The 144,179-nt window shown below is 38.7% G+C and overlaps 1 protein-coding gene across 10 annotated transcripts; it reads left to right on the forward strand.

Annotated features, from left to right (window-relative positions):
- The first annotated feature begins 41,467 nt into the window (after positions 1–41,467).
- SYT9 (synaptotagmin 9) lies at positions 41,468–111,764 on the forward strand. 10 transcript variants are annotated; one of them, XR_012042889.1, is made up of 9 exons: positions 41,470–41,955; positions 72,663–73,014; positions 75,964–76,510; positions 102,920–103,040; positions 104,101–104,272; positions 104,923–105,052; positions 105,627–105,783; positions 106,848–110,016; positions 111,108–111,764. XR_012042889.1 is itself a non-coding variant. In XM_072863628.1 (8 exons), exons 1-8 carry the CDS (start codon positions 41,808–41,810, stop codon positions 111,113–111,115), a joined length of 1,539 nt encoding a protein of 512 aa, XP_072719729.1. In that variant the 5' UTR covers positions 41,468–41,807; the 3' UTR covers positions 111,116–111,763. The 10 variants fall into 10 exon arrangements, 7 of the variants coding, with proteins under 7 accessions (XP_072719729.1, XP_072719727.1, XP_072719730.1 ...); XM_072863628.1 differs by lacking the exon at positions 105,627–105,783 and having other exon boundaries at positions 41,468–41,955; positions 109,956–110,016; positions 111,108–111,763; XM_072863624.1 differs by having other exon boundaries at positions 106,848–111,764.
- The last annotated feature ends 32,415 nt before the right edge of the window (positions 111,765–144,179 follow it).

Genomic DNA, 144,179 nt, shown 5'->3' on the forward strand with positions numbered 1-144,179 from the left:
CAACATCTTTCTACTACAGCAAATATGAAACTGGAAAAATTAAGGGTAGATGCCATTAATCAATACAGAAATGATCAACAGTTTATTCATTCATACCAAATTGCTTCCTTGAGTGAAGAGAGTTGGCAGAGAAGAGCCCTGATACCAAATGCCTCAGCAAGGTAAGTGGGATTTTTTTCCAAGTGTCAGGAGGAGAAAATAAAGTTTTCTACTTATTACTACTTGTTGCTCCTTGTCACCCTTAATCTTCTTGGTTTATGTGAGGGGTTTTTTTCATTTCATGTAAAGTATACATGAACTGTAACTGAAGAGTAACTATAACTTATAGGACATGCCTGTAACAGAACAACTGGGGCCTTCAAAACCAGCAAATCCCAAGCAATCTTAACTCAAGAGAGGTCACAGAGGAGTTTTTCTCTATGAAAAAAATTCTCAGGATTAAGCTCAGATGTTTTATGGAATGTGTTTAGTTACATAGTGTAGCCACAAGAGGGAAGCTCAACCCACTTGTTAACTCTTTTTTAACTAGTTTATTGAAGTCCAAACCACTCACAGACTAGGTTCGTCAATTTACAACAAAATCTCAGATGCATGACTTAAAATTCAAAATGTTACTCCAAACTGGTGCAAAACTTACACTATAAAGACATTGGAAGAGAGGGAACATACGTAAGACTAAATGTAAGCTGCACAACCATGGAAATGAAGACACCAGACCAAATGAAGAGTCCCTTCGTAAAGAACTCAAATTACATCCAACCAAACTGCTAAAGAGACACTTTCTGGGATTTAAGGCAAGCAATGCAGCCAGGGAAGGACCTGGCTGAGGCAGAGGAGAAGCCACAGTTATTTAGCTAAGAACAGAGCAAGTGCCCTTTGCTTGAGCGAGAGGAACCATGGCAGGTGTGGGAAGGAGCCAGCAGCTCTCATGCCTGCGTCCGATGGCTAATTCAGCGACCAGCTGTAACACAAAGAAATACAAGCTATGGTGCAAACACTGGGTTCCCACAGACCAAGCTCCATCTGTTGACGTGGGTGAAGTGGTGGGATAATAAGTACACTGTTGATCGTTTTCACCTCTAAAGTACCAGCAACAGTTCTGCTGAGGAAGAGGTACATTCAGCAATCCTATACAGCAAACCCATTTGGCTCCCCTCCCATGGGAGGAGGGCTCAATGCTGGTCTGGGAAATGACACTCGTGGTAGGTACTGTCCACTAGAAAACAAGCAGCTGTCCTCCTGCACCAAAAATATACCCCTGAAAACAGGGATGCTTGCCAAAAGGAACAAGTGAGTTTGACTGCATCAGACAAGAAGGTACCTAGGTTTATACATCTGGAAAGGACTGCACATCCAGTTGATTTTTATGCACTCTGTTCCTTTTTATAATGCTTCTCAAATTATGGAGATGAGCAAAGGTAAATGAAAAACTAGTGATTCTAAAATAACTGTAATTTTCCTTGAAAGTTTCCTTCTTGTAGATTTCAAGTTTAACAAAAATTAGATGCTGAAAAAATAAAAAATATTTGTTGTTTACAGTCAAAGAAAGTTTTTATTTGAGTCTACAACTGGCCACTGTTTTTTATAATGTAAGGCACAGAGATTTCACAACCAGAAACATGTCACCACGTAATGCTATACTTAATCCACAAATCCTTTCTTTTTCCAGAATCACTGTACACACATTCAGAAATTAAACACATCTCTTTTTAATTTGATCATGTATCTGGACAACCTTTATGAAAAGCTGCACCTCCCAAACTGCCACCTGGTGAGGATATATGCAGTCAGCGTTTCACCAGTGCTAATTTCTTTCTTCCTTTCGGAACAATGTCAGATACCAATTAGGTCTCTTTCGCCAAGACAGGAGCTGCTTCCCAAAGTTTATACCTGAAGGGTTTTCCTTGACTTTCAGTGCAGCCTGGCAGAAGTGACAGGAAATAACTAGCCATTAAAACATAAGTTATTTTACCTGTATTCTTTCTTGCCTATAGCACTAAACTGCTTATCTAGTACAAAACCATGATGCGGCTTAGAATATTTTTTCTAATTGCATATATCAATCTTCCAAAGAGAGAAGCAGTATCTGTTTCTATGGTGTCTCAGATATTTTTTTCTGGTTTAGTATGCTTTCCAACTGCCAAACGACAGCTTAGCAGATGACTACCTGTTCTTCTCTCTGTTGGTTATTTCTCATTCTCACACCAAGGAACACTACTTTCAGAGTGCTGATACCATTGTGTAAACATTACCGATTACTTTGCACCGCTGCAGTATCATATAGTAGCTCCAGCTCTGGAAATCCCTGGACTCAACTGACAGAGAAATTAAAACCGTGTGGTACAGACTAATGCATAAAGCTCAAATCATTTTTAAAAAGCCCTTTTCCGAAGTTGTCTGGCTGCTGGATGGATGATCATTCACGAGTAGCTTCATCTGGACACTCACAGGTAGTGCAAATTCATTAGAGACGGAGCTGCAGAGTTCTGTGTAGAAGCCTATGATCAAGCAAACTAATGATCTCAGCCGATGATCTGTGGCAGAACTGGTTTGATTTTGTTTTGAACTGGTTTTGGAATTCTCAAAGAAGTGTTTTGCAGTAGTGGGTAAAAGGCCCTGGTAAGTTATTTTTGCTGATAGAGATGCCTCTCAGAAAGTATATAAATCATCCCCGAAATGCTATGGAAAGTTTGTGGACACACAGATTATTACAGCCAGCATTTCTTCCATTTAATGTATCCGACCAACAGCAAAAATCACAGAATAATTTTAATGTTGAAAGGGACCTTTGGAGTTCATCTGATCCAGTCCCTTACTTTAAGCAAGGCTAACTTTCACACATTTTCTTCTTTTTCTTTACTAAGCATATAACAAGAAAATATTCAGTGTATTGAATGGTGCTGGCACAAGTGCACAGGTGCCTAGCAAGGGCTGAAGAACTTCGCAAATGACAAAAGCCAATTTTTACAGTCGCAAACTTTCCTGGAATTTAATGCGGTTTTTTACTTCTTAGAAAGATTAGCTTAACGCACATGCCTCATTTTTGTCCAAGCCAGTGGCTTCCTTCTCTCATGGAAGCACTAACCAGCCCCCCCAGAAGGCACCTTGCCCCACAGGGCCAGCAGGAACAGAGAACAAAGATCCTGTGGAGATGCAAAACTAAGTGGAGATTTCAGAAATATGGCAACAGGTTCTCTTACCAAGGAAAAAAAAAAAAAACACCAGCAACTTGAAACATCCTTGATTTTAAACCTCCATGTTGCAACCTGTACCACATGGGTAAAACAAAAGGATTCAAAGAAAGATTTGTCAGTCAGGACCCTAGCACCAGACAGCAGTATTTTCAGGCCAACTATCTCTCTTGCAGGACTGAAAACAATAATGTGCACAAGTCAAGTCTCAAACATGGGTTTAAAGTCATGAGATTTTTAAAGCCAAAAATGTGTTCATTTTATATGGTATTAGTCACAGCAGCTCTAGCCCTTAAAACCATTGCAAAATGGGATACAGAAAACAACTGATATTTTACTCACACAGAATATATCATTTGGGAGTTCTAAAAATCTAGAATATCACTAATTTGGAATGCCCCAACAGTACCTTACGGCAGCAAGGGTTCAGCTCCCCCAGGCTTCCCCATTCCTCAGCCACCTCGGAGGAGTGACATTCCCACAGTTCATCCTCCCTTGATGAGCAGGTCGTGCGCTACAGGAATTGCTTGGCTGTGCGTCAGATGATGGGCTCTGACCCAGAAAGAAAGAAGTGGCTGATAAGATAAACTGTATCTGTCCCGAGTTAAATGCCAAGACAGCTACAGTGAACTTGTAGCATTTCCAGCAAAAACATTATCTGGGGTTTTTTTTATGATTTATTTTTGCAAAGGATTTCCACAATAAACAAACACTTTTGATGAACACTTTGTCAACAGTACTGTTGAAAAATGTTGGGCCAGATATCCTGATCATTTTCAAACTTCTTTATATTGTTTTTTACAAAAAAAGAAGCTGACGGCATTTGTTTGCCGTCTGATTATTACCTCCGTGTTAATTTTTGCATATTATTTGGCTTAGTTTTAAAGTCTTTATTAAAACCTATGTGAAAACATTGTCCTTTGAATAATTATAATCATGAGACAGTGTATAAAAGCTTTCTTCTAACATCTATCTTTCCCACACGTATGCTCATAAGCAGGCTTCACTTGCATTGGAATATTCATGCAGTATAAATAATAAAAAACCCATGAAAGCTGCTACAGTGTAGGTAGAAAATTTACTCTCTTTGCTAGATCTTAACTTTCAGTTAACTTTCTTACAACTATACAATAACTTGAAGCAAAATCTGTCCTTTGAGAGAAACTGCTAAGCAACATTTCCAGTTAACAATGTACTCCATCTTTTAAATATACATACTGTCACAGGCTATTAATGTAACAGTCCCAAGCTCTGATAACATAACACCGCTGGCTATTAAGAGCAGGAGCTGGGGTAGCTAAAGAAATTCTTGAAAATTAAGCAAAGGAAAATTTTTGTACTTAAGCAGATGCTGTGTGCAGGAAATTTTAAAACAAACTTATTTCCAGTCTCTCCCAGGTCAGTTCTCTTTCCACCAAACATAGCCCATTTTCCAAAACATTGTTTTATCTACCTCTCATCAATCGGGTAGTTTTCCATGGCCTTTTAACTATCCTTTGAGCCTCTACAGGTATCATGCATTTAATACATAAAGTCTTGAGTTTAAAAAAAACCCACAACAGTAAGAAATGAACATTTATATTCTAAAAGTTCTGTCTCTTTATTAGACAGTATTTTCCCCAAAACTGTTGGGGTTTTTAATAATTAATCAGCAAACATATATTGCCTTATAAACCATTACTATTATATCTGCATAATTAATACTATATAGCAGTCTTGAAAAAGTACAACTCAAGGTAAATTTACTAATATTTTGTGAGTCTTTTAAGTACTAAGCCTTTTAGTATACTGTAGTGTGGGTATGCTATTTATAGAAACATGAATTGAAATAACACAGCTTTGTTCTTAGCTTAATGGCTATGTCTCCTTTGCTAACTCCAAAATTTTCAAAGAAGCTAGCGAGCACTTAAATGAACATTTGGAAGAATTAGGATATTTCAAAACTCTCACTTATATCCTCATTTTGCTTTATGAAATTTTGATATGGTATTTCAGTTTTATTCCGATTTCTTTTGGTTGCCCTTTTCAGCCACCTCGCAAAATATAATGGACCCTCTTCAAAGTCCCAAAGCCTATCTTCCAGCACTAGCTGTTAGCAATCTACTGAGATTAGTTTTATTGTGGATAATCTTTCTGGGTGACTTTAGATGTTGACTATGCATCCAGTTTGCAAAACTTCTTTTGCAAGAGTGCTGGTGAACATTTTTGCCACGTTTGACTCTTCCCTGGCAGAGCTAGTACAACAATACATCCTATTAAATGTTTGTCATCTTGAACATCTTTGCCTTTTAGAGCACAGAACATTAAGCTAAACTAAGCTTGCACTGAAAAAGCCATCAGAGTTTCACCAAGACAGTTTTACAAGATACAGTCAACATTTTAGGTTATTTGCTCTTTCTTCAGCTAATATGTTTTGACATTATATTGGTACAATAGAATCAGTCATCCACCTCTGTTTTTAAGCTATCCAGGTTTAGAATCAGATGATCCTTCTGTTACTATAAATCAGACTCCTTTAAACACAGCAGCAAGCAACTGTATTATTAATTCATTCTAATAAGACAAATCTGCTTTCAAAGCAGTGACCTCAGTGAATTGTGTAAACGGAAGAGAAGGGTAAAAAAAAAAAAACCACACAGGAGAGATTTGCAATGGGGTTGTGATTTCTTCCAAATTATTTGGACCAGCCATGAGGCCTTCTCTGACCCAGCTCAGCTGACTAAAGTCCCAAAGGTGTTGAGTTTACCAGACTACAGTGCACACTTAGCATGATCCTGACCATTCTCCTATGACTCTAAGCAGTCTGAGATGCCCCAATTTCAGGATAATACTCATCTGGAAACCACTATCAACTGTCCTGCTTCAAGCCATTCAATAAAGGACGGCAACAAATCCCAACTATCCTGGTTAGCAGACTTTTGGGTTGTGTTTAAGTTTTAGAGCTAAAACCTTACTGGCGAGTTTTTAGAACCATAGACTCACAGAACCATCATTTGTCATAGAATCATAGAATGGTTTGGATGGGAAGGGACCTTAAAGATCATCTAGTTCCACACCCCCTGCCATGGGCAGGGACACCTTCCACTAGACCAGGTTGCTCAAAGCCCCATCCAACCTGGCCTTGAACACTTCCAGGGATGGGGCATCCACAACTTCTCTGGACAACCCACTGCAGTGCCTCACCACCCTCACAGTGAAGAATTTCTTCCTTATATCCAATCTACATCTACCCTCTTTCAGTTCAAAGCCATTACTCCTTGTCCTATCACTACATGCCCTTGTAAAAAGTCCCTCTCCAGCTTTTCTGTAGGCCCCCTTTAAGTACTGGAAGGCTGCTATAAGGTCTTCCCAGAGCCTTCTCTTCTCCAGGCTGAACAACCCCAACTCTCTCAGCCTGTCTTCACAGGAGAGGTGCTCCAGCCCTCTGATCCTTTTTGTGGCCCTCCTCTGGACCCACTCCAGCAGGTCCATGTCTTTCCTGTACTGAGGACCCCAGAGCTGGACACAGTACACCAGGTGGGGTCTCATCAGAGCAGAATAAGAGGGGCAGAATCACCTCCCTTGACCTGCTAGTCATGCTTCTTTTGATGCAGCCCAGAATACAGTTGGCTTTCCAGGCTATGAGCACACAATTGTCAGCTCATGTTCAGCTTTTCATCCACCAGTACCCCCAAGTCCTTCTCCGCAGGGCTGCTCTCAATCCCTTCATCCCCCAGCCTGTATTTATACTGGGGGTTACCCCAAACCAGGTGCAGGACCTTCCACTTGTCCCTGTTGAACCTCACAAGGTTCACATGGGTCCACTTCTCAAGCTTGTCCAGGTCCCTCTGAATGGCATCCCATCCCTCAGGCATGTCAACCACACCACTCAGCTTGGAGTCCTCTGCAAATTTGCTGACGGTGCACTGGATCCCACTGTCATTGATGAAGATATTAAACAGTGCTGGTCCCAATACAGACCCCTGAGGGACACCACTCATCACTGATCTCCATCCAGACATTGAGTCACATTGACCACTGCTCTCTGGATGTGACCATCCAGCCAATTCCTTACAGTCCATCCATCAAATCCATATCTCTCCAATTTAGAGAGAAGGATGTTGTGGGGGACCGTGTCAAAGGCTTTACAGAAGTCCAGATAGATGACATCCATAGCTCTTCCCTTGTCCACTGATGTAGTCACTCCACCATAGAAGGCCACTAGGTTGGTCAGGCAAGACTTGCCCTTGCTGACACCATGCTGGCTGTCTCAAATCACCTCCCTGCCCTCCATGTGCCTTAGCACAGCTTCTAGGAGGATCTGTTCCATGATCCTCCAAGGCACAGAGGTGAGGCTGACAGGTATCTTCCACTAGAGCAGGTTGCTCAAAGCCCCAGCCAACCTCACCTTGAACACTTCCAGGCATGGGGCACCCACAACTTCTCTGGGCAACCTGCTCCAGTGTCTCACCACCCTCCAGACCAGAGGCAGCTCCCTCAGCCTGCCCTTGTGTGCTGAGTGCCCCAGCCCCTCACCATCTCCAAGGCTGGGCCCACACCCCACGCATCAGTGTCCTTCCTGGACTGGGGAGACCAGGAGGGGACAGAGGAGTCCAGATGCAGTCACCAAAGTACCAAACAAGAGAGGAGGAAACCATTTTTACTGTTAATTTCTTGGTTTATTGTTTTGGAGTTTTTAAATTGTTTATTGCTTAACCTTGAAAAGAACTCCTCGTGAAGCAGCTAGAAGGCACCTTCATGCTGAAGGCCAGCACTTCTTCCTGGCAGAACTGCAGTCTTCTGCTTCTCCAGAGGAACAGCTGTCTCTCTAACTTCCTTGCTTGATCTGTTGCTATTCTTCATGCACTGCCGCAGGTGGTCCAGCTTCATCTTCAACCACCCATTGGGCAACCTCCTCATCCTCAGACTGAAGAAACCCCACCTCCAGGCCCCAGGGACCTCTGTGGCCCTCTGAGGGACAACTCCTGTCACCCCGGCGTGGCAGCCTGGCAGAAGCCAGGTCGCCTCATCCCCTTCTCTTGGGGCTCAGAGCAGAGGAGATGGCAACCCTTCAGGAGGGGTGGGGGTGGGGGACGGGAGAGAAGGGCTCACACCACCCGGGGCAATCAACAAAATAATTGTTGATGCCGGGAGATGGAATCAGTGAGCCCGCAGGACGGCCAGGTACAGAGGCTGGGCCTCCCAGCTAATGCCAGGTGCGGAGGCTGGGCTGACGGTAGGGCGCTGGCCGGGCGCTCCTACGATGTTGTTTTGATGGCATCGTGGAGGGGAGCCCTGGCACGGTGTAGAGGTGCCAGGGGAGCCATGCTGGAGGTGGATCCACTTCCATTGGTTCTTCTTCGTCTTCCGGTGGATCCACCTCCATGGGCTCCACACCATCAGCCACATGAGCGACAGCCATCGCCACCATGCAGCTGATGGTGCCCCCCCTCTGACGCTGCCTCCTCTTCCTCCGCCTCTCCTGCAGCCGCCTCTCTGCCTTCCCACGCAGACGTGGGCAGCCACTCGCCTTGCTGCTGTGCAACCCCTTTCTTCCAACCATTCTTGGAATCAGAGGGCCTCGAGGCTCAGCGAATCGTGGGCCAGCTGCCAGGGTCCCTCTATTTATAGGGTCCAGAACAAACGGCAGTGAGGCAGCTCATGACATCAGGAGGCCACTGTGATGGCAACGCATGTGACCAGATATGGCTGTTCCGGGAGCTGGGGGGCCTGTGGCCTGAAAGATGGCCTCATGTGGGAGAAGGAGGGGGTCGGGGGGGCTGAGGGCCCCTTTCCTGGGGATCGCTTCCCTGTGCCCTTCTGCTGCCGCTTGGGCACAAGGACTGCCCTCCATCTCCCTTCGTGTGCCTGGGCTCCAGCCCCCTCCTCAGCCCAAAACTGGATCAGTACTCCACAGGTCTTACAAGCACTGAACAGAGCAGAAGGGTGGGAAGGGTGCTGGCTTCACTCTTACTAATACAGCCCAGGATGCAGTTGCACAACAGAAAGAAACTAGAACATACAATTAGGATCCTACAGTTTTAGTACATTACAAGCAGACAAATTGTTGCTAAGCCTTCAAAAATACATTCTTTGAAATATAGCTACAGGTTATAATATTAGCAATTAATATTAATAAATATATATGGAAGGAAATTAATAAATTCCAACAGACAAAAGATTGAGCAGCATTACTAAAGATTCAGTCAATCATGCTCTGAAATTCTGCCATCAGGACAAACAGAACATGTGTCCAGGAAATTTAGGATGATAGTGTCTTGAAAACAAAGACAAGAGCATTTCCAGAGCATTCATCTTTCTATCCAGTATTTAATAGATGCCTTTTAAGTTTTGAGAGAACCAGAATCAACAATTAGAGAGAATAATGCACAGAGCATCTTGTTCATCTCCCCTGTTGAAATTCCTGCCTGTGTTAACGTTGGTGGCAGCTTTTATGTTCTTACTAGCATCACTGATTCAAAGTGGTTTGAAATACAATTATAGGTCAGATAACTATTGTGAAAACTAAGTGGGAATTCACACGTGCCTCAGAGGATGTTTTACTACCTTAAGACAGAAGCCATTTAGAACATGTTTTTTTTAGTATTTGCTGACCATAACTTCCCCCCCAAGAACTGACATTAGAGACACATAGGCCCAGTGTCTTCACCAGTTCCAGTGCTAAAAGTAGGCTGCATACAAGCCAAGGAAAGATGTACAGAAAATATGGATTACTAAATTATTCCTAGCCAGATAACATAGCATTGCTCATCTGGGAGCATGTTTTGATGGCTTTTGATGGTCCAGCAGGTAGTCATCTCTGAACTCTAAAGATGGACACTGAAGAGTCCTGTGCAAGTCTGCCTCAAAGGCAAAGATTTAGGACATCTTTCTTGCACATGCAGCATAGGAAGAGAAAGTAAGAAGAGAAAGAAGCTGACAATGTAGAATAGGAGAAGAAAAGCAGCGGGGTTTTTTCCTAACAAGGCTCCATTACATACTTCTAATTATAGTTGCTCAGAAAGAATACAGGTATTTATATTCAGGGTGATAATAAAATTACAAAGGCAGTACACATTGCAAGAAGTGTTTCCATAGCTATTTCAGTGTTCTTTCATAAGATGAATTATTAACATTAGTATTACCGCATTTCTGAAGGCAGGGGGTACGGAATCATGAATTAACCACCAACAATAAAGAAATGCTGTGCATATTTGCAAGCAACAGTCTTAAAATGGTAGCAATCAAGCAACACTACCTCATGTTTGCAATTGTTAAGAGTTATGCGTTATCCTATCAAGGAGGAGCAATACATGATTTTACTTCTTTCTAACCCAGATAGTTCAAGTTTTCAGTGAGAAGTACTGTCATGAGTTATTTACAAGCAGGTCATACAGAATTTCCCTTGCCAAAATTATTCAGCAAATATTATGTAAATAATTTTGAAAAGCATCTGGCTCAGAGCTACCAAGTTTTGTACACAGAAGTCATTTTATGCAAATTATCTCATAAACACATCAGTATGTTTCAAAATAAGACATATCAATGGACAAACTGTTCTGACTTTACCAGTTGTGGCAGATGGCAGGATGCAGAATGTCTGGAGCCTGCCAGATAGATGGCTTCATCTAGAGAGGACAGCCTTGGAAGGCGTGGCACAAAGGATGCCGATGACCATTATTTCCTTCCCCCCACCATCCTTTTCTGGTCACACCTTCCACATCCAAATCCAGCAGATTCAGGTCTCAAATTTGCTGCTGGAAAGAGGACATTCAGACCTACCCTGACAGCCCAGCTGAGACTGGACATAGGAACAGATAAATACCTCAGCACAGAGGTATAGCTATCTTCATCAGCTACTCTCTGACAAAGACCAAGAGCATCTTTGGGGAAAAAAAAAAAGTATAAGGTAGGTCTTCTTGTGTATCCTACTTGCTTCCGGAAACCTGCTCTTTGGAAGCCTCTTGACCCTCAGATGACCAGGCTACCAGACACTGGCTCTGGTTTTTTTTCCCTCCATAAGTGTATCAAGTTCCTTTCTGGACTCTTGGTTTTGCTCTCTATTGCACCCTGCAGCAGTAAATCCCACAATTTTATTAACTGTTTTAAAGGAAAACCAAAACAAAATAACCTCAAAAGCTTCAAACCTTTGTTGTAACGGTATTGCCCAGGAACCTCATATCAAAGCCCCAGGAAAAGCAGCATTACCAAGCAGAAAAAAGACTACAATCAGAATTTATTATAGAATCACAGAATATCTCAAGTTGGAAGGGACCTATAAGGATCACGAAGTCCAACTCCCTGTTCCTCGCAGGACTACCTAAAACTAAACCATATGACTAAGAGGATCATCCAGATGCTCCTTGAACTCTGACAGGCTTGGTTATGTTCCACATTAACACTGCACGTCTATATAGTTCAATTCTAGCATAGCCTTGTGCAGAAGATAAACAGCACTAGAGGTAGTAAGTCTAGTCAAACCAGCTATCAGAAGAAAAAATCAGTTTCTAAACCAGCCTGCTCCCAACAAGCTTCCCCCAGCCTACAGAGACCCAAATGTGAAAGTCTTAGCTGCTTCTCCCATGCAGGTGCAAGGGGAGAGCAATCTTTGTCAATTCTGCTCTGGGCATGGTCGATACCTGTTGAGCAGCACTCTTCTATTCCCACAGCTTAACAGAACTCCACTCCTCTCCCAGATGGTCTTAATCACAAAATCAGAAACAGATTATTTGTGCTACTTACTCCCCAATTTAAAGCTTCCAGTTCAATTACTAGTAGCATCATCTCTTCAGTATCGTAACTCTGACTTGTGCTGGATCTCACAATTAGACTTGAACAAGGGAAAAGCATGCAGAGACCACTTTTCATCATGCCACACCTTAAGATGAGCATTTTGAGAAATATAACGTATTGACTGTTCCCACTCAGGACTTGCTTGACTCTGAGGGCACATGTGGAGAGCGGGCGCTACCTGACTAGGTTTGCTGAGGAGGTGGCGGGGAATAGGAGAAAATACAGCTAAGCACACAGGATAAATTTTGCAGCACTTTAGAGGTTAGCCCTTTTATCTCACAGCAAAGACACTCTTAACACAGGAGGTCTGGAGGACAAAGAGGAAAGAGAAGTTTGTGTCCTGGAGGAACAACCTCCTCTCAGACCTCTTGGAGGGGAAAAGCATTTCAAATTGCAATGAAGTCAAAAGGCTCCATCCAGCCCTTAATAAATTACTTTATATAGAGATAGAAAGTTTGTAGCTAGGGCCCAAAAGTTCTGCTCCTTTTAAATTTTAATGTCAATACAATGTCTTGCTCACACACAACTACGCTCTTAAAATACATAACAGTAGCGTCCAGCACAGCACTGCTTTATTCAAAAAAACTGACACACTTAGAAACTAAGTGTTAAGGACCCTCGCCTTTCTTCTCATTCTGTGATTCAATATGTTGAATAGGACAGAATTGATAGCAATATAAAGAAACAGAAAACTCAGTTAGCAAAAACTCTAGCATTTGAGTACTTCTCTCCCAGCAGAGTTTTACAACTTGTATCCCACACAGCTGCTGCCAACAGCTCCAAAGGGAATTAGGTAAGAAGAAATTTTTCCAAGGACTTCCTGTACTTTGAAGCCAACACAGCTATCATATGCTATTTCTTAAATCCTGCTTTCTGAATGTCTGAGAGCAGCCATTTCTGTTTGGCTCAGAAATTGCCTTAAAAAAAAGAGACTAATTTCCTTGTAATGGAGAGCAGCATTTTAATCTGATGACTCTCAGCTCTTACTACCAATTTACTGCATATTGCATCCAACTGCATGCATAGGAAGGTTTTATTTTGATATACAGCATACCTTAAAGTAATGAAGGCCCTTTTCTATTCATCCATCCAAAAAAATAACTACAGGAAATCATCTGAGTCTTTAAGATCTTTTCCCTGCCTCTTCAGCAAAGGCTCTAATATTTGATTACTTTTCATATTTATGTTTATCAGATGTTGGTTTATATGCATACAAGAGAGCTACTAGATGTCTTCTATCATATTCCAGGAATACACTACTTAGATTTGGTCTAAGTAAAATTCAAATAACATTTCTTATCTGATTATTTCTGATTAGTCACAACAAATTATAGGAAGTCACCAGCATACTTACTCCACGAGATTGGAGTTACATGGCAAAAATAATAGCAATTGTTACCACGTTTACTTCCACGTGGCAAGGCAAAAGAAGCAGCTGGATGATACGTTAACGCACTGGCTATTTCCCAGCATCCTCTTGAACACATCTGTCATCTCTCTTCCCTGCAAAAATACTTATACAAGTAGAATCAGCACTTCCATTACTTCTTACTTTGCAACTTAATCTAGCACTCTTGTTATTGCCCAAAAACAGATTCTAGCAAACAGCCTCAATATCCTAACGCAACAAACATACCATCCTTACTTTTCTTTTTAAGCCAACAAGCAAGGTCAATATAACTTTTCTAAGAAATTGCAAAACTTCAGCATTCTTCTTTAGCCTTAGTGCACTGCAGTGAGTATGCTTGACAAATTGTCTCTGCTTCAGTTTCTGTAAAACCAGGACAGGTCAATAGGATATGTAACAGTTGGTAAATTATCTTCTCCTGGCACTATAACAGCAACAACAAATAAACTGCAAGAATTATGAAATTCGTTGCTTTCTTTGAAAAAGCACCCCAACAGAGTTCTGCTTTCCCAATGACCTAACAATATAATATTTATATAAACACATAGTTTAAAAAAGAAAAGTTTCAGAACTGGGCAGCTTGGAATTTAACAGACAGTACAGCATCAAGTGATGCAAACTAAATAACAGGTGATGGCTGAAATAATACAAATGTATCTCTTTCAGACACTATTAAAACTTCATACATATCCCTTAGGACCAGATTAAAAATACCAATATGCTCAGGAGCTCTTTAATCTATGAATAGTTTATCAAAGTCACCGAGTTTTATACAGAGTAAAAACCTTTCCACAGAACAAGGGCTTCCCAATCTGCCCTTCCTACACATTTATGTCTATTACACAGGAAACACAGGAAGTTCTGCATCAAATTTTACATTTTAATTAACTTCAACTGTATTCACCTCAAGCATTTTGGAAAGTGAGCTCACTTGCAGTCTCCTGGAAAAGCTTTTTTGAGATAGTATTTGCAAAAGCTCTCAAAACCTAAGTGTTAGGCTAACCTGATAAAACACCTGAAGCATCCCAATTTAAAAAAAAAGTTTTATATTGAAAATGTCACCTTGCTGATAAGTAGCTTCATATAACCTTGACTCATGTAAATAATTCACAGTATTATGCAGTAAATAGTTTAAAAGTTCCAGGGTTTTTTTACAAAGTCTTAAGAAAACTAAGCCTTGTTGTTAGAACAAAACATTTGTGCTTTTGCTTTTATTTTCCAGCTTGTTTTCCCACTTCCCTCTGAGTGGGATAAAAATATTTTAAGCCAAGCTGCAGTTAGTTACTAATATAGCTATGCATACCAAAGAAAAACATATTCATTAAAATACATGTAGCTTTAGAGATTCTCCACGAAGCAAAGATCTATCACAAGTGATAAAATGCTAACTTCAAATAGTTACCTTAACGAAAGTAGAGCTACATTACACAAACTTTATCTTCAACTGAAATTCAAACTATCATTTCAATGCATTCCTATTATGTGAAATTTTTCAATTCTATTATTAATTCTGCTTTCTTTCTGCTGTTAAATACTCATACCAGTGCCAATGACAAACTGAAAGTGGGTAAAAATCTTAGATGCATACAGGTGAAGTAGGGTTTTATCTGGAAAAGAAGGAACATCAGATCACCCATAGCCAGCAAGGCTTTGTTACGCAACCTCAGCTCCCCTTAGTACACCCATTCAGCTTTGAGGATTATTCCTAATAGGTCTAAAAACCTGACAGTATTAGTCAGAAAAATTAAATTAGTCTTTACCAAACCACTTTAATATTAGTTATTCCAGGGAGGGCTCATTAGATCAATCCTGAACCATTAAAATGCTTTAGTAGTAACTGGGAAAGGGTGAGACAATTCACAATTGATTTCCATGGAAGCCGAATTAAATTACATGGAGTTATACATCTGATTCAGAAACAAGTCAATGCTGTGTGCTTTTTAAAGAAAAAAAAAAAAGAAAAATTCTCTCATCTCCACTTCCGACAACAGTCTTCTCCAATTTCCATACAGAAAAATCTAATTGATAGAGGCATGTAAGTGCCTTTACAGTAGTTTGTAGAGAAACTCCTATTTTTCACAAAATACTTGCCAAAAAAAAAATTTGGGGCTTTTGATCTTCCCTTCCACATAGGCCTAAAAAGATAAGATTCTACCCTGGACCCTGTAAATTCTGCACATAAGACTTCATCTATGGCAACTTCAGCTTTATTTAGACCATACACAATTTACATGCAGACTTCTGCTTATTATTGCACTGTCTTCATAAGCTTCCATAGCCTTTTCCTTCAGCTGTGCAACTGGCTGCCTTTGGATTTGTTCCTTTCACAAATATCTCCATGACATTTCCTCAGAGATGAGTGCCAAAATATGATCTATCACTTCACAAACACCAATGGTTTCATAACAGCTAGAAGATATAAACTAAACAGTCCCTGCTACAAACCAGTTCTGCTAGGTTTCAGTATCATTGTCACTGACACTATATATCCAAATTAAGGGTTTCCATTCTATTACTCTTCTGGGAATAAAATAAGTATCAAGAGACTCATAACTTTTGTCATGTCTGCAGGTAATATGGACATATTTGCCCAGGGAGTCACTTGATCAAATTCAAAGGCTAGTTTATGAGACCAGCAAAAACCCACAGAGGTTAATCCCCAGCATCCTTCACCAAGCTATATAGACCCTTAACACTGCATTGGCTACAAGGACACAAAAGCAAGCGTCTCTAGACAACTACGGCACTTGCTCCTAACATTTTTCATTTACTGGTGAGTCATCTAGTTAAGAAAATTAAGCTTCTCAAATTTTGTTAGTTTTCATCCAAAGACATGACAATACCTTTTCTGGTAGGAATTCAGATGTCTTTTGGAAAGCAACTTTAACTTTCAAATATGTCCTATTTTTCTGCTTCTAGATAGTTTCATTTGCTTTTTAAAGTGTTGTGCTGTATGTCAAAGTTTTAGTGGAGTTTTCCTAAAAAATACTTACAGTAGCTAAATACAGACCAGCTTACAGAATAAAAAAAAAAGCTCACAGATGGTACTAATAAGGTATGGAATAGGCTAAGGTAATGTTTTATATGACAGTCTACCTATTAATTTTCATCCAAGTTTACCCATGCATAACTGGGCTTTATATTACCACATTAAACAAATTAGCCAATGGAAGATGTTTATCAAAGCTTCATCAGAAATGTACACTATGACTAGTTATCCAGAAATTAAAGAATTCTGATCTGGATAATTCTGTTCATTATTTCAGTTTTGCTCATCTAACATACTACTAGACTTGTCATTAATTCATGGAAAGTCAGATCCGCATGTTTCAAACTGAGATTTACATAGTGATGTATTTGAGATTTTCTTTGTACCACAGCAGCCATATCAACCTTATATTTAATAGAATGTAATTCTCTGAAATGGTGAATTATGTTTTGCATTTTTGATTTACTGCTAGCTAGCTGCGTTACAATATAATATTAAGCTTGCAATTTATATTACAAACATTAAGCTGTGTTAGCCCTTGAACAGAGATTAACTGGTTTTCCCATTAAACTGTTTTTTTGCTTTGGTGAGTGTTGCATGCTTGTGACAGTCAAAAAAACTTTAAATGAATGGGAAGTGCAATATAGACAATGAGTAATGTTTGCAGGTATCTTCTGCAATCATTCATAATGCAGGATCATTTTACTTTCTTGAGAAGGTTCTCTGTCATACTGAAATCTGTTAAATTACTCCAAAACACTCAGAACCTTAGACTCTTAGGGCTTTTTTTTTTTTTTTTAGCTAAAGAAATTAAGCTAAACACTGACACTATTACCAGGACTTTTACCTTATACCTAAGGTTCCCCTGTGGTTGTGTTTCCAGCAGCCTTGTTTTAATAAAAAAAAAATTCCAAGATTCCCAGACAATTTTTAGTCTACATTTACAATGTCTAGCACAAAACTCAGTAAAACAAAGAACACTGCAAACAGGCAGTTTTTAATGTCAGAGCCCCCTAAAAAAAAATAATAATCCTAGTAATATGAGGTTAAAAATAAAAATTAAGAAGTGTTTTAGACTGGCATCTCTCTTTCTACATTTAGTGCTACACAATTTGTTATTCCTTGTTATATTATCACTCAGGAAAAAGAAACAGTAGTAAGTTTCTCATGTGTGTGATAAAAGACCACCACTTTGCACAATTTAGTCATCCTACACATTCCTGTCACTTTCAAAGTTACTAATGGTTAACCACAGAAAAATACTGCAGAACATTAAATGCTAATAGGGACTGGTTTCCATTTCTCCATGGATAACTCAATTTGAACACCTAGAAACCCCTTAGCAAGTAGTTGACACCAAGTAGTTTACTTCAAATTTTTATTTCAGATTACAATAAGCTTTCCTTCAGGAGTATCAACCTAGCACTGCAAGCTAGGCTCCACACATTGTTTATCAGGACATAGGAACATGAAAGTAACCAAAAATCAGGTCCTGAGCTGGAAAGTCACAGAAACAACACGTATGCAAACTATTCCAATGCCATTACAATTTCTTGCCACCTAACATCTGCCACACAACTCACCCAAAGACCCACCTTCGCTTTCAGATCCACCGACTGTTTTCGGTCAAACCATTTCTAGCTCTACAAGCAACCTGCTCAAAGCAGAACCCAACGATGCAAAATCTGAACTTCCAAAAATCATCATTCAGTGGACAGTCACAAGATCTTTGATGACAAACTGCAGTTGGTTGGCATGGTGATAGGAGAAAGTCTTCTGACCAGGAAAAATCGGGAAAGAGAGTCAGAACTCTGCTGGAAGCAGTGCGCTCCGACTCCATCATCACCAACAGCCTCCAAGAGCCCAATAAAAACTAGGGCACAAAAAACGAATGGAAAGGAAACACATTTTACCAGCAGGGCAATTCTTCCTAATTTTTTAGCAGCTGGGAAATTTAACAGAATATAGCAGCCTTGGAGACTGCGTTTTCCACAAGAGACAATGTGGATTGTCATGCTATACTAATTACAAAATTGTTAATAGCACTAGAGCAATGGTCTGCCAGTTGGACAGCCTTAGCCCACAACAAAATGCGGTGTGTGAAATAAAGTCAGCTCTAGAGGCACATGGGACAGCATAAACATAGCCGCTGTTCTAGAACAGTGCAATGTACTCCTGGCAAAGGAACTAGCTATTTCTATAGAAAACGTTTAGCAATTTGTTTGAAGAAAAAACAAAATACATTCTCCTCCTCCACAGAGATACACACGTTCAGTGCTAACTTGTTCAATCAGAGGACTTTCAGATTGTCTTAGCATGTGATTCCTCTGGTCAACTTAAATTGATATTAGATTTTTGTTCACCTGGAATTTTCACAAGTCAAAACCCACACCAATACACCGCTCTGTTCAGTCTTGGAAATGTTCTAGTTTTCTTAAAAGCCCAGCACTGAAGCAAACCTTGTGGTTCCCCTCTATAAGCAAAGGATGGTATAAAGGACATGAGGGGTTAGGAAGCTCAGGTCTTTGCTGTCACCTATGTAACACGTTATGACGTGTTATGACCCACCTATGGGTGGCATCTGGAGATGAATCAAAGATAGACCAAAGGATGAAATAATGAATTTTTCTGCAGGCAGGAACAATTTTATTATCTTAGAGTACACGTATTACACTGTATGTTTATGTACATATTATACTGTAGAATGTTCCTATTACACTGTCCTCTTTCTAATGCCCAAAACCAAGTCATAAGGTGTGATACAGATCAAACCCAAGTAGGCTCACTGCACGTGGTCATTTTTCCCTGTGCTAAACACTGCAAGGTACAAGAAATATTCTAGTAAATAAAGATGCTTAGAGACAAAAAACTCCCAAGACCACATCTGTCTAGTTGCCACTTGTTACCATGACATTATTAGTAAAAATCACCTGTCACACTGTATCTTTTAAAGAGAACATAGCTCTTCTTTTACATCTGCTGAAGTGTTTCTGACCTAGAGTTATCAGACTCTTCGCACATTCCCATGTTCATTCCCCTTGCAGTGCAGCATTAGTATCTCCATGGGAATAACTACCTCAGTGACATATATTATAAATTAGCTCTTTTCTATTAGCAGTCTAAGTTTTATAGAAAGAACATATTCTACAAGGCTTTTATTTAAAATATTTGCATAGAAACAACCTTGCACTGAAGAAAAAGCTGGACAAAAGGCAGAGAAACTCCACAAACTGTCAGGAGAACGAGGCGAAGGGAACACCTTGTAATGCTTTGATTTCTAATTAGAATGCAAGACGCTTGAGGCAAATAGCGTATCTGACAATTAAGAGTGCTGTTATTGTTCTTCCACTGCAAGACCCCCTTGCCTAAGCAGAAGACAGAAAATCATTAAAAAATGGTTAATGCCTCAATGTCTAGGTAGCTGTCCTTTGGGAAATAAAAAATTATTTAGATCAAAATACAGGCAACAGATACAACTAGAGTAATTTTATCTTCTGGTTTCCAAGGAGACAAGTGACCTCTATATGCTTCTCCTAACAAGTGTATCAAAGTCACATCATAGCAAGCAAAGCCATAAAAACCATAAGAAAGTGGCTCAATGCTACAGAGACAATGGGCTCCTCAAAACTGAAGTTAGTCTGAAGCGTAACAACTTGGGTAGTTTGTTTACCAATACAGCTTCACTACCGGTGTCAGTTCACAAGCTTCCTTTTAACAGAGCATTCACGTCAATAGATATTGCCAATCTGTATTTTAAAGAGGGGAAAATACAGGCAAGAAAGGTTGCTCCAATATGGAAGCACAGATAGTACACTACAACTAACAAACGATCAGGGCAGTAATCTAACTTTAGCACACATGGGGCAAAACTTCCTGTGATCTGAAATCCATCCTTTCACAGTCCATCATCAATTCTTTGAAGCAAATGTTTATGTTGTATCAGCAATTCTCCATTTATTCTTCCAGAATCTCAGAAGGATCCTACTTTCTTCTTCAGCCAAGCTCAGGAAACCTACTGGAGCCCAAGTACATGTAATTGTATTTTCAATGCCCTCCTAATCTACAAAAAGCAGATTTGTTTTGGCAAAGCATACAGAGATTCTCTGCCTTCCCCCACTTCCCTGTCAAGTATCACTCACACATTTACATACTAGGTAAAAACTGAACGAGCTTTTTCTTGGAGAAACGGCTTCAGGTTTCTCCAGTTAAAGTTTACCATCCTTTCCCAGGCATCTGCACACATTTTGACTTCCTTGTGTCCCTTACCCTCATTTGCCTGCCATCTTTCTTCCACATATTCATTTTAGGCAGAATGCTACAGCAAGACAGAGACGGAGATGGTGAGCTGCAGGACTCTGGTGTGCTGCTGTGAGCAAACAGCATGCAAATAGCAAGCCTGGGGTAAGTTAGGACTAATTTCAGCCTGTCCTATTCTATCTCAGCTGACAGTAATAAGAGGAAACCAAGAGATCAACAAAATATACGAAAGCCCTAGATACCTGTTCTGCTTTGTAACTGTGTAGTAGATGAACAGGTTCTTTGTGGTGTTTCCAAGATTAGCTTTAGAGTCCTGTACTACTTGTGCGGCAGGACTAGCTTTAAGAGATTCACAACTGTTGATGATAAGTCCCTCCATCCTAAACATATATCTGGGCACAGGCTAAGCAAAAAATTCATGAAATGTGCTGAGAAAAAGTTTTGTTTTAGGAGACAGAAAAAAAAGCTGGAAGAAACAGTTATTTTGGACCTGACTAATAAAGCATTTGAGAATACAAATGTGTGAAGGTGTTTTGAATGAGATCATGAGAGACAGAGCCCATGATTCTGAGGAATATAAGAAGTGAGAGGAGCTGAACAGCAACAAGAGAGCTATAGGTCAAACTCACAGATGCATTAGATGAAGTGCAATGCTAACAAACACAGGAGAAAAACATCAGCATGTAATGCCAGAATCAGGGGTTGCAGTGCAAAATGGATTAGCAAAAAGACACAAACAGCAATAAGAAACATAAAAAAACAAGACCTAGAAAAATGCAAGTCTAGGACTTCCCCAATAAGGCAAATAACAAATGCAAAACCCCCAAACACATTCAATACCTGGTTTCCTTAATCTTCAAAGAAGACTAAGAGATCAGATATTAAGCACAATTGGTAATATGAGAAAACAGAATAAAGAGTTTAAAAAAAAAAAACAAAACACCACCACACAAAACCCCAACAGATACAACCATGAAGATATCTTACTGAAAAAGATACCTAGTTATTCTATTCCCCTTGATCCAGCAGCTGACAAAACATACACAAGAGAAAGTTAACAGAACCCCCCCCACACTGAAGTGGCCTAGTGAACGCTTACCATGCCTCTACCATCGAGCAGGGCTTGATCCACTACAAACTCAACAGCAGAATTGTCACTCAGGTTCTTTTACTCACCACTTACTTGGATCATATACTTCCCACTATTCATGACAAGTTTTATGGACAGCCAGCTGTAATCAGACTTCTTCCCACTATAGAAATCTACATTTTTACATCCTTTTGTTGACATATACATACTGCTGTATCCTATTCTACCTCTTGACCAGCATGTTTTACACTCTTATTTGGTTTGTAATTCTCTCCTTTCCAATTGTTTGCATAAAGGATAGCCTTTCACTTCATATAGGACAGGCAAATAGAGTCCCTACTCACAGAAATTTATTTTTTAGAGAAAAAGTGCTGAAGTTACTACTTTTGTGTTCCCCTATCCTCAAGCCTCTCTGAGACATTTATATAGCTCATTCATATAGAATCTCCCTGCTACTATGAGCTTTCTCATTACACAGATAGAAAGGAAAATGAAGCAAATCAGAAATCAAATGTTGCGTGGTCACAGTCCTGTGCTCACTCTTAATTCTCCTTAGAAGCACAGCCTCACCTAATTATGAGATCCTTAGCACTCACAGCTGTATGGTACAACCTGACACAGGTGTGCAGCATCATTACAGAAACAAGATGAGAAACACAGGATTCTTGCACTGATATCTCTGTGGCAGAGCATTTTCCAGAATTCCTGTGCTGATAAGCATTTGATGATACAGAAGGTTACATAAATAAGCAGATAGACCATGCTAGATAAGAAGAGATGTGACAGATAGTGACAAACACATTTTGGGGTACAAGTCTTACAGCACAGTCAACAGAAAGCCCAAGGCAAAATGGTATTTTATTAAGGTAAATCACATAGCAAGGAGCAAGGCTAAGCAAAGTTATCAATCCTTTTCATCTCATAAAAAATAAAAAAAATACTGCTGCATACAGTTTAAAGAAAGGTCAGACTAGTACAAACCTTAGCCATTGAATTCTCACTAAAACTGCTGCTTTTACAAAAGGCTCTTCTCTTTCCTACTGGCAGGCAACAAGACATCTGTCTGTGTTCAAAACTCCTCAAACTAAAAGCACAGCAACAGATTCAAAACCACAAGTATGCCATAAAGCTATAAATCAAAAAGCTGCAGTATAATTTGGCTAAGAGTGAGTTTTTTTCTTGACTATGATCAAAGCTCTTTAGGTCCGTGCCCTTTGTGATTTACCAATAAACAGGCAAGATATATCTGCAGTTGCTTGTCAGTCTCAATCCAAGGGAAGTAAAGGACCTTCTTTACCTGCCGTAAACTGTATTATGGAATTTGCTATGTTATCTCTAATTTATCCCAGGATAGCACAGGATCCTTGTAGCAGAAAGTCTTCCAGGGATTCACAGCTGCTGGGTGCAACTCCTTAGCTTAACATCACCGAACATCATTGTCTTCAGCCACCAGCCTGGTGATCTTTTAAGGCAGCAGGATGCTGGCAAAGCCTTAGCACTCAGAACATCTGTAGAACTCCAGGAAGCTTAGGTATTGCCAGTCTTCTTTTACACTTCTCATCATCCACTTTAGAAAAGGGTTAAAAGTTGACAATAACCATGTGTATGCAGTTAGCCTAGTGTATGCCCACTTGATATAGAGCATTTATCGAAATCTCTTCATAAAACTAATCTAATCTAATAGTAGGTTATTAAAGTGTGCTAAGATCTTGTTCAATCTGAAAATTCAAGACCTGAAAACTGATTTCCCATTACAGAAGTTCTACTAACAAACTGTGTTTACAGATTAATTCTAATCTGGCTTTTCTACTCACAATCTACTCTGAGAACATTAACCTTCCCAGCTAAATACTACTATTTACAGCTAGGATATTGCACTTAATTCACAGCGAGTTCTTTGCAAAATTAGTAATCTTCATTTTTGCAAGATGGAATATATTTTGTAAATACACTTCATCATCAGAAGGGTTAAAAATTTTAAAAATTCTACCATTCAAATGGTTGAAGAAACATACTTGAGCAGCTGCCTAGAAACATCCCTTCTTGAGAAGTATCTTTGAATGCATCAGTGAAAATGTGCTTAGACTGAATTCAATCGATATGAAAAATCATGGTATGTATACAGCTTTTTTAATAAGCTCGTCATGTGTCCACTGAGGAAGGCTGTACTACATACGCATATGCTGATTCACTTGGACAAAAGCCAGATTTTTGAAGAGATCAGCTGCCATGCAGAGATCAGAGCAGGTTGACATATTTCTCAAGAGAGCACAGCACACAAAGTACTCCCTGTGCTCCTCCTAAAGAGATGAGCTTCTTGGAAAAATCTAGCCCTAAGGGAAGGGAGGGGGCGAGCCTTTTTCCTTATGCTCGGAAAATGTAATGTAATTGCACAGGGATAGGCTACACACAAAAAAATATTTCTTTTTATTAGTCCTATTAGTATACACGATAGCTTTCTGTAAAACAGATATTCATCTCTAAGCACAAAAATGTGTATATGTATATTAAGTTGTTTATGTAAATACATTATTTCTGCATACTTTTCAATTAAAATTTTAGTTATGATTTGCACTGCTTAGTTATAAAATCAATTTATTTATTTACCAAAGTAAACACAGCGTAGAAAGTAACAGTTATGTATTGCTAGGCTAGATAGTCAAGGAGAAGTTTTGAGGTCCAGAAAAAATAATAAAGAACTAAATTCAGCACTCCATACACAGCTGCCTCAAGGTTAGGAAGAGGACAGGAGCAGCTGAACTAAGGTTATGGATCAGCATAGGAGGGGCTGTAAAGCTACAATTATCATGGGATTAGTCCTCTATTTTGGACAAAAAATTACTTGGCTTGCTACCTAGAGAATCAGGTTGGTATCACTGGGCTGGGCTTATTACTTAGAGTAAGACTCAGACCAAACTATGAACAGGGACCAGGAAAGCAAGGGCTAAAGACCTAAGATGACGATCGATGCTAGCAATGATAAATGAGAAAAAAGCTATCTTTGTATAGGAATTTGGAGTATGTTTAATCTAGACTAATTGCTGCAGCTGGACATCTTCCAGAGAACAATACTGCAAAATGTAACTAATTCCCGTTCTAACCCGAGTAAGAGATATAGCTTTCTTCCATCTGATACGTTCATGGTGAAAGCACAAGTTAATGATATATAATTTAAATGGGAAGTACGAGTCATATGGCCAGGGATATATTCAGGGATTAAGGGGAAAAGGTCTTTAGCTCTAGATCTTTAAAAGAGTTTCTAGCATGGGAAGACAAATAACAGCCCAACAGCCATGGCTTAGACTGTAGTCAGGGACTGCTCAAGAAAGGAGAGCCTATGAAACTGAAGTGGGCATTAGATCACCAGAGACAAGCGAGGCCACAGGGAAAAGGATGATAAAAATGTATTAATAAGGTTAGATGCTATACCGGACATACGACTTATACCTGCCCCATTTTAGCTCTGTAGGTCTTCAAAAATCCATCGTGAATTTCACCCTCCCCCAAATCCTGCAGAGTGGACTGCATCTTCCTCTCCTGTCCATAGCACTCGCTTCAGCCCTACGAGCCCTTCAAGGTTCAGCACTACCTTCAGCTCTGCAGATGCTCCCAAAATGGGAGTTGGAGGAAGCAGGGCTAAATGAGCTGTCACTCCAGTTAAGGCAAGTACTAACCAGCCCTACAACTGCATTTAGAGCTAGCTTTCAGGAAGCAGAGAAGCAGGACCGCAATGAATGCTGTGGGCTGAGAGCCTTCAGGGTGATGTGAGGACTGTGGGACAGAGGTGTAAACCTGCTGCCACTGGCTGTAAGGTACGTCAAGTCCCACTGCATTGCCGAAAGATGGGATTTAGATTAAGGGCAGAGCTTGAAAAAGGAGAGCATATGCAACTGAGTGATGGATCCTGACATGCTCACACAGCTAAAATAAGAGCTTGAAGAAACAGTAAGAAATGTAATGTCTGTCCTAAAGTAGGTATGAGACTTGTGACTACAGCCTAGGCTGCGACTGGTCAGGAAAAGAGAAACTCTAGAGGTGAAACTAGTCATGGATCGTGAATGATTTAAAATGAAGACACATGGAAGAAACTGTAAAGGAGTTACTACCCCTGCTAAAGCAGGTACAGAGCCTCTGGCAACAATCCAGAAGAGAGGTTAGGCTGGTTTGAAGTTGGGAATGGATAGCTGGAAAGCTGAAATTAATGGTGACTCTTGAAAAGCTCACAGGGATAAAATGAGGGCTGGAGGAAGCAGAGGGAATTGAGCTGCCACTCTTTTTAAGACATATACCAGTTTATGCTAGGGATAAGACTGGATTTAGAGTAGGATTAAATCTTGGGAAATGAGAGCCCATACTTCTCGAGTGCTAAGCAAGGTGTAGGGCTGGTTCGGTTAGCATTTGTCCAACAGTATAGGCTCTGCCTTCTCAAAGATCAACTAGATGAGGAAAGGCGTAAACGCCTGGCAGAAACATCTGCCACAGAAGACTGAAACTTTAGACTCAAGTAATGCTGTGGCCAAATATCACAAAGAAAATCAGTGCTTCAAAAAGCAAGTAATCACCAACAGCCTTCAATAAAGTGCTCTTGCTTTTACCATTTAACAAATGTCTTAATACACCTTAAGTAGTCTAGATAGAAGAAAAAACATTGGCTTCAGATTTCAAGTACTATCTCTCTATAATTTGAAAGCATCTCTTGAAAGGCAGACTTTGTGAGGTTGAAATAGTTACAGACTTGTGCTAAGAAGGAAGAAGGGCAAGTTTTGCCTTAGAAGGGAGTAAACTCAACTCCATCCTCTCCCACAACAGCTTTGAACCATTTTTCCTTTTAGGCAGATGACACTGCCAAAAGATGGCTGGCATTAAGATCTGCAGATGCTTATACAATACATGAGAATTGCCTGAAATCTCAGGATTCTGTAAAATCATGAAGATGACTGATTAATGCATTTGTTCAGGTAGAGACTGAAGAGTAAATTAGCTTTAATTCAGCTAAAATTAAGTTAATGGTTATGGTTACATCCCTCATGATTTAGTAAAGTTGACAGTAAGAAAACATACTATAAAGACCCAGCTGTTCTCTGAAAATGCACTATAGACCTTTTTTTGTGCTTGCTAATGAGAAAAAAAAAAAAAAATCACAGCATTTGTAGCACCTTACATCTCAGCAAGAAAATTTCTATTATTAGTGGGAAAAAATAGGAGTTAAAGAATCTCCTTAAAAAGTGCACATTAAGAAGTCTTTCAGAATCCATTAGATTTCCACATACAGAAGCAGATACACAGATGACAATTCCCATTCTAAAGTTTCGCTCTTTTATCTGAGCCCACATGAGGATATTACAGTATTATGATGTTTTGGTCTTTTCTCTTGGCATTTACAGTTCTTCTGGTGATCTACCCACCTTCTCCTCCCCCAAGCCTCTAAGTACCAGTGCTCACATTGGTTTATAATCCAGTCTACTGGAGCGTAGTTATATACATCTCACTGTTTTTAATTTCGTAACAGCTTCTTTCATACTTTCAATGCTCTTAGACTTACAGTACTTCCTCCGCATTACTTTTTGTTGCCCTGCACACTCATTGTTCTTACTGATTTTATTCAGAGTTCATGCTCAGCATCTTTCAGAACATAATCTTATTTTATAGACATAGGCTCTAATACTTCCTTAGGGCTTGCCTGGTTATTGCTGTGTCTCCAAGGACTCCTTAGTTGAGATGAACATACGTCCTTCAGCATTAGGTCTCATGCCCACGTTTTGATTACGGCTATCACAGTTCTGTACACACAGTGCTCAAAAAGTCAGTGATGTGGCACCACTGAATCTCTCCTGCAGTAGCTTAATCAGTAGCTAGGATGGATGTAGCTGTGACAATAACTGAAGGAGAGGCAGCTTGCCACCCCCTTCATCCTGTGATACAGAACAACTGCTCAATCTGCTGAACTGGACATTAATAGGAATTAGCCCTTCAGCACCTCCTGAAGGAACTACAAGTCTTACAGTTTAACTATACTTCCAGTTAGCTGTGCCCGAAGTAGAACTATTTCACCCCAGATAGCCCAGCCTTTTGACTTCACGTCGTCCTGAGTTTAGGAACCTCTCTCACTTTTGCAAATACAACCTTTTTCAAAACAGCTAGAGTACGATTTTTCCTAACCTCTATTCATTAAGCTGCTTTAGACCGCTCTGAGGGATATCAGAGATGGCTTTCAAAGAATAAATTCCAGTGTTAAGGGAAGGATTGTGCAGACTTGAGATGGAGAAGCATACTTTCGGGAACAAGAACTACATTGCATATTCTTGCTATCAAGTATTCTTTCAGGTAAGTCTGCAACATCATCTAGCTGGGAAAAGAGAAGTCTGTACACCATTCAAAGAAAGTGAGATATATTGGCGTTGTTATGCTCACAACATAACTATAAGAAAACTATTTTATGACTGTCCATAGGCAAGCATAAAATGCATGAGTAAGCCTGGAAATCTTACAAATTGCAATCAATGAAAGACAAAATACTGTATCTAAATTCAACTCCATAAAAGCCACCCATTTCCTGAGGCTGTGCAAAGGTATTATGAACAATACAAAGAATGCTAGAAACTATAAAAAAGGGAGGAAAAAGATATTTGAAACTGCTTTGTGCGCAACCATGCACCCTTACTAAAATTTTTTTTTCCATGACATAAACAAATATTATGACACTTAAGGTCTTCAGTTTAAAACAAACAAACAAACAAACAAACAAAAAACTGCAAACTGCACAATATTTATTATGTTGGCTTAGATCTACAAGGTATACCAAAAAGCCACAAATTCCACAAGAAAATTAAAGTTTAACATGGAGAGCTGAGAGGAACAGTAAGCATGAGGTACACTGAACTGAATCCTCACTAATATTTGCTAAAGTAGAACAAGATGTATTGGAAGAGGCCTACCTGTTATGTTTTACTTCTTCCCCTCACAAAAATAATGAAGGTGTTATTCTGCGCACTTATGGAATTATAAAGAATTGGTCTGGCTGGTGTTTTAGAATATTTAATCCCGTTACATCAGCAAAGGGATTCATCGGCAGAGAAAGCAGGCAGCAGAGTGAATGCTGTTATCTTTTTCTTTAAAAACACAGTTGGCACAGAAATTGTCCATTTTACTCAGGAGGATGCAATTACATTTCAGCTTTCATGTAAAGCTGGCTTCGTGAAACTGAAAAGCCTGTGTATGAACAGAAACATAACAGCAGGGAAAAAACAAAGGCTATAGCTGGCTATGGATCATTTCTCCTTCTCCACATGGTTTGAGGGAAAAATAGCTGGATGCACTGGGTGAAACCAATCTGCAGTAAGCAAGCTCGTATCAGCCCTGCTGACCTAATGGCAACAAGAAGTCTAGGACTGAAGAGTTCAGACTCTCCTGGGGAAAGCAGATAATCAACCCCTCATGTCTTTAAGTAAAGGTTTTATGAGCTGCACAAGAGAAAAAACCACCACAACAAAACAACAACAAAAAAGACAGAGAAAGGGGAAGTCATCTTCGGTCTGAAGGGAGGAAGAAGAATCTTGCTCGTCAACCCAATCCAGCAGCTGGGACTAGAACAGGGAAGCCCCACTCACCCCTTACTCTACCAAAGCCTTTGAGAGACTGCAATGCAAATTGCCAGGAATGCTTTCACTGAACAAGCTTCTGTAAGGAAATGCCAATCTGTTTGTTTGGTTTAGGAATGTTAATAAGGAAAATAAACTTTCTGAGAGAGCAAGGAAGAAAAAAATTTAAAAGGTAGGTCTTCCTTCCTTCCTCGCAGCTGGATATAGCAAAACTAGCTGTGAGGAAACTCACGTAGGAGGAGGTATCAGGCATTTGATTCAGGGTGCTCTCTTCCCAAGATGTGTTCCAAGCGCCAAAGTCTTTGGCTAAATGAAGACAGTTCCATTTTTATTAGCAAAAACAAAAAACCCCAAAACACTCTGAAAAAAGCATGTTTTCTGGCCACAATGGAACAGAAGTTATCATGAAATTCCTCAAAATTTCAAACAATTGGAAAGACATTTCTCATCCAACGCTGGTTGTACCATAACGAACAGAAGGAAAGTTTGGATTCAGACACAAACTATAAATAGTACACAAACCACAACACAACTTTAAGGTCAGAAATTGTCAGCTTAAGAAGTTACACTCTGACTATGTAAGGCTATGTAAGTTAATTAACATTTATTAAGCAATGTTAGTTCCCAATGTGAGAAGCAACAAATTGGGTCAGAAGACTCTCTTTCTACATTCAAACAAATACAGCTTATGTTGTAAGACATAACTGAATGCAAATCTTGACCTGTTAATTATTGAGGTCTTTACTGTATGGTTTTAGATACTTTGATCAAATGTTAAAGAACTCCTGCTCCTGTGACAGACAGATGTGCACTTGGAAAAAACATGGTGCTCACATTTTATCAGAATTTCTCATTGTTTTATGAGTATCAAGTTGTTGGACAGAAGAAAAAGTTCAAAGATCCTTTTGATTAATATCTTTAAAATGTCTAGTTGCTATCAATAATAAGATTAAATTTCCATACCCTTGATATTTGGCATGTCTGCCAAGAAAAAGCAAAGTTATTACCAATAACCTCTTTGTTAAGTAAAGCAGAGAAATTTAAGTCACCTTTGACAGTTCAGTGAGAACTACCAATAAAAAAATCATATCGCACATTCCTTAGTTAGTTCACATTTGTACTGTGATAAAGTACACTGAAAAGTAGACATATCTGTCTGGTTTAATAATTTCGTATTTTCAAAGTAAAAACAAAAGAGAAAGTGTGATAAATTAAGAATGTCCACTGTGTGAATCAGAAGGAGGAACTGTAAAGGTTTCTTCTCCTAATCCTTTGGTTCACTGCAACAGTGCAGTACTGAAGTGAATCCCCTAATTATCCATGCTTACTGTACACCAAGACAGTTCAAGTTGATGTGAATGAAATAAATTTGTTTCTGAGGGAAGTGAAATATGCTCCAGCTACCCACTACATGCTCTCCAACTCCAGTGGGAGTTTGAAACCACGAGTGGTTCATTGGTTAGCTTCGGACTGCATTTACAAATGCAAACCTATGGTCCAGAGGACTGGATGAGATCCATCTTGAACTAAAATCCCCAGACCACACACAGACAAACAAATCTCAGAACCGACTGCTGCAATCTACAGAAATGTTCCTGTTGCACCAAATAACATCAAATACAGGCACCCATACAGATTACTTTGCTTTTACCCAAATTTATGAGTAAAGACTGTTATACAGTGTAAAGATAGTCATTATCGTCTTCACAATTAATTCGGTGAGAATTGCACTGGATGTTAAATGGTCTGAGATGGGCTGCTTTTGAAACAATTAAGACAAGCTTTTATGTTTTGTCTAAGCTTAATATATATTCAACAGCAACTGCAAAGGTATGCTTACTTACTCAAGAAAAAATATTTGAAATCAAAATAAATTTTTGCTAAAGTAAACCACTTCTAAGATATCAAGACAAAATGCTTTTGCATGATTTGCGTTAAAGACAAAAATGCATTGCTCCCTTGAATTTCTTCCTTACCCAGTTAGATAGCCTTCTATTGCATAGAACACTGCATTTTCTTTACTATTTGTTGAGTTGATCATATTTTGTCCCACAGGACAAAATAAAAATAAAAAATAAAAAAATAAAATAAAAGATGAAATAAAAATCTTTTTCCCGCAGAAAAGATTTTTGCACACAGGTTCTGGCTCACAGAACAACTTAACAGCCCACTTACAGACACCCTGTGCCCTCTGCCTTGCTAAAGCAACCTTAACCCTTCTGGCTGAAAAGATATTACTCTGTTGAAAAGAACTGAAAATTCAGAGTGCCTAAAGAAGAATGAACGTATCTCTTAAAGCTAACAGTAGCTGACATAGGATGGGGAACATTTCTGTAACAGCTTCAATATTTAACAAGAAAAGTACTGAACAGTGAATCTCAATTTCCTATGTAGTGGTCTACTGTGGATTTTTCCTCCGGGAGTAATTAATAGCAAGAGAAAACCCTTCTCACACAGCAAACTAGGCGCTTACCACCCTTTGTTTCTTAGCAAACAACCCATATGTTGTCCAGACACTGATCATTTGTAAGAGTTTATTTTTAACATAAACTCTGGTATAATATGAAAGTTCAACTGCTACCAATTGCCAGTCTTCCCTAGATTTAGGCAACAATATATTTTGGGAGTATGACTCAAGAAAGCATTCACATGAGCAAGTAAAGCAGGTGGCCAGGACCTACCACATAGCATCAGCTTCATCAGAACATCCTCAGAGAAGGAAAAATAGCTCTTGACTGTTTGGGGAGATGATCAGAGGGTGGAATAAAAACTGTTCTAAGGTATAGGCTGTAATTATTACAACCAATAAAGCAAACTGCAGAGTCTATTGCCTCAGCATCACAAAGAGATCTATAAAAAACCCCACTACTCTTCTGATCAAAGTGTTTATCACTGTGTTGCCAGCAAGTCACGAAGAAACTCATTTACACATGGGGCCTCAGTCATAAGTTTAAGTTATGCCTGTGCCAAATAAACAGCTTACCTGTTTTTTCCCTCATAAGTATGTCATAGAGCAGCACAGCTCATTCATTCACTCGATGTTTCAACTGCAATAGAAAAATAAGTTGTTTGTTAGTCTGTTGGGAAGAGAGATGTCCAAGCTACCTATAAAACTCTTGCTGTCTTACGCAGATTTACGCCAAGCACTGGGTTCTGTGATTGCACAGGAACAGGTGGCCAGCAGCCATTGCACTGAGGCACTGCAAGTTACAATGCGGCCAAAATGTCACCTTCAGCTGGGATTCCTTAATCTCCTTCTTCAAGTGAATTAAGCAAAAATGAAGAGGAAATTGAACAATGTTATTTCTGTCGTTTGCTTGCTTAGTAACAGGGCTTTGACCAAGTTAGCTGTTAGAAAAGCTGGGTAGTTTCAGGATAAAGTTTTTCATCTTTAGCCAGAGATTTGAGAAAAGGATCCTACCATCTTTACTCAAATAAGCAGTCCAGGAGCATTACTGTAGGCAGTCCTGATTCAGAGTGATACTTGGGAAGCATCTAACTTCAGGGACATGGATTGTCCCATTTAATTAAAACCAGAAGTATTCTGGTGCTTGAAGCAATGTACATGCATGCGCTTCAACTCTGATTTGAATTCATGCTTGTGGGAAAAGGGATTACACACCCAAACTCTGCCTTGAGCCCAGAACAGCAATGGACATGACACATGTTCCAGAGGTATTACAAAAAGTCAAGCCAAGGAAACTTCCAAAAAGAAGAAAACTGAATGTATAAGACAAAACTTTTCCTAAAAACCAGCATAATGTCGCATCAAAAGTGAAAAGAGGTTTTTAAGTCCCTACCCTTCCACACACACCGTCAGCTCATGGGCCACACACACTTTGAAAATGTTCATTCAATACCTAGGAGAAAGGAAAAGTTTAACAAAATACTGTCCCCTGCTAGAGATGCTCACAATTTAGTAACGCACATGCTTAAGCTGTACACACAGGGAGAGCAGTAGTACGTTCCCCATCCTGACCGAGAGACGGATGCACGTTTCGGAGCCAGCGGTCCCCCCAACAGTTGCCAGGAGCACGCCCGGGCCGGCGCTGCGCAGCAGGAGGCTGCACGTGCGGCGTGCAGGTCAGGCTGAGCAATGCCCTGTCCTCGGCCGCGGGACAGGCTGGGCCAGCTCACCGCAGCACAGGAGCCACGGGCACCTCTCGCTCGGCGCCAGTGACCGCCACTCGCCTGGCCCTGCCTGTATCTGGCAGCCCAGCAACAGGTTCTCATGCGAGTGCCCGTTAGGAAGAGTTGTTTTCTTGTAAGGAAATTCTACAATAGCTCGGATGACCAACAGGGAGAGCTTCTCTCCACGGACAGGAGCTGCTCTGCTCTGTGCAGCGCACCATACCAAAATCCATCTAGGCTCCACCCGTTGCAGCACAAAGGGATGTCAGACCATCTATAGCCCTCTTTGATTCTGCCTTATTAAAGCGGTTATCTTATTAAGCCATTTGTTATTGGGCATTTTTTACTCAGAAGGAGCGCTGCACCATCTCGCTCCCTCCTCGCCCCAGTGCAGAACACCTCCCTTTCTGAAACACACAGACACACCAATCTGTCCTCAGTGTTGTCAGAGCTGTGGCCAACACCATTACCCTGAGAACAGTTAAGAGTGGTTCTCAAGAAGATAAGGTGTTTGCTTGCATTAAATACTATCTATATTGTGGCCAAAAGCCATGTCACTGTTCTGCTTTATATTGCTCTTTTATTATGGAAGAAGAATATTGATTAACCTTTTCAAGAAACCAGTCGATTATCCCTTACCTCCACAATAAGGGCCTGATCCCAAAGGTCCAACATGCCTGTTGGGACACCGTACTTGTAACAACATTACTAACCATGTTCACATTCTCTCCAAAATGTAGTTAGCATACCAAAATAATAGGTACAAGCATTATACAGGTATTTACTGCCAGAACCCAAATTCATAACTTCCTCCCTTCTTCTTCCAGGTTTTCCTCTTTTAGGTATGTCAAAACAATATAGAAAGAAAGCAGCAAATGCATGTTAAAAAAATTAAGAACTCCAATGAGACTGAAAATAAATCATCACGAAGTTTTCCTGTTTAAAATAAAGTGACAGGAACAACTTTGAGCAAGAAAATGCTGCTCTTCAACAGACGTGAAGAGGAATGGATCAACACTCGCCCTCTCTATCCATGTACTTTATTTACCAGACATGACATCAGTCCACAGCTGCTCACGACCATAGCAGCTAGAGACCATGGATCTGAAACAGAACGTGCCAAATGAGGCCACCTGGACTTTTCAGATTCTTGTAATACAAAAGTTGAACTTTCTGTCCAAGTGAATTCTCAAAAACACACTAATATTAATTCATTTATTCCATTATTTCGGTTACTGTTTCTACACTGCCTACTTCAAGAATATCTAGCAGAAAGCATATTCTTGATGCAATTGATTGACTATTTTTAACCACTACTGCCTTCTGAACGGACTCTAGCTTATCTGATTATATGTTATAGAGCACATAACCAGAACTAAAGGTAGATCTAAAAGGAATAAAACTTTTCATCAATCCACAAGGGGACTTGTGGATTTATTTTACTTGCAAGCAGATCCCACCTGATCTATCACTTAATTTAAAATGTTTTCTAAATTTAACTACCTTTCAAAGAAGGCCATGACTACAGAAACACTAGTGACAGCTATAATTTACAAAGCATTAAATTACCAGAAATCAAAAAAGGTTTTCTTTTGGGTGGGGTTTTTTTTTCTTGTTTAGTTGAAGGCTCTTTTAAGGTTCCTTTTAAGGTTCAAAGATAAGGGACTACATCCTCCTCACTGAAAGCTACTTTCTTAGTATTCTCTTACAAATTCATCAGGCTATAAGCCATAAAACCACAAAACATTTTTATTCCTTCTTTTGGTTAGGAAATAGTAACATGTAAGCAGCTGAGTGGAAATACATTAGCAGAGCTTTCCTGCAGTCCACATTATGATTGAGCTCTTATATATTTACTCATATGAACTGTACCACTGAGTGAGACCATCAATAAGAGTTAATTATATAAAGGTCCTACTAGACAGTATGATACCAATTTTAAGACTCATTTTTGTCCCAGATGATTCTGCTTCTAGAAAAAAAAATGCTTTAGAGATAATAACATTTACTTTATGCAGTGGCTTTAAAGTTTGCTAAGCCTGGTTCAGGTTTTATATACAGTCCTGAATATTAGCTAGATTCCTACTTTCAGTGACATTTATCACATCATCATTCCACCTTGCACAAAATGGGCTCTATTTTTTATGCATTTACAAACACTCAAGTGATATAAAGCTTTTCTTTGTTACTTGTTGACTGTAGATGCATAAAGTACAGGACCAACTCCTATCTTGTTATTGGCTGGCTGCCATTAGCATGTTAATATAAATAACAGACTTCATGTGTATATCTGAACGAGTAAAACACTCCATTTTCAGGGGATTCTTTTCTGATATCAAGTTTTCGTCTTCCTTAAGGACTTGGATGCTTCAGCACAGGAGGAGAGGATACTAAGAACAGTGCCTCAGAAAAACCAGTGCAATGGTTGTCCAGGTTAATGTAGGAACACTCTTTTCAGCATATTTCCTTTTTCTAAACAATAGTCCACCAAGCAATGTAAAGGTCAACACTTCTGCTCTTTATCTGAGAATAATAACTCCAGCTATCAGAGAGCAAGATGGTGTTGTGCTTCCAACCTAGCTGCAGTTATAGTGCAGTTTAGGGAACACACTTTAGCAGTAAAAGAAAGACATCACAGGTGATGATTTGGTTATTGGACCATCCTTTACTTGCAAGGTAAAATTAAAGTGTTCATTTATGTCTGGGATATCAATTTCCTTCTTTCACACCATGCCTTCATGTGTATTTGTAAGACTAAAACTTCAGTAATAAAAGCAGCATCAACTAACAGGCAAACATTAAGGAAAAGTGCATAAATAATACCCCACAGAACAAGAAAAAAACCGCCAGACCTTAGAAGTCAGAAAAGATGGCTTCATACTCAGCATGTTGACTCCATCAGCTTTCACTGGACTCTCTTCAACACTTGGGTCCAGGGTCAAATTCTGATTTATAGTTGCATAGATATACGCAGAACTGCAGCTAGAAAGGAGCTCAGTGTAGCATGATAGCTATGGCTCCCCTTGGTAGCAGGAAGGGCCTTCGACAGTTCTTCATATGTTTATCCACAAGATCAGCGAGCCGGCATTGAGGGATGGAAAGCTCGACAAAATTGCAGCATCCAAAAGGGAGATAAAAACCACTGACTGCGGAGACAGGACTTTAAATCCATGTGAGCAGTCAATAACAAAAACCACAGACCACAGACTTGGGAATTCAACAATTCTCCTCAAGCTCAATTCAATCTCCAGACTGAATTATTCAGTAAACTTTGTTTTTTCCCAGTAGTGTTTGCAAAAGATGTCAAGGAAGAGATTGTCAAATTACAATTAAAATCAAATAAAAAGAGAAGATGTGTTTTCCTCCCTCTTTCTCTAGTTTTGAGGAAGCTTTCTTAAGATAGATGAAAACAGCAGATGACAAGCTACAGCACCCAGAATCTTCTCTATTAACAACGTGAGGGGTCTGAAGATCAAGAAAAAAATGGTTATCTGTTATAAAGAGGTCATGAAAGTGATCCATCATCTGAAATAGCTTGTATTCATGTTACACTGTTTACAGTCTTCTGGGCAGTATCTCCTACTCTGAGCTTGCATCTCTTCCTCTTCCCTAGCCAGTAAAGCTTTGTCCAATGGCAATATGGGAAAAAAAACAACCAAACAAAAAAATCCCACTGACGAGCTACAGTAGACTTAAAGTAGCTGTCTTGCTTTTTCTTATAACCTTCCTTCAAACAATTCACTCATTATCTACACCCCTTCAACTCACTTCGTAAAATAGCTGAGCCCCAGTTGAATCAGGACATTGGCTGTCAGATGTATATTCCTAATCCTCTAATACAGCACGGCTTCTAGTGACACTTGATAATATCTAAGAGATTTTGACATACTTTTTTTCAGCTCAATACAGGATAGACATTTTGGTCTTCCTTCAGGACCCTGCTGTGAGAAAGCAACCTACCTACCATCATCCAGAAAACTCCGTAATGACATTTTAATAATTCTGACTCACAAACAGCTTACAGGCCTGCTGCAGAGGAAAAAACAAAGCTTTGTACTATCCAGTGTTTAACACTGGTTTTATGCATTATGTTTTAAAAATCTGAACAGATGTAAATAAATGACATGTGATTCCACATAAGAACCCTTAAGATTCTATAAATACCATAATGAAAATACACCACCATCCCTTCTCATGTTCCTTCATCACAGTATTTAATACTGATCTCAAAATCTTTAAATGTCTCCATATTATTAGCTGCACCCAAGAACAGCTATCAAAGTTTTACAGGACATTCTCCAAACGATGATATCACCTTTCCTTTAGTTAACACTAACCTGTTTCCATATGACGTCTAGCGGTCAGCGATGAATAAAAAGCTCAAATAGGGGCATATCTATTTTCTAACGACCTTCCCCTTAAAAGCATTCCTAAAACCTTCTGTGAAGAATAACTAATGCATCTCAAGAATGAACCTGCCCAGAAAAGCACCATCTCACAAAACCACAGTAGTAGTTATCCATGTTCCTATTTCTTATATGTTCACCTAGTTTTCAGTAGCATAAAAAGATATATCCATTAAGGACAGAAGGTAAAGAGTACATACATATATGAGGGACAGTGAGGCAGAAAGTCTGTCACAGCCAAAACCAGAAAGATTTGATAGATGTATCAATCTTTGATCCTACAGTGGCATTTCCCTTCTCCAGCCTGGACTTTAGGTGACTGCCTTTAGCACAACAGCATCCTTTAACCACAGCAATGTCCTCCTTGATCTCTGCCTTTCCTTCCTACTCTTTAATCGCAGGGTTCACCCACTTCGACTTTTGAAAAAAAACCAACAAAACCTTGTTTGGCATGTTGCATTTAGTAAGTTTACTGCTCTACATGTTTCCTCGATTTCCTGAAATACACATGGCCTCTTTCTTCCCTTTTGTTAAAAAAGTATTAACATGATGAGCTATATCCACCTATTTGAGGCCAAATGTCATTCAAACAATTATAAATACTTGATACAAATACTTGTCTAAAGTTCTAGTTGCAGCATAGCCATAATAAAAATTCTGATGCAAGTTGCCTTACTTTCTTCCAGAAAGGCATTCGTTTCATGAACGCCTTAGCTTTGAAGATGATTTCATTGCCAAGCAACCCTTGTGTTACTGCCAGAACACTGGGGAAAAGCTTTATTTCAAGAAAAGAAAGAAGAATGTGTCAATTGATGATGACAGAACTGTTGTAGGTCAAACAGTTAAACTTATTCTGACTCCATGTGTACCAGGCTTGGGGATTTTTTTTCTGAGTACACTATACTGTGTGAGGGCAGCTCTGAGCTGAACAGAAGAAAACAGACTTATGGTCAGTACAAGTTGTAACTCTCAAGATAAGGTTAACGGGAGTGTCCCACTGCATCATGCAATGCCCTTCTAGGACCAAGGTTAATTAGTACAGCATTCACTAGGGATCTCAAACATAATACAATCCCCTGAACGGGCAAAATCTGCAGCTGACACAAGAGTAAACTCATCAGAAACTAGCAGTGCCTGCAGGAACAGAAACATGCAATCGATGACAACAAAATGGCAGATATAATCCAGTTTTCACAAACAACCACAGGAAGGAAAAGTTGCATTTGCTTTCAGACACAGCAGATTACGTTTAATTCTGTTATCTCCAGAAAGAGACATGGGCATTTGCTTACGCAGTGCACTTAGTACTTGCTCAGAGCTTTTGCGAATAGATGCCTTTGTTTACTAGCAGTGATGTCCAAACAATTTCATGGTCTTTCCTCCACCAGAATGAAAATTTTCCAACCCTCACCATCTGCATTACAAACATCTCAGCACCTCCAAATTGTTATTTAAAAAATAACAATATACAAATAAATAAATACAAATACAAAAAAATAAACAAATTGTTTATTTAAAAAATGAAGCAAGATATTTTACTTACAGGAGAAAGATAAAGAAATTACCACTTCATCACCAGGCTGTCCAGAGTTCACTCTGCAGGAAGTTAGAATGCCAGGCTAGCGATGGGCTTGTGGTCCCACAGGATGAAAACCACACTCTAGTAAATGCATTAATATCACTTTGCAGTTGATATATTTGACCATGCTGGACAGAGTGCAAACTATACAACAGCACAGCCATCTAGGTCAGGGCCAAATTACCAAAATATAGCGAAATAATCTGCCTAAATGAGTCACAATGCACAAATTGTACAGTAATCCAAAATCTGGTCACACACGATCACTGGACTACTTGGAGTGTACTTCGCTGATGTCTCTGTCAGTGATCTTTGATGGCTCCTCTCTCTTTCCTCCTCTTTATTACATAGTTCCAGCATTGGCCAGGACTTGATTTTGTGTTATAGATGAAAAAGTTTCTACCCCTAGAGAGCTTACGTATGTATGAATAATTCACTAGCCCTCTTGCAGCTGTTTTTGCCAAAAAGGGATTCTGGTATCTCTGGTTCTACCAAGTTCTTTAAATTTTACTCCTTCTTCACTGAAGTAGGAAGAGCAGCAGTACTGCTAAAGCCTGGTCCTTAGTTTCAGAGAAAGAACTGTGATTGACAGTACCTCTTCAGAATTGTCTCTCTTCCCTCCCTGCATGCCTGGAGAAACAAGCCAATCACGGTGGTATTTCCAGCACCAAGATAAATACTTGTGCAGCATTTATTGAGACTAGTAGGAAGTCTCCCCACGCTTAGATGTGAAAACATTTGTCATAAAAAATCTCTGGGCTTCAAAACTATGACCTCAATGACTATACCAGCTACATACCATTTTATTGACTATTATTAATTCCTAATAAGAACAAGCCAGTGTGAAAGAGTTGCCTGTTTCCTGATGGAATTATACCTGGTTTATACAATCATGTTTTACAGACATAATTTTCCTATTAAAAGTGAGGGGAAAAAAGTCATGCCTTAGAGACATAAGTGATGCTGCCACAGCACTAGGAGAGATCAAGTTACACTAGTGAACAACTTTTGTTGTTAACATCCACGCCATTCGCAGAATACATTTCAACTTATTTCAACAATATACTTTTTTCCTTAAAAAAGAAAAAAGCTTCTACTAGAAGATGTTGCTGTCTACACTATTTCTAGAACCGTTTTCACCAGTCTTTAAACAGTAGGCTGAACATCCACGCCAGTCTGAACTTTCAAAGCTCATCATGGCCTCTGATATTTGCTTAAACTATTATAAAAGAGAGAGAGAAAAAAATAAGTTAAATGGAGCAGCCAGTTCTCAGCTTTTCCCCTCATGACACCCACCAGCCTCCCTGCCCACAAATCCAGAAAGCGAAGCAGCACCTTACAAATCTCCTACTTGTCAGGATAAACATGCTTAATGGCAGACGGCTTCTCAGCCTCCACCTCCTCCAGCGAAGGCTCTCCTGCCTTCCCCTCAAGCTTACGGCCAGTTCTCAGGTGCCTGAGATTTCTCATCGGTGCTTTAACTCTTCCTAACCCATCACCCAGGCCAAAATATGAACCCGCTGAAGAATGCCGTTCTGTCCAAAATAAATTTCTAACATTTGCCCCTCCACTAGGTTCCCAACTGTGAGGGCACGTGTTATTTATAGAGAGTAATTTCAAGACAATTAGCTGAGCGAATGGAACAATTTCTGAACTGGAGTAGGCAGTGAGACACAAAAAGCGTACGGTACTGAACAAACTGTTAACATTAAACGTGGACCAGCAAAGAGGAGGTCTGGGCCTGGCTAGCGATGGAGAGGAGGAGGACGAGGAGCTGCCCATCAGGACCTGCGTTCAGGACCGTCCTTCACCAGACCCTACGCCGCCTCTGAAGTTTTCCTCCGCGCCTGCTTTCAGACGCGGCCGAGGATCTCGGCTCGGGGGGTGCCGCGCCGCGACCGGACCCCGCCGCCGAGCGCGGCCCCCCGGGCGGGACGTGGGCCGGGGGCCGGGGGCAGCCCGGCCCTCGGGGGCGGAGAGGGGCGCGGCGGCCGGCCCGGTCGGGCGGAGGCACGGCCGGGCCCCCCGCCCGCTCCCGCCGCGGGGGAGAGCTGCGCCAGCGCGGCTGGGCGGTCGCGGCGCCGGTCCTCCCCGCCCCCGCATTCAACTGGTGGGACCCCCCCCCCTCCTCCCCCGGCAGCGGCGCGGCGCGCAGGAGGCGGCGGGACGAAGCCGGCAGCGGGGCGGGGGAGCGGCGGGCGGCCCGGCCCGGCCCGGCCCGGCGCGGCTCGGCGCGGCTCGGCTCGGCTCGGCTCGGCTCGGCGGGGCGGGCGCCGGAGGATGCGGGCGGCGGCCCGGCGGCGCGGGCGGCTGCAGGCGGGCGGCGGGCAGCGGCGCGGCGCCTGACCGCAGGGCTCCGCTCCGCTCCCGAGGATGCTGGGGGGCGATGCCCGGCGACAGGGAGGACGAGATTTGCCAGAAAGCGCTGCAGCTGCTGGCCGAGCTGTGCTCCGTCGGGGCGGTGGAGAACGAGAACTGCCGGGATTTCATCTACTACCTGCGGGACAGAGCCCGGCCCCGCCTCACCGACTCAGGTACGGCCGCCGCCGTGAGGGGCGCGGGCTGGGCGCGGGCGCCGGCGGCCTCCCCCGTCCGCTGGCTACGGGAGGAGGGTGAACATCCCCACGCATCCCTCGGAGGCCGGGTGCCGCGGGGCGAGGCCTGCCGGCACGGCGGGGGCTGCCCCGGGGTGCGAGCGGCCGGGGAGGGAAGAAGCGGGGGGGGGCTCCCAGGGGCCCGGGGCCGGGGGGGGTGCCCCGGTCTGGCCGGGGGAGGACGCTCGTCTGGGCTCCGCTGCCCGCCGCTGCGCCCGGTGGTTTCGGGCGGTGCTGCCGGGGCTCCGTTCAGGCGTCCAGCGCCCAGCTGTTGGCGGAGAGGCAAACCCCTCCTGGGGCAGCTCTCCCCGCTGGAGCCGGGTGCTAACGGCCGAGTGCCGGCAGCGCGGGGTGCGGGCAGGGTGGCAGGCAACTTTCTCCCTCGGCTGGCCGGCGTGCCCCCCGCCGCTTGCCGCGGCCCGGCCTGGCCCTGGAGCGGGTCGGAGCCTCCCTGCCCAGCGCTGCCTCCTCCCTAGCTTGCTGCAGTGTCACAAGCCGAGGGGGCTCTCCTGGTGCTCCTGTGGCCCTCCCCATCACTCTGGGTTTTGTGAAAGACGGGGGGGGGTCACAGCTCCGTTTAAACACAACACAATTTAACCTAACTTTCCGGTTCTGTATTTCACAAGCTAAAAAGACAGTTTCTTGCCTTTCTGTAGCAGACGTGGGGGGTGTAGGTCTGACAAGATGTACACTGAGTGCTTTTGTGTGTGTGTGTCTGGGTGATGGTTGCCTCTTCCTATCTTGGCATAACACTCTGACTTAAAAACTTTAACTTAAGGAAGCTTTTTAATAAGGAAGCTGAGCTCCAGCTGCGCAAAAATGCTGCAAGATTGATGATGTTCTGTACATCTCTGGACATAAGGGAAAGGCAAATTGCAGTTTGAAGTAGGAGTTTATTATATTTATTTTTACACCATCGAGTTGAGTTTGCTCAGTACGAGGAGAAATTGAGAGAGTTAAAAGAGAAGTTGATAAACGTTTGCAGTACTGGAAAGCCTTGCTGTTAGATCAGCTGATTACCACCGCACAGTATTAGTTTCTTTAATATTCTCTGAAATAAATTAGTTCAGTTAGCATAGGGCAGTCTAATGACACTCTGTTCTTAAATATTTTTCTGTAATTTGGTGAGTCCGAAGTAACAGTCAGAGTGCAACACGCAGAGTTGCTTGGATATGCTAAAAGGCCTGGAGGAAACAAGTAAAACTAAGAAAAAAATTTGGGGGGAAGAAAAGATCGACTATCACAGTAAATGAATAAGGAATTTTCCAACATTCAGTTCGCTTGTATCCAACGCTATTTGCAGCCATTCTGGCTTTTCACTCACTTAAAAATATTCAAATTAAAGTGGTTCATGCAATGTTTGATAAGGATTCTTTAAAATTAAGCAAATTTAATTGTTTTGTTCATATAGGCAGATTTAATTGCTTTGTTCATATAAGCAGTAATTTTTGTCACAGACACCTGTGATTTTCTGTAATTTTCATTTACCAAGATCAATCACATATTTCTATATCAGGTGATGATTCCAAAAATGTCTACTTAAATCAGTGCTCACTTTGAATACTAAATTACTTGAAATGCGTATGGAGACTTTAACCTCAGCTACTTGGATAACAGCTTTTCAGATTTCTTCCAGAAGCTACCTGCTTTTTTCCATCAGCCTCAGGCAAAAAGAGTACCTGGCATCTGTTTGGGAGCGTTTTTAAAACATGGAGTGCTCAGTAAAAATTTATCGCCTCTACCTAATGCTAAAAAAAAAAAATATGTGTTTATTTCTACCTGTTTTGCTTAAGCCATTATTATACAACAGCCTCCCGGTATTGTTGCAAACCTGCTCAATTACAGAGAGCAGCGGTCCCTAACCTTCGCCAGCCAATGTGCAACAACACTGAGCAATTATGCTGCAGGCAGCATCTTCCTATTGGCCTCAATTTTAACATTTTTATTTTTTGCAGCTGCAGCCAGTCTCAGAGGGTCTAGCAGGCAACGCATTATCCATAAGCCCTGACTTGGAAACCACTTCTGTAGGGTAGCAATGTCAGGAATATATTAATTTACCTTGTCTTATATTTCTTTGATTAAAATACATATATTGTCCCAGTGAACTGGCTGCCCGTGAGGTTTGTTTAGCTGGTCCTTGGATGTGATGGCATGGGCTGTAAGATGACAGTGTACATGGTTTCCAAAAAGAAGTAATACGATTCACAATCAAAGGGTAGTACATTGACCAAATCCAGCTTGATTTACATAGTGAGTTTCATTGACTGAACAATGGTGAAATGTCATTAAAAAGCCCTGACAGCAGATCCATTCCCTTTCCAGCCACTAGTGGTCTAAACACAGGGGTGTGAAGCAAACCTGTGCTGAAAGACAGCATCTTCTTGGCAGAATGAGGCAAAAGATGAAGCTATACTTGTTATAACCTGTTTTTTTCCTGTATTAAGGTGACGTGTGTTAGCTGAACTGAACATCTTCCTCTTAGGCCAGACAAAAGAGCTATCTAAAAATGTGTACAACTTTGTTAGAGTCTCTTTGTTAGAGGAAAGCGCAGCTAGAAAACATACTTGATTAGCTTTTGTACAGGAATGAAAGCATTTCCCCATGCTTGTAGAAGTTTTTCTCCAATGAAGTGGCTACTCGCCTAAACCCAACTACATGGTAGATACAGATGATTTTACAGCACATTTGGTTTGAGCCATTCACGTATGTCAGCTCTGTTACGTGAGTGGTAGGGGAGCTGTACAGGTGCAGTAGCTACTGGAAAAATATGGGAAGTGAGCTGAGGGGTTGCTGAGCCTGATACCAGGGTTTGTCTACAAGCTCAACCTCACGGTGCGCCTCAGTCCCAGCGCTGAGCAGCCAGATCCCTGGAGATCCACTCGTTCCTTGCCTGAGTCTGATGCAGTTGGCTGCACGGCTCCCCGCTCTCTGAGTATTTGGTGTGTGACTCAGAGCGGGAGGGCAGGAGGGAGGGGGACAGGAGGGGACTGGATGCCTGTGGTATGCACAGCATCTTAATTTTTCACGTAGTTTGTCCTATTATGGGAAGTACTGCACAGCGCTTAGAGAATAAGTTTAAGGGCTAATGAGTTTCAGGTTTAATGCGCTGGTCCACTGGATTTGAAGGGTGACATGGGTAAGTCAGATTTTAAAGGTTTTCAGAAAAATAAAAATGCAAATTAGGCATTTAGTGAAAAACCTTCAATTAGTTCAATAAGAGTTATATGTCAGAGCACCCTTGAAAATCCCAATAGGCATCCTTAAGCATTCAGGCACCTAGATAAACTGGATCTTTTTCTGTTCCATTTCTCCATTCCATATTTGTAACATGTTGATAATATTTCTATATCATAGGATGGTTTAATGAGGGTAAATTGCTAAGTCTGAGCACACCAAATATGTAATACATTCATAAAGGAGAGTCATATGGACCTCTTAGAGATATTCAAGTGAAAACTGTGTTAATCGTATGGGCATTTGAAAACAATCACTCAAGATCACGTAATATCACCCCATGACACCAGATAAACCAAATATTGTAGATGAGGAATGGAAGTTGCTTGACTAGAAGAATTATACTAATGTGTAAAAAAAAAAACAAACAACCAAACCCAAAAAACATGTCGTGGTTTAACCCCAGTTGGCAGCTAAGCACCACACAGCCGCTCACTCACCCTCCCCCCCAGTGGGATGGAAGAGAGATTCTGAAGAGCACAAGTAAGAAAACCCATGGGCTGGGATAAGAACAGTTTAATAATTGAAAAAAAAAAAAAAAATAATAAATAATTATAAAAATTGTAATGAAAAGGAAGAGAACAAGAGAGAAAGGGGGGAACAAAACCCAGGGAAAAACAAAAAACCAAGTGATGCAACTGCTCACCACCCGCTGACCGATGCCCAGCCAGTCCCCCAGCAGCGACCACTGCCGCCTGGCCAACTCCCCCCAGTTTCTATACTGAGCATGACGCCATATGGTATGGAATAGCCCTTTGGTCAGTTGGGGTCAGCTGTCCTGGCTGTGCCCCCTCCCAGCTTCTTGTGCACCTGGCAGAGCATGGGAAGCTGAAAAGGCCTTGACCAGTGTAAGCACCACTTAGCAACAACTAAAACATCAGTGTGCTATCAACATTATTCTCATCCTAAATCCAAAACACAGCACTACACCAGCTACTAGGAGGAAAATTAACTCTATCCCTGCTGAAACCAGGACAAACCAAAAAAACCCATGAAGGCAGAAAATCTTAATGGAGAGACTGACCATTAAAAGAGGAATTGAGACCAAAAAAAGTTGCATTTCCTTGTGGACCATTTCTCTAAAAGATTTACCTTGCAACTACTTAACTGAAAAACTTGGTGTGGCATGAATCGAGCCTGCCAGAAAGGGTGTATATGTTTTCGTACATTTGACTTTGGACTTTTTAAAAGATGACACCTTGGGGGTGGGGGTAGGGGGGTCAAGAAGAAGAGTTACGTGGTTTTGATTTAGGCTAGTTCAGAAGAGAGCAGTAAAGTCTTTTGGTGGCTGGAGCTAGTGCCCTGTTCTCAGTCTGCCTGGTACGTGACTGTGAATTACACTTCCATTGTAGCTGGTTTGACTGCTTTAGAGTTGCATTTCAGATATTTCAGAAATCAACCTTAAAGCTTTTGCCACTAGTTGTTGTAGTTCTTGGGTGTAGATGATTCTGGGTCTTTTGGGGATTTTTATTGTTGTTGTTGTTCTGTAGTCAATCTTTGTTTTTAAAAAAACCAGCTTCCCAGAGATGGCAGTGGTAGGCTGCCATTGCTCTTTGTAGACCTGATAGATTTCTGCACTGCCTTTTGTTGTAGTGTTTTGCCAACTTTACAGCGACTTGTGCTGCCTGCATACCTTCCAGTGACTGCTAGGTATAGCAACAGAGTGCTTAATGCATAGTTATATGTTTGCTGGCATTTGCTGAATATCAGTAAAATTAAGTTATATAAAAGAAAAGTATAAAAGAGTTGCACACTGAGACCGCCTTACACAAAACTTCATGTCCTTAGCACATTCTACGGATTGAAGTTTTCTTCCTTTAGTTAAAAAGTACGCAACCCTTGAAAGCTTGGAATGAAAAATTTAAAAAGGTCAGAGGAAGCTGTTATGAACCTGAGAACTGGATAAAAAAGATGCTTACGAAGATGAGGGATATAAAAAAGTCTAGGCCATTAATCATGACGAATTTTCATTAATGTCATAGTGGAAAAATGAATAGAAACAAAAAGTAAAGTTTTCTATCCTTTTCTGTTGTGTTGGATTGCCCATCTTGAGCATAAGCCAGTAAGGTCTTACAGTATTCTTAATTATGTGCTTTAAAATTGTCTAATAGATGCTAAACCAGAATACATGCTGAATATTGTGGGTATAGTGATGGCCATTAGGCATAAAGTATGCTACAGGTGGTAAGTAAGAGATCAATATTGTACAGCGACAGAAAGTCAGATTTTAGTATTTGATGGTAAAGATAGTTAAGGTAAAGATAGTTGACAATCAAGAAACTAAAAAATGTGGCCATGGAAATGTGATGGATATTGAAGGAACAGTGTATGAGCAGGTGCAGTTATGGTCTTGCAGTAGAATTTAAGAACTTTATTAATCAGTACTTTATTTTTTAATGTATACTTTCAACTTCAGGAAAGAGAAAAGCACAAAGAAACAAGAAGGCCTAACTGGCATAAACGTGGCCTCCCAGCCCACCAGTGGAATGTGGGAGTCGAGGTTTTCTGTGGAGAGTATCATTCCGGTAGACTGGTTGCTCCCTAGGAAGCTAATACTTGCAATTGAATAGCATCCCAGCAAGCTTCCCCTTAATTCAGAACTGACTTTAAAAACAAAACCTATCTTCAGAAAGTAGTGTAGATTCGTAAGAGGGCATTTTAAAATTTTTGTAACTCAAATGACTTACTGATTTATCCCCCCCCCAACTTCCAGGAACATAACAAGTTGCAGAGTTTCATCAAGATGCTAAATACATCTAGATTTATTTAGATAAATGCAAAAAGCATTTAAAGAGTTGTAAAGACATGAAAAAGATTTGAGTGGGTGAAATAACTTTCAATATGTTTTTTATTTTTGTTTTACTTATTATGAGCCATTGCTTTCCATATTTTTAATTTTATTTTCGTCCTGCAAAGTGAATGTAAAATGCTGCCATGCAAAATTGATAGTATTCTGTATGTCATGTTAGTGCAAAACTCTTTGCAAGATAGAGGACAAGTATAAATCGTATTCACTGACATGATGTCAAATGAATGAAGAAGTATGAAGTCCAAGTTCCTTTGGGTTTCAAGAACCAAATTACTGTTTAAAGAGTTTAAAAAAATACAGTGATGTTAGGTATTTTAGAGTAAAACTATGTATTCTTTTTCTCTTTTGAAAAGTCAGGAACAATTTTGCAGAAGGTAAAAATAATTATTTCCTGTTGCCTGTATTCTAAGATGCTCTGCTAGTTTAATTCCCTGTAAACAAATAGGCTCTGAGAGATTTTCCTGTCATACTTAAAGAGTTTAGTATTGGTTTTTCCTGGGAAAGCTGTTTTAAACAGGTAACTCTAAACTTTGAAACCAAGTGTAGAAAAGAGCAAATTATGCTGAAAGAAAAGGGACTACCTGTGTGCTTAATAATGGCTTGAAGCTGTAATTACAAGTAAATTAATTTAAATAAAAGTAAATAAAAGTAAAGATTTTACTTTAATGTAACTGCATATAACTTTTTCCTAGAATAGATTTTTGTTCTTTTTACAGGTAACCTAAAGATGTATAGATGTTTAAGTTATAATTTACACTTCGGAACCAGAGAAAAGGAAGACTACAAAGATCATTCTTAGGATAAAACTGATCTTGAGCTTTGATCAGGTTGGAGCATAGTCATATTAAACACTGTTCAAACATGAGAAGACAGATCCGTGCACTACTGAAATCACTTCACATTTTTCAGTGGTGCAAAGCAACTTCAGTGTAGTAGTCCTTTCCCCTAACTTGAGAAGACAAACATGAGTAGGTTTTCTGTGGTCCCTTTGACCAAGATGCATGCCACTGCTGTCCTGTGGCTGCTCTTGGCTGTTGTGGGGAGGAGAGCAACTTTAACTGTATGAGAAAAAGGCAAGAGGAGGGTGGCTTCTAGCCCTCTTGGCCTCTGCACCCATATTCAGTATAGGTGGGGAAAGCAAGAGCTTTCTGGGGCTTCCGTTTCCATTTTGCTTTTACTTCTCACTTATATGGGAATTATACCAAATGTCTGTTGTTTATGGTATGCACTTACGCACTGAAACTACAGCATAACGTTGTGTTATGCTTGTGTTAAATAGACTGATGCCAACTACACCCCTTTGTATTTAATGAAAAAAAGTATGTTTACTCGTATACTATATTCACTGTATATATAAAAATAATATTTATTTACTGAAGTCGTTGCAAGCAGATTTGTGAAGTAATCCTAAAAGTTAGAATAACATACCAATTGAATCAGAAGTCAGTTATCTCTACAGTCATCCCACAGTTCATGCAAGTCTCGTCCAAATGTGCGGTGAATGTTAAAGAAAATGGTTATTTTGAATTGTGAGTAACAAAAACATATATAATTGAAAATAACCTAAAGAGTAATGACAAAAAAATTAACATTTTAAAAATTAGGATGGCTAAATAGCATATGGTCTGCCTTACACCTGAATTCTCATCTTAAATGCCAGTTTTGCTGATGAAAAACGGTAGACTAAATTTAGCCCTTGTACATATGACTGTACTTGCCACTAAAACTTTATCACTGCATTTGTCATAACTCTTATTTCAATGGGATTTGCACATTCCTCCTAGATAGGGGGGAGAGGGGAAAAAAATTGCTAATTATAGTTGCCTAAGAAATATCCATAAGCTTTCCACAGGCAACAATTTACATTGGGAGACACAAAACTCTGATCACTTAAGTAGAGGTGTTACTGTAATGGATTTATGGGTCATTAATTCCTCAAAAAACAGGAACCTGTGTTACAATAACGCTGTTGTTCAGTACTGGTAGAATGCGGAATTGTTATGTTTTTGTGTGATCCATACATTTAGTGACCCAAGTACAAATGATCAGCCACGTGTCCCCCCAGATAGCTTTCTGGAAATTTCCTTTCCAAACTAATTTGTGAGAGTTTAATTACACTGACAATTCAGAGATCTAGAAATGTAAGTCCAAAATGATTGCTGTTGTAACAGCAGATCCAGTTAAATTCAGTTTTGAGGCTGTGCAGCACTATAGCATCTTTGGTGTGTAATGAGTAGAGGTTGAACATAAACTGTAATTTATGTATTTATGTTTAAAACCACATTTCTAGATTTTAGTTCTTCCCCTGCTGAAAACAATGATCATTGTTGGTTTAGTGCAAAGCTGTACTTAAGAACATTGTATTGTGCATCTTTTGCTATATTTTGTCATTAATTTAAGCTCTTCTGTGGCTTTATTTAGACCAAAGAGATAAAGAGAGATTATTTTGGTCTAAATCTTTATGTCCCTTTCATATTGCTAACAAAATTTTAGTTCAAGGGATAAGAATTTAGAATAATTAACTACAGATGGAAGGATTTTTCATAAAAACGCTGTCAGTTGCAACTTATAAAATCTGTAATTCCTGAAGTTCATCATCCTACAAGATAAATCTTTTTTGCATGTTCTGTAGTACTGTTAAGTAGTGAGTACTTGATCCATTTATTTGGGGAGTACAAAAAAAATTCTGTCACATAAAGAAAATGTTACGTATAACAGCTGGGGGTTTGCACATTTGTTACATTAGCTATTGTAATCACACTGTAATCATTGTGTGTTTTAAGTTGCTCAGTATGTTCAGCTGCAGTTTTTTGGGGGGATTTTAGACTTTCATTAGCCAAGTAAAATCAGTTTGGCTTCCTTTGGCAGACATGCACGCTACAGGATTTTATCTTGTATACTTCCTATGGTTAGTTGGAATTCAGAAATACAGGGGATGCAGTTGAAACTGGCACATGCGTCTGTATATCTTGAGCCAATTTACAGTTGATGTGTGTCCTGATTTCAGCTGAGATAGAGTTAATTTTCTTTATAGTGGCTGGGGCTATGTTTTGGATTTGTGCTGAAAACAGTGTTGATAATACAGAGATGTTTTAGTTGTTGCTGCACTGGTCAAGGACTTTTCAGCTTCCCGTGCTCTGCCAGGTGCAGAAGAAGCTGGGAGGGGGCACAGCCAGGACAGTTGATCCAAACTGACCAAAGGGCTGTTCCATACCATATGGCATCATGCTCAGCATATAAAGCTGGGGAAGAAGAAGGAAGGGGGGATGTTCGGAGTGATGGCGTTTGCTTGCGTGTGTGGCTTTTGCTTTCCCTATTAAACTGTCTTTATCTCAACCCAGGAGTGTTCTTGCTTTTACTCTTCTTATTCTCTCCCCCATCCTATTGTGGGGAGAGTGAGCGAGCGGCTGTGTGGTGCTTAGCTGCCGGCTGGGGCTAAACCACGACAATGTGTGTCTACCAAAGATAAACGTTGGAAGAATCCAAGAATACACAATCTGTTAGAAAAAGCTTTTATATTACTGATGTAAACCCACCATACTAACAAAAAAAGTCAGGCACTAATGATTTTGGAGTTAAAACTTTCAAAGGGCATGTAAAATAATAAGAATTAGGATTTGAAATAGGATCATTCCTTCCAGTACACTTTCTCACTTTTTTTTTCGGTGTAGTTTTACACGCACACAAAAAGAAAGCCTTACTGACTTCCCTTGGAAATACATTTCCTCAGTTTGCTACGTTTCCAGCAGGAAGTTTCTTCAAAATGTCTTAAATCTATCTTACTGTCTGTGAAACTCCCCAAATATTTCCTTTCCCCATGTGATGGACCTTTTTTGTGTGTATACAAGACACTAAATATTTATCTTTTACAGTTTATTCTTGTAAACCAGTCTTCATCATTCCCACCCAGGTTACTTTGTGTCTGGTTTCTCCATTCGTTTTCTAGGTTGTGTGTGTATATACCTGTGTTTCAGGTGTTTTTTTCATCTGGGTGTTCCCACTCCATTTCTCAAGCAGCATGTCATTTTATTTACTGCCCATATTTCTAATATTTTTAATTCATCTGTGTTTTAATTCTCGGACCTCAACAGTATGGTTTCTTTTCTTCTCACATTTAGTGTAATTTCAGAATGTAATTGTATCGCTGTTTAATCAATATATAATGTTTGACCCATCTTACACAGAGATTATCTCATTGGGCATCTGCCCACAGCTATATAAAGTTCTCTTTAGAGTTCCCTTTTAAAACTTCCTACTTATTTTGTAATTTGCAAGGGGTTCATGCCTATGGAGTTAATAGTTTCACTAATACATATTAAGATATTACAAAAGGTGTTTCTCACATCTATCGAATTATATAAATAATTACAACTTGTAATTCAGTAAGAATTATCCTACTATAATATATAGAAAGGAATGTACAATGCTAATTAGAAAATGATCAATGAGACCAACAGTCTTATGATCTTCTGTTTCCTTTGCAGCAGATGTTTTACCCATTTAAAAGAGAAGTTTCTTTAATTTTTTTTTCCCTAGAGAAGTTTAATGGATAAAATTAATGCCTAGTTATTCTATCTTTTTTTGGGAAGCCTGCCATAAATAGGGTGATCTCAAGTATTCATTAGGCTAAGGTCTCTCTGCACAGCATAAAGGAAGAGAGTGTATCCTCATTCTGGCTACAGGGAAATAAAGCAGGTATTGAGTTGGTTCTTGCTGAGTGCTATTCTATTCCCTGTGGTAGGGCTGATGTAGGATATGTAGTAGTGGCATTATGGCAATTCTTACCTGCTGAAAAGAGCTTTTAGGTCCATTAGCAACCAAATACAAGAGAAAACAGATCTGGTATTGCTTAAAAAAATACAGAAAGCTCTGAACGGAAAATTCTCTTATCAGTACTATTTTTTTAAGCTTTACCAATTTGCTTGGAATAATATAAGACACAAATCTAAACTAATAGCTCCAATTTTGTTTAATTCTATGATTGTCCTCTCTTCTGCAGTAGATCATGCCATCAGGAAGGGCTCCTGTTTCTGCAGATGCCACTAAGGCATCCATGATAACAAAAGTCTAACTTAAACTTTTCCTCTTTTTTTTTTTTTTTTTAAATTGACAAATATTAACGATGAGTAATGAGTCAAAACAAAAATTTTCTCCATCCAAGTCAAGGACTGTGAGATAAATCATCATGTTTAATGAAGAAAATGAGTTCGGGACTGGAAAATGGAGACCAGAAATTAGGCTTAGCTGGTAAACAGAAAGGTGAGGGGTTGACCTGTTTTTTTTTTTTCATTTGATTTGTTTATTCTAAATGTATAGCTGTCCCACAAAGACAGAGAGGTGAAACGTCCTGGTGCAGCAGGCACGAGCAGGAAGCCTGTCGCTTGAGCTGCTCAGGAGATGGACGTGAGGAGCAGAAGAGGCGGCCAAGCCTCTGAGAGGGAGACATCACTCGTGTTCCTACGGGACCAAAGGGCACCGAGCAGATTTGCTGTCACTCAGAAATTAGGAGTAACTGAATTGAAGCCTGGCATTTTGAGGACCTGCCTACAGGGACGTAGTAGACAGGAAAAGTTGGGGATATACCTTGTTACACCTCTGTTGCAAGAAGTGGTATTTCTGGTTTTTCTTACAGTAAAAATTGCCTTTTTTTCTGAATTTAAAAGCCTTTTGAGCTTCTTTGGGGAGTTCACTGTAGAAAAAGTTAAAAGCGGACCTGTCTAAGTGCTTTGGCTGTCTTGGGGTCCCATCAGATGCTCATCGCTTTCTTTTTTTTTTTTTTTTTGAGGGTTCATAGTTTGGTAAGCCTGCCTGAGAAAGCATAATTTGACACTGACAGTAGGGCTGTGGCTAAGCAGGAAGAAGCAAGCTTGGCCATCATGGCTTCACCTAGTAAGGAAAACCTGTCACCTCGGCTCTTTCCTATGCAGCAGCATCACTGTTCCTGCCAGCTTCTGTTAGCTGCAGAAGGTGTAAAATTTTTTATCTGCTCTCATTCTCAAGTTAATGTCTTGTTCCTGCCTACCTTATTCATTCTCTACCTGTCTCTTGTTCTGTTGCCGTTATGTTATAAAGAGTGATTTGACTAGTCAAGATGATTTCTTTCATACCGCTGCTATGAGCCCGTGATGATAAAATAGCTAAAAGCAGTGCCCAAAATAGCAGCGCACAGGTATAGGTTTGCCAGAGCGATTTGATAGTAATTACTGTATCTGTCCTTCTGTGGTGTAGTGTTACAAGTGAGACCCAGCACTGTGAACAAAACCTACACTTTCTTCCTTTGATGTATTTTTCTTCCTTCTCTTCTGTTTTTCTTGGGAGCTGGAAACCAGAACAGACCTTAATAGCAACAGAACCAGCAACACTTTCAGCCACCTCAACTTTTTTTCCTTCCCAAATGGTGGGGGGAAGGAATTTTTCACCTTCAGGAACATCTAAAATTCAATCTCAGGATTCACTTCTCATCCTAAAGGCTCTGTGTACTGAGGGAAGAAGGAACAGAAATTTTGTTAAAACGGAAGTCTTGAGATTTGACATTTTCAGTGGTTTGGCTGTTTTACCTCCTTTTTTCTGTACCCCTCTTAGGAGGAAGATTTCCAGTGGTAGTTGTTGCCATGTTACTAAGCAGGACGAGGTGTCTGCTCCAATCCTAAAACTATGTTTATGAAAAATTATCTCTTCTGACAAGTCAGGCTTGTTTACGCAGAATTAATACAGCACCACTTCTCTTATTCCAAAGTGGAGAAAGGCTCTTCAGGTCATTCCCCGTGTGTCGAGGCAAATGTGAGCTTCAGCAGTGCTGGAAAAGCCTGAGAATTAGCGCTGTCCTTCCATTCCCTCGTTAGCTGTTCAAATGAAGAACCGCTTCACGCCCTGCCGAGCAGCTGATTGGCCTTGGAGGGAAGAAGCATCTGAAGCAGTATTAATGTTTCATTCAGAAGCATGAGAGCCAGGGAGGAGGGGAGGGGAATTGGGGAATTCAAAACCCCAAGTCAGTACTGCCTTTTATTTCGCCAGGCCCTTTTCTCTTGAGCAGCATCCCTAATTGTTTCCCACACCGGCTTTCCTCTCAGGACAGTCTTGCTGACTTTGTGAGATACTTTTGCCAAGGGTAAATATAACAGTGTACGGGGAGGAGTTCAGCCCTTCCCTTCGCTTTTTTCTCTCCATTCTCCTTTTCTTCTCCCCAGCCCTGTTAACAGTATTTAGTAGGATGTATGCTGTATAGGAGATGGAGGAGCAAAGAAGCTGTGCAGTCCCTCCACCCTCTGCTATTTTCCCTCCTTCTATCATCACTGCTGCATCAAGACCTAGTATGTTTACCATGTAAAAATCCCTTTTTATTTTCTCAGTCAGCAAAACGGATCAGAAAGCTGTAAAATTAGTGCCTTAAAATGCTATCTCGAAGATGTACGAGCAAACTAGATGTGATAGACCAATCAGTAAAGGAGTGTCGTGGAATGCATGACAGCAAGAACAGCCAGCTGCATCTGGGAAATACACAAGTCCATGGACTCCAACAGTATAAAACGTCCAAAGCTGTAAAAGAGGAGCAATTCTTACTTTTCTGTAGCAGTCCCAGCAGTTTGAAACATGCTTGGCAGCCATTCCAGTGTATTTATTGCAATCATAACATCACTGATGTTAAAAGAAACATCACCTCAAAGTGGGTATTCACATAAGATCTTGGATTCATTGTAAATAGTATAGCACGTGCCAGGGTTATTAAATCTGGAAATGTTGCTAATAAATAAAAATTGTTTTCTTAAGACAGGAGTAGAAAAAATGTTAGATACAGAAGTCTTGCATAACTAGCCCTTTTTTAACAAGGAAGGACCCCTTTTACAATGTTTGAAGCAGTACTTGCCCAGTAAATGACAACAAATAGGTGCTAAGTCCTTAAGTACTTCTGAGATAAATATTAATACTGTTGAGTTTAAAAACACAAATGTTGCTTATTCTTTTACCTATTAGCTAGTCTGTGGAAAAAAGAAGGGGGGGGGGGGGAAGCAAGCTTTTACAGAGTATTTCCTGACTCAGCAATTGAATGAAAGGAATGATGCTGACACGCTTGGTTGAAGATAGTGGGAGGACTTAGCCCCAGCTAACGAGGACTGTGAACATACAAAAGGGCATAGGAGATATCTGGCTGTAAATCCTGTGAATCAAATATGTTAATACAAACTTGTTTGATTCAGGGATGTTGTTTAGAGCCAGTGGTGTGGTTTAGTTGACTGGAATAGATTACTAGTTGGGGACTGGGAAAACTAAGGTTCTTTTCTTAACTGTGCCAGTCACTTGGGGTGTCATCTTGGAGAAATCTCAGCGCTGCTTTTCCCCTGCCCTTTCAGTTGCCTTTTCAGTACTGATAAGCAGTTAAAATTCCAGCTAATCCCCTGTCTGTAATCAGCGGAGAAAGCAGGGCATGTCTCAAGTGTGATGTCAGTAAAGCACTGAGCAGAAAACTGCCTAAAAAGCAGCCAAGAGAAAACATTAGGCCCAGGGACTTAGGTGGAAAGTAGTCTTCCTGAATATGGCGCGCTCTCTTTTCATAGTGAACAGGCAACAAGAGCCTGTTCTTTGTTGGGGCCTCTCAGCACTTTACTCTTATGAATAATAAACAGAATATATTTTCCTCCTGTGTAAGTTAGCAAATAGAAATGTGCCTCTGTTACCAGCAGCGAAGCCATAATTGAGAGGCAGGGATTTAATGGAATACACATTCAAATGGGAATAAATAAAAGCATAAGGAGGATTTCAAAACCTCTCTGTGCTGGGCTTAATCTGAACGTTTAGCTATGGAATTTATTCATGATATCTGTTTGCAAGCTTGGATTTATGTTTTCAGACCTAAATCCCACCCCACACTGTAGCCTGCATCTGACTGTGCAACAGTACTAACAGGGCAACTTTTAGTTATCTTTTGCATATCCCAGCATTTTGCTGTTTATTGCCCCTTTTGTGGCATAAGTTTCAGACATTTACTTTGGTGGCCTGGGTTGGATTGCAAATGCACATCGTGGCATGATACCATTTGAGACTGAAACTGAAAGGACTACTATAAAGGTAATCCTGTTCACATTATTGTAGCAGAAATGCACAATACAAAGTATGTTTCCGCTTGGGATTAAGGTGTATTTTTACTGACCCAATTTACTTGTTATTAAAGACATATATTTGTTTATTAATTTCAGTTGTATACCTCAACATGCATCTTTTGCTCATGTTTAAGAAACTTATAAAACAAATCACCCACCTCTTACATGAAAGTCCTCTAGAGAAATTGTTTAACAGTGAGGTAACTACTCAGCAACCCGCTAACAGCCCGACTTTCACAAGTCTGGAAGTTTGGAACATGCAGCTCTTTGAAGTGCATGGTCCTTTTCCCTTCTTCTTCCTTTCCCCATTCCCTTTTTCTTCCTTTTTGTCAGTTTTTTTCTTAAGTGAATGTAATCTTATCCTTACAAGTGAAATGCTTTCTGTTTTCTTAACATTCACATTTTAGTCATTCAAGAAATTATTCCTTTTTCTTACATTCATCTGAGTTTGTATAATTTTGGGGCAAAACTTGATCCTGCTGTCACTCAGATTTCAAATGCTGCTAAACCAGAGCCACTAAATCTGACCTCATGACTTCTGTAGTACTCCTTTCATTCAAAATAATCTTGGAGAGTGAAATTTTCAAAGAAACGTACATGAGTGAAACTACTCATATCCCACTGAAACTGAGTGGGAATTTGATATATAAGCCCTTCATGTATAGTTTGTGGTTGCATAAAACAAGAAATAACTGCTTCTGTTCAAAATACTTACCCAGTGTTATAGTGATCCTTTTTGAATGGTCTCATCTCCTTTATTCCATTTTGTCTTACTTGAATAATAAATGTATGCTATAACAAGAAAGTAACAAATTCTTCCTTAAAAATATAAGAATGTGATCAATTTTTCCCCTCAATGCTATGCACTGTCAGCAAAAGTTAGAAATTTACGGTGTGAAAGGTAATCTTCGCTAACTTAGTGAGGCAAATATAGGTTGTTAAATGTCAACCCAAGGGTGCGAATAGTGTTAATTTAAAGGAAATAGGATCAGACACTTCCTGAGAGAAGGATGTATACAAGCACCTGATTCTAAAAAGAAAATTTAAAATAATGTTCATGTAATATAGTTTTCTGTATATTTTTTCATACAGTCAAACTATCAGAAGTGTGGTGGGTTTTTTAATCTAATTTTCTTTATTTTGGGGGGCCATGTGGGGCCAGGATAAGTAGTGGAAATTGGTAGGTGCCATATCTACCTAAGGATATTGGATGATAAAGAAAAAAGTAACAAGTGTTCAAAAAAATTAGCCTAAATCAGTCAGCTGAAGTAGCTGAAAAATTAGCAAATCCCATCAGCACATTCCGGTTAGCAAGGAAAGTGGGTTGTAGCTGTCTCTGGGGAGCTGAGAAGAAACCCACATTACTATTTTTAGTTGTATTTTTTTTCTGGGCAAGAATAAAAAATGTAGAGGCCAGAAGATGGCAGAACAGTGGCTAGAAATTTACCATCAGTTTACTCTGTTAACGTATGTTTGTTTTTCCCTTAGAAGTAGCAGAATTCTTGGAGTTCTTCAGAACCCAAGGAATTCCCCAGATCTGAGAGCAATCCAGCTGAGGAATTCTTGGGGGAGGAGAGACGACATGAAAGCTGTGGGTCAGTGGTTCCACACTGTCTTCTTAAGTATCCCACTGCTGTGGCATTACGGTTTCTGGGAACAAGGGGCTGCTGCCAACATTGTCTTCTTTATACTCTGTAATTCTGGGAGGGAGGTAAGGAGAGCAGTTGTTTTCCCTGTGGAACAAGCCTGAGGAAGAGCAATTGTGAGTCTGCGAGAAGGACGTTGCAAAGTTGATGGTCCTTTCTGTACATCCCATTTGTTTATGTACACGTACCTGGAGGGACTATTGTATGACTTGGAGGGTATATCAGTGATTATAATGGAACTAGTCTTAAAAAAACTATGCAGTATACCGTGATTATAATTTCTCTCTCTGGTAAGGTTGTTTATCCTCTTTTTCTTATTTATTGCTTGAGTGAACCTAATACATTTGAAATTATGTTTTAGAAGAAGTAAGATACTGTGCAACTGGTGGTATTTCACTGCAGAATAACCCCTGAAGGGATCTGTAATCCCCTGGTACTAACATCGTCTAATAGTGAGCCAAATTGAATAATAAGCTCAGTGCTATGAACACAGCTTCATATTCAGCCTCATTCTGTTTTAGTTAGCATTGCCTAGTAATTAATTATTATTCTGTATTTATGCTATCAATGACATCCAGAGGCTGGCCTAAACACGCTCAAGCCGCTGGCGGTGGCGGCAGCAGCAGCAGCTTATATACATGCGGATATTTTGTTCTCTCTCTGTAAATGTGTGCTGTAGACTGTCTCTTAAAAGATTTGTTAGTAAGTCAGTCTTCCCTGTAGCTAAACACAACAAGACAGTACATGCTGGACATCAGTCAAAGACGCACAGTGACACATAGCTTACTAATTACTATTAATGTTTAAAGGATTCAGAATGTCCTAATTGATTTTGGCACTGAAAGTGCAGTCTGTTAAATTGCTTGTCACCTTTGTTGCATCCTGGGCCTCACTGAGAATCTCATATGCAATTAACTGCAATTGCTATACTATATTTACTCTAAAGTGCACAATACATTACTATTTTGTTGTTCGTATCTCAAAATTGGGGAGTTAATTGCTTACAAAAATACAATTCAAAATAAGGGGATCTTTGTGGTGAGGGGATTTTTTGTCAGAGTAGAAAAATACGAAGATTTTAATATAGTTCATGTTCCAAACTCATAGTCCTCCTGTGCTTGAAATTTCACTGAATTCAGGGAGAGTAACCTGCGCATAAAGACACGACAGGTGAATCTACATCACCAACTTGTGTGGCACAATGAGAGTTTCATTTGCTGCACACCATTCTGGTTACAGGACCAAATGTCCCCGTTGTGCTGCTACCAGCAGTGCAACTTGTGCCGGTTGCCATTTGAAGGCACGCATCAGGCAAGCCTGGAGCACTAACTGCACGAGGACCCTGCGTCCACATTGCCAGACTCTGGACTCTAACTTCAACCTTGGTTCCACCAGGAGGAAAACTACTTCAAACACACCTACCAGTGGCATGTCTCACTCAAGTGAGCACCGCCAGGCGCCAAGTATAGATACAAGGCAAAGCTGCTGCAAAAAGAATCCTTCCCCCCCCTCCTCCAGTGCTAAATCACTAATGTGGACACATCCTGTGTTATTTAGGAAGACTCTGGCTAAAGATGCGGAAACAAATTGTTGTGCTGTCTGTAAGACAGGGCAGTTGTTTTCTGAATATGGAACTGTACAGTAATTCTTGAAAGGAATAGATTTCCTCCACAAATTCTAAGTTACAAGGTGGAAGAAGCACTGAATTGCTCACATCAATTCATCTGCCAGTTTAGCCTGGCAGTATTTTCTATTTAAACAGCCAAAGCTCCAGAATTAACATGGACTGTCTAGAAACCTCAATAAAAGAAAGAGCTTTGCCAAGAAGCAGTCTAGGACAGCAAAAAAGTGAAGCCCTTCCTACAGATAAAGGACAGGAATCTGCAAAATTTTCCTCCATGGGAATGGAGAGCTACACTGTCTCCTGATACCACCCAGGCTCTGGATGTTGGAGCACAGGTTTGTTTTTCAAGTTTAGACTGACAGCGCCTGCACTTTTCATTTCATAGTGGATTGTTCAAGGAACAGCTAATCATAAGTTTCCTTGCTGTCCTTTTTAAAGCAGAGGATACCCTTTAGTTCCTCGTATTAAGAAACTAGCTGTTCTAATTTTTCTGGAGAAAATAATTTCAGGAGATAAGATACAGATCTAGCTAAATTAACTTAATTAAAGAAAATGCAAATCCAGTAGAATGAGAGTGTAGATTCTACTTGCTGCAAGCACAAAATCTCTCCAAGAGTCTGGATATGACAAATAATGACAGTAATTGTACATCTAAAATATTAGAAATATCTTCTGTCAGAACACAGGATGAAAACAGAGACTATTTGATTTGAATTTGTTTTACTTACTGCAAGCGGAAAGACAAGCCTAAACATCATGGACTGATTTCCAGCACATTCAAACTATTGTAGAGCTTACTTTTAATCCAGTTAATTATTTTGCTATTCTCCATTCAATTAATTATCAGATTAAAGTTCTTATATAATATGTAAAATGGTGTTTTGATAATAAAAGATTATAACTGAAATACTGCAGAGTTTGCTTTAGAAGAAAGCATAGCAAGATTGAAATCTGCAGAATTCCAAGTTAAAAGAGGCTATTAACTTTGATAGCAATTACATGTCCATGTATATACCAAAAGAAGATGGGATATATTATAGGGGGTGTGGAAGACTAGTACAAATCTTTACTGTAGGAAACGTTTAGGATAAATACCATTGCTTGGATTTTCTGCTTAGATCTTCCAGCATTGTTACATTTATCAAAACCTATGTTTTGGTTTTTTGTTACAGATGTTGATTGTGATAGCTTTTTGTGGCATTGCAGGATTCCTGGGATCTACTCTGAAAAAAAAAAAATCTTTTGTTTTACAACCTAAGAATTGATGGTCAGCAGTCCCTTTATGCTGCAGAGGATGGTGACACGGCTTTTCAGTTGTCTGTACCACCTTCTTTCTGTAAAAGTCTGTTCATTTTGTCAGTTGGTACTTTACGTGTAGTGGCAATATGCCTGTTGTCTCATTGAAAGCAGGTGCAGTTGGAGAGATGACAGCTTTCTCAGAACTCAATTATTTAATTAACTCATTTATAACTAGATTATTTTAAAAAGCCATACCATCTGTTTAGTGGTCAAAATCCTGCTTGTATGCTAAGCAGTGATTATTAAACTCTCTGCATCCCTTTCTCTTTAGTTGCATGCTGTTTCACTAGAAGCAACTGGAAAGTTGCTAGACTCAAAATTAGAAGTGAGAAGATCCAGGCTCCATTTTTAACTTTTGGACTGATTTACCTAATTTCACCTTGATCAACTGTGCTGCATCTTGGTTTCTGTTGCCCATTTGTAAAAAGGCATTTAAATAATTTTGACATTCATAGAAGGAGGGAAAAAGCTACTTAATGATAAACAGTTTAATCATTGTGATAATTTAACAGCTTTGTTCTACAAGCTGCTTGGTAATGTGGATAGAAAAACACTACAAACAATTCTTCAAATATCCATTAGGGTTTCTAAACACATTTGTTGCACTGTTTCCATTCCATTAACATTTATCAGATTCAGATTTACTCCCAATAGTTTTAACTGTGTATGTCCAGACACTTGGAGAGAATACATGCAAAATTTTAATGAATAATCCTCGATTTTTAAAAAAAATAATTTACTCATCCTATCAGAAATGGCAACATTACTAATTAGTTAAATAAGGACAGACGGCTGTCGTTTATGTGTCATAGATACATAGCAGAGATCACTAAGCTGTTATATAAAGACAAAATCTGAAAAAAGCTAGCTTGCGAATTTCTCTTAAAAATCTTTTAAATTACATCTTTCTCTTAAAAATCTGGATTTGCATTTCTTTTCCCATTCGTATGATATTTGAAATTACTAGAGGAAAATATTTATTTTTAATGGACCTTCTTGTCATCATCCAAGAGGGTGGGAGGCATGCTGTTAGTTGATGGACAGTAATGATGAATACATCGTGCATCAGAGAGGTAGTCTGAAGATTGACAAGAAGGGTGTCCGATGACCTCTTATCTTAATCACTCCTGAATCGTTACGCTCCTGAGCATACACTAAACCTGCATCTAGCTGATAGTAAAAATCAGGGTATCCTAGGTGCACAAAGGATTTCTTTTTGTAATTCTGAGGTCACTGTGATAAGTCATCAACCAATGACTTTTTCATAGAATCATAGAATAGAATTGTTTAGGTTGGAAAAGACCCTTAAGATCATTGAGTCCAAACGTTAACCTAACACTGCCAAGTCGACCACTAAACCATGTCTCTAAGCGCCACACTTGTCCATCTTTTAAATACCTCCAGGGATGGTGACTCAGTACCTGTATGATCAAGGAAGGAAACTTGCATTTGGCAATGCTTTCTCGCACAACTCATCACAACTCAGTCAAAATGGAGTGAGGTCTCTACAGTAAACTGTGGATCCAGCCTTACAGATCTGAGAGTTGTTGTCCCCCTCAGTATCTCTTTTACTCATCAGAACTTAGTAATTTTTTAAAACACCAAAGCCCTAGAGGCAACATCATCTATTAAGCTTATGTCAGTGGTCACTTTATATGAATTTAATACATACTTCAGAATCTTAGCTTTCCACCCACGCTGATACATCTTAGACTTGGGATGTACACGTGTGAGTGTGTGTATTGGGGGAGGGATGGAGTGAGGGAGAAGAACAGAAAAGCAAAGGAGAAACCGTTGAACACACAAACCAGTGTAAATCGGTATTGAGCCATCTGCCTGAGTCTGCAGTGTTTGAAAAATGGAGTGTATGAACCGCTCCTGTTCATTATCCTTGAAGGAAGTACATCGAAAATCTTCGGGACGCTTTTAAAATATTAACTGTTGATTTTTTAATTGCTGAACATTTTAGATGCATTGAAGTAACACACTTCTTCACAGTGGTTGATGCTGGTAAATAGGTTTCAACAGGCAGTCATTGCTATAAATGACTTATATGAAATGTAAGAGCTTCTGATCCTTTCACTGACCTTAGAGTCTCTGGTGCTCACAAGTGGATGTTTCCTTATTTGTACAAAAAGGCTTACAGTGTTTCTTAAATATCTAAACTAAAAACACTTCCTGCTTTTCATAGGTGCAAAATGCACCATGAGGCCCCTTGCAGCTTTTGAAACCTCCAGACAGATGCAAAGCTAATGTATTCAGTTAAGTTACTATCAGCCTTAAAACCCTGAAATGCTGAAGCGTTAGTATCTTGACCTTTATGTCAAGATGAATGAAAAACAAATTAACTTCTGACTCAGCAGGCCTTTCTGAAGGATTGTGTTTGTTAGAAAATGTCCCTGTTTTTACATATAGGTGTAAGGGCAAAAATAAGCTGTTTTTCATAAAAGCTGAAACATCTTAATCTTGACATTTGCCAGAATTTCTAGCCTTAATGAACTAGTTACTGATACTGTTCTTTGGCATTTATATATTATAATGTGATTGTTTCTATAGCACACAGCTATGGGTATTGTTGATGGGAAGGTACAAGAGGGACTGGCAAATTTAGAAGTTAACAGTACAAAGGGTTTTGTCAAGCTTTCATCTTTGTCCCTTGTCCCCCATCTAAAGATGTCTCCTGAAGATTTGTTTTCCCTGAGTCCAACAGATTCTCAGAAACTCCTGACCTTTCACAGTAACTGATTTGCTGAGCATGCCCCTTTGACCATGTGGTAAGGCCAGGCTTCTCCAGGTAGAAGTCTGCCCAATTTTACTCAAGGAATGTAAGGACCTGTTAATACATTAATCTTCAGCAGTCACTGACAACAGTTTGTATCACATCTGTGACAGACTGAGATCTAGATTTCGGAGAGTAGCAATCCCATGGTTACTTCACTCGTCGGATAGTAAATGAATGCTAAAATGCACTGTTCTGATTTATTATTTTCTTGATTTTTTTCTTTTTTTAATCTATTGTAGCTCAGTAAAAGTGCTTAGATCAGCAGCTGTAGAGAGCAAAGCCCTGAATTTATCCCTACAGTCAACTAGCTTGCTATTTGGTGAGAAAGCCACATATTTGGACACCTCCTGCATGATATGGAGTAAGAACACTGACAAGCCTCAGAAAGTTGGGCCTGAAGATCATTACCATCTTTCTCAATATCAAAACTTCATTGCATTCATTTCTGTAACCCAGTGCGCAGTTTGGGCACGCTCATTGGAACAACAGGATTACACTCTACTGCTTTCCTCTCGGTAACAAATATTGGTCAGGGTGGGTCCATTAATCCGGGATGGGTAGGCATCTGTCACTACTACATGATGTTTAATATTTGCTTTGTTGGTCATAATTACAGTATATCAGCTTTCCTCCCATAAAACTAGTTAAATACAAGAAGAAAAACCCCTCAAGCTTTCCAGTTTCAATTTTACATTCACAACTAAGTACAACATGAAATTGTGTAGTTCATAAGAAAACTTCAAAGAGTTGCTGCTACTAGTTATTTTTACAGATTCCTTTTAATATAAGGAATGTCTTGCACGACTGTACAATTACACCCAGGAAGGCAGAAATCCAGATATGTTCAATTCTCCTGCAAAGCATACATTATTTAGTATATGCTTTGCAAAAATAAGCGAGTTGAAGTTCTCCTTCCTATTTGTATTTGCCAAAATTAGGAAAGCTTCCAAGAGCATCTCAGCTTTAAAATAATTACTTCCTAGGAATGAAAAAGCAGAAGAGCAGTCTGAATGATAATTTTTTATCAAATCTGTTTCTCAAATCTATTCTTTAGCTGCTACGTTTTTAAGCTGTTTCACTTTAGATTTCTCTTGATTTTCTGCTCTTAGTTTCTCTGGTTTTGTATCTGTTCTACAATTTTCTCTTAGACAGTATTTTGGACAGACAGGATTTCCAGAACTACCCACTAGTAACAGTCTGTAGAAGGCCTGTTTCTTTTGCTCTCTGGAGATGAAGAGGAGTGTGGATGGGAAAGAAGTATATTCTGTATATTTTTTCTAACAGTAAATTCATAGTAAACTTTATCTGATTGTAAATTACTAATTCATTATCTTTCCTAGTAGTAAATATCCCCATCAGTAAGACTTCCATCACACCCTAATACATATGGATCAGGGCAAAAAGCTTGATTTTATAAAATGGGAACCCTAAGTTGACAAAGAACAACAGATACGTAATACATTCACCATGGCTCATTTTCTGAAATACTTTTTAAAAAAAAGTCAATGTGAGCATTACAGTGCATCTGGCTCTTCATCTGAGAAGGATAAATGCTTTCAAAGCTGTCTTGATTTCCATTTATGCCAACAGCTCCCTCCTAAAAGAATAATCGGGCTATTTAATCAGTTTATGATGCTAGTGGTTTGTGATAGTTTACTTTTCAGGAACAATAATGTGTAACAAGTCCAGGACAACCAGTTAATATGAAGAAGTCCTAACCAGAGTGGTTTGAGAATATTGTAAACTATCTTTCTAGTCTAGATATTATGTAGGGATGGGAGTGCAGTCATTCGGGGGAAAAAAAAAAAAGACAGACTGAAAAACAGATATAAACATCTCATTAGGCTCATGAAGGTCAAGATAAGTAATAAATTTCCTCTTTATCTATATCAGTCTATGCAGGCAACTTTCCTTAAGTCCCTTGTGAGGTTTCAACACTTGTGGCAACCTTTTTATGATCTGCCAGTGTACAGAAAGCAAACGAATTTTGGGTCTCCCTTAAATGTAAAGCAAGGATTGTAAATATTGAACCACTGTGATGTGCCAAACTCCCATAATACAGGCTTAGAGTAGTTGATTCTGAAAAGGAAGCTAATGAAATCATTGACCTCATTTCCATTCCAAGCAATCTGACTTTAAAGAGAAGCTTGCACTTTTACTCTACATAAATTGCCCAGAAGAGTAATACTGTCTTCTTATTTCTTACATATTTATTTCCTAAAAAAACAAAATGAAGAAAGAAAGGTTCAAAAATAGACAGGTAATTTTTTTAGGTTATTCAAAATTAGAAACGTTAATGGTTTCCACTGGCCATAAGAAAATTAAAGGTACAAGTAGCCAACTGGTAGATGAAATTCAATGCTTCCAATAGAAAAGAAGATGGAAATTTGAAGGAAAAATATGTTATATAGATTTGCTCTAGAACTGTGTGAGTGATGCAACTCCTATTAATCATTATGGCTAGTTCTGTGAAAATATTTTTTCATCATACTACATCATATCATATTATAGATGTGTGTGTATGTCTATATTTACATATGAATGTGTATACATACATCTTTAGATATGAATGTGAAACTTAGACTTTGCTAATGGTCAAACAGCCCTTTAAACCCTTTAGTGGTCTGTCCACATCTCCCATGGTCTTCTAAAGTCATTTAATTCCACAAATTTTCCCACCAAAATAAAGTAATTTAGTGAGAGATTTGGGTAAATACTTTTTTTTTGTTTTTCCCCTGGAAAGATTGTGCCCCAAAGGGGATCAAAATTAAAAGGAATTTGTTAAAAATTTGCAGAAAATGTTGCTACTTCATTATTATTTTTTATCACATACCTCTGTAACTACTGTTTTGAGCACTTTGGTAGAATATTACTGCGCAGTTTTATACAAGTGGGAAATGAAATGCTTCTCTGTCATTCCTTTTAGTGCTCTCAAATGCTTCTTTAGTTTTTATTGCAACTTACTGGGCTTTCAAGGACTATAATGGAATTTAAAGCTTATTGGCATGGTTCAAATAAGCTGTTTGCTCTTCTTCCATAACCTGGGAACTTCCTGCTACTGGCTATATATTGCAGAAATAAGTCACAATTTCTCTTCATTATTATTCATAGGGTCACATCATTCAAGGTTAATGTTTGCTCTTATGGCTTATTCATGAAAATGTTCACAAATCTTAAAAGTTTCATACTTTTTAACACACACAATTTGTCCAAAATTTTCTGCTAGAAAGCATGGTTTTTCTTTATTCATTCTTCATCATTCATTTCTCTATTAAAACCCTTCATTCTGCCAGTGAGGGAATACAGACAGTATTTGCCAAAAGTGACTAGTCACTTTCTACACTAGATGAGAAGTTAAATTCTTCAATAACTCTATGAATTACTATTCTCCATCACCTAAAAAAACCAGGATAAACATTTGCAAATTATTAATTAGCAACTCAGTTCACTTTGTGAATGATCCTACAAGAAAAAGAAAAGTCTAAGTGTGTCATGTTATTTATTCCAAGCAAATAATTAATCTGATTCTATTTAACATATCCCAAGAAGTAGCAGAGCAAGTGGATGGGTGGAAATATGCATTACAGCTCTTGACTACAGTCATGGGAACTGTAACTTTTACAAAGCACAGCTACTCAGTTTTTGCACTATGAAGGACCTAACGGGCCTGATGGTCATATGAATTTGCAGGATAAATGTATACCCCAAAAATTTCTTTCCCACTCAGCATATCACCAGCTTCTGCTTTTAGCTAACAAGCTACAAGCGTGTCTCAAGTGCCAAATGGCTTTTAGAAAATTTCATGTTCGTTCACTCCAGCTACATTTCCTGTCCTGCAAATGTAGCACCCTGACTGATATTGCCTAACAGGATGCAATGGAGCCATTTAAGCCATGCATGTCATGTTACACATAGGGTACTTGACAATCTGGCATGGTATCTTTACAACTGGTGTCCTCTCTTGTTACGTTATTATTTATGCTTTTTTCCCAGGTTACACTATGTAATATTTTTCACTCAATGTTACAAGACCAAACGTATACAGTAATTTTGCATATTTTATCAGTTGTGCGAAGTATGTATTCAAAGAGAATATGGTAATAACCCAAAAGAACCAAGTCTGAGGCATGGGAACCTGGATAAAACTTAGTAGAGTTGTGTATATACAGTCATGACAAATTTTATTTTCTACTACGCTTTGTAACCATGTTTCTTGTGAAACAGAAGCTTTAGCTTTCACAAGCGGAACACCATAATTCTTTGTCAGTAGATACTACTGCAAGATGTCAGAAAGAAAAATGCAAGCCCTTGAACATATGACTCCTCTCAACTGTGTCTTTAAGAATCACTGCTCATTCAGCCAGCTGTCTGATTAATAAAGACATTTTTTGTCACTTACTTACAAACTCCAGCAGAATATTATATGTCAGCTAAGTTGTCAAGGAAATTTGCATTAATGCAGACTAAATATTTTAAGAGGAAATAGATGTGCAAACAAGAAGAAACTCTTCTTAGAACAAATTTAACTTATTGGATTACAGATGTTAAGCTTTATTGTAGAGACTGATCAGTTTTCTTCAGCAAGTATACTTTTGACTGTTGTGCTCACATACAATTTTGATTGTAACTAATAAACGCTCTCAATATGAAGTCACCTTACCTGAATTACAAACAAAACATTCTGCTTACATAACTTTTCATCTTAATAAGCAAAACTAAAATCTTTCTGCTGCTACAAAATAAAACAGAATATTTTGCTATGTTTTGAGTCCTTTTTTCCTGTTTATGAATGTCCATGAACAATTTGCTTTAATTTTTTTTTGCTTGAAGCTCTAATTTTGTGATCTTAGCAATAAACTATTCAACCTTGTGTCAGTTTTGAATTATATCACAGCAATTGCTGCTGGAAAAATACTCTGAGCAAACAAATTTCTATTGCTTATGCACTTTTTGTTGTGAGTATTTTGTATGGCCATTTAGTAATTCTGATTTCATATTGAAATTGTGCTATGGAATTTATGTACATTTAAACCAATTGATAATTACCTTGATGAAGTCCTAGGATTATATTTCATTGATCCACTTCATTTATGAAACTTAGTTAATTTTTAGCAATACCTGGAAAAAACATTACACAAATTTGTAACCCAAGCAAAGCAGATAAAGAGAAAACACACATTGGTAAACTGGAATTTGTAACACTATTTAGGAATAAAAATATATGCAAGTCACGCAGAGGATTAGAAGAGTGTCTTAACGAACCCAAGAGCTTTACATACCCTAAGGCCTACCTGTAAGATGTAGAACACATAACTTGAAAAAAAAAGTCACTAAAAGCTAATAACAGCCTCAAATACCGGTAAAGCCCAGTTACAAATACATTTCTAAAAATGTATCATGGAAAAATGAATCATGGAAAATGTTACTGCTATATGAAACCCTGACACTGATCTCACTTAGGCCTGTTTTGTTGGTCCGCATTCATAAATTTCGGGGTCAGACAGATAAGAGTTGGAGTATGTATGTGTAATAAAATTAATATAATCTGAGATTCACTCCCTTGGCTTTCAGCTGCCTTACTTTAAAGAATTTCCCAGAAAGTTTCTAAACACAGTATTAAGGATAATTAACTCTGTTCAGGAATATTTCAGAGAAGAACGTATTAGCTGAGAATTATTCCTTTGTCTCAAGAGTCTTTGCAAAGAGACACCTTTCATCCTGAACAAGTGCCAGCTATGTTAATTAAGAAAAACTTGTGAAGCACGAATGAAACTACACTGCAATATTAGGTTAAAACTGCTTCAGTAAGTACTTCAGATGCTTCATCCAAACAACAATTTTCCTCTGGAAAGTTAGGGTCTTAGACTTCTAGGTTTAAAAAAAAAAGTTGCTCTTACAGTGCAATTACTGAGCTGAAGTATGGCTAACCCTCCATAGATGTATTTGCATGGAAGAAATACAATTTAGATTTTCAAAAGCACAGCTAGGATTTAAGCAATAGGCACGGATGTTTCCATTGTTTTTCAGGAAGTTAAATGTCTAACCACTTCATATTCCGTAAAATCTCCCCCTAAGCAACAAGAACTTAATGAAAGGAGGAACATTTTTTTCTCTGGAAATAACAGCTTGAAATTACCATTGAATTTGGACTGAATCATATTCACAAAGATTGACTGATTTGTCCCAATATATCCTAAAGTTTAGTAATATGATTTTTCAGAACAAGTTAATTTTATCGTTTTCTATTTGACTGCAATGTTGAATTGAATGCCTTTTGAATTTGTTGGTTTTTAAATGAGAAAAGATTGCTTGTATCGGACTAAAAATAGCTGTATTGCAAGATTTTAAATTGCTAAATTTGTTTCACTTCTTGCTAGCCAAATTTCACCTAACAGATCAATGTGTATATTACAATAATGCTGGAATATCTGAATACTCATTTTAATAAAAAGAGAAGAGTAAAGAAGCATAGAGAAGAAAGCTAGTTTTATTTCAATAAGAACTTGTTAAAAGAACTCTCCCAGTTAGGGTTTCTGGTACAACTCTTTCAGCTTCAAGTTAAACCAGATTACAGCTAGTTTGTTGGGAAAGGAGTTAATTTGATAGAACACCGATCAGATGCAGGCAACCAAAAACTTGCCTACCTGTAAACTGCTCAGCCTTGCCTATAGTTCTTGCCTGCACTTTGATTCACAGTTGCAGTTTAGACTCACATCAGATACTGCTCTGGAATACACATTGCACTAATTCTGGTGAAAGCAGAGTGAATTGAGAAGCAGCTGGTTTTTTGAGGAACGCTTTCTGTGCTGCAGATCTCTGATTTTTGTAAGGACAAACAATTAAAGACTTACCCTGCTCTCATTACAAAGCAGAGGAAATCACTGGCATCAGATGAGTACTGCCACCACATGGGAATACAGATAAACAGGCTTAGAAAAACTGAGACATCTGGAAGGATGGAGTAAAAATTATACAGAAAATACAGTAAGCAACAGTACAAATGGCTAACGTAAAAGCAGCTCCAGGATGCAGCCAAAAACCTCTTCACTTGGGACTGCACTCGCCCCAGCTCTTCACACTGGATCAGCCCAGTTGCTGAAAATTGCCAGCCAGGTGTGCAGTATCTGAAAATTACTGTCCAATAAAAGGTAACAGTGTGAAAAATTAGTTTGATAAGGTTGTGTTTATAATTTGAGGCAGTAAAATAGAATTCTGACTAATTGTGTTTAAGGCATGATGTATTGTGTAATCCACAGAAAAACTCATTTCAAAAACACTGTAACCATAAAAACAGCTGTTCCACTGAGTCATTTTCCCAACACGCAACTTAAAACAAAGCAAAACAGAGGAAAAGCCTCTCCCAGTGGTGACTTATTTGTGTTGATATGATTATGGAGTAGGATAATGCTAGGAATGTGGGGAAAAACAACAGAAAACTCATCTCCACATTCATTTTATACCAGAAGCTTGGAAACAGAAAAAAGAGCCTTTGGAGTTAAAAAACAAGAAAAAACTCAGTTTTGAAGAGATATTGCTGCCTAAACTAAGTGATGAACAGCAAGACATATACTGATAGTCAAAAATCATTTGCAAAGATAAGAATGAGTCCAAGGTTAGAAGGAATGGAATTAAAGTGATGAAACGAGATACTTAAGTTAAATACCCCCAAAAAAATTCATGCCACGTATGTGCATGTTCACGGTTGTTGTATAAGTATAATATAGTGTCTGGAAGAGAAGATAATAATATCTGGTAAAGGAGGTAGACGAAACTGCATTACATAAAAGGTAAATAAAGACCAAAAAAATGTACTGCAGGCGCTGCTCTTTCATCAGTAGAAAGCTGAGTGAACACGTGAACAGCCCTTTTCATATTTAGGATGACCCTTCACCCCACTCAGCTTTTGGAGGGAAAATATAAACCAAGTTCTATAACGATGAGCCTTATACTGAATTCCAAACAAGGTTAATTTTTTTTCTTGGGGGAAAAAAAAAAGAACGTTTACTATGTTTGTATTATATGACTGTTGCAGGGACCAGAATTTAATTTTTGTAGATCTGCAATCCAGACATGTTTACTTCCCACACTGTATGCCTTGGAGCTGCAGAGCTCCAAAAAGCACAAAGATGTGACATGCATGTGTTTTTCTTGTTTGCAGATATCTCAGTAAGCTTGCTCTCCCTAGTTGTCACAGCCTGTGGTCTTGCTCTGTTTGGTGTCTCTCTGTTCGTGTCCTGGAAGCTTTGTTGGATCCCTTGGCGAGAGCGTGGTCTGCCGTTTGGGAACAAAGACAACAAACAAGAATCACTGAACTACACAGATACAGAGACCAATGACCATGACTACAGCGAGGATTATCTGGGTCAGCCTACAGCCTATCCGGAGTCCTCCATGAAGATCAGCCACACCTCCCCTGATATTCCATTAGATGCTCAGGCAGGAATGAAGGAGAACTGCGTACACAATATGCGAATGCATCGTCAGATCACTGAACCAACCTCTTCTGCTCGGTCAGTAACTCCAATTTCTCTCTGCTATTAATGAATACAGATACAGTCAGAAGAGCACAGCTTGATTTTCCAGTACACTGATCTATTTAAAAATGCATAATTTACTTTCCGCATTCTTTTTTTTAAAAAATTACACAAAAGTTATTCTTTGAGGTGCACAAACCTCTTGGGTTAAAAGGACAGGATCACAATGCTATTCCAGACTTTTATCAACTTCTGTCTCATTTGTGCCTCTCCCTCAGAAGCTGGACAACACAGAGCACTGTGTGTCCCTTAAAGCAGCAGAACAGCCTAGATTTATCTTGTAAAGCATATTCATTTGCACTTAGCACTGATGCTGAACGCTCAGTAGTACCTCCTCAAAGATTTTTAAAACAGCCAAAGAAGAAAGTAGGGCAAGCTAATGAAACACTTGCAAGAGTTAGAAATAGGATTAAAAATCACAGATTTTAGCCACAATCATGACTGTGGGGGGAAAAGTGCCTCAACAAGAGTCAGTGAGGTCTCCAGGGGAACTGAAGAACCAGTACAGGAGGGAAGAGGAAAGAGGGAGGGTGAGAGTTATGTGCAGGGGCAGGTGATAAAAGGATTATGTTTCACAAGAAAAGGGATCAGCGTGTGAAGAGCCAGTGAATTCCTGAGTCAAAGCAGATGCACTTCAGCTGGAGAAGGTAGAGCACTAGCCCAGTTGCTCTGTGCTAGCCTCCTTTCTGGCCATCTGTGAGAGCAAGTTCAGCCAAGACCCTTGCCTGCAGGCACACCTGAACACGGGTAAGATGACAGCAGCTAGCAGCCAGTTGTCCAAAACATGCCTCAGAAAGAACTTGAGAAGGCCCCAGAACATGATTAATGCTATGCAGTAAAAGCTTCAGGTGCCCTTCCTCCTTACATTAGCGTAAGAATGGCTTGGCCTTATATTGTTGTAGGAATCTATGGGGAGGTCAAAGCCATAATTATGGATATTGAAGCCTGCGCCCTACCACACGCAAGGTTGAATTCCAACCAAGGACTAATAGCCCAGAAGTACAGTACAGGGCTGGTGCTGCTGTGTTTTCAAACTGCTGGGAAATAAGCATGTCATGAGATTCATTAACAACAGAAGATTCATATCTGACATCTAACACCAAGAGCTCTCATGTGTGTCTTCGATATTGTGAAATACTGAGTCAGATACAGGCTTTCTCTGCTACAACAGGGCAGCAATTCTGATACTTAATCAAATGACAAATGCACAGTACCACCACAGCATCATCATCTCACAAGAAGCAGGAGCAATCCCAATCCATAAAAGAACTTGCCTCAGCATCCTGAGTGCATGGACACTGTCTTCACTCCTGTGAATCTCTGGATATCTTTCTTCTGGCAACTGTTCCCAGTCTGGCTCTCTCCAGCAGGTGTTATAGTGGCTCTGTCCACAAGGGCATGACTTGTCCCGGTCCCACCCCTGCCCTATACCGTTTGCTGATACAGGCTTTGCTCTTTACTCCTCTCATTCATTGCCCCTTACTTTTGCCGATGTCTTCTCCAAAAGACTCTTTCACTGAGCAGGAGGGGCCCATCTTCCTTGTACTGCATCCTTCATTCATTCACCTTTGTCTCTGCTGCTTTCTGGCATAACTGGGTAGCCAGCTGTGGCTTTCCTGTGGCCACAGAGACCAGGCACCTGCCCCTGCTACAATCCTTGTTAAGCTGGCTCTCCAGTGCCCTCCTTTTTATTCCTCCCCAGGATATTCTGCACCTCCCACTGTGATGAGGAGCTTAAGGGTTGAGCAATATAAGTCTTTTTTTGTGTCATGATAATATTTTATCATGGAAATGACTAACGTATAGCTATAAAATTATGTATTTATTATGCAACAAGAGAAAAAAACTAGGATAGTACATAAGAGGCTGTTCCTGTTTTAAGCATGTGTAAACACACATTTGCAAGAAATGAATGAACAATGATAGCAGAGGAACTATTGCTGATTACATTCAACATAAACAGCTTTGGACTAATCCTGTGCTAGCATTTTCCATGTGCTCTTTCTATGTTCAACCACAGCTGATGGTACTCCAACACACTGAATGGTTGCTGCATATGAATAGGACAAAACAGTGGAAACCAACTCATACAGGATTAGGATTTTACCTAATCCAACTTTCACATCCAACTACCCTGACAGGGTTTGCAAATTTGATTTCTGTTATCATCTCATGAAGTGGAAATTTCAATCACAATAACTGAGTGACTCCAGGTAATAAATTTCACTGGACCGAAGCTAAAAGCAACTTTTTCTCCTCGAGTAATGAAACTAAAGGAGCTTTTCAGCCAAGGTACCACAGAGCTTATTAGATCAAGTATGAGAGAAAAAACAAAATGATTGTTGGGGTGATCAACAAACCATTTCAGACCAGAACAGCTCAGTTGTAAATGAAGTAGTTGTAGAGACCAACAAGTAATTAAAATGCAGAGATGTCAGGAAGTATCCTCTTTTGTCCAGCTTTATCTTAGAACCAGAAATCAGCAAGCTCAGCGGGCGTAATAGGCCAGATCCTGCTGCCATTTACATAATGTAACTCCTTTCATAGGCATTAATCCAAAGGATTCAGTTGAAAATGGTAACTGATAAGAACAGCTACAGTTCTTATCGTATCACATTATACTTGCCAATAAGGCAGATCCTTTGGATTTGCAACGGCCATAAATTTGCATGTGTTACTTTCTTCAGCCAGGTTTGGAGGGTGCATACCACTAGCTTGAGACATAGGAACAGAAAATTATGTGATCTTAGCAGTCTAATGCTGAAGGTGATCTCTCTCAACTGAGTATCATGCTTTATGCAAGTAAAAATTTGACCCTGGTGTACATTACAAAAACATATCAAGAGCGAACAGGATCTTTCATGTGTGCACAGATTCTTGCAATCTTCAACACAATCTATTTCAATTCTTTCATTTTCACTTAAGGCATAATTCAATCCGAAGACAGCTCAACCTCTCCAACCCTGACTTCAACATCCAGCAGGTTCAGAAACAGGAGCAGCTGACGGGGATTGGCCGCATTAAGCCAGAGCTATATAAACAAAGATCAGTGGACACAGACGATGGCCGGAGGAGTAATAGCAAGGCATGTGGAAAACTGAACTTTATTCTGAAATATGATTGTGATTTAGAGCAGCTGATAGTGAAGATACACAAGGCCATCAACCTGCCAGCAAAGGACTTCTCTGGAACTTCAGATCCATATGTGAAGATATATCTGCTTCCTGATAGGAAAACAAAACACCAGACTAAAGTGCACAGAAAGACGCTAAATCCAGTATTTGATGAAGTTTTTTTATTTACTGTTCCATACAATGATCTGAACACAAGGAAACTCCATTTCTCTGTGTATGACTTTGACAGATTCTCCAGGCATGACTTGATTGGCCAAGTGATAGTGGATAATTTTTTAGATTTGGCAGATTTTCCCAGGGAATGTAATATTTGGAAGGATATTGAATATGTCACCAATGTAAGTATTATAATTTTTCTTTCTGAGATTTTTCTGTTTCTGATTTTATTTCCTTCATCTGATTATAACTTAATTGTCTGATAAATTTATGAAGGAAAATACTCTATTCTCTCTCTTTCTCAAGCTTTGACCTTAATCCAAGGAAATTGACAGTACATTTTCAGTCCTCATTTCTCGTTCTTTGGATATATTAAAGAATGTCTTATGTAGGAGATAGTGGGTTTAGCCACTGCCCTGCTGATAGGGTAGAAAAGCTGAGGAATGTTTTTCTCTTAATCTTACTTAATCTAAAATTTACTTAAGGAAATACTACTTTTCTTATTTTGCCTGTCTTTCTGTGTTTTCCATTATTTGCCACATAAATTACAGCATAAGAATCAGCCAGAACTGCAGATTCAAGATTTCTTATGTAGTACTCTTCAGTCCTTCTAGAGACTATATTCTCATAAAGTGAGATAACACCACCTCTATGATCTGGGCAAACAGAGTGCAGACAATGCTGTCCAAAACACAAGTGTCATCAGTCAGCCTATAAAAATTAAACGTATAAAAACTATAAAGCCTGTTAACTACAAAGCCTATACAAACTTAAAAACATAACAACCACCTCAGCACGTGTTCCATGAAAGCAATGAAACACACTGAATTTCTTTAACTCTTTGTTTGGCATCACTTTATTACATAGGGAAATGGAAAACTTATGTCTATACTTCTATTGTCCCAAAGTCTCTGGTATCAAATTCTACGCAGGAATCCCATTAGTGATTAGGTACAAAACCACAAAAATTACTTCTGGAAAAGAAAGAGCTTTCTTCTCTTCTCAAAGCGTGAGCCAACCTCCTTGTAATGCTATTAGAAATTAATCACATGCATCCTATGGAGAACAGACCTTCAATGAGAATGATGCATTATAGAACTCCACAAAGGTGAAGCTACTAGTGCCAAGAGTCAGCAAATACTTCATTTGCTGTGTCAAACCGTACTAAAATGGAGTGCATGCTTTAGAGTCAAATAAACCAAACATCATTAACAGTAAGATCAAAGTATAAGTTTGTTAGACCTTGGTTCAGGAAAGCATTTAAGCATATGCTTAGCTGAGTGTAAGAAGCTGTTGAAAAGTAAAGGATGTTCTGCGACAAATACTTTCCTGAATTCAGACCCTCACCTTATACATCTGTGGTCTGGTAGCATGCCCATCTTACAGACCAAATGGATTAAATCCTTTTTTTTGTTTGGCATTTCTTTTTGAAACTTGGTATTGTCCTTGTTTTAAAGTGATTTCTCCATGTTCTTAGTCAGTGTTACATATCCTTGTGTGGAACGTGCTGTGCACCCGCTGCACAATCCTCTTCCCCGCTAGGATGGAAGTGCAGCAGCAGCACTAGCAGTTCCCTCACTCGAGGTACAGGCAGGGGCATGGACTCTCAGTGCCGGAGAAGGATGAACCTGGCTTTGCTATGAAAAGTTACTGCTCTTCAACCGCAAGGGAAAAGTAAGAATCTGACAAAGCAGATGACAGTCATTCCAAGTGAAAGCCTGCCTTCGTAACAGCATTAAGTGTCCCAAGCTCAACTTTTCAGTTTTACAGTCAACTGAAAGTTGAATGCCCATGCACGCTGGAGTTACTTTGATATGTACTAGTCCTTTTTCCACGCTTTTACTTAGGCAAAAGATTGGCTCTGGTATTTTCCTTTTAATCACTTCCCCTTCCAAATTTCAAAAGCGATGCAGCATATAGTTTGTATTCAGATTTTCCATAATCTCTGAAATTAAATTCAGGACTGAAACATGACTCATTTATTAATTCCTACTAATATTAATTCCCGTGTGAAGTGAAACCCTGTTTATCCAAACAGAACACATGACTTGCCATCTAGACTTGTCACTGGGTTTTCAGCTAACAGAGACCTTTTCAAAGCAACTGACTCATAGTACATAGCAGACACAATCCAATTTTGGCTAATGTGAGTTCTGAGATAAGAGTATCAGATAAATGAAAGTGTGGAGTACTCAGCTTACTAATTAACATTTCCAAAATTTCAAAGGTTAGAACTTACTCCATAAAGTTATGAGAAACCCTTCAAGCATCATTTAAGAAACCAAGTTTCAGCACATTTTCTTGTCTGTGTAGCTTAGATATCTCGCAGACTGACAGCAGAAGCTGAATCCTTCGGGCTACTCGGTGAAGCCGCTGAAGTAAATGCTCCTGTGGCTGCACTCCAAACCAGGCCGGCAGGCAGTATTAGTGAATCTCTGAAATACATTTTAGCAAAGTTTTGAGCACCGCTGGGCAGTTCATGGTTGCAAACAGAAACTGTATCAACTGGAGCAGGTTTTCAATCATTTGATCGTTGAATGCCTTGTTGTTTCAAATCATAATAATTACAAAACAGACAAATGCTGGGCAAACTTACTGAAGGAAATTCACTCGATGTGGATCAACAAAGAGTGCGGCACAGGAGGGATGAACCAAGGAAACATCTAGGAAACTAGAAAAAGTGAAGGTTCACAAAACTACACGACAAGTTTGTCATCCTTTTGAAGAGTACATTCATTTTAATTCCTTGTGCATTTTACTACACTGCATAACCAGCGATCCCAAAGGCATTTATTTTACATTCTCCATTTTATTATGTTCTAATCCAATTTGACACAGTAATATAAAAGAATGTATCAAATCCTTCTCTGCCCAGCAAAATGGCCTACTTCAAGTGAACACTGCAAATTACGTCTGAAATGTCAGCTTTACTGCAAACAATGCCATTAAATTGACCTGTTATGCCGTGTGCTTTCTTCTGTTTTCTAATAACACTGGAAGATTTTTTTATCCAAGCCCAACAGTTTTGATTCTTTAGACTATAGCATCTGCTACTGTCCCAGAGTTTGAAATTATTTAATGACACAGACGCATGTCAGCATAAAAATTTTCTACACACTCAAAAGCAATCTGCCTCCAAACACAAATCTCCAATATCAAAATAATTGTTCTTCTAATCCCAGGCCCTCTGAGCATAAAATGTCTCTCCTGTAACACTGACACTTCTTCCAACCAGAAAAAAGCAGCACTGGGCTGCTTAATGGAAGAAATAATTACATGGATCAACTTCAGATGAACATGAAATGAACTAGATAAGCTTTGTGTATATCTACCAGACAGATTACACTGGCTTCTGGCTCATCAAGGAAAAAAGACACTCTTTATTTTTAGGCTGGGTTTCAGGAGTGGGTATGTTTTGTTTAGTAGCCTCTGAAACATATTCAGGGTTTGGGGTGGGGGTTTTTTGTTTGTTTTTGTAATGTTCATAGACTGATGGCATGTTTTGAAGAGAAAAGAGTTGTTACTATTTCCTTGGTTGCCATCTTCAAACTCAAATGTGATCAGGCAAAAATACACGGCTTTGTCACAAAATAAGCAACTATGAAGGACAGGAAGCTGTCAGATAGTCCATTTCAGATAAAGGAGAACCTTCTCTTTCGGAAGACGCTAAGTATCCACTTGCATAACTTGCTGTGCACCCAGAAAGATAAATCTTTTCTCAAGAATTGCTTGTTAAACATCGCCAGGCAGCTACAGGGCACAGAGAAGGATTTCTGTGAACTGGAAATCGAGCTCTGGTTCATACTGGCTGTTCGGATTCTCAAAATGCTTGGCCTTTGTCACTTGCTAAGTCGGTGATCTTTCTAGACAAGAGGAGTATTTAAAAGTGGCTTCCACTTAGAGCAGGGGGATAATCGGAGTAAGAAAGAACAATGTAAATTTCTATTCTTAGCTGGGCCAGCGTTTTCCAAAATGACTATTCATTTTAGGAGGCAAATTTGTGACTTTGGTCTTATAGTACCTTTTGACACTGATGCTATCTTTTCAGTTGTCAAATATAGTTATACTTGAGACCTAGGCATGGTACACTGAAAACTGTTCTTCTGAATGTCTAAACTTATACATTCACTTAAAAAAAAAAAATCGTATTCATAACACCCCATTGGCACCTTTCTCTCATCTCACCCTGAGGTTGAACGTCCCAGACTAACCTGTTTTCGTGAATCTTTCTATAACATTCTACTCTCAAAGGGTATTTACAACAAGATTTGCAGTGATTATGCACCTAATATTCTATAAATTGTAGCTACCATATAGGCTGCTACCATTTATCCTTATCTTGTGGTTCCTGTGAGGCTCTTTGCTGTATCCACCTCCTGTGAAGGTGCAAAGTAAGTTGAAACTCTGATAAGGGTGAAAGCAGTTGGTCAGATTCAAACCATGGTTTATTCTTTATCCAAGTACTACAAAGGATTCAAGAGGTTACTCTGTTTTTAATATGGCTATTTTGAAATACTTCTGCTTTTGTTTCTAGCTAAGCGTTGGAAGAGTGTAGCATCCAGCCCCCAAAGTTAAAAAACAATATATCAGGGTACAAAAGGAGAGTGAAAATATAGAAGAAATATTTTTCTGAAAGAAAGAGAGAAAATATTACAGAACTAAAACCCTGGGCAATACATATAGAATTTGAAAAGTAACATGTCACAGACTTTAGAGAATGTGTATGGTTCGCTGAAAACCCAAAAGATAGTTATGGAGAGTTCAAAGCTATAAAGAAACACAAGCTGTATATCAAGTTGTTTACGCTGACATCCAGAAAGAGCCAGCATATGCTAGAAGTTGCAAAGCCAAGATCGCATATGCAAATAGATCGCATCTGTTTTTAAGAATCTTCAAGCTCTTTTAGGGTATGTATATGTAGCGGCCAAGAATACAACAGTGTGTCAGATAATGCTAAATTCCTCTTGCACAGAAGCAGTAAACAAAACCATATTAAAAAAAAAAAAAAGAATTTAAGTTGCATGTTGGTATACATGCTAGTGTTTTGACAAAGAGAGAGTTAAAAAGTAGGATGGTTATAAGTATTTGAAATTCTGCATTCTGGAAATGCTAATTGTTCACTGATGTTGTTCTCAAGTTTGCCCAAGAAAGGAAGATTTGAGAATTTGTACTTTTAGGCATTTATATTGTATAACTGAGATGCAACTGGAATCATAACATCACCAGAAGGAAGTTTCAAGTTCCCTGTGTCAGAGATGTTAATGCCAACCACAGCATGTGTGGAAGAGAGACAAAAAGAGACTAAACTATTTCAGTCAGTTGTTTATGGAAAGCATAATAAAAGTCTAAAATTTTGAAACCTGACCAAAGCTACCAGATTTTCTGCCGTTCAAAACTATTCTGTCCTCAAACTGAATAAAACTTCCTCAAAGGTTGCGTTGCTGAGGACCACTCCTGCTACGAGGCTGTGAGGAATTTAATGGGTGCCAAATACACGTGCATAGGTGCAGGTCATAATCCTTAGGGTTTACACCCTCAAAACTTGAGGAAAATAAACTTCCTTCTTTGAAAGAAGTCGGTAAATACTGTCCCTAATTCATGGATGGTGGAACAGACTCAGACAAAAAGGATGTGACTTGCTTAAAGACATGACACTACTTAATAGCAGAAATGAGACCGGGTCCAGAATCTGCAGATTCCTGGCACCATCCTTAATCCACTCTATGTAGCAATGCTTATCTTCTTTGACAGTGTACAGATACTGTAGCTGGCAGTAAGTCAAGTAAGTCCACCTACTCTACTTTTAAAAAATGTTTAGCTTGTCAAGCTGTTTTAGCCAGTATTTCTAAAATTCCTGTTTTGGCAAGTTGCTAGGCTTAGAAAAGCAATGGCATTGAGCAAGATCTCCGAAAAGCATTTAAAATGTTTACAATGGTTAACAAAAATTTTTGAGTCAACAATTTGAGAAGGAACAGAAACAAACCAAATCTCTGGCTTTACGTATGAATTCAAATCCAAACCATCAATGTTAAGTGCCGTATCTACTTTTTAGGACTGTAGCAGTAAACAGGAAACACTAGTTGATTTTTTTTGTAATACAGAAAACATATCCGGTATTAACCTGACATTCCATTTGTTTAAAATGGGTAGGCTTTGGCATCAGGGAGGCCATCAGTTATTGATGTGGACATGTACCTATTTAATTGATTTGCAAATGCAAGTTTTTTAGAAGAGATAGATTTGCAAACCTGTGTATCTTGCCCAAGTTAAAGAATGCCATAAGTTTAAGGAGCAACAACAATTATTTCATGGCTAGACAAATTAAGGCAGTAAACACAAGAGGTAAGATTCACCTCACTTAAATTTTAGATGTATTAAAAAAACCAAAAACCACAACCAAACCCAGAGGTACTCAAAAAAATACAGAAAGCATAATTACCTTCAAGAGGCAGACCAGTGGATATTCATCTTCTCCTAAGTCACAAAGGTCACTCGGTTTCATGATTTTTTCTGACTGTTCTTACTTAATCAAATGTACAGAAAAAATAAAAGTCCATGTGTAATGAATCATTTCATAGCCAAAAGATGCTGAGAAGGCATAGATCTTTAATCCTTCAGATTTCTAAGGATCACCACAGTAAGGATGAAAAAGAAATTAATTAGCCTTCAGCATCAGCACAACAGGTATAGTAGTCATCGTACATTGGAGAACAGCTGCAGCCAGTGTTTTTCCTACCGTTTTTATGTTTTTTAATAACCACATATTTAAATGAGTTCATTTTAAAAACTGGGCTTTTCCTTTTGTCTTTTTATGTTTCTTTTTTAATCTAATGATTTTGTTAATTACTTTGTAGGAGAAGATTTGTCAGAAAATATGTTTAAATGCTTAGGAGACAGCACTCAGCATGGCTAACCAAAGGACAGATACAGTTACATACAGTCATATGGGGTAGAGATAAAATATTGACATGTGTTTTCAGAAAACTTAAAGACAGCAGATGCCTAATTCTGTTTGGAGCAACTGGGTAACTGTGAGGATAATATTTGAGAAAACTTGGGAAGGGTCTGAAGTAAAAAAAAGTCGAATGCCTTGAAGAGCACTGAAGTTTGAGATGCAGCTAGGCTGGTCCCAAGTCAGTGGTACAAGCACTCCAAGCTTGGCTCTAAAAATCATGGTGACTATTCAGTGCAAGTGATTACCTAGCAGCCTTGTAGCTCCACAGGCATGGTCAGAAACAGGATGAATCTTGTAATATCACAGAAGCCTCAGTTAACATTTAGTGGGGTTTTGGGACTAGTTTAAGAAAATGATAATTCAGAGAATTGTGTATATGTGTATGTACCACTTGAAGTTTACAGAACCCAGGAGTATGGCCATCAGAGTTTCCAAATGAGCTTTTTCAGTCTGGATATTTCTCTACAAAAAACAAAAAAGCAAAAGAAACAAAGCCAAAACTAAAGCAGACAAAAAAACCCCAACCATGTAGCAGAAATGGGACCATTTCAGTTAAAGAATTTAAAATAAAAAAAAAAAATGTTTAAAGTCAGTATTTTGAGAAGACTGAAATTTCCAAATAAGATGTTTTAATTTCTCATTTGGAATGCCCTTCTATTGCAATATTTTCAAATATTTTCAAAGTTGAAATAGGAACAAAACACTCTGGTTTATATCAAAGCAAAATGTTTCAAGTCAAGTGAGGGATATTCTGCTTCAAAATGGAAATAACTCAAAATTCCTTATGAAATTAAAATCCTGGTTTCCACACTGGTTCTCCCCCCACCCATCAATGCCACATATTCTTGAGCACCCAATTCTGTCTTTGTATTATGCATGTTTCCCCAGAGCCCCAGCCCCGGGCAGCAATAGTGTATGAAGAACACTTTCCTCCACACATGAGCCACATGCTAAAAAAGGTTAGACCCAATCCTACATTCTGTTTTTTCTAGATTACTGGAATCGTCTGTAACTGTCCCTCTGCTACCCATCCCCCTTCCCCTTTCTTCTCACCTTCCTCTGTGAATTCTTTTTTTCCAGAAATCTCTCTCTAAACAAGACTCTTGGAGATAGCCTTTAGTGAAACAGCTCACAATAACATACACACCGCACATAAAGCAAAGCCAAAATGTGATCCTGGTCAGCCAAGCCTGTCCTTCAATTATACCATCCAAAATTGTTAGTGGGAGTTGCAAACACACAAAAAAATTGCTCTAGTATTTTCAATTCATAGGCAGCAATTCTTCAAGATGAGCAAAGAGCACTCAGAGAGCTTTTAAGGCTAAAATAGCTGTATTAAGGTGATCTTGGCTGTAACCATTCTGCACATAATTCCAGATTAGACTGTGCCATAGCGGTTTTTTCTACAGGGTTATATAACTTTCAATTTAAACATGTATTTACCCAGGCAGGGGAAAAAAATCACTTCAAACATGCATTTAATTATTGAACAGTTTTGGGAATGCTTACTTTGTCTTCTTTTCTAGCGGAGGTCACAGAAAGCATTTCAATAGCTTATGGATTCATCAAAATTTCTGAAAAATCCTACTCTCTCAATTTAGTTTCAATATTTGAGCCGAACTTGAAAGTATTCTTCCCTCTGAACACACTGTGCTTGTGTGAAAAGCCTCAAGCCATTTTTAGTCTTTAATCCCCACAAGATATCACAGCCATCAGGCATCTTTCTCAACCAAACAGGGTATTACAGAGTTTTACAGTTTTCCTCTGTGTACAGTCTGTTTACCCAGTTCTCATGTTATTTTCCCATGGTCTTCTATTTAAGCAGTAAGTGGACTTTTTTGTTATGGTGTATTATTTACTTAGGGATTAACTGTAACTGTGCTCCAAACTCTTACCAAGAGATACTGGTTATTTGTGCAGGGGATAGCCTAGCTACTTGTGAAGCACCTCCTGCACACCATACCTGACAGGCTGGCATCCTGACACAACCTAAAATGTGTGCTTGCTGTGGTACAGTCTTGACTTCATCTTTCTAGTACACCCGTGTCCCAGGTAAATAGGTAGAAAAGAAAGTGCCACTATACACAGGCTCTTCTTCTCACCGAAAGATTTGCCTGTCCCCTTTCAAACTCTCATCAGAAGACGTAACGTGTCTCACCTTTCAGCCATTCAGGACTCCAGGACCTTTCCAGAGCCCTGTCACTGAGGACAAAACACCATCGTCTATACAGAAGGAAGGAATTACTGACCATAACTGTAGTGCTTCGGAGGCATGTTTTTTGTGCTTACAGGCTGAATTATAGAGCTTGCCAAAATTAAGATAAGGCTATACCATTTGCTAAATAATCACACGAGGGCTCTCTTCAGACCTCCCCACTGCCTTTGTCGGGGGAAAACATTAGAAGTTGCAGCTGAAGTTTGAGCTGGGTGGTGGAGAAGGACATATTGCAGGAACAATATGTCCTATATATGTATCTATAGCTTTTCTAGCTTTCTCCTAAAAGTCTAGGAGACTTTTAGCAGCTGATCATGTAGTTTGAAAGAAAGAAAAGATGAAACAACTGAACTGACATAAATGAGAGTAAAAACTTTAGAAGACACACAATACATTTTGCTAAGATTTGGTTATATGGTCAACAAGTATGATACTAGATACTATACAGGCCTTAATTGTCCCTGGGAGGCCTCAGAGACGTATATGAAAGCTTTTCTCTCTTCAGTCCCCGGCCCTTCAGAGCATGAGGGCCACTTCCGAGGCTCTGTAGGCAACCTTGCTTAGATTATTGCAGAAAGATGCATAGCTACGCTCTTCCATTCTTTCACTTTGTAAAAAATAGATTACTTGGCAGCCAAACTATCCGAGGAAAGAGGGACAGAAAGGCATCATTCTTTCATGGCAATTGAGCTATTTTTCTGAGAGCAGAGCTAAAGAAACAATGGCAAAACTGAGGGACCTATAACCCCACTAAAATTTTTTTTATCAAGATTTATCAGTCCCAAGTTTACTACCTTTTTACAGCAGAGATCTTCATTTTAACTCACTATTTTATTTAATTTCTCCTCATGCATCTACATTTCTCTAAACATTCAGAAAGAGATATGTGTATCAGGAGCAACATATGAAGTGTAGTGTTTCCTGAAAAAATCCAACAGGCCACTGCAACATCACTTTGTGCTTGCCTGGGTAGGATTAAATGACAAATACATGCAAACCTCCGAATTCTGCACCAGTCCTCATAAACACTGAAATGCAATTTGCAATACACACTCAAATTCTAGAATTACAGATATAATAATTTCTGTAGTTAGACCCACTGAAGTCACTGGAAGTATTCACATGGGTAAATGAAGCATACCGTCATTTGCAGTGTCTGAGCCTTCCTATGGCTCCCTAGCAGAGAATTAGAATGAGTATTTCACACCATGTACTTTGGTGAAGTGACAGGCTCAAATGATGAGACTGCGTTAGCAATGTCTGTGGTTTCATGACATTTGAGATTTGTATAGCGACATGTTTCTGGCACTTTATTGCTTGATTAAACACCTTGCTCTATTTACTCAAGAAAACAGGAGTCACAAGCTACAGCTTACCTTAGTGAGCGCTTAATCATTCACTACTCCTTTCACAGACAAACTCAAAATTAAAGCTACATACACCATCTGGAAGAAGATTTCCGACTAGTGATGGCATCTTGCTTGTGATGGGCAGGGAAGCAGAAAACAACTGACAGCTGGAGGTTTTCACAGTTGATTATATGAACTATTGGGATAAAATTCCCCACTCAGATTCTTGGGCCAAATCTGGCATCTTAAAAATAGCAGTTTATCACAACATCAGAAAACGTAACCTTGCTTGTCAGGCAACCAATTACTAACAGCACAGTACGAGTGGCTAAGATCCACTGCTCCTCCTACCTAACATTTCCTCTTCCATTTCCTGCAGTAAAATTATTTTAAAAGGAGCAAAGAATAGGAGATTAGCAATATCATGCAATATCTAATATTTTCTATTCATATAGAAACTGCTACCCAAACACCATGAAAGTTAACACAGAGGAGCAAAAAGAACAATTCCCACACTGTATTTTGTATATTTGTTTTCAGAATTCATAGAACTCTTTATGTGTTTTCTTTTTAAAAGCATGCTGGGGTTTTATAAATATTTTTAAAAGCCAGCTGTGGTTTAATCAACCATCTGATCTACGTTATGATAACTCTTCTGAACAACCCCAACAATAAAATAAATATGTATGCAGTAAAGGAAAGCAAAAGTGTGTACCAAAAAGATAGGAAGAAAACAGCAGACTTCGGTTTCGAGCCCCCTAGAGAGTTATTTATGATCATCAGGAAGAAATGCATCACTTTAAAATAATGAAAACCTTTCAACGTCTCTACTCCACTGAGCACAGAATCTTACAGTAAATGCTAATCTAACAATAAAGTTCACTCCATTGGGACCACAACATTTTATGCAGGTAGAAATGAGTAGTACTCAGGATGAGATCTTGACTCTACTGTAAAGTCAGGGAGAAAATTCCCACTGAAGCTCAGATTTCATGCCAACCCTCTTGCTATAATTTGGAAATAGTATCTTGTAAACAGTACAAAAAGCCACATGAAATAATGTAAACAAATCACCTGAGATGTATATCAGAAAATTCACTAGAACAGCAGAACAAGCAAATTACCATTCTTTTACTCCTCTCTGCAAAAGAAATACATGACAATGACCTGTTCAACAAAGATTTAAATCTTCTCCTCCTTCCCCTCCCCCAAAATTTGATGGCTGAAATATGAGTGAGCTATTTGGCTCAAATTTGGCCCTGGAGAAAGCAGACAGAAATCTCTCCATCAGAAATTACCTGAGTTCTACATAGACATCTTCAACTTTTGACTGGCTGCAGCAGTCTTAACAGAATGGAAACAGAATAGATTATTTTCCCTCAAGCTTTCTGCAGTGAGCACCCCTGACCCATTCCTTTCAGTAGCTCCGCAGAGTTTCTCATTTGCCAGCTCCTTTTCCAAATTCTTCACTTTACTCAGTATGTAGAGCGTCAGCATTCTTGGGAAAGCCATGAGAAACACTTCATTCAACACAAAGCTTTTATTATAAAACAACATATTAAAAGGTTTTTATGCTATCTATAACCATAATACTTTTTTTCATCAAAATATAGATTTTTTTAAAACAAACCAGTAGATATAGCAGTAGATGCTCACTTTCTTCACGCCCATCCAGCCACTCTCTTGTTCTTCTCAAAAATAATTTATTTCAGGAAACCTTTCAGTGCTAAAGCAGCACATAAAAAAAGGATACTATCCTTCTTTTCAGACAGTCTTGCTCCAAAAGTTGAGTCAGGATGGTGAGAGATAACTACACTCAATTCTTTCAAAATCATACTTCCTTCCAAAAAATTGAAGTCAGGCCCTTTTAAGGTGTCAAACTGAGTACCCAAAATCATTGATCATTCTCAAAGTAACAAAGAGTTCTGAAGTGAACTCACCATTTAGGACAAGTCAACTCACAACTTTGATTTAATTTCAAAACTATCAAATTATTTACATTATAAGCAACTAAACCGAAAATTTGAGAAGGCATCCTAAGTGACTGCGAGATAACCATTTACTAAATCACTCACAGACTTTCTAAAAATGCAACTTTTTTCCCTACCCATAGGCTAGTATGTACTTAATAACACTAGTTATTCTGAATATAAACATAACCAGGTAAAAGTGTGGGCAGCTCACCAGACTCACCTCACACAAATGCACATGATGCCATCAGGAAGAGGGTAAAACAAGCCACAGAAAAAAAATGATTTTCCTCTCTAGGTACATTTCACATGTAGCACGTGTAAAGCAAAACAAGTTAGAAGAAAAGTCTTCTAAGAGGAGGAAGTTCTGTTGACTCACTTTTATGGACTTAAAGCACTAAAGCACTTCTATATTTAGTGCTCTCTTTATCTCACATCTTACACTACCCTCTGTGCATTCTTTAAGAGAGAAAGCATGCTCACTAAAGTGGTCCTTAAATTGCCTCCAGTACACGTCTAAATATAATAGGGAGGCATGAGCGTATCGGATAGAGAACAAGTATTACAGAAAAAGAACTGTTACCACACTCTACACAATCACATCTTCCCCTGCTCATGCCGTAGACACCTGGATGATACATTTGATTTCAGAGTCTGCATTTTCTAAAATGGATTTCTATCTTCTTCCTTCCCCTTCCTTCAGCCTCCTCACAGTCTTTAGGTTTATTTTAAAGCTGGTTTTTTGTGCAGCTTCAAAGTAGACATAGTACTGGATTGGTAAACTGCTTAACAGCTTCAAGATTAAAATGTTCTATCTGTTTGCAAGGTAGGTGAATGATACACAGCAACAGCATAAATTCTCCTTCACCATATCCACGTAGCCTAAGTGTCCTAATGACGATAGTCCAGAACTGTCTCTGAAGAAAAGAGTGTAGCTGGATTGGCATGAGCTTTTGGGCAGCAGCAGCAGCTAAGATACTGAGAAACACTGAAATGTTCCTGGCATTGCCTAAGAGAAGTGGTATAAGTAACCCCGTGTTGCTAGATCACCACAGATTCCACGGCATTGATTCAGGAGGTGGGTCAGGGAGGTTTGCCCTGAGAGGGTTATATACCAACAGCATGGCGGCATGTTATGCAGTCGGCAAATTTTACATAGCAGTCCGTTATGAAATTGTCAGTGGGATCTCTGGGAGGAAACAGAAGAGCCTCCCTTGTCTCCCATGTTTCCCCCACCTTGAAAAAAGAACCACCAAACCCCCAACTTCTCTCCTGATTCAAATGTGAAGTTTTCTTTGTAGCAGTGGTTTGAGAAACAAAGGATGAAAGCAGTCCTCTTTTTCACACTTCTGGAAAGATGCTGTCTTGTTATCATTAATTTTATTGTCATTCTCATTCTTCCTTCCTCCCTCTATTATTTTAATTCCTTTTGTATTTGAAAACCAGAGAGATTCTAAGGTATAAAATGAGACAGTTTTGCGTTATTGAAGATTTAGGGTTTCTGTCCATTTTGACATATTTAATAAATGTATTTTGTGAGATTAACCTTAGCATCCATGATTATATTCTTCTTCCATTTAACTTGCAATTAAAATGGAATTGCTCTGCAAGGACAATCAAAGCAGTACAACTGCACACCTTTTCACCCAATCCATTAACAGAATATTGCTAGCAGTGAAGTAGTCTCTTTACCTTGGCTGCTTCGCTTTGAAATTTGCAGTGATTTTCTTTTCTCTGTGACCCATTTAAATAAATTACTAAGAAGTAAATGAAACTTCTATGGAAATTGCTTTACTATGTTTAAAAGTGGGTAATTTTATAGACAAGTGTTACTAGTAAAATGTATGTTGTGAGATTTAGTTGTGCTTTCAGTCTAATGGAAGGTTACGTGGAATGCTCTCAGACGTGTTTTTAAGCCATAATGATCCCTTTTCACCATTTCTCTTATATTGATACTTTCTGTGGATGGTGCATTTGAGTCTGGCAGGGTACCAGTGTTATTGCTTATACAGGTGACAGATCACAAGCCAACTTTTTATATTTAGTCACACCACTTGTAGCCAAGTCAATTTCGAAGTAACAGGATTTCAACATCAGGGAGGTCTAGGAAAAAAAGCTACTTTTTACCAGAAAAAACATGAAGTATTCTCAGTAGTTCTTGAACTCAGGGGATGCATGACACGACACGACACAACAGAATTGCCTCTAGAGAAACAAAACACATGGAGAAACTTCAGTGGAAAGGCACTTGATCCTTGCCTTTAAAATGACAAGGAAACCTGGGAAAGGTACCTATTTGAAAGAAAAAGTAACTACGCTAAATCATGATGAAGAAAATCTCTGTGTAACTCTCAGAAAAAAAATAGGAGAAATAGATTCATAAACCCATGCTTCTTTCCCCACCTGCTAAGTGGGCACCAAACTTAAAGAGAGATGCAGATAGAAAATATTACTTTTGAAAAGTCTGCCTTAGGTATACCTCATTAATGGAGGTAATAATTCTTTTATTATTTTTTATTGGGATGAGAAGCCAAAAAGGATCAGAAAGAGAGAGAAAAAAGGCACACCAGGGTTTTCATTGAACTTGGATTTGATTTCCAGATATCACAAGAATTTTACAATTTTTAGACAGAGTTTGGATTAATGGCAGGACACTGTTCGCTAATATTTTAGTGGTCTGTGAAAGAAGCCCATTATATTCAAGTGGTCAAAATCTAGGGGCAAAGTGCTTCTTTGCTGCCTGTTTGCAATGAACAATGCACATGTGCTTCTCCAGCTTCTGGATTCATTACACGAGAGCCCTGAGCAGGATGAACCCCTCCTGGCCTTCCCAGGACATCTACACAGATAGGTGTGTAGCAGACCACCGTATCTCCTCTACTGAAATTAGACCTGGGATGGAATTAGGCAGCAGATGGCTAAAACCCAACAAGAGATATCTGACTTTTAAAAAAAAATTTTAAAAAAAATTAAACATATCTCAGAGAAAAGCTCTGGAATGGCAAGAAAGACATGCTACTGCAACATAAAGTTTGACATTAGCTTTCTAGTTTTCAAGCACACTATATTATTTGGACCATTCTCTTTTTCATGTCAACGTCTTCAAAAACAAAATTGTAGAGCAAACTTTTACTTAGACTGAAAGTAGATGCAGATTTATAACAATGGCCTTTCTTTATTACCCATTTTGCATACAACCTGTGCTAAGCCTGAGTAGAAAGGAAGTCAGTAGAGAACACCTAATGTAAGTATAACGACTATGCCCACAAAACACTATAGGTGCTTACGCAGACTGAAAAGAACATTTTTTTTTCCTGATACTGTGACTCTCTCCATCTTTTTTCAGCACTACCCAGATACTTAGCTTCTCTCCTTTTCAGAATGATGTGCTCAGAATTCACGATATAAAAGACGGCTGCTTTACACAACACAAAATGCAAGCACTGAGAATGACATTCAGTGCTAAGGAAAGGTGGGGAACTGTTAGTAGGGCCCAAAGCTTTAATTTCATCTCATTTCAGCAGCACGTCTATATTAGCTTTTTTTAATACAGAATGGCCACTCTGCGAGGCTTTACCCTTAATTAAGACTGTGTCAGGGCAAGGGCTGGCTGCTCCCTGGGGCTGGGACGCCAGGAGCAGTGGGGCACCCTGGGGCTGCTGGGCAGGACCTTGCCAGCCAGGTCCCGTCCCACCGCCCAGCCATGCAGGGAGGCAGGCTGGGGAACTGGGGGCAGCCCCTGGCATCAGCCAGCTCCCTGGGGACGGGCCAAGCCGGGCCGGGCCGTGGGTCCGTTGGGTGGGCCCGGCTCGGCGGGGCCCATGGCCGGCAGGGCAGGTCTGTGGGGAGCTGGAGACCAGCACCCTACGGAGTCACTGGGGCAGGGACCAACAGCCCCGGGCTGGGCTGAAATGGGGACCTGGGCCGTGGGCAGGGTCGGGGGAGGCCCCGGGGGTGGCCAGGGCTAGTAAGGGCTGTTAGTGCCCTCAGGGCCCTGCCATACTGATCGCTTTCAGTGCCTGTACACGAACAGATAACTGAGTGGGGTTAGAAGATAGAGCATCTTTCGGTGTCTTAGGGGAGCTGTAAGTTCGCATGCAGCCATTGTAACTCAGAGTGAAAGGCCAATCCATTAATTTGCATACAGATTTAGTTTAAATTGACATTTTCATTTCAACACACTAGGAAAAAATATTAACAGGCAAGACATTTTGGATTAAAGTATTTTGATTAGTTAACTTATTTTTAAAACCCCTTTCCTCCCTTGCATTTGGATGTATTTGAGATTTCCATTATTAGTGGGATATTGAGATAATTAAACATTACTTCCAACTTATGGCAGAATGGAAGCAAGAGGTGACTGGCAAATAATTCATGGTAGAAATAATTTTATGGGTTAGAATGGGTTTGCTGCTTCATTTTCTTCAAGCTCATGTTTGCCTAGAGATAGTGAACACTTAATATATAATGTAGCCTCCCCTTCTTACAACAAATCAGCATTTAGCCTTGAAACCATGAGGGTTTATTTTCTCATCTCTTTCCATCTGCGTGATGTTCATCAAGAGTTTTAAGTCAGCAAAGTTGGCCCACCCAGATTAGCTTGTATTGTAAGATACTGTGCACTACAATGCCATTAACCTCTGTTTTTCTTTGGTTTTTTCAATCTCAGTATTTCACAAAAAATTGAGGTCTAATCCAAATCAATTACAGCCTGTTGAAAAATTATTGGCTTTGACATGACAGAAACTGATGGACATTCATTAAAAGCTTTGGTCCTCGCTCTGGGAAACTACTGCCCATTTTTCCAGATTACACTGTTAGATTGTTTTGTGAAACTTCCCTCTGTGAGGCATCCCCTGTCTGCCTGAACTACTTGTCCTTCTGTTTTTACCATCTTCACCTAACATCAAAACTCTTGTTTCCCAGCTGAAGCTCTCTCTTACATTTCCTTTTGAGAAAACAGTTGCCCTCCAAACATCTATTCCTATATAGAACAATTTATATTTCATTGTTGTTCCCAAGCTTGCCAACGTTTCCAAAGCACCACTGCCTTCTCTGTATAGAGAAAGGTTTGAGTCAGCTCTGTGCTAAAGTACTCTCCTGTAAAGCTTTAGCACTGTGAAATCAAACCCACCCTCAAGAGGCTTCCCTTTCAAAAGACTTCTGAAGCACAATACCAAAGGTGGCAACCTGTAAACACTGACAAGGTGGGATACGCTGAAGTGGGATATACTGGCAGAAAAGGAGGAGCAAATCTGTCCACAGCACCTCCCTTGTAAACTCACATCTTACACATTATGATGTTTTCATTTTTAAATATCAGATCAGGAAGATACAAGGATCTTCTCTAGCTCTCTAGCATTCCCCCCCCTCCCGACACACGCATGCACCCCCTGCCTCCCAGTAACGACCAAAATTATAAAAGGCAGCCTGCGATGCCTGGAAAAGAAGAGTCAGGGCAGAGTTCTTTGCATTATTAAATCTATAGTGGACTTCGTATTTTGTAGAAAGCAACAGGTCATAGAAGAGTTGCATACAGCAATAACAATTCAAGAAAACAAAATACTTTGCAGAAGAACAGTTTAACTTGCAAGGAGAAACTTAAATGTTAATTAACAACTTCTTTCTGTGACCAACAATGCCATCTAGCAAGCCTTCAGAAACAACTCTCTGTACACACTCCTTCTTCCTCTTAATAACTGATGAGGAAGTTAAAAATGACTTATATTAACTTCCTACAGAAGTTTCATTTTCAGAATTCCTCATTTCTGTTTTTCCTGTGAAATCGATTTCTGACATGGCCACACACACATAAACAGGACAAGTACTCCAGCTTTTCCGATCATGTCTCTACTAATTTTCATTAGCTCAATTCAGACTATCTCTCCAGTTCATCAATTTAGTTTGGAACAAATTAAGACATTATCTCTATCTCAATAGCTACAGGATAATTCATTAGATTCATTCTTAGGCCTGGATTCAGCAAAGCACTTTAGTTGTTGCGAATTGAAAATCTATGTAAAAGATTCAAAGCCAGTAAAATCTATAGGATTTAAGCATATGTTTAAAAATAAGTATGTATATGAAGTTTATCTTTTTTGAATGGAGACTTTTTTAAAGTAAGGTTCTTATTACAGAATAATTTATCAATAAAGTCTTAACTAACTCAGTAAGAACAAATATATTCTGTAAATGCATTCAGATAACTAAGGACAATATGCAGCTAACCAATTGGAAAGGCAGTTTCAGTTAATCACTGCCATCCTATTTACAGGATATAAATTATGACAATGGCGATGTTGGGTCTTTAGAGAGATAAGTACATTGACTGCCTACAGGAAAAGGCCTCTGCCCTTGACTTACTAAGGACATTGTGGCAAGAGCAAGATACATGTATGTTCTTCTCAAAGGCATTAACTGGATTGATCTGAAACTTATATGAAGGTGAAAGGCTTATCCTTTGACTCCAGCTACCCACATTCTAAGATATCTTGACTGACCGGCACAACACAGTCATGTCTGGAGGATTCTCCTTATGGAGACTGCAGTGATCTGCCTTAAAGAAAAATAGTCATGACACAAGGATGATAGAAACAGGAGAGAAAAAAACCCAGAAACCTGCATCAAAAGATCTCCAGGCTCTGAAGCAGAGATGGAGGATATGCTATCTGCTGGATGCTTTAATTTTGATAGTCTTTATATGGAAGTTGCCAAGGTGCTAGGCAAAACTATGAGTAAGTTAAAATAAGACCATACACTCCCTGAACTGATAATCATAGTGGCTCTCTATGACCCAGTCTGCAGGAAGGATTCCTATTTCTTTCAGTCCCTACGAAGTACAGCACAAAGTTGTGGTATTCAGAATTGGTCTGTCGGGCAAGACGTCTGTCTGACTGTAAGGTGCTCCAGAATATCTCAGAGAAAAGGTAATAGAAACTCTGTTGCGGTATCGTCTTGGCATTACTAATATAAATCCTAATAGAGAAAAATCAAGCTACATACTTAGTTAAGCAGCAAAGTTGAAGTTGAACTTAGCTGTCAGAGGATTTGTTTTTTAAATTAGAACACGAAACACCTTCTGTTGGCTGGCTGGCCTAAGTGCTTTCTTTCCCCCTTGTAAGGCTTTTTTGCTTAGATTCTTTAGCTGATTCTTTTCACTGCATTAGTCATGCAAGAATCTCTCAGGTCCAGCAGTTTTATCAATGTGTGCCAAGTAGCAAATAGTAGTAAGGCCACAGAGCGAGTACTAGGGATTCAGAGGTGCCCTTTCTTATCCTGCCTTTTTGTGCATCTCATCAGACTAGCTTCTACATAAACAGTTTGTATAGGCATACAAGCTGATAGCCAGTCTGTGACTCGACATGAAAATTATATAGTGTACCCAAAGCAGTATAAAATCCAGAGTGAATTGCATTCAAACACCTCAGCTTTCTTATATTCCTTCACTGTAGAGAAACCAAGTTTCAGAATTGTTTTTTAATGTTCTTCCCTAGTAAGTGAAATCAGACTCATTTTCACATACCTAGCTCTAAAAGCTTCTTTACTTATTTGCTTTCATTTTTAAAGAAAACCATGAATAAAAGAAATAAAGACAATGAAATGCAAAAAAATGGAATCACACTGAGAAAATAATACAATTTGCAAATTAACTTAAAACATGAAAAATAGCCTGACATTGATGTACTGAAAGAATAATTGTAAAAGATAGGCCATTCCCATCTTCCACAAACTTTACTTAATCACATCTCTGTAGATATAGTTTGATTGAGGCATTAATAAATGCCTACTTTACTAGAGTTCATTTATTTTATTTAAGATGTCATGAAAATAGAATTTTCCAGTCATATCTTCTCTAGTCATCTTAAAATGTGTAATGAGAAGGCAGCTAGCACTCTTCTAGTCACGTGCAAATTCAATTAAAATCAAACATTTCTAAAGAGTTTTTCTCGATATACATTTCTCATACATATAACCCAATTCTATGATGAAATATTAAAAAATGTAGAGCTAACTTCATGAATTCATCATGGTAGTTATTTTAGATTTACAATCATTCCCAAACAGATTAGAGTCTCAAATTTGTTTAGCATGGTATTTGCATAATGTTTGTGTCCTGAACATGTACCTGAACTGAATTAATATCTTAGCTCACTCAAATCTGAATCCAGACTTCTCAACACAGATGAACAATTTAATAAATGTATATCCCAAAGAGCAGATAGCATTTGTTAAAGTATTTTTAATTAATTGAGAGTTAACACATATACCTAGTATACTTAAATTATCCTCATCTTAGCAGAGTGAACCTTCTCTAAAATAAATCCCTCCAAATTCAAAACCCCACATTACCAAATATTAGAATGTTGTACAGTAAAATTTATCTTGCATTACAGAAGTATAATTCCATTAATTCTGGTAAAGATTATGAAACAACTGGGAAGATTTTTTTGTTTGTTTAAAATACAACTAATGCTCCTCAGCTAGGAGGAAAAAAAAAGAGAGAATTTAATTAAATACTGGTCATCAATCCTTTCTGTACTTCAGAAGCTCAAATGATACCATCTCATTTCATGAAACCTCTGCTATTTTTCTCTTTTCCAGTGACCTTTGCAGCGACATGTGTAACTGCTAAAGGAGATAGTATCCAAAGTTACCTTTGCCTGAGCTGTACAGCTCTGACATAGCAATAAGAATTTATAAAATCTCTAAAATCACTAGTGCCTTGAAAACCTCTTCCAACACTTAGCAACTTTAAAAGAAATAAGCAAGGGCATCACTGCCTGTAGGTGCTCCCATTATTGGTAAGTTGATGAGATGCATAAAAATACATCTGAGCACCTCACAATCCATAATTAGCGTTATTTTTGCAACATACTAGAAAAGTAAAAAAGTAGTGTCTGTCTTTTTATAGATGGGGAACTGAGGAACCTGGTATAATTGAGACATATGCTTTAATTAGAGAGGCACAGGCACTGTGTGATAGCAAGCCTATCACAGCTTGTCTGCTCCAGAAATACAAAACGCAAGTTTCTGAAGAAATGGGCTCAAAACTTACGATTGCCTAACTCAAAGACAGCATATCTTCTTCTAGACCAGAGGCAAAAGCAGAAGTTGTAACCTATAATTTCTCTTGTTTCCTTCCATCCCTTGCTGCCTGTTTTGCATGATTTTACATACCCATTCTCTGCACCCAAATGTATTTAGGAGAAGGGAGAGGAGAAATCTGATCCCAAATGTCATCCCCGTTTGTCAGAAACTCCTTAACTACCAGGTACCTTACAGGTTTGACTGGGAAGGTTTGATCCACCCTGAGCTTCTCAATGCAGCCTCCAAGGAATCAAAAGTGAAGCCACTTAAGGGCCCATCGTCACAGCCTTCTTTAAGATTACACATCTCCCTGTTTAATATGCTGAGTTATACTCACCTAAGCACCAGCATGGAGCTGTTGACACAGTACTAGGGAGTGATTTATCCTGCAGGCTAATCTCTAACGAAAGCAATAATTGTAAAATCTATAAATACTGTGTGACTATAGACTAACAAGCTATTAATAGTACTATTGGAATTCAGCATTTTAAAAGATATAGTGTCAGTTTGTTAGTTTTACAGGGGGGAAACCAGAAACGTTTTCTGGGAAAAGCAGGAACAATAAACCTTTCAGTAGAAGCCATCCAAAATTATTCAAATAATATTATTTTTATGATATATCAAGTATTTCCACCAGAAATGGAGCAAGGAGGAAGCATAATGTCAGGGAGGTCATGTCTCCATGCTCCTAATAGCAATGAAAGGGTCTTATTTATCTTGAGGTTCCAGTAAGGGATTCATTCCCTTTGTGAAGATACAGTTTTCAGGCAAACCTTGTGATTTACACCTCTGGTTTGAACTCTCCAGCTGACTGCTTACCCAGGATTGAATACATCTAACTCTCCCAGGTAACACTGGGCAGTTTTTTAAGGAAGAAACTTCATGCTCTTGCCCTGTTGAATAAAGGACTACATTAACAGAACATGGGCTCAGAGACAAAGCTGCTCAGGATTATCAGAAGCAGACATCAGACAGGTTGTGCAGCTCACTGTAAGGCACAGCTAACAACATCAAGGCACTCAGCCATCACCCCAAGCCTGAAGCTGAAGCCTGGGGCACTGGAAAAGCAAAGCAGACACCAATCTTGTTCTGCCTTCTTTAGAATACACGAATGAGCAGGTTATAGATTAAAAATGGAGGCAGTACTTTCTTGCTCTGATCGTGGACAGTTTTTGAGGACAATGGGAGAGGAGCTTGGACCTTAGGTATGTTTATCACAGCATATTTGTTCAGTTCTTGCAATATCCTTCCTGCTGAACAGGACCAAAATAAAAACAATATAGGCCATACTCCTATAAACAAATTATTATTGAAATTTAATTATCTTTCAAATATTTTCTTTTAAGTTATTAATACGATTAACCGGCCTTTTGGTCTGGTTATATTAGGGCCATCCTGGTTGCACTGTAACTTGCACAGTATGGTATTACTACAACACTAAATAGTTAGACACTAATTTGGAACGTACAAAATACATGACTTGATAACCTACAATATTATGAAATCTTTTCCTAAGCAGGAATTCAAAAATGTCTCTGGCAGTGTAATATTTATATTGCCACATTTTGTCAAGCATACATAGTAACACATAAGTACTCAATTCAAACAGAAGCATAATCCTTGCAGAAGATCCTACCCTCTATGCTTGTTAATTCTGTTCCTTAAAGCTATTTCTTGATAATAGAGTACACCTTTAGTGACAATCCATGGCTTAAGCCATGTGATTTCAAACTAACGAAGATGTGCAATAACCCTCTCTGTGCTCTGTTGCATAGACCTTGGTTCTGTTGACCCTGTGACAGCACTGATCTCCAGTCAGAGCATGGTGCCTGTCCCACTGCAGTTACACAGACAGATGAACACACACATGCAGATTCTGTGGTGCAGTCATGGTTTGTGGTACTCTTTGAAGAACATTCCCTCATTAAGTTGAACCTCGAAGCCCCAACAGCAAAATTTACAATGTTTGGAACAGTTAAAAATGTTACCCTTCAATTACAGAACATAGGAGTAAGCAGGGTGGAATAGCCAGGGCACTGGGAAAGGCTCACTCTGTTAGAAAATCTATCTTTCCAAAATTAAGAAAACATTTACAAGTAACCAGTATTATGGAGGAGTGTTAATTCCCTACAAATCAAAATGAAAGTGTGAGAAGACAGGGCTTCTTTTGCAGACTCAGAGAAGGATTTGCATGCCAAAAAGTACATCTCTTTCCTGCTTCTGCCTGCAAGCTTTCCTTCAATTACATTCTCACACTGCCGTGGCTGGATTACTACTAGCATTGGCTTATGAACAGACTGAATCTCACAATCATCTGTGATCTATTGCTACAACACCTACAACTTCTAGAACTGGAAAAGACTGAAGAAATTGAAGGCTCTGTTTCCAGTTTAACAATGTTTTTCTGTATGATGCCCAGTGCAATTTTTTGAAAAGCATTAACAAAGTGTTTTTGTCATTGTAGCATTGGATAAAAAACATATCACAGTGTAGGTGAAGATTACTTTTCAAACGTAAGGCAAAGTTTGTCGATAAATATATTATGGCATAATTCCTAATACTGTATTCAGCGTATGTGATCTCTTCTTTCCTAATGAGTTCATTTATGCAGAGGGCTAACATGTTTCTTGGAATTTGTATCTAAAACAATTGTATAGTAGTTCATTTATCTATTCACTTCTTGATAAGAACTGATAAAAGGTTTTAAAATGTTAATTCAGGATGATCAAGTCTGTAATGGAAACTTGTATTTGGTAGTAACAGTAAACCATTTACAGTACTCACATAATGAATTACCTAATTACCAAGTGGAGCACTGGAGTTGAATACAGAATGACTGTGACAGGGTTGACAATACCTAATACCAGGATACACAGTTAAAATAACAGATGCTTGATGGGATTCTTTATGGTCCAGGAAAAACCGAGTGATTCAACGATGCTATCTTCTCCTAAAAGTTTGTGACCAATCCATGAAAAATAACCTCTCAATAAAAGTTTGCCAGAGTGACAAATTCCCCAAATTGCCAAAAGGTGGCTTCACTCAATCATTTCTTTAAATGGCTTATGAAATTCTGCTCCCCATTGTTGTATGGTTAGCAGCATGAGAGAGAATTCCACAGCTACAAATCTCAGCACCTCAGAGCTGGGGAAGTTAAACACTTAAATTCTGGAAGTTTTTCTTCCTCACAATGGGAAGGATAAGTGAAATCTTTGCTTCCTGTTCCTCAGGTCATAGGTATCAAGCTCCAACTGACCACTGGGAAAATTTCAGAGGTCAATTATTCCTCCTGTAATGTTAAGTGCAGGTGTTAGCCCAGAGAAATTTCTCCTGGATGTGCTGGCATCACTTTAGCCTGTAGGACTTCTTACAGCACCACCTTCTCAAACAGCACTTTGATCCTCCCACAGTCAAAGTGAGTCAGTGACACAGAGTTTGTTGCAGCAGGTCCGCTTCCAAGTATGATCCATCAAGAGACACTAAACAGGGTGAGTCATATTAGCTATCTTGATATTGTCACAACCTTTATTAGCTTTAGAGATACCATGAAACAGTGATCTTTAGAATGGAAAAGATGATAGCTGATGAAGTCAAGTCAGGGTTAAAAGCTAGTTATTACTGACAAAGGGCCCATAAGATCAGCTTTTTCCTTCTTTGACAGCGGCTCTCTCCAATAACAGCACAAAGAAAGGACCTGTTTCTGAATGAATGTACATGATTTTTTTTTTCCCTTTCATGTGCTGAGAAGAACTAAAGCTAAGATGCCTCTCTTGAGCAAAGGGTTGGATCAAGTGACCTCTAGAAATCCCTTCCAACATAACATTTTTCTACAACTCTGTGACAGCAGTTCTTTCTGTCCTGCATGTCTCCCCTGCTAACTTATGAAGCTACATAAAGTGACTGCATAGGCTCTGGGCATTGGTCTATACAGCAGCTAGCTCAGAGACAAACACTAACCTGTTAGGTGCTGTTTCAAGGTATTTTCACTCACCTTCTGTGTCATCCACCACCCTTCGCTTTTTGGTGACTGACACAGAAGGAGCCAACCTGGGAAAGGAGAGAAGCTATTGCACAGATACACATATTCCACAACAGCTGTGTTTCCCTTCCCTATAAGACCTAGAACGTAGCTTTGAATTTGGTGGACAGGATAACTTTTTTCAGTCAAGAATGAAATATTAGGTTACAGGAGATAGGTCTATAAAAGTACCAGTTCACTGCTCAGTCAAAAAAATGCAAATCAAATCCCAGAAATCGTTTAATACAATCCTTTATTCACTATATTTGTTATAAAAGAGCTGGATTTCCTCTTAAAAAAAAGACAGATGCTTTGTAACTGCAAACAGGATTTGCTCATTTTCTACTACCTTCCTGAAACCCTGACGCCATTGACACAGGACAGGCTTGCAAATCATTCTATCAATGAAGCAGGTGGATAAGCTTACTTGAGGGAGCTTACTCACCTGCGCAAGGCACAGGAAGTAATGTCCTTACTCTGCTTCTGGTGGAGACTGCCCCATTACCATAGTGACTTCAGCCCTATCACGCCTGAGTTTATGCAAGCTTGAGAGTTGCATAAAACTTTGCCCTGCCCAACCAATGTTCTTTCTGTGAACCTCTCTATGGGTATGCTTCTGCAGACCAGAAGGAAAGGCACAGAGATCTGTTGCAACTTGTCAACGATGCACACAAATCACTACAAAACATAAAATAGAACAAAGGTATTCCAGTGCCTCATGGTGTGCCTCATCACTTAAATGTGTTTCATCTCCAATGACTGAGTGCTAGAAACTATAACCACTTTTACACTTGAGAACTTTGGTGGTCTAGCAAGAAACGTAGCAACTTCAACATTGTATGCAGATATGCGTCTATTTTTTCAGATGTGTTTCACAATGAGAATTCAGCTTTTGCTTGCATAACTTCAAATCCCCAAAGGTATATTTTACCTTTAGCTCCTGCTATGCCTAGGGAAAATTGTTCTGCTTCACATTGTCTCTCTTTCCTTGGAACAGGATAATGTGGATCTTGGTGACCTGATGTTCTCACTCTGCTACCTTCCAACAGCTGGTAGACTAACTATTACAATAATAAAGGCAAGAAATTTAAAGGCAATGGATATCACAGGAGCATCAGGTAGGAATGAATTTAATGCTCAGTGTGGATTTCTGTCCCATTTCCCTCCTGAGTCACAGAACTCAGCACTGTCAATTCCCAGAATGATTTTTGAGAAGAGGGTTCTTATACTGCAAGATCTTGAGTTACTTGAATACAGGAGTTTCTGAGAAGTAAATACTATATTTTTGTTTTATTCTGTTGCAACCAACAGTTTAAAATAATCTGCTCTTAAAAAGACAGCAAGATTATTATTTCTAAAGCCACCGTGATTCAGAATAGCACGAGTTGGCCAAACTGCGTTCATAACACTGGGAATTTGTTTGTACAGCAGACTATTTGTTACAGCTATGGCACAGAGGCAGACTGACCCTCTCTGACAGTCTCCAAGAGCCACTGAGCCAATTCTGCTGGTGCTGGCATATGGACAAAACAGTGATCATCCCAGACTCCTTTCAGCAACCTTTTCAAAATTTGACGATGAAAACAAGAAACTAATGTAAATAAGAGTTCATAGATGACTTCTAAATATTAGCAGGGAGTTGTAGTGCTCCCAGAAAGGAGCTACAAAGAAATAGCTTTTTTTACTACGTTCAGGAGTTTAAAAATAATTATAATTCTCTTGAGAAATATAAGCCACTAATTGTTACACTTTGAATTATATTTAACCATACATCAGTAAATCCCACTGTGTAAAATATTGTCATCTTCTGTCTGTCCTACAAATCTGTACAAGTAATTAGGCTGTTATAAATAGGCTGATACACAGGCTGTTGTATAAAACAGTCATGTATAACACGGTTCAGTGGATATTTTAATACCCTTTGAGAAGTCGGTACACAACAAGAAGCTTCTTGATCCTAAATTGTTCATTATAAGCAGTCAACCAGGTAAAGTTGTCAAAGCTCCACTGCCTCCCAGACATTCCATGGTAATAAAGAAGCTCAAATTCCAGTCAGGTCCAGGTGACTAATTCTGCAAGCAGGTATGGGCATACAAGAAGGCTGCTCCCTTCACTTTCCATTTATGTTTGCTTAAAAACAGCAAAAGAAAACCAACGTTGTTCTTATGATTCACACAGATCCCTACGTGAAGGTTTCTTTAATGTGTGAAGGAAGGCGACTAAAGAAAAGAAAAACTTCCACCAAGAGGAATACCCTTAATCCCGTTTACAATGAAGCCATAGTCTTTGACGTCCCTCCAGAAAACATTGACCAAATTAACTTGTCGATAGCTGTTATGGATTATGACCGGTGAGATACCTGTAGATGTAAAATAACATCATCTATTGGCTTATAAAATCTTGCACAGTAGATTTGCATCCAGAAACAAACTTATCATTTTTTCCCAATAAATGGGAAATTAATGTCATGTTGACTTTCGTAGAAGACTAAAATTTCTTGTATTGCCAGGCAGAACTTCCTTTCTAAATTTTAAAATACAGATTTGCATCCATAACTGACATAACTAAGCTTCATATATGCTTACCAGAACTGAAAACAACTGAACATATAATCAGGCAGTCCACACACTGATGTTCTGTTTGTGCACAATTACGCTAACCCCTTAGACACACACCTCCATTTCTAAAATTGTGGCCTAGAGTTTACTTGTATTTGCAACTAATTACAGAACACAGGCAAAGAACTTTTTACATTCTTCATGCAAAAATAAGAAACAAATGCACACAGACACACAGTGTATGCTATAATGGGGAAAATACTAAATTATTCTGATTGGTGGGAAATGCAAAGAGTAAACCTACATATTTAATAGTTCATTACATTTTTCAGGCAAGAATTAATTCTAAAAATCCATGATTAATGTTTCTAATGAAATATGTAAATGGTATGGTTCTAAAGGTAAAATTTTAAGAAAAAAATATTATGGAACATTTTCACAGTGTAGGTCACAATGAGGTCATTGGAGTATGTCAAGTAGGCAACGATGCAGAAAGTCTAGGTCGTGACCACTGGAACGAAATGCTCTCATACCCTCGGAAACCCATTGCTCACTGGCATCCTCTTGCAGAGGTAAGACTTTTATTTCTTGCTTCCCCATTACTATAATTGTGAAAACTCTTCCATATGGCATAGAAGTTGGATAAAATTTTATGAACAAACCCAAAATCCACATGCATGCACTGAATCCTAGAAAAGGGCTCGGAAACACCGATGTTAAAAGTCAAACATAACATGCAAGTTAAGTCTGCTCCTTTCAGTTTTAGAGGAACAGGAAGTAATTAATGTCTTTAATATATACATGAAAACACCAAACATTTTACACTGGATTAAGAGTTTGGTTTTTTTTTTTTTAAAATAGGATCTGGGTAACTTTCACTGGTAGTTGATATAAAGAAATGGACCTTGTTTACAGAACAACCAAGACCGATTTTTTTTATATATAACAACCTAATCTGATTTCTCCTCTTGTAAGAATATATCATCCATGCCACTAGCACATCTCAAAGGATGCCTAACTGCACTGAAAAAAAATGTTTAAGTGTCTCTGGAGATCTCAGACATTGATAAGAAGCCACACAATCAGAAAAGCTTTTCAAGGTTCCTATGGTTTTTCGTTTTGTTTTGTTTTGTTTTTTGTCTTTAGGGCCCTATTCAGCAGAAATGTTATGCAGGTCTTCTGCGCTTGGATGGCTGCCGAAGAGGCTTCCTCACCCTTTTAACCTATTCAGCAGAAATTTGGCATTCCTGTTGAACTCTTTCTTAGCCATATCCTCAGGGGCTATTCCACAGAGTCCAGTGGGGTAAAGATGTCCTTTTAATCCCTCTGTCTAATCCTCTCCCCAGTACAGGGAATGCTAATCCTGATTCATGAGACACAAAAATTCATCAAAGGCCTAACTAAATTGCTTCCTAAGTGTCACCATGACTTACTTTTATTGTTGTTATCACTGGCTAAAGTCAGGCAGTAATTCCAGTCAAAAGAAACTACTATGTTTATGAACAGCCGCAATGTTACCCCCAATGCTGAAAGACAGGAAACACCACCGTAGTCATATCAAAGCACGAACAATGCTGTAAGCACCTAATATACAGAGGTAGGCAGTTCGCAGCCTCTCTGCGTATACTTCATGCCTCAGAGTGCAGCCATGTTACTAGAATGCAACTGAGGATTTGCCTACTCGGTTGTATGCACTAACCCTAGGCAGTTCCATAAATAATTGTCAGGCAATAGGCTACAAAATGGCAAAAATGCCACAGTCTTGCCCTGTCTCCAAAAGCAATTGCATTTACTGGTGCCTGGGGACCACAGCAGCACAGTTTTAGCAGGGAGACCTTTGCTCACAGGCTCTGTTGCAGTGGGAACGCACCATGCCTCTTCAGAGCATGGGCGCTGCCAACGTGCAAGTATGCTGTGAAGGGAGATCAGCAAAGTGAGGGAGCTCTGCCTATATCTTTGTGCCCTCGGTGACAAACTAGGTACCGGCTGAAATGCCACACTTGAAATGCCTACCTGGGCATTTGGGAGCTGGGTTTAGAAAACATGTCCCAAAGCTCTCAGCTGTAGCCAAGCGTTGATAGGAATGGCTTGACAAAGCACATGAGGAGTAGTGTAATGGTTACTATTGCCCAGAATACGAGAAGTGTCTCTTAGCAGAAGTTGTCAACATCCTTATATCCAACCTGTCTTCCCTCTTTGATAAATTTTATTGCAGCCAGAGCCCACAATTAGGTTTTGACAGCTCTTCCCTTTTTACAGGCATCCTGTTCTTTTCATACATGCCTGGCTAACTTCTTTAGATTTCATTACTGTGGACTGCTTTTCACATCACTGAGCTAAACAGAGACATATTTTTTTCCTTCCCAGGAATCAAGTGGGGGAGGGTGTCCAGCGCATCCAGGCTGTGCAGAGAAATATATACACAGCATATCATTTTGGTTCCTGAATCAGGATTAGACTCAGCGAGAGCTTCTGGAACCTCTGTGGCCACAGCCATAGGACCCTGAATATTTGCTGAATAGGACCCTCAGTCTTCTACTGTGTGAAGAGCTATTGGTTTCAAGTAGCGTAATGTTATCCACTTGTAGCATTAATTCTCCAGCTGACACTATTGCTACTGATAGATTATTTGTATGGTCGTAAGCATTACCCAAATTCAAGTCATAATTTCTGTTCATTAGAATAACCCAGGTTTTACAAGCAACATGATAGCAATGAAAACCAACAAATATGGGAAGCAGCAACAAATATGGTTCTTGTATTTGCAAAAAAGGTGCAGTATTGTGAATGTGATAGCTTTCTAAATCTTTTTTTTTCAAGAATGATTAGACATTTATTTTTTGATTACAAGTTGCATCCTCAGTCTCAGTTGGTGTCTCCTTTAACCTTACACGAAAACAAATATGGTTCTTTGCAGAAATCCGTCAAATCTGAAAAACTGAAAAAAAGTTCTGTTGGGTGAGAACAAGATGCATATGGTATTTGTAATGACAGTATGTTCTTTTAGAAAGAAGATGACCATCTGTATAGCATGGAGGCTGTTAGTCCTCAACCTTTGTAGATGATTTGCCAGTCAATGTTTCTTAGTTGTGTCCATGACACTGCAAAAAGTTGGAAGCATATCACAGGCGGTTATGTTCTATCATACACACATGCATACACATGTGCGTGCATGTGCACACACACCCCCAATGTCATTTTAAAATGCTGTTCCAAATATATAGTGCCTGTGAAGTCCTTCTTTATTATTTGTAGTAGAATTAACAGGGCTATCTTACATGATGGTATATTGTAAATGCTGACAAATTCTGATCATTTAAAAAAAAAATATATCAAAGGACTGAACTCTTTCACATGATGAAATCTATGCCCCAGAACAAGGGCCCCTGGGATAAATTTTTGCCACTTATTTAGCCATGCATGGAGTTCTCTCTTCCTTCAAGCTTTTCTAGAGAGAATTTGATTCAAGTTTTTACATGGGGATTTTTATTTTAAAAATGGAAATGCAAAGTCTGGGTATTTTATACAATCTAGTTGCCTGCTACATATTTACAGATAGGGAGCCCTTGTCTTTATATATAGATCAGATAAGTTTATGTGCACACACATTGCTTCATATCTTGTATGGGTTGAATGCTCACCAAGCATTTTGGGTTTGCAGTTTTGCTGACACAAATATGCATGCACAGATTGAAGAAAATATTTGAAATTTTGATCCAAAATCTGAAAAATTAGTTTTATAACCTATCAATTGAGAATATTCCAGAAAATCAGAATTGCTAATGGGTGAAGCACAGCTTGGCACTTTCAGGAAATCTTGGATCTGTTGTAAATGTGTGCTGCAGCTATAAAGCAGAAGTCCTGTAAGTACAGTGGTTTTCAAAAATCTCATGCCATGCTATGGAGAATACAGCTACCACATACAAGGATACCCCTGGCCAACTAAACAACTCCTCAAAACCTGCCCAAGCAAAATTTCAGATGGGTAACTGGGCATTTCCAGAAGAACCAAAAATACAGGTATAAAGTTGCCCTGGCAAAACTATGTCACTACGCTTTCAACTGAAGCTTTCTATCAGCAGGCCAGTGATACAATACAGTGTTCATATCTGTTCATGCATGATCCTCACTTCAGGCAAAATCCTGCACTCTTTACTTAGGCCCATCTCCCGAGAGTCAACATGTGCATGAGCAAAGAAGGAGGACTTGTTCCTTTAGAGTAGAGTTCTTTGATTTCCTGGGCAAATCACGATACAGGCATCCCTGCCTGGAATGCAGAGCAGGCAGCTGCATGCTTTCCCATTGCAGTGTTAGCAACTGTAGCTTCTGTAAAAAGGAAAACACCTATGCAGCAGGCTCATTTTGGGTCCAGGGAAGAGTGCAGAAGCCTTTCTAAGATTCGTCTAGCAACTCAAAGGGGCATCAACTCAAAAGTAGTATCATTATAATTCCCAGTGTTTTTTATTTTATTACCATACTCAGTTTATTTAATGCTCAAGGGTCTGGCATCAAGAGAATTATTTTGAACACAGTTCTATTTAAAAAAAAAAAAAGAAATCTCTGTTCACTGAGCATTTAAAGTGGAACCAGCACACGTCAAAGGCTTAGGGATGAGGAAGAAAACCTAATTTTTTTATTAAATTCTCCTAATTCTTGCTGACTCATGACTTGCAAACTGTTACTCAGGCTGTGGCATTACTATGTGTTTTTTACAAATATCTGCCTTATCATAGCAGTGCATATATGGAATGATAGCTATTTTCTATATTTGGATACTTCACTCTTCACCTTTATACTTCACTTAACCAATGCTATTCCCTAGACCTGAAATATTTTCATGTTATGGTTCTGGTGGGCCAGTACACTGCTGCTGTCTTTGGACTGTAGTACAATAATACAACAACACATTGGAAGGAACAGAGGATTTACTGCTACAAAATCACCTGGAAACCCAGAGAAAACTATGATCCCAATACTGTTCAGTCTTTCTTTTCTGAACTATGATTCTCAGAGCTTAATTGGTAGAAGGCTCACAAGAATAATTTCAGTCTGCAACCCTCATTTGTTTTCTTATTTCTTGTGAATGCATAATTACACTGTATGACAAGTATCATAATTCTAAAATAGAAAAGGAAATCCCTTAGAAATGCATCTCAGCAAGATTTTAATCCCACTTCACTCATTAACAATGTGCTATTAAACTGTTACTTCTAGTTTTCCATAACAAGCCACCATTTCAGATGTTGTTTTAAGAAAAAGCAGTGAGTGTCAATGGGAAAGCCTTCCAAGCTACTGACACTGAGGCAGAGTATAATGGGCAGTTGTGTGACATTCCCATGCCAAAATACTCTCAAGCACAACCCTTCTGCATTTGAGCGCTAAATATTTCTTTATCTGTTTCCACTGAAATCACAAGATATTGAAAACATTTCTGTTCTCTTTTGTTTTATTTTTCCCTGTAAATAATCCTGGCAGTGGACAAGCACACATGCATCTCAATCCGGGGAAGCAGGGACTACCAGAACAGAAAGCAAAGGTGTAGTATAGACCCAGTGCTCAAACTGTTCCTACCATTCAATGCACACTTCAGCTTTCTATGCCAGCGGATCCATAAAACAGCAAAGCAGTACATACGAGAAACTTGTTATACAGAGATCCAATCTAACTACCAGTAGAGGAACTGCTGGTTCAATCCAAAGTGAGACAACAGCAATGGGCAACACAAAAGACTGAAAAATAAGAGGTTATTGTAGTCCACCCTTCTTGGCTTGAGGGGAGAGTTGTTGCGGGTTTTTTTGGTTGTTTTTGTTCTTTGGTTTTTTGGTTTGGTTTGGTTTCATTTGTGTGTTTTTAAATACCAAACATGATATGTAGCAATATTAACATGAGCACCCAAAGTCAGAGGTACAAGAGACATACTTACATGTTTATCACTTGGCACCGTTAGAGCACTGAGGGGACCTATTTGCCAGTGAAAAAAAATACCTGCAAACTCTCTTTTAGTTTAAAAGTAACAAACAATAAATGGGAAGGGAGAAAGAGGACTGGAAATTTGTTTGAAAAATCTGTTTGATTCAGTTAGAAATCTATCTGCAATTACTTCACTGTTAATGCATTTTGTTTGAACAGAGAGAAGTGAAAAAACATAGACTAGGTGACTCAATCTGAAGTGTCATCAATTAAATGCTTTCTTCGCTTTAGAACAGTGCATTGTCAAATGATTACATCTCAGTATCAAGTGAGAAAACAATGGCTTTCTATCTACAAGGAAAAAAGCATGTAGAGAAAGTAACCCACAATACTGTAGAATTTAATAGAAGCCCTCTGTGCTGGGAAAAATGGCAGCAGGACAGACTTCGTAACAGTGTCACCTTGAATCTTGCTGTAATTAGTGCAAGGCTTTGCTTGCAACCATAATTCTGTTCTGAAGTGACAGCCTTACAGTATGTGAACCAAGCTGTGCAAGGTGTGAATTATCTTGTGAGGGCACTGCACATTCAGGGCTGAGTAGTTTCAAGAGCTGCATTTACAGTTAATTTGTAATACAGTGGGTTGGGCGAGGAACGACAGCTGGAAGTTCTCCAGGGTCCTGCAGTTTTTTCTGAAAGGACCTCCATCTCCTTGAAGGTCCGTAAAGTGCACTAATCCAGACGGCCGTGATGGACACTATTCAGGAAAGGTTTCATCAGGACATACCTCAACTGCTGACCGAACACAGCACACATGGCACAGAGGGGAGGATGACATGAGGACTTGTAAGCATCTGGGCTATTTGTTTGTTTGTTTGTTTGTTTGTTTTGTCTGGGTTTTTTAGTTCCTCCTTCTTTTGCTCAAACGTAGACATTGTAAAACTGGAATGTTTTACTCAGTTGCATGCTGGCCAGCTGTCATTTTTAATACCCATTGCAAAGGTGCGTGAAGAGAGGTGTATCGTTTTGGTATACTTTTGGTTTTAATAACACATGAACTTTGTACTATGCTTTATTATTTCTTGTTCAATAAATAGTCCTGGTATCTCTATGTTTCATGTCTAATTTTGGAGACTAGAGCCATACCAGTATCAAGGCTCTCTCAATTAGGTGGGCATTTTGTTTGTGTAGTAGAAATAATGCATGATTCCTTTCGCAGTGATGGTTTGAGGGACAAAAATTTCTTAATTTTATAATATGTATTACAATCTTCTAAACACAGGTAAAAATGTACTGTGATTTATTTATATAAATCTAGTCTGAACAAATAAGTTTTGATCTTAATAAAAACTCTGTAAGAAATTGTGCAATTGTAATTTATTGGTATTTTGTATTTAATATATTAAAGTTCAATTCATTATTCAGAAAGTCAGCAAACACTTCAGAAATGTTTTAACTCAATTCTTCTCCATAGATGTTGTGTTTTGACAAAATAAATGAAACCAGAGAAACAAAGCTGTTAACATGACAGTTACTTTACAGCACTCAAACATAATTTGGGGGTTTGGATACTGAAACCTCCTCATGTTTCGTCCCATGGCCACAATCATCATTGCAGAAAGATTTTTAGACATATCAAACATGAATCCCATATATACTTAATATTAAGAAGAAACTCAAGAAGCTACTTGCTTCAGTCAAGAAGCTTCTACCAAGTGGCAGTGTGTTAAATTACCAAAATTAGTATTTAGCATGGCAGGCTAGCAAAATTAGCAGTCCTCCTGTCAACACCTGACATGTAGCTCAGGGAAATTCCCAGGGGTCCCCTGGCAGAGCCCAGAAACAAATGGAAAAGAGAACACAGATGTATCTGGTATGACCATACAAACTGCACCTAAAAAGATGATACTCTTGTCTTTTTTTCTTGTCTTTTTTCACACCAACTGAAATTACATACCCGTCAGCAAGGGTTCTACATGTGCATGACATCTAATTAAGTAAGAGTTTCTCTGTCTCTTTAGGGATAAGCTAGTCTCTTCTCATTTGGAAGATCTAGCCTACTTGCACATACCACATTCATAAAGGGCCACTGACATACAAAATGTGGCACAAAACAATAATTTCACGCAACTAAGAAAGCATTTAATATAGTTCTGTTCTCTTCTCGGGAGTATTTAATATCACAGACGCTTGGAAAAGAAATGAGAACACGCCTGTAGTTTTGAAGTTGATATTATCCTTAATAATGGTAACACCTTTAGGCCCTACGTAGACTCCCGTTTTTCTGCATTGCATACAGGTACCTGCAAAGGAAATGGTGCTCCAGACAGCTGGCATGCTAGGATAACTAGAGGGATGGAAGATTAACGAAGGACACATGTATAGGCATTTTGTGCCTGGCAATGAATGTAGTGCTAATTATCCCTCTCTGTCCTGTAAGCCACTATAAACTAAACTACACTACAGCAGAGGAGGTGTATGAACTTCAAAATTGTTTTTAATGTCTTTCAAAAATATTGTTTTGCATGTTTCTATTTCTTTGTTAAAAAGCAAGCAAGAGCCTTTTCCTCTGTCAAAACAGGCCCACACATCTCTCCTTTTAAGACACTTTTCCAGCAAAATCATCCTTTAAGCCTTTATATGCAGCCTACAGACTTGAAAGAAAACTCCATTAAGACTGGGACAGCTGCAAGACTGATTGCAACAGCCTGTTAATGAACTGAAAGTGAGAAGCCAAAGGTTGAGAATCCTCACTGAAAAAGCCTAATCAATAGCAAATAAGACATCCCACATAACATTAAACCTGAGAAGCCTAGTGATCCTGCACAGCTAATACCCAGGGAGATGAAAATCAAGGGAGATACCTTGTTAATAACAAGCTTTACTAGCAGCTGACTATGACTTTCCACAGGGGGAATGCCTAGTGAGGACACAAAACAAATTCTAAAAAGCACCTAAAGTGACGGAACAGGAGTGCGAGTGCAGAGTGATGTCCCTGGAGAGCCGAAGACACGGGCTGTTAGAGTAAGAAATCAGTAACTCAGAAAGTAGCAGAGACGCAGAACAGGGTCGAGTCTCTGCATCTAAAGACGTGATCAAGTTGACAAACATCGTGACTCCAACAGTAACCTTTCCAGGGAAGGAAATCACGTAGTGTTTTGTACCACAAACTAATTCCATTCACGTCTGACAATATTGTCACTGAAATTTGTCACGGTGGGCCCTAACAGAGGTTTCTAATATAAGCAACATGCAAATTTTTGTAAGACTTGTGGTGTAAATTCTAAGCAAAATAAAAAAAACCAGCTCTCTGCCTTGAAACAGAAATCAGTAGATTGATCAGGGCTGAATCCTTCCCCTGCATGGCTCCAACACTCAGAACTGAGAGCCGAAATTGTCCCTTAGTAGTAACAAGAACAAAGTCTATTTCGAGGCACTGTTTTTATCGCCCTGATGGGTATTCTAATATTGCCATTTAAACAGCATCAAATAATTCGCTGGCTATACTTACGCATTTATCATTTCCAAATTAATTAACCACACACTTCAGTCTGGTCCACCACACCACCCAAAAGGTCATGGCCTTAAACCACTTACTTAATAACTTGCAAATAACATTCAGTGAATTTATGTTCCAATACAAGCACAAGTAGGAAAATCTGTAAATGTTCCATAACGTAAGATGTGCCTGAACAGACAGTCTGGTTCAAAGAGCCTAACTAAAGCAGCTTTAATATTAAAGAATCATTTAGAAGCGTAAGAAATGTCAATAAGCCAGCTAGTGTTAGATCCTTACCCAAAGGAAAAACTGTCAGTAAAAAGATTTTTGTTGGGGAAACCATTCTTAATAATAACAAAATTATGTACCGATCCTTTATAAAGTTTTGTAATTCTCAGTTTAGCAGGCAGAATTCTGTTTCTGGAATGTTACTATAACCATTTATATCCTGGTAACTGACATGAAAGCATTCTTAAAACAATAGATTAATAGAGTTTAGTTACACTAGGACTCCAAAAAAAGAAATATAATTTTTAAAAACATCTTTTAAAAATGCAACAGTTTTGGACCTTTTGAATGACTTTCACCTTTTTTTTTTTTTTTTTTTAAAGGTGATAGTTCACTAAATAAAATAAAAAAATAAATCCCTAAATAACATTTGATAAATAATCACATAACTTTTTGCTTAAAAAACAATTCCAAACTCATCAATCAGTTCCTGTATCTTACTGAAACTCAATTCCACATATTTACTGTTCTAGTAGAAATACCTGTTCCTTCTTCCAGAAAACAATCTTTTGATCATACTACTGGTATTTCCTCACTTCAAAACCTCAGCTCTCCAAACGTGATGGCATTTTACTTTCAGTTCAAAGTGTTTTAATATATATCACATGTTTCAGGAAAAGAACATTAAGAATTCAAAAAGTCTTCGCTAAGTCTGGCCCTGGTCCCCTCTCCTCTGTTATCCTTGAGGAATCTAACCAGCTTCTAGCTTAGGCAGGCCATGCAACAACATACATAATTGTGAAGTTCAAATAACTTTTAAAAGATATTCTGCTTCATTTTGAATTTCATTACCAATATCTTTCAAATAAATAAATCTTTTAAATCTAATGGAAAAGGAATTTGGGAGCTACAGGAACTGCAAATGTCTGTAAGTCTTATGACTGCACCAATTAGAAACATAGGTACATTTTTGGTCAATAAATAAAATAAGTTTAGGCCATCATAAATGGTAGAAGACTCCCTGAATTGGTACTATGCATCAAAGGTAGCAGGAACCTACTGTAGGCCTGGGATGATGACTATACTCTGTTCAGTAGCACACAGTTCCAGCAACAGTAATTGGGAACAAACATTTTACTACTATGGATGGTTTTCTTGCTATTGGTAGCAGGAGCTAAGGTTGTCTGTCATATTTTCCCAAATTAATTCATTTCTTGCATCTTTATCCAGTTGTCTGTAAATGTCCCAAGACATCTTCCCTTTCTATACTACTTGAACTACTTGAAAAGTTAAAGTGGATTGAAATGGAAGTAGGAATTCTCAGTACGAGAGCTGGACCTGAATCTCCTCTCTGTGAGAAAGGACAGGAAGCTATTTCCTCCTACTCTTTATTTAAATCCACTTTAAATTAAAATTCATTGTTCCAAACACTGCCAAATAATAGGTTGAGCTCACTCAAAAAAGAAACTCCTTCCTTTCATCAGGAGCATCTTTAGGTTTGGGTGTGGGGCTCTGCTGAATCGCTGTTTCATTTCCTCCAATCTGTCTGAGAACTGGAGTGCTGTTCTCTCCCACTCCCCTTTCTGCTATCACCCTGCTGTGGCAGAACAGTACATTTCAGCAAGACCTTCAAAATGTCTGGAGCTTTTCAGACAAGATCTAAGATGCTTTGCCTTGGAAATTCCATTGCAAGTAGAAATAACTTCTAAGTTGCATCTAGATATATGCCCAATAGATTTTCATTTTACTTGTCTACTATTTTTACTTTTTTCCCACTTCTGATATCAGCCTTTTCTTCTCCTCCTATTCTTTCCTCAAAAGCTTTCCCTCATCATCAGTGATTTTTACTAGACAGATGGCTTCAATCATTCTCATTCTTCATATATGAGAAAACTTTCCCAAACACGTTGATTTCTCCTGCACTTTTCCCAGTGAGACCAGGTCCAAAGACAAGGCTGGCAATGAGCTGTTCCAACCTCTACTCACGTTTCATCTGCTATTACCTCACAGCAATAACATTTTCATTAGAAAGGTGTGTATTTTGTCTTCAGGTAACAGACCAAAAGTGCAGGGACATAAGGGCTGCTACAGAATGTCAGAACATGGTAGAATAAATTGCCAGATTGACATTTCATGAGTTAATGGTAATAGCCAGACCTGAACCACTTTTGATGAATGTTACAAAATCCAAGGTGACAGAAAATCACGAAATCAATAGCTACTTGTGTGTGTTCCTAAAGACATCAAACATTTGACAATACATGTGAAGTTTGAAAAAGTACATTAATAAAATGTTTCAGGCCATAACATAGCCTGAAATGTCAGAGCATTCTGACAAAAGTACTGTTCAGGAACACAGTAGTTTCCTCTCAGAGAGTAGATGGACAGGAGGGCTGTGTTTAGAAAAGGTGCTACCATAGGATTCAGGTGAACTGGCATAATACACTATCCAACTGCCCAAATAACAACAATTAATTGAGAAATACCTTCTGGAAGTTTTATTTAAACCAAAGGCACAGCAAACCTCTAGTTTACTGTCTTTAAGAGAAAGGACTTCTAAAGAGGGAGATTTGGATCTACTACTCTATATTAATTTCCTTTCCCTTTTGCCACATCCTGCACCTTCTAAGATCTGTTTCAAAAAGGTTAATAACATGAGGCAAAGCAAAAAACCTGAAATCTCTAAATCATTATTTGTTCAGGATGCTTGAGTAAAAAGCACATTTCAGGGGGCAAGATAAGTCAGCAGCTCTTCAGTGTGGGAGGAATGCAAAACATCATGCATTTAGTACTAATGATTGCTAGCTACTTACAGAAGTAAAAGAATTAGCTGATTTTCTGCTCTGCTGTCAAGATCCCGTTACGCATCCTTTTAGGTATATCCTTCTGAATAACTTCTTGAAAACATGCATGAAACAACATGTGTACAATATGCATGCTCATATGCCATACAAAGACTACAGCCCATATGTACATCAGAGAAATATTTGGGTACATAGTAAGCCATGGAAAACAGAACCAGGGAAATCCTGAGTCAGGAAGACTGAGTCTATTTTGCTCTGGACAAAACTATAGCTCCTGTATAATATGAGAAATATCAAACCAGCTTACAGCCACCACTGCCCCTCTCTCCTAAATACATTTCCTGTAGGAACATAAATATAGTATCAGACCTTTGCTCACATCTCCTGACATTTAGTCCTTTGTTTTACAGTTTGAAACACATTACTATAAGAAAAATGCATATTGGTAGTTCCTTTCTACATCATTTAGAGCAGCAGGTGACAATCAAGCAAGATACAGCAGTGGAAGAAAATCTTCCTATATCCTTATCAGCTGGCATGTTGGATTAGCTTCCCCTCAATTCTTTCCCATGTAGAGTAAGCCAGTAGAAGGAAAGAAATGTAAAGCCAGTCCCACTGACTCCCTGAACTGACTCTGTGATCAGCCTCAACAGCACAGAAACAACCTGCCTTTTAAGTTCATAAGAAATATCTATAGCACATTCTGAGAGAATTCTCCTACATGGCTCTCCAGAACACAGATTTCACTTGTCCTGTACTCAAAGCAATAGGTATAAAATGAGCTGCAAAAGAAGGATGAAAGTACTTTGGTATATCATCTCCATTTTATACATGGAGTGCAGGAGCACAGAGAAAATAATATTAACATATTCATTCAGGTGCCATCTCAAAAACTAAGAGTGTGGCTTTGCAATAATAAGCCTCTTGGAGCAGGTTATTTCCTCAGAATAGAGTTCTGCACAAGCACTGCAGAGGAACTCTTTGGGAAAAGCAGGCACAGAGCACCCAAGTTACTGCCTTCAGCCAGGAGACCCTCCTTTCCCTTTGGAGAAGTCCCAGCCTGATATACCATAGCCTTCCTGTTGCCTCAACAAACAAGGCAGCAGTCTAATAGACAACCGAGTACCACACACCCTTTGCTACTCCAGAGAATGCAGTCTGCTTCAAATATGGCAGGAGCATGGAGAGCAGAGGTACAATATGACATTATCTTCTTCCTAAGCTGCGTTGTCTCTTATCCAGACTTTCCTCACATACTATTACAGGAAGGGCTTCCACAGTATGTTAACGATCCTCAATTTTTATCAGGAAACAATTCACCTTGACTCTTCCGAGCCCCCAAATACCAACACACAGTGATTTTTATGCAACACAGTCTGCAAATGAAACCTCAGCTTTTTGACCCAGAAGATTCAACACGGAACTTGAAAAAATTAATTCCACCAAAAACTGTTATGCTCCATGAACAGTGAACCCACATAGAGATTATTATAATAATATATATAGCAATTCATGTATCTAGGCATGATGCCACATTACCTTGAGTGACTTTAATTCATCTTTCTGCCTTACATGCTCCAACGGTGGTTTTTTGTTTGTTTTGAATTCCAAAATAAGTACCATGGGTGTGCTACAGACTGTGCCTAAAATAGCATCTGTTTGGAATTACTGTCTGAGAACTAAATTACAAAAACCTGTCGCTCCATGAAAAGATAGAATTATTGAAAAGACCTTGTACGCATAGTTTGTCCACATGCTCAACCATCAGTTAAATCATTACCATCTAGTCCTGCTCATAAATGGAATTTCACAGATTCCCAAATTCCTGAACCTACAAAAATTTGTTTCCAAGTGAAAAATTATCACATTTATTGAATGACTTAAGAAAAGCATACTTCTTCTATGGAGATCAGGGCTGCAAGCAAAACTTTTATCTCTTTTCTCAATGAAAGGACATATAGTTGCCAAGTTGCTAATTGAGGGGTAAAATCAAGTATTTTGTATACACTGCAGGGAGGTGTGATAAAGGCCAATTCCTATGTGCAGTGCTGAGTTGTGTAGGGTACCACACACAAATCCCAGCTGCATCTGCCATCACAACTTCAGTCTGGCAGCATAACTTCTGTACTCCAGAATTTTGCCCAGACTTCCCAGTTTCTAGCTTCACTAATGTCAATTTTTTTTTCCTGCAACTGGCCACACACATCTGACTGCCGTAAAACTTTTGAGCCCAATTCTTCATTCTGATATGCTTACCAAAGGAACAGGACAGTAGAATGGAGCAGAAACACACATCATCTTTGTGCTGGCCAGGGCTGTGTGTCAGACAAACTGAAGGGACTGGTATATATTTGAAGAGCCTAAAAAGTATGCTTGGTCTCTTTTTGATCTCCGTCCACCAAATGACACGATTTCTATGCCAAATGAGACAGCTCAAAACCAGCATAATGCCAGGGATGCTCTGCAGGGAGTCAGCGGAGAACTCAGTGTTCCTTTTTGGGGAACTTGTGGAAAGAACCACCATGCTAGAGTAGGTGGAGGCAGCGTTTATTCTTCTCTGATGGGCCTTTGAAGCCTTCACACCACTCTTAGTGCCTTGAAGCTGCTGGGAAGGCTGTGTGAGAGCTTTTTTCCAACTCTTTCCCTTATGCTGCAACGTCTTAAATACAGATCATCTCTGACACAGAGACTTCTTTTTCTCCAATGTGAAGAATTCTTCATCCCTTTACTGATGGCCAAAGGAAGGTATCTAGAACAGGAGCTGGTATCCAGCTTTCCTTCGTGACACTCTACTGACTCCAATTTTGCTGCAATTAAATTGTGGCAAGAAACCTGTCAAAAAATTTCAGCTATGCAGGTATTTTATTAATTCACTGAAGATAAACCTAGCTACTTGGTTTACTTTTCAACAGCACAAAAAAGAGAGCCTAGGAAGTCAGCCAGCCAGCTGGTCTGGGGTTTCAGCTACCTAACCCATGTTGTACAGCCAAGGGAGAAAAATAATTATAAAGGATATCGTTGTTGAAGTCACTAGATTTCTGTTGTCTGTCAGCTGGCAAAACTGCTTTATTGTCACAGAGCTATTTCAGCAGAAACCAGGGACTAAATAGCTATCTTTGAAGAAATGTTATTCTGATCCATTTTACTGCTTATATCAAATGTTCTCCAGCGATCTGCATAGACACTTGAAAAACACACCTCTCAACAACAGAAATGTGAACAGAAATCAGTCATAGATTTACATCTAAAAGCAGCACTTAACTAACGCTGACTTGCTATGTATAGCCTGGCCCATGCTAAAAAGAACTGACAATTTCATTTACAGCTGTATCCTCATTTAGTAAGAGATCAAAAAGCTTCAGGACTATTTCAGACTTCACATGACCATTATTATTACTCAGTGCTTATGTTCTGGTAATTCTGAGAGGCCTGCCATGCTAGGCATTCCAAAAAAGCCTGACTTCTTTTCAGAGCGCTAGCTGAAGAAGCAATGCACCAAACATCTGGAAAGTGAGTGAGAGAGTGAGGTTTGGATAACAAAAACAGGAAGAGACACTGGCTACTCACATGGGGCACATGGGAAAAGGGCTTAGACTGTAATTTTAACTTTTATGGTATGGCCAAGAACCACCTAACTCTGGATCATTTTTCAGGGGTCAAGAACGTGTGCACCATCAGTGCACATTATCAGCCTGCACCATCAGTGGCCATTAATACTCATGAAACACGGATCCAAGATGCCTCGTCCTTTTAATCTGAGTCACTCTAAGATACTCACCCAAAAGCCAATAAAGTGGCCGGGGTATTGTTTGGTGGTTTGGTTTTTTTTTTAAAGTACATCCATCACTTGTACTGTGCATGGGTGTTTCATTTTCTTTTTGTTTTATTTTTCCTCTACCTCTACAAATAGAAAGTTTCAGCTTGTTACAGTTCCATTTACTTTGGGATTTCCTGTACACTCAGACAAAGATCACTGCATAGGAATCCACTGCGAAGAGTCCAAAGCTGGGCACTCAGAACATCACCAGATTTACTCTCCACTCATTTTTTTCCAAACTGTGTTGAATCCTTCTAGGATTGGCTATTAATGATAAAAGTAATAATGGCAGGAACAGTTTTGATCTTTCAAATCTGAAGCATCTGAGTGCTCCCACAACATATATATATGTGGGATCACTGAAGGGGACTAGCACTCTGCAGAATGCACTAGGCACAACAACAGCAAGGACACAAAGTAATGCCCCATTTCCAGTTAAGTACCAGCAATACAGAGACCTCAGGGCTTTGCAGTATTTCCTTTGGTCTAACTTTAACTATTAATCACAATCTTTATTTGCTAGGTAATCCTATAAACAAATTCTCTTTAATGTTATCTTTTCTAATTACATCAGTCAGAAATCCATTTTCAACTTCTTGGTGTCATGAGCGATGGACATCACTACTGATTATGTAGAGGATACTGGACAAATCAAGCCAATGAAAGTGACTTTCTTCGATCATGCATCCTCGTCATTCACCATGTCTCTGAAAAAAGCTTTGTACTACATCTCTGAAAGACAAAGATTTGGGGTTTGCTGAACTGGATGAATGAATTCCAGCATCACTTTAGGCAAATGAATGCAGTCTGATATGAGTATTATGCCTTCGGTCCCTGACATTTTCTTTTGCACTACCTGCTCTGGGCATTCCTCTTCTGTGCCATGATTTCTATTCAGGACATAAAAGCTAAATTCATTTCCCTTAAGCCAATAAAATGAAAAACACAGGACATATCCTGGGAAATACTAAGAAAAGTACTGTGTAGGTCTATTTCTCATCTCCAAAATAATCTTACTTCATTCAACCTTTTACAAGTGATCTCCTCTTTCCTCTGCCTCCCTGTACCTCCTTTGGCTGCACGTACTTAGAATATTTTCCCTGGGTGTGCGTATTTTCCATTAGAAGAGTATTTCTCCCACAGACACATAGAATTTATTCAAAATCTGTCCCACTAATCATGTTTTCTCTAGCAAAATGTATTTCAAAGGATCAGCCATTTTTCTTTATCTTCTCAGCAAGAAGTAATGTTGCCCTTGTTCTTGCCTACCGCATCAGAAAAGGTCCCCCAGAATAACACCTTTATAGGATGAATTTTGCATGGCTCATTCATACAAATGTGAATATTCATACAAATTCCTATGACTGTGTTTGAAGCTCTAAGCCGTAAACATAACCATGGAAATGAAGATCAATGGGAGATCATTTCCAAGAGGCAGAGCTGTGAGTCTGTTTCTAGTATTTCCTATCACTGAAACTGGACGTTAGATGTCTCTAAGTTTAGCTCCAGACCCAAGCCTATCCATAAAAGCTCTTGGGTATTTATGACCCAGTGCTGCCTCACAGGTAGAAGCTGCTGTCCACAACTTCAACTGGAATCCCATTAGATGGCTTTGCTTCTGTCAGGATGATGAAGTGGACAGGGTGCCAGTAATGGAACAAGAACACAGGCTTTTATTCCTTCGTTTATGGTGTTGGTTTCCGTAAGTCTGAGTCATCAACCCCTGCCTCAATTTCCCTCTCTGTAAATCAGGGATAAATATTTTCACCGTGAAATACATCAAGCTGTGTATATGGCAAGGGCTACAGCAGCTGAGTGACAGTTTATTCTATAATTAATCAAATAAATATTATTTTTGCTTTATTAATTTATTTATTAAAAAGGAACATTTACAAAACATCATAAACATTATTTAAGAAATTATAAACTTCAAAATTTTTTACAAATTTTTTACAAATTACTGGCAATGTCAAAGGACAGTAATAATAGTCATCATAGAAATACTTGTAAACTTATAAAACAAAACAAAATGTTTTATTAGAGAATTTTTGTCATTTAATATTATTTCCTAAATTAGCTCTTAAGATTTGAACAAGGTCTGCCAGTGTACAGTCAATTAAACAACTTCAGTAATTAATGTGAAAATATTCAAGCAAAGTTACAGCTAAAATGAAATAGTAAAATGTACCATAGCTTGTAATTTTTCTGAAATAACAACAATTTCTTCTACTTCAGATCTTTTAACATATCATTGCATAGCTATTTGCCTCTTTTCAGCATTATGCAGTTATTTGGCATCAAATGACAAATACAACATTTGACAATTATGAAGGGTGTTGTAATGAATGATCACTTTCGATGTTTCATGAAAACAGCCTCTTTGGAGTTAGGATGATGCACACTTCACAGTGGGATGCTAATTGAAGATGAGTCAAACCAGCCAGGCATAAAGTAGATTTTGTAATAATGGTAGATATTAACTGGCTATAGCCAGACACTAGGAAGAAAATGTGAGCTTCTTATCTGAATCAATGGCCATACTCTTTTTTAATAGGAGTAGATAGTAGAGAAATAAAAAATGTATGTAGGACCTACAAGTCCTTTGTTAGCTGGGGGTTTCAACCCTACCAGCTGCCACCTCCCCAAAGAACACAAAGCCACTAACTAATGTGGTAATAGGTTAGACTATAATGTAGTAACAGGTTATGTGAGGAGAGTGTGGTGATACTATCCGTTTTTCCGAAGTTTGCAGGGAAGAAATGGAGTGGCTGAATAAGTGAAAGAAGGAAAAAAAAAATCACAGTCAAAGTTCTGTCTGTTAACTGGAAGAGTCAAACCCATGTTCTGGTCCATGATCTGGTCCAAGGCTATTTCTGTATTCTGTTCATTGTCTTCTTCATATAAAATATAACTGGATATCCAGGTCTTCTTCGGCCGCTGATTCTCCACATATAATTTTGGCAAGTCACTTAAAACCCTGGTATCTCACAGATCTAATGCTTTTGCAAACCTCACGTAAGTATCTTAATAGAGCAAAAATATTCAAAACTGCAGCTTTGGATTTAGGTACCTAAATTCCATCCAAATGCCTACTTCATGCCTTTAAATCCATTCTGATCATTAGTGACAAAAAACATCACCATTTTTTTATCAGTGTTACATGTTCAGCATTTTTCCTTAAAATCAAGGTAGAACACAGACACTGAATGAGTATCTCAGCTTTCACTTAGTTTCTGAGACGATATCTAAAGAAATCTGAGTGTTCAGAAATCAGAGAGTAAATTAACCCATCTATATTAGTTACTTCTAGACTTCAAGTGATTTTCATGTGATCTTCACATGATCTATGATTTTTGAATTTGGGACTGTCTAATAAACTTTGGCTTTTCTGTTTGCATAGTTTTAAGTATCTGGTGGGTGTGGAGCTCTCATGGTGGATTCCGTGGTGCTCTCAGGCTGTGCTGTAACCTTGTCACAGTCATAACTTTGAAATGGCAAGTCAAGCCCTTTGAAATGGCAGAATTAGAGCTCTTCTTTCGTACTTAGTTTTTGGAGAACTTCTGGCCATCTGCTGAGAAACTGAAAAACCACAAAGTGCTGCTGACTCCATCTAGTTTCTGAAGGAAGCTTTCTATTATCTTTGCTAGAAGGCCTTTAGTCTAGACTAGCATGGAGTCTCTGTATTTCAAACAACTGTTGCTGCTTCCTAATTGCAGCGAACAGTCCCTGTTAGAGATTTGCATTCTGTTTCAGAGCACTGAGCTTGAATGATACAGTCCTTCATTTTGCATATAACCTACCAGATGAAGGCATTAGTACAGTCCCTCAGTGACTCAATAAAACATTTTAGTCAAGTTTTAGTGTACTTTTCATGGAAACAATGACTGCATGTTGCTCTCTCATATAAAAAAAACAAACCCACAAATGTTTTAAATAGGGTCCAACTTCTTGAAAGAATAATCTGTTGTACCCTCATTTAATTCAAGCAAAACCAGCTTTCTGGCCTATTCTTGCACTCACTAAAACTACCGGGAATATTGCCTTTGACTACAGTGAGGAAAAAGAATACCTAGTTTAATATATGCTTCAGTTTATAAAATACTAAGTCAACAAGTTTCTTAACATGGTGCATATCTGTTAATTTATTTTTATACATAAAATACAAGGACCTGAACATATAGGGCAGACAGAGCTAGGACATCAACAAAAGACTGCAGTGCTTCTTTTTGTTCAGTATTAGAAAAACTAAATCCTTGTTTAAGGATATTATTAACTTGGTATTGTTAACTTAGCAGTGTGCAAGCCCTCCTTTTTGGAAGGATATGTTGCACTCACGGATGTCAGAACAGAAGTAGAATGACTGGATGGTAGCAAAGGAAAGTATTAATAGTCTCTGTCAGATCCACAGGCAATTCCTGCCACCTCCCATTTTTAACCATTCAACATCTATATTGTGTTGCCTCAGCCCATCACAGACTGGAACGACAGTGTTCGGCAACAAATTAATAACTTCCCCAAGGGCTTATCATTCATGAGTTAGCAAATGTGACTTACCATGCAATCTAATGAAAACAGCTCTGTTATTATTAAGCAGTCCTTCTACGATTAATTGTCTTGCATTTTCAGATTACACTGCAATCATATGAAGACTATACTGCAGAACTTTCTTGTCCATTTATCCCATTGATAACGTATTATTAAATGGAAACATTTTGCCCATACCCTGCCAAGCCCGACCACGGACACCACTGAAGGAGCAGTAATTAATACTGCTAATGATTCTTCTTACTAGTCTTGTTCTCTCGTTATAAAACCCCTTATATTCTTGACCTTTGTGCATCAGAAGCCCCCAGGTGAGGAGGCTGAGAATTTTCTCTGTCAGAATTCCTTTTAAAGCAAAATTAACAGTTTTTACTGATTCAGTGTGCTTCCACTTTTGGTGTGCCCAGCTGGCAACGTACTTAGGGGAAGAGATAAATATAATTTGCAGCAAGGGCTTAGCACAAGTCCCTTTGCAACACAAGAACATAGACACTCAAGGTTACGCATCACTTCTGAAACTGTTGTCCCATCTAAGTGTAACAAATTCAGGGGCATGATTTTAAACAGCTCCTGTTGCTCAAGACATTTTACATCTACCTACCTGTCTGTCTATATTATTCGTAAACAGTATTTATTTGATGTATTTCCCAGTTAGTCAAGAGATCACGAGTAAAAATATCTAAGTGTTGAGCTTCTGCAAGACATGCCATAATAAATACACTCCCAGCTTTAAGCCTTGTTTGTTTTTACAAGGCTTTGCTATTAAGAGATTTTATTTTGTTCCAGTGTGCTTTCTCCTCACATCAAATTCAGAATGGTCTTCCCGCTTATCTTTTCTTTTCTACATTACTGGCAGTCTTTTTAACTTTGAACAACATTATCAGAGTAGTAATCAATGTTCTGCTAAAACTGCAGGGATTCAACAGATACTCTTAAACCACATTACTCAGAGATTTCTGCCCACAATTTGGAATAAATGTCTGTATTTGAAGAAAGCAAATATCATGTAAATCATGCCTGTGATTCTTCATCATATGGAGAAAAATTTTATTTCAAATAAATAATGAATCAGAAAGCAAAGCAGCAAGAGAGCTGGAAGGAAAAAAAAAAGACAACAGCAAGAGAGACAGAGAGGAGAGGAGAATATGATAGGAAAAATTACACAGGACTAGAATTAAAGGCAATGATGTAGAAAAAATCCTGACAACTTTAATGGGTTGTCAGAGAAGAACTCCAAAGGCTCCAAAACAAATGAAACAAAAAAGCAGAGCCATATAAATATATATAGAAATGAAAATGGAGCAAAGTATCTCATCTGTTATTTCAGGATGCCAAAATCAAACTAGGCTACCTAATAAACTAAAAATGGTGTTTATGAAATGCTGCTTTAGTTACCGCATCTGCAGCCTCTATTGGTTCTGCATCAAAATCTCTCCAGTCTGTTTCTCCTGGAAAATGTTCTTAGCTTCCATGGTCTCTCATGCTAAGAAACCCTAATAATGCTACGCTTTCCATCTTCCTTTGATACAATCAAGTTGATTAGTTACTCTGCTTAACTGCACTACACACAGTAAATGTGCATGCATGTGTGGCTTCTTCCCATGCTGGTGAGCAGGAGGTATGTGCTTTCTTAATATTATCAGTTGTAAACGATGTATCTACAATACGAAAGAAGAACATTTCAGAAGTGAAAAGTGCAAATCATGCGTTGAGGACTCTGCTGTGGTCCTTAAACCCTGGCCTATACCAGGATGATGTTGCACCATCAAAAGAATGTGGTATTTGACTGGGTCTTCTGATACTTCCTTACATCCTCAGGCATATCAGAAGGAATATGCTTGTTTCTTTACCCAAGAGGAGAATGCTTATTTCTTTGATAATCACATCTGCTTTTATGTGCCTCTATGGTACAGAATAACCAACGCCAGGTAGATTTAAATTAGCAGATGATGTTTGTAACTAATGAAAAAACAATACAAGTTATTTTCCATTACCTTTCTAGAGAAATTTAGCTTTAAAAGGCAAGATCAGATAATGTTTAAATGGGAATTAATCTATGTACTAAATGACTGAAGCCATGCTAAAAATCTTTCAGTATTAGCCCTATATCTATGTATATTTGTACTCACACACACACTGTACCATACTCAGTATTGGAAAAAAATGTATTAAGAAGCTCTTTTTCAACAGTAATTGTCACCCATGAAAAGTGCTAAAAATACAGCCATAAAAAGCAATCTGTTTCTGTGAGTTCTGTGTTTCCTTTCCTCCCCCTTCCCTACCCTTTTTTTCAATTAAGGTCTTTTTATGGAAACTAGATTTTTTTTTTCCTTATGAATTAATCTATTCCTACTGCTCCTTCCCTATCTTTGGTTGCAATCCCTATGTTACATGGTATTTCTGCACCAGTGAATAGTGTGGGGTAGGAGCAATAAAACTGAAGGTCCAGCAGGGGTTCTGTTTCCAAGCTAGCATCCAGATGTTACCACATAACTACAATTCTTCCCTAAACTTCCTCTGATACCTAAAATTAACAAGTCTCTTTATTTTTAAGGTTATTAGTGAATTAATGGCATTCATACAAATTATCTCATCATTTTAGGACATGGACAAAAGGAATGGAAAACTAATAAAATGTTCCAGAAAAAAAATCGTACCCCTTTGTCCTCTGTTTTCTGCATTTTTGTCTGTTTTCATCTTTCATAACCTTCCCACCATTACTGCCCCAAAGTTTAGTGCTGGACTGATAAATGGGGTCAATATAGCACTAGTCAGTAAAATGAGGTAGATGCTGCATATGAGGTCTACTATTTTAATGTTTGTGCAAACAAAACTTTCTGATTTGTGCTTGTAGTCAAGCTCTGTAAAAAAATAAAAGAACACCAACCTATGTTAGACATTACTGACACCACGTTTTTGTGGTTTGGTTTGTTTTTTTTTTTAAAAGGCAGAACAAAAAAAGACCTCCCGACCATGAATATTACCAAATGAGTGTAACTAATTGTTTGTTTGATTTTTCTATTCCACATAAGTGTTTGCTTAGGGAAAAAGGAGGTTATATTCTTATTTAGGATCATTTTAATTTATTCAGTATCTCTAACCCAAATCCCATAATTTTCTATTTAGATCATTGGTCAATGATCATTGCTCCCTATGCCCTGCATATTTATGTTTTAATTGGTATTTAAATCCTTAATTTGAACCATCCTACCTGATACAAATATTACTTAAGAAAGAGATTTCCACCGATTATTCAACTTCTATTAATTTCATATTAAGCCTAGAGGGCTCAACACAATGTAACAGCCATGCTTAAAATGCTTACTGAAGTCAACGTTTGTGTTTCTGAGACTGGAGTTTCGCCAAAGGAGTTAAAATTGCTATTAGGAGAGGATTATGCATTCTTGAAATCTTTTCATTTTCATTTCTGGTTTATATGGTTTCATTTTTTCTTTCTTTTTGGAAATATCCTATATAATATAAGGGACAAAACCCAGCATTTCAATAGATGTACAATCCATTAGGATGGCTAAAAATATCTAAAATGGGTATTACTGTTAATTCTGAAGGAAGATGCTTTATTGTTATCTTATGCCATAGGAGCACTGAGAAAGCACCAAAAAGCAGCCAGATTTCTTCTACCAGGATTTCTCTCTGCAGAGATGAGTCTTCAGGAGGTGTATAGCTAGTATTTTGATTTCTACAATTACCCCTCTGACAAATAGTGTGCAATTCCCCATTCTCTTTGGGTTTCTTTAGGAGGCCCAAAAGCTCCTAAAGCAGATCACGCTTTATTTTTTTGACAAAAAAAGCTGAATCCTTAGCTCTGAATGCTCCTGATCTAAAGGAAGACTTTAGAGATGGAGATGTCAAATATAAGAAATGTTATTTGTAATAAATAAGGCATATGAACAAATCACGATTAGATTAAATAGATCATCTGAGAGTTTCAAGGAGGGACTGCTGTTTATTATATATTTGTAATATTCCTAGAACATTAGAGTTCATCTCTTTGGTGATATTAAATGTAAACATTACGTAAATACCACCAAGGCTATTGCTACTAGGTTTTAGAAAAAGCAACGCCATTATGAATGGTACGCATTCACTCTATAGCATGTTCTTGCTTATTACCGCTATTACAAAAACAAATCAAAAAAGACTACAATAAATATGTTTTAAGCCAATACTTTACTCTCCTGCCAACTGTATAACAACTAGTTTGTGTTCAGTTTCATGGAAATGCACACATTTATAACTGTACTATATGTGCAAATAAAAACCACAAGCAAGTTGTTTAGCTGCTTTAATGGAAGTATTGTAATCAACTGGCATTCAGTCATACACAACACATGTCTAATTCTGCTTTCCACTATATTTCTCCAGGACTAGCACAGGAGACTGAAATTTCTTATCAGTACAAGCTAGAATATAGACTGGCAGTTTGTTATTATCAAGCTGCTACTGATAAATGAGTTATTACTATTACACAGTTGGGGGAAGGGTGTTGTTTGTATATTTTCCATAAAAACAAATTACAAATTCTTTATAGATGTGATCATTACTGGATGATTACTCTGGGCCAACAATGTATACTCTCTAAGCTGCCTGGGAACTGTTTTCTCTGTATTAGGTATCTGAATTGTGTTATTTTTGTTCGAGGTCACACGGCGGTTTTGCTGGTCCCTGATTTATTAAAGATTAATTCAAACAATAGGAAATGTTCTTAAAAATATGCCTCACTGATGCATCTAAACACTACCATAACAATAGCAGCAGGATTAGTCATCACCATGGTGGTCTCATATTTCTCAGGGAGAGGGTGAAGAAGGCAGAGTGGGGCACTGAGAGGACAGACTTCAATTTGATAAAGCATCTAAATAAGTGCTTACATTTAAGCCTGTCATTAAGTGGAGTTTTACTCACACAAACTCTAAACTCAAATCTTTGAAGGAAAAAGACCTCTCAGTAAATACTAAAGCAAGAATTTTAAAAATCAAAAAGAAAAAATGTGAAAAAAAAAATTATACCATATTGAAAAGTACCGTAGAACTGTAGAAATAGGTGTGGAGGGGACCCCAAGAGGTCAAAGAGATCTCTTGCCCATTCTCATTTATGCTAGAGAATCAGCCATATCTAAAACATCCTTGACAGATGTTTGCCCTGAACTGCTCACAGGTCTTACTACCACTGCCTCCCCAAACTGATCATTGCATTCAGTTGAGTCCCGCTATGAGCTCCAGAACCATTACAAGACTAGGCATCACTCTCAGTGGTTCCCCTTCATTCAGTTCATACCACAGCCCCTTCCAGAAGTCCACACACAGAAGACATAATCCTTCCCCATCACTTTAAGCTCACATGATACGAACTATGTTGGCACAAGTTTTCGCTGTGAGGTAAAAGTACAGGTAGTAACAGCTGGCCAAAAGCTCTCCAACCACATCGTTGTCAAATATGAAGAACTACAATTAGGTAGCCCTAGCAAAAATACTGTGTTGACAAAAATGAGCAGGAAGCCAAAATACAAATTGCTGAGTAGCTCTCTAGAATGACTGCAACTACAAAAGCTGTGCAGGTGACTGACTTGGCCACCGAGTCTTGGTATCATTAGCGTAAATAAACACTAATGGGCAAGAACTGACAAACAGCAAAATATTTCCAGAAAGCAAGTTGGTTAGTATTCACAAAGAGTGAAAAGCTTTGAGCTATAATACATCTCTTTTCAAAAGTGCGGATGTTGCAGTGTTTTGCAAAAACAAATCATTAATACCACCTGTAGATGCAGGAACTGAGTTACAGAGGTGAAATGAGTTGTCTGCAGTGATTTAGCAGGTCAGTGTGGAAGGCAAATATAGTCTAGGTGGTCAACTCCTGAATATACCAGCCTGAACATGAGAGAGAGCTTTTTCAGGTTCCTATTCACTCTCAGTAACTTGGGTTCCTGTTTCAGTATATTAGTCCTAATTCTCCTCTAGTTTATAGTTAATGAAATAGCCAGGTATTTCATTTGATATGGATTGAAAAACCAAAAAGCATGTGGTTCATCATGCTCGGATTTGGTATTGATGTCAATCACTATCCCAGCTGTGTTACCTCTGCTAAATTATATGAAAATTGCACACAAATGAAGGGCAAGTAGAATCTGCTGAGTTGCCCCTACAATAATGTAAGAAGACATGACATCATTTTCCTTGTTATCAAATACGTATTTTGCAGTGCAAAAATAAAATGTAATGATCACTTGATTACAAAAATCTAGTTAAGATCAGAAATCACAACTGTAATATCTGCACTAAGGGAAATAATGCAAAAGGAAAAGCTCCTGACTATTAAACTTCTCCAGTATTAGGGTTTTGTTAAACCCGATAACACATGAAGTATGAAGCATAAACAGTTTTCTAAATAAAAAAGTAAAGAACAGTTGCCATGGAGACATCATGAGTTGCCTTGGGGCTTGAGGAAACACAATTACCCTACAGGATGGCTTTCAAACACTTTAATTTGAACCTTTTGGAGTTTCAGCAATGCAGTGATCTGCTGAAATAATTATTTGTGCTCTCTGTATTTTTTCAGCCAATATATATTACTGTGTGTTCAAAAGTAATTATGGAGGAATATCTTTTCATTCTGATATTTTAAATTGAATTTATAGAAGGGAAACCTTCAGCTTTGACTTATTAACACTGGATTAAAAAATACAACTAGTTAGCACAGAAATCTTCTCGTTTTTTCCCTTCAAACCTTTCTGATTTTGCAACCATGCAAATTAATTTTTCTTTTACATAGATTGCTCCTAGCAAAAAAAAAAAGTGTTCCACACTGACTCAAATATTACCGGAAAAATTGCTGCTTGCTAATTTTCAGTCTGTGAATTCACAATCCTTGTTCAACAGGATGCAACAAAGGGCAACAGGAAAACATGAGTTCCATAAACATGTAAATTCTACGTGCTAAAGACTTTATTCTTTGGAAATGTTTGCAACTTTCACATTTATAAAACTTAGTAACTTTGTTTTTAAAAAATAGAGATTGGACTAGATGATCTCAAGAGGTCCTTTCCAACCTCAACGACTCTGTGATTCTAAGATGTGCAATGTAAATAATCTAGTTGGGATTTCTGACACCATGGCACCTGCACCCAAATTCAGTAAGGACACAAGCACACGTCCATATAAGAGGAAGTGAAGCATAGCAGGTAAGTTTAAACCAGTACTCACTAACAAGCCGCACTGTCAGACTAACCTTGGAAGTTAGGGATGTGCTTTTCTCAGATCTTCTGACACCTGCAAAACTATCTGTGAATACTTTTACTCACCTGCTGAAATCCTGTGCAACTTTTAACATTCAAACGTAATTCTCCCATCCATCATCTTGTTTATGCCACATCTTCTGTTAAATTCTTGTCCCTTACTCTGGCCACCGTAAGGTGTGTAAAAGGACTATAATTCGCAAAGCTCAGAATCTGGCTGGAGAGGACTACTTCAGCACAAGAGCTGAGAATATTTTTGAGGGTGCACAGGACGGCTGTCATGATTTTAAATGACATTTTTTAATATGGCATCTCTGCCTCCATTGTTACCATAGAGGGGCTCTCTGCATGCTGATTTCAGCCTTCCACAGACGATGCCTATGAACTTAGCACTTGCTAAATGTCCAGCATCAAATAGCACATGTTCATATCTGCATTGAGATCATGGCAAGATCATATTCTCCCACAAACGTCCTTGCTAGTGAAAAGTAAGGCATCAAAAAGGACCACCATAAATGGATTCAAATTAAGACATTTACTGCTTTTATTTAAGCTTTCAGTGAAGAAAACAGTATTTTTTCTTGGCTATTATTCCAAGTCAGCTCTCATTAGAAAAGAGTAATCAAGGATTTGAGTAGTGTATATTTCCAGCAGATAGACATCTGTTTCTGATTTGACAGTATTCCCTGTTCATGATTATACAGACTGAAGCTGAATTCTGTGGCCTTCAAGATATCTGTGCATCTTTCCTTCATTAAGGGGTGCATGGAAGTAATTCTAATAACTTTTTAACCTACATCTCTGTGTTGAGGTGCAGATCTAGTGACACGTTATTATTAGCAAGGCCTTTTGGAAAGAATATATGCTTCCAAACAGAAACCTCAAGAGATTAATCACTCAGGCTAAAAGCTGTTATGTGCTTTTAACACTTCAGATGAAATGAGCTATTCCTGACTGTTAGATCTACCTAAAATCTTTGTATTTCTAATAATTTACACCTTCCTCTAATCGTCTGAACCTGTTTCTCAAAGGAAGCCAATTAGCTTCAATACATCTTCGCCTATCATTTAATATAAATAAAAGAAACACATATTTCTTGGTAGGTTTTCAATGTAATGGCAACTCATTTTCCCCCTTCTTTTCTTTAAAACAAGCTGGTAGGTCATATTGGAGACTAATGCTCTGATCTGAATATGCAAAGAACAGGTCTCCAGAAATAATTCTCATTAGGAGAAATACAAATAAACTTTCCATTTGTGCATTGGAATAAAGTCATGTTAGAAAATGTTTTGAGATCCTGTGCAGGAAAACAGTACTAATTTTACAATTATTACTTTTGAAGTGCAAAGATAATCTCAGAAGATCATTAGTAATGGCACTACACAATTGTTTGTTTAACAGTAAAAATTATTGAAAAATAACAAACAATTAACCACACACATTAGAGTGTGTGTGACTTAAGGATCAAACAGTCTGCCCTTCTCTGTGCTGCTGTGACTAACGCATTCCTGGTACCCCAAATAGCTTCTTATAGTTGCACTGAATTGCAGCATTCAGTGCTGACCATCACAATCACTCCAAAGTTTGCAATTTAAACATTATTCTACTTACTAGCAGAAGCTGAAGAAACTTTCAGTAAGTTAGCAAATAGGGAAGGAAGAGCTCAGGAATCCAGAAGAATAGAGGTTCGTGAAAAATTCAGTAAAGAGTAAAACTATACCATGTTGTACCTTGATTGCTACTAGCTTCTTCCCTATCCGTATTACACATATGCAGAATGTCAGAGACAACAGTGTATTCAGTTAAACATCAGTAGTAACTAACAGTCACTCCCGCTGCAGAGGAGTTTTTAGCCGTTTCTGTCTCTCCCCCACTGGTGTAATGGACGTTCAGGGAAGATGGGCCGAGCCTGTAAAAGGAATGACTGCTCTGCAGAAGGTGTGCTGGGTTTGCCCACTGAGCTATGCTTGCCTTAGACACACCTCCCTTAATTATTCCTTCTAGTAAAATACATAGTATGAACCTACCAAATATTTTACTCTTTGAGAGGAAAGATCTGATCAAAACAAATTTTATCAGTGAAAGCCAAGTACCTAGACACCAAAGCTATAAACCAGTACATTCACCATCAATCCAGGAAAAATATTGCTTGAAATATTATTCGCAAAATATATTAAACGGATATGCTGGAACAGAACTGTGACTTTAATACTGTGAACAGCAATTTGGATATCCTCTTTAAGGGAAGTGTCATCTTTTCTAAACTGACATATGTTCCAAGATAAATTATATCGAGCATTTTAAAGTACACTTTTTCATCTCTTAGCAGTTGGACAGGAGAGGTGTCTTTCTCCTTAGTCTATCAAACTCATTAGATGTTTTTTCTCTACAACAGAAGTTCAATTGTAGGACATTTTAAAAAATAAAGTTTTCCTGAAAACGCTGCCATGGTCCTATAATGAGATTTCATGAGGTTGAACCTGGAAAGATTAGGTCTTTCTTATGTTAATTGTTTTCTCTCCTACACCTACAACCATTCAACCATGTAGCACACTCCTGTAACATATGAAAGCATATTAAATTTTTTATATTATATTACATTATATTCAATTTATTTTATAGTCTTTAGAAAAATCAACAAAGAAAGGCATAACAAGGGGAGAGAGAAGAACCTAAAATTGGAAAATCCTAAAACTTCTATTAATGTTGGACAGGGTCGGAAGTATAATTTTAATGGGTGATCCAGTCATACTATATGATTTAAGGAACAGGCTTTCTTCTTTCCTATCAACATTTTTCTTCAGATTGTGTTTCACAGCTTACGAGAGATTCTGTGCCTCTCTACTAAAATTTCATATATGCATGATGACTTGACTCCTTCTGAGACAGATTATTTGCTCTACTTAAACCACAGAACACTTAAATTCTGGAATATGACAATCTGTAAGTTCTATTTTATCGGTTAATGCAATTTCTAAAGAGTATCATTAAAATTCTTTTACACATTTACAATATACTACCATTTGAACATGATTTCATAAAACAGAAAACTGTGTATCTGATAGTCTTAGAATGAGAATAAAAAGGTAATTTCAAGTCCTTTTTAAGATTTATCTAACAAGTTATTACACTTAGTCATCAATGCTACCAGCAGTGACGAAGAGTGTCAGATAATTTAAAAGTGCATTTACGGTATTCACATTTTATTTTCATGTGTCTTTCTCTATTAAAGCATTGATCCCAAATTTACATCTGTGAAATTTTGAAAAGTCAATTTGTGAGTCCAAACAGAAAATAATGTGCAAAGAGAACACAGAAAGCAAGTATTAAATAAAATTAATTTCACAAAATGATGTTCTGATTGAAGTGAAATAAAAAACAAAAGCTGTAAATTCTAGCAGTTATTAATTTTTGAGCACAGCCCAGTTCTTACAATATAGTAATAATTACCAAATAAATAGTAGTCCTTTTTTCATCTATAACTGCATATTACCCACCAAATTTATTCCTTGTGATGCTACACAGTACCTCTTAACCTATTCTTTTGGTAGGATCATATCAACATTTGTAAATAGAACCTAAATTTCAAGGATAACATTGAACCACGGCATGTAGGAAAACCTGTTTTATGTGTAACTATATGTATGTGCAACCAACAATTTTATCAAAGAATAGACAGCTGGGAGGCAGGAATTCAGGTTTTTCCTCTTCTACTGAGTGGTTAATAACTACTAATCTTGAGCAACATGTCTTTACTGAGCAAGACATGATACAGCACAGAAAGTCCACGTGTAATTCTGCAATCCATCAGGCCTCTTTCTATTCTGCAATACTACAGACGCACAGTTTATTCCTTTATTGCAACATTTCATTGTAGAACCTCAGCCTAAAATAAAAGCAGTAATAATGGTGTGAACAAAATGCACAAAAATGCAGGAGGACTTTCAGGAGTCTATAAAGGATCTAAAACAAAAAGTGTGATAGATGTGCCCCATTCAGTTCAGTAATCCTTACTGAAGAAAACTACCATGTAAAATAACTATCATGAGTCTCCTCTAAGCTGACTGCTTAGGAACTACCAGATGTAATTCCCTTACCATATTTCTGAAACTGAACTAGAAGTTCCGATCCCATAGTATGGGGGTCATTAAAAATGTGCTGAGATGAATGAGGGCCTTGCAACACTGTGCTACTTCCAGCATAATATGTCTAAGCATGGACAAAAAAGTAATTATGCAAATACCATCCCTATCAAAGAGCAACATCTGTACAAAGAGCTTCGTTTACACAGAAAGATCTATAGGGTATTTTCTTATCATAGGATTGCCCTGACCATGACAAAGCAGGTCTGCTATGATTTTAACATGCCAGGACTGCTTGGACAGGAACAAGCTGGTGGCATACACTACCATAAGTATCTATCTTACAGCACCATTGTCATCAGCTTTAGTTTCTTTTGAAAACTGTGGTTCAATCGTCTTTCAAAAATTCTGTTTTATTAGCAGGAAATACAAATGGAAGAAATGAAAGTTAAAACCTCAAAATACACTTAAACCCAAGAAATTGGCTATATATGAGCTACAAAAAATTGCAAGTAAAAATGTGCTGGAAAAATAACATGGGTGAGAAACAAAAACTGGTCCAGTTATTGAAACAAGCACATAAGATGAATCATAGTGACTCAGGGAGTCCAGTGGTACCTCCAGCTCTTTCATATTCACCAGGTTGTCTATCTGCTTATCAGAAAACTGAAAATGGCACATGAAAGGACAAACAATGGATATGCACTAACATTTCTTCATTTTCGTTTATTTTTACATTTTCAGACAAGTGAAACCTGATAAAAGATTTTAGAACATAACAAGCCATGGTTTTAAGTGACAGTCTTTAGAATTAGAAATAAAATTGTGTTCTCTCACAAACGATACCAGTTGTTTAACTGCCACCAACAAAAGTTTTAAAACAGAGAAACCTCCTGAACTAGGGCACCAGCTATGCCACTATCCTAATTTGGCTAACTACGGCCATCAGATAAGTACAAACAAAAAATGCACCAACCTGAATATTTAAAATAAGATTATTAATTAGATGACAATGTAAGTAATAGCTAAAACCATACAAAGTTATATAGCCTGCTCACTTACCAACAGGCTTGATCTTAAATCATGCAAAGCTGATTGCTAGACTTGGTGACAGTTAATCTAAAAGATGAGAGGCTTGCTCAAGAACTTGCTCCATAACACGTAGATGGGGAGCTCTGTAAATTAATTCCTCATCAGTAGCCTTCTCAAAAAACTATTCCTCTGTATTTCTGCTGAAGTCAAGTTTCCTGATGATGCATTGACAACACTCCCTTGAAGAAACATGGGAATTTGCATGCTCTGTGGGAACTTATCACATCAGTGAGAAAATCCTGTTCTGAAAGCTTTAATCTTTCTCCTTGAATGACAGTCGTACTTCTAAGCTATCATCTGGAAAATAGCTTACTGGTATTCACACTTCTCTTTAGGTTTGTCATAACAGACTGCCAGCTGAGAAGGGCTTGCATACCCCTCCTCTGAATGCTTCTTCACATACTTACTGTCTCTTCATATAACAACGTATTTGTACCAGGTTTAGTTGACCCCAGGCTCCAACTCCATCTCAGGGTATTTTCTGAAGAAAACATACACCACCACATAGCTAGCTCCCTTCAAAAGAACCCATGAGTGTTTGCCGAAGACTCTAGTGCTTTGCCATGCACAAATGACTTACTTCTGTGAAAATTAAAGAGCTGCTCAATTAATAAATTTATAGAAAGATTTGGAAATTATTGTGACTCTACACTCAAAAAATTGATAGGTCTCCTGTGAAACAACTGTGACCATCTCCAGCCTCTAATTTCTTTTTTTTTCTTTTACCTTTTTTTTCTTCTTGGCTCATTTGTTTGTTTGTTTTGGGTTTTTTTTAAATATGACAGCAGGGCAGCTTCTTCCTGGGAAAGTACATTACAATAACACAAGGGGTGAATTTACTGTCTGAGCCTCGTGGATTTGACTGTGAAACTCAGAAATTATATTACAGCCACATGGTAAAATCCTCTTGAAGCACACCAAATGTATAAGTGGAAAGTCAGAAAAATTCACAACAGGATAGAAATCCTGTGTTGTTGAGTTTTTTTCCTGAAATGTGTAATGGTATTGTACCAGTAATCATTAGAACTCTTCTGAAAGTGGATTCAATATTCTAAATAGCAAAGAGTCATCTTGGCCATTACACCCAAGATTGATTAGTTAGTTCAGATCTTTTTGACAATACTGCTTTACATACGAGAATTACAATTCTAGTACATATTTTTATATATTTTACTGAAATATTCTGCTTTGAATAAAATGTATTGGAGAAAGTTGCAGCCTAAGCTACCTCATTTCTTTTATGTGATGTCAAGGTACTGTATTTCAATAATATACTGGCACTTTCTTCTGATATAGTAAAAAGGCTTGACTTTATTTTGTTCCTGTTCGCAGTTTTATAGAAAGTATTGTAATAATCTATACAGAAGCTCTAGTGACTGCAATAAAACAATACAGTTGTAACTACTTCACTATATTCTAAACAATATTACAATATATGGTATAAAACACAAAATACTGTAAAAATATTTGTACCAGAGAGGAGCAAGAACAGTAGAGAGAGGGCTTTGTGCTTTTCCAGCATCTATGTTGAATTTACATGGTAATTTAGTTATATACAAGTATTAGAGGAAGTAACAAAGACACAGTGGGTTGTAGCCATAGAACTATAGTTTTTCCAGTCCACAGACAGCTAGAAATATGCACTCTGATGAATCATTAGGGATCTGATCTACAGCTTCCTTTACTGTTACAAACATGAACCTTCCTTTTGTAGCAAGTTCAGACAGACGACAAGCAACCACAGTACATCACAAGTTTTGCTGTGTGAGGCAAACATGTCTGAGTTAAACACCTCCAGAAAGCTTTCAAACCTGTCTGAGAACGACGGGATTCTCCCAGCTTAAAGAAATCCTCAGAGGATGCAAAACTGGCAGGGCAAATTTCATGACAGTCGTTTCTCACCATTCTAGTACAGTAAGAATTTAAGAGCAGGTTAAAGTAATTGGAGCTGGGAACACAGCAAACACTGACAGTTCTCCCTAAGCCAGTACTTTGGAGATTGTGGTAAAGGATACCTTTAATTCCAGCTCATGTTAACCAGGTGCTGCTGGTTAAGACAAGATTGTTTTAGTGTTCAAAAAAAGTCCTGGGTTCTACTTAGAAAGTATAACACAGATAATCTCAAAGCCTACTTCCTTTTCCTCCAGATGCAATTTAAGCCATCTCGAGCTTTGCCACAGATTAAGTACTTACATATGTGATTAGACCTTTAAATGTCTGCACAAATTTCTTTGTCCTTAATACTTTCCTTGCAAGTTATATTGCTATTCTCTCAGTGTGATTGTGCAATGTTCTTGAAATGTGTGCCTCAAAGAGTAATTTAGCCCCATCTACCTTTTTACACTGCTATAATAAAAAGCTTTAGTCTCTCACCTGCAATTTAATCATATCTATACCATTTAAAAAGACAGGAATACTATGCCTCTCCTATACCGGTCTATTTTATACTGTAATCCCCGCTGATATTTTAGAAACTAATCTTTCCCAGGCTGATGGAATGTGAAAGAAAATCACAGTTATCATCAATTATCTGTGCAGAAAATATTAGCTTTATTACTCTTCTATACATTCATTTATATTTCAAACAGCAGATCATCAAGACCTTATCTTGGAACTGCAATATTAATCATACTTCAGTTATTTGATTCAATTTAAAGTGTTCCAGATCATTTTAGAGTTGGATACTGAGATTTAACGTGAAGCTAAATTACTATAGTCTTTGGTAAAAGAATTAATCATGACTGCTTTTGAAGCAGAAGCCTTCTCCTTCCCTGCCAGGGTCATCTTGCAGCATGGTTCTAGGAGAACAAGAACATATGTAACCCCATTTTTCTAGTACAGAGTATGTCAGATTAACAGATTTCTCCTCATGTTAGGCTGTTTTATGAGTGGGCAGGGAAGCCAGACAATTTTCCCACAGCCATACAGAAAGTCCGTTATATGACGAGGATTTCAACCAGCATTGCCATGTCTTAGGCTGCACAACCCTTCTTCTTCATCTGTTCCCTGGCTCTGTAGGAAGGAATACTCAAGCCATGGATGTCTATGCAGGGAGGTTCTCCTCATCCCTTTCCAGAGTTCTCCTTCAACCTCATTTCAAAGAAAAAGGAGTCTAATGAGACCGTCAAGCTACACTTTGCCTCTTCTTCTTTTGAAAGTAGGCAACAGGCAAACGGATAGCAAACAACACTATCTGTGTCCCGAGTACTGCATGCCAACTGAGTGTAACTGGGAAAAAAAAAAACAAAAACCAACCAAACCAAAAAACCCATGAGATAATGTAAAGCTAACCAAAATCCCTGGGCATTACCTTCTGTTCTGAATTGTTCTGTTCAAACCTATGTTTATGAAATACCTGAGTCTCTCTCCTGAAAATGGATTTCCTCACTCAGTTAAAAATTGAGGTAAAGCGATCCATTTTTTCTAAAGTCAAAGATTATTTTTTTATATCTAAAACATATAACCTCTTCATCAAATACCTTTTGTATCCCAAAGAACATGAACACGACGTTAAGAGTAATGAAATGGCCTAAAGGAACCAGCCAAAGGATGCATGAGAAATTTATCACTTCCCTCAAAAATGCTGCAAAATTTATTTGTATCTACAGCTCTTGTACAGAGCAAAATTATTCCCCACAGTGATTTTTTTTCCCCATCACAAGTTATCAATTGCATTTTAAGTGCCTCATGTAACGGGTCTTCCACCATTTTCCATGAGAAGTTGCTCCACAGTCTAATAGCTGAAGATCCAGAAAGCACATGCAAGTTAAGAATGCTCTTTACTTGGTGCCTGTTCATATAACCTAGTAATTATCCTTTTTCTGAAGTTTAATCCTCAAATGAACTTATCTGGCCTCAGCCACATTAGAGGGCTGAAAGAAACCTTAAAAAGATGACAGGAAATGACAGGCAGCATAACTCTTTTCACAGAGAAATACTGTATGAATTATTAATCTGACCCAGAAAAGATCATAATCAAAGACTAGCAGGGGCCCCTTGAGCACTGTTAGTGCATAATTCTACCCTCTGAATCTTGAAAGCTTAGGGAACTGATACATGAAGGAGCAGAGCAATAAAGCAAAGCGTATGTCACTGATAGGAATTTTAAAGGACTATTGTAATATCTGTTATAGTGTTACTTATATATAAGGATGTATTTTCAATTATTCCTCTATTAGCATTTCTTTTAAAACACAGAGGGAGATACTTACAATCACTTAAAAATACTATTGAACAATTCCATCATTTTGAAGAGTAGGGGACCCAAAGAAAGTGTACCAGCAGAATTTAAAATTTATTTCTTAATTACAGAACTATTTCTTTAGAATTAATAAAACAGTTACAACCACATATAAGAAAGACATCAAAAGGATCTTAGCTTTATTCAGTGATGAATACCATTAGCACTGTGGACATCCCCAGACATGGAAACTGCCGAATCATGGCTTTGAGTGAGTGAAAAAATGAAGAAAACAGATAACTAAAGATTTTAGCTCAAGCATATTCAGCAGCTGTTGTAAAGTTGCCTCTACATTTGTCTCCTATAAAAATAAAATGTTGATATGAGTTGCTACTGTATTTTTATTGCTCCCGGAAAAAAGATATCTTTGATTACTATCTTCTTCATGAAATAATCAGAGAAATTACCTAAACTAATCCTGAGTTACTGATCTTGTTCAGCTGTTCTTAACATAGCAAATCCTGCTAATACAGGATAATGAAAAATGTATAGAGTTCTGCTGATTACATGTACAAGTAAGTAAAAGAGAGTGAAATCAGGACATTAGAATCTAGATCTTACAGTGCTTGACAGATTTTCAGCACTTGTATTACATGAATTATTTCATCAACTGCCTAACTGCAGGATATACTATCTATAGCATCTTGGATGGATAGAAACAAACAAAACAAAAACCTCTTTACTTTCCTCAGGATACTACCATTATTACATTTGATCTATATCGATGTACAGCAGGGTTGGCGATGCCTTGTGGTTCACTTGCTCAAACCACACACAAGTTGCCAGCTGCCTGCTCATCCAAACATGAATATCTGGTATCATGTAAAATGTTTTGAAAACTGTAGCCAAAGAAAAGTGTTTACACTACATCTCATCTGAGAAAGTCAGGTAAGGCCAATCTCTTATCCCAGGAGGCCTGAAATCTGCAAAGTTGTCTAAAGGTTTAATGAAATGCGAAACCTTTGCTGGTTTCTCCTGCCCCTACACACACAGCATAACACTTACAGACCCCTCAGGCTACCTCAGGCTGATACACATTATTATTTATGCAATAGATATAGGATTAATTATTTACAGTACATGTTTAGTCAGGTACACATTCTCTTATCTTTAAAATGAGCTTCCCATTTAATTAATTTCTCATTATTTTCAACCGCATGCTTCCTCATAACCATATCTTGAAAAGTAAATTTTGCTCTGTAAGTTCAACAACAAAAAGCAGAGGTATGTATGAACAAGCCCGAAGCCCTCAGTGTTCAGAGAAGAAAAATCTTATGACAGAAAAATCTTATGAGACTTTAAGTAAATGAAACACAAATTACTAGAGAAGACTTCAGAGCAGCCAGCAGTTTTAAGTCAGCCAAAACTTAGACACTGCAGCATGCATTGCATTAAGGTGCAACTTTTTGTTGTGTATCTAAATCATCCCCATATTACATACAGTTTTGTTTCGAAACATATCAGAGGGTGTACTGAAATAATCCTTATTACAGTAGTTTCTGAGCACTTTACAACCCTTTATGGTTGTTGTATTCTAAGGAAGTACTTTCACAGAGGGCAAGAGGCTCGAAGGTCTAGAAACTTAAAAGACTGCAAGTACCTAACTGTCTTCTTGAAAGCAATTTTCCCACAGTAATTCAGACCTGCAGCATTAAAAATCTGCAGCACACCAAGGGTGCAGCATACATTTGAACATGGGCCTCATTTTTTTGTCCTAACCATTTTTTCATTAATGGTACCAGAAACCTTTAGAAGACAGGATACATGAACAGATGTGGCTGGTTATTATTTTTGGGGTATTTTTAATTGACTTTCTGCAGGCTGTCATGAATGGTTTTGTTGTTTGAATTGCTCAGGAATGCTCTATGCAAATATAAGGACTGATCCTGCAGGGTGCTGACTTGTGGTCCTGATCCAACCCATCACAAAAATGCAAGTAGAACTTCATACAGTCTGCTGAAGCTCCACACATGTGTTACGAAGTATTTTGCTCAGCTGGCACGAAAATATTTAGCATCTTACAAGATTCAGCCCCTATGTTTAAAATTTCTGTATGGATATTTATTAGTGATGCAGAAGTCTCTGTCTGGTAAGAACAGGAAACTAACCTAGATGGACACCAACCTGAACATTCCTGGCACACATTTCTTGTGCAAACTACCCTTCCCAGGCCTTGCATGTTCTCTCTGTCTCACAGCCACTGCTGTTTATTTATTTTTAAATGCTGACACGGC

Source organism: Ciconia boyciana, chromosome 6 (genome assembly GCF_034638445.1).
Source record: "Ciconia boyciana chromosome 6, ASM3463844v1, whole genome shotgun sequence".
In the NCBI taxonomy this organism is placed as follows: Eukaryota; Metazoa; Chordata; class Aves; order Ciconiiformes; family Ciconiidae; genus Ciconia; species Ciconia boyciana.

Coding starts and splice junctions, on each gene's coding strand:
- SYT9 (XM_072863624.1), top strand. CDS start 41,808: ATGCCCGGCGACAGGGAGGACGAGATTTGCCAGAAAGCGCTGCAGCTG. Junction 103,041..104,100: donor GGATATCACAGGAGCATCAG/GTAGGAATGAAT, acceptor TGATTCACACAG/ATCCCTACGTGAAGGTTTCT. Junction 104,273..104,922: donor GCTGTTATGGATTATGACCG/GTGAGATACCTG, acceptor ACATTTTCACAG/TGTAGGTCACAATGAGGTCA.